Here is a 144,179-nt window from a genome sequence, read left to right as displayed (position 1 = left end):
AAACAAATCCATATTTCAACATATTTGAAATCAAACTATTTACCTCGACATATTGGTAGTATAATACAATTAAGAATACTGAGATTGTTGCTCAAAAACATGAAAAACCATGTGTTTAGAATTCTGACCTTGAAGGATTTGGCTGTTGTGACTTACTGTTGTTGATTATGGTACCCACACAAGCTGCACATATATGGCCATTGGGCTCATTCATTTCCGGTTTTCTCCTATTTCACAGTACATGGGTAAATTAAGTCAATTCAAGTTAGACAATCAGAACATGATATGCCAAAACTACTGCTTAAAATAATTATTGTGATCAAGCATTGCATTGAACTCTGAAATTTCTATATTGCAATCTTCACAAAAGTTGGGTTATATGATTTTGTTATTGGATGAAGTAAGGTTATTCATCAGCAGAAATATGTTATGTAATTATGACTTCAGCAAATGTGGAGAAGTCCTTCACAAGAATTTCATAAGAATGCCCCAGGAAAGTCCCTAATGTCTAATGTCGTCTGCTTCAAATTTTCATGAATTAGATGGAGCTCTCCAGCAGGTGTTTTGGGAAAGTCCTTTCATCCTATAATTCAAACTTCAGTGAGAATTGTTTATACGCAGGGTAATCAGAAACATTTGTCAACTTATCCTGCAGTAGTTTTAACACCCATTTCCTCTGATACCTGTGAAAGAAGGAACTCTTAAGTATAAACTCCATGGGGGTAAACAGTACAGTCCCTCAAGTCTAACAGAAAGAAGGTGGAAGGAGGTTGATTTGGGGAGGCAAAAGTGGGAATTCCACTATTACTGAGTGAAAATGATAGGTTAGACCTCAGAATATGTGCAATAGCATCTTTACAGCTATTAGAATACTTCTCTGGACAAAAAGAATTTATTAAAAAAAAAAAACAATCGTGGGAAAAGATGTCACATTAGGTCTTTCATTTTCCACTACAGACCACTTGGTGATTGATGATACATTTATTTTCTGGTTCAACACTGGGAAATATCACTTATTTCAATGACAAGTGCTTCCACAGCGTCTGAGCTGCCCAGTCCAGGGGATGACATCATGCTTGCACGTTGGACTCCCTTGGTTTTGCCTCGTTGCTTCTTTACCATCTCTTCACTGTCATGGTCATCATTATGAGTTATAAGCTCCTTACCAATAATTTGAATGACCTCAATTTCCTCCACATTCTTCTTTAGCGCATGATATGTTCACTTTACTTTTTAACATCTTTCACATTTTAGCAAAGTAGTCATTTAAAATGCATGCAGAGCTGGGAAGTAAATTACTAGGGTAAAGGGCATTTCACAATGATTGAAAAATGTGCTCATGAGCTGTTGCCTTTTCCCTCAGAGTTAGGCTGACAGAAAAGATTCTAGAAATGGGATTTGGCAGGTAAATATTAACGTATTGTATGTATTTTCTATTTCAATGTGCCTTTCTTTAGTGTTTTTGTATCATTATCCTCATTATGGATAAGTCTGACATAAATAATGCCTGTTCCCACATACCATTGCAGGATTTTATGCCCTGACAGATTCACAATACTCAGGCACTTAGTTAACAGTTTTATGGTTAAGATTCCATGGGAAATGTATGCATCAATTTCAAGGCCTGCTTAAAACCTCTCATCTGTTGTTTACTAGCTTTATGTAGATTTTGCTACAAGATATCTGAATGTGTGCATCTCTCAAAGAGATTTGAAGTAGTCAGTACTTATGTTGATATGAAAAATGAGAACTCAGATTCTGAAGATCATAGCATTGTCATTTAGAGGGTGGTTGCTGGCTACAGTTATACTGCTGTGAATGTTTAATGGCATCTGTACTAGTCAGGGTTCTCTAGAGTCACAGAACTTATGGAGTGAATCTCTCTCTCTCTCTCTCTCTCTCTCTCTCTCTCTCTCTCTCTTTATTTCTCTATATATCATATAAATCTTGTATGTGAGTAAGTGTGTGTGTGTGTGTGTGTGTGTGTGTGTGTGTGTGTCTGTGTGTGTGTGTGTGTCTGTGTGTTTGAATTTACTGGAATGACTTACAGGCTGCAGTCCTCCATTGGCTACCTGTGAATGGAAAGTCCAAGAATCAAGTAGTTGCCTAGTCAGTCCCAAGTGGCGAGGTGTCTCCTCTGGTCTTCCATATATTCAGGAATCCTGAAGGAATGAATGTGCTAGCAAGGCGAGGGCAAGTAGGCAAAGGACTAACACACCCTTCCTTCTTCCATTGTCCCATTGTAGACTTCCAACAGAAGGTATGGCCCAGAGGTAAAGGTGTGTCATCCTGCCTCAAGATCCAGATCATAAGTGTGCCCTCCCTTTCTGGTGTGTAGTTCATTCCAGACGCAGGAGCTAGGTTGACAACCAAGAAGAGCCAGAGCAGCTTCTATTTTTTTTTTTTTTTTTTTTTTTTTGGTTTTTTTCGAGACAGGGTTTCTCTGTGTAGCTTTGCGCCTTTCCTGGAGCTCACTTGGTAGTCCAGGCTGGCCTCGAACTCACAGAGATCCGCCTGTCTCTGCCTCCTGAGTGCTGGGATTAAAGGCGTGTGCCACCACCGCCCAGCTAGAGCAGCTTCTTAAAGCCTCCATTTTGCTACTTCTTTCTCTGTTGAAGAGTTTTTTGGCAAAACTAATGAAACATGGTAAATTGATTTCACTCACTCTGTGTGTGTGTGTGTGTGTGTGTGTGTGTGTGTGTGTGTGTGTGTGTGTGTCATTCCAGGTAACCTAGATTTTAATGTCTATAATAAAAAGTTGGACTTAATGACAGAGAAAAAAGGATTCTTTGAGAACTACACTGGAGTAGTATGAAGAACAGAGCATGAAATATTTTAATTTGCACAGGTGACAGAGCAGGCCCCTGTTCTTGTTTTTATGTTAGGGTGAAAACTATGATTTTTTTTGCATTTCACAATGCATATATTGCAAATATTATTAATAATTGTATAAAGTGTACTGGACTTGAGAACTGTTTCTAAAAATAAATATACTTCATAACCTATTGTATGAATATTTTATTCATCATTTACTAGTCACTTCTCTAGAGTAGCTCTTTGGAAGAATATGCAGAAAAAGAAGTAATCTGAGTGACAGTGAGGAGAGCCTCCCAGGAAGATGTTCAAGTGGCCATCTTCATGGCTATAATGTACAGTCAATCATACACTTCCTCCCCTGGATCTTAGGCTTCAGTCCAAGTAATGTGTGCAGGCTCTAGCTTATACATTTTGTTAAGTGCCTCTAAATTTCCTCCAAATGGAGCTTTATTCTAGGCCTGAAATGTGCCTCTGATTCTCACCATGCATTGTCATACTACCAATACACAGCTGATGAACTTGGATAGGTTACTTAAATTCTATGTGAATCAGTTTTATGTTTTGCTGCGTATTGGTAGTATGGAGGCTGATGGTGACAATTGATAGTTCCAGAAAAGGGAACAAGAAGAGGGACAAGGATGCCATGGCATGGAGAATGTATAAGAAATGGAGCCTGCAAGGGATATGGAAAAGCACAAGGGGGCCAAGAATAAACTTTGAAAATTATACCGTTGAGCCCTGGTCCAGTGGTATAGCTATCAGCGGTGTGATCACAGTGATTTTGTCAGGATTGTACTTTGACCACAGGGTGTATGAAAGGAGTAGTTTTATATGGCTGTGATCCAGAGTCCAGAGGATAAAATCTGCTTCAGACATAGTGAACTAGGCTGCATTAAAAAACGATCAACCTAATTTAAAAACTACAGCTGTTAGTATGATTCACTAAATAAAAATTCATGTGATTATAAAATACCCACAACATGCAGGTAAAGGCATCTCATAGTTCATAGAAAAAAATTATAAAGTTTCTGGGAGTGTACCTAACACTATCTATCAACCTTAAAGTGTTTAAAATTGGTCACAGGGATTTTCTTTGTCTAGGTGATCTAGCAGTTAGAGCAGAATGTAGGCTATTAGCAACACAGTTTTATCATCTAAATATACTTAGGCACAGAAATGTCTTAGAATGTTGACATATTAACCATTCATCATGTATCAAGCAAAACATAAAAAGTAAGGTTGCAATGAACTCATATATTGTGATGGTTATCTATTAACTTGGTGGAATTTACAATCACCATGGAACCAACTCTCTGGAAATGTCTGGGAGAGAGTTTCTAGATTGAGGTATCTGATATGAAGATCCACCCTAAACCTGGATGGTAGCATTTCCTTGGTTAGGTTTTTTTTTTTTCTTTTTAATGGTTTTATTTTTTAACTTTATAATTTAATTTAATTTTACATATCAGTCATGGATTTCCCTGTCCTCTCTCCTCCCGCCTCCCCTGCCCTCCCCCCCAGCTCACCCCCCCCATTCTCATCTCCTTCTGGGCAAGGACTCCCCTGGAGATTCAGCTCAGCCTGGTAGATTCAGTCCAGGCTAGTCCAGTCCCCTCCTCCCTTCAACCAGGCTGAGCCAAGTGTCCCTGCATAGGCCCCAGGTTCCAAACAGCCAGCTCATGCACTAAGGACAGGTCCCGGTCCCACTGCTCATCCAGTGACTAATGGAAGCTGATGCAGAGATCCACAGCCAGGCCCCAAGTGGTTAGGTTTCTTAACTGAATGAAAAAGACGAAGGATGTTGAGCAGAAATCATCTCTTTCTTCTCCCATTGCAGACACAGTGTCACCAGCATCTGAAGCCACGGCTGTGATTTTTCACACACTCTTGTGGACAAGGCTTTTAAGCTGTGAGTTGAAACAAACCCTTAATTCAGAAGTTTTTTTTATTTTTTTTTTTCAAATTGAATTGTCATTGTAGCCAGAAAAGGAACAAATAGAGCTTTATATCCACTTACTACATTATCTCCTCATAATTGGGCTCTGGCATCGTCCTTGATGAAAGTACAAACAGATTTTTAACCACATCTGAACCACTGTGTATCAGAGGAAGAGTCTATTTATACAAAAGCATCAATGAGGCAAAGTCAATTTCCCCAAGAATAAAATCAAGGCTCTGTGACTTTTAAAATGAGAGAAACTTTATATAAATTTACACAGATGAAAATACATAATTTATATGCTTATTTTAATCTATCTATCATCTATCTATCTATCTATCATCTATCTATCTATCTATCTATCTATCTATCTATCTATCTATCTATCATCTATCTATCTATATTCTTCAGCATTTGGGTGGAACATCCCATAGATAATTGCTATGTCCATTTGATTCTGAGGCCTCTGTGTTTTTGTTCAGATGACTTAAAGTGGGGGTATTGAAATCACCTACTATATTGGATTTACATTCATCAAAGGCTTTATTTCCATTAGTATGGCTTTTACTTCAGTTGGCTGCGTCAGAGTTTGGCACATGTATACTTAGTCTTGTGATATATTCCTTATCAACTGATTTCTTGATTAGAATGAAATACTTTTCACTGTCTCTTCTGATTAGTTTTAGTTTGAAGTGTGTTGGATTAGGAACTAGAGTAGCAATGCCTGTTTGTTTCTGGAATCCATCTGCTTGGAATACTCTTTTCTATCCTTTCCTTTGAAGGCGGTGCCTGTCTTTAAAGTGGAGTTTCTTGTAGACAACAGATAGAAGGATTTTGTTTCTAATCTGTTCAGCTAGCTTCTGCTATTTGATTAAACAGTTGAAGCCATTAACATTTAGAGTTATTACTACAATGTGCATGTAAACTGAAGTCACTTTGATGTTGCTTGCTTATTTGTGTCCATTTTTTTGTAGCATTGTAGTTTCACGTGTTTTCTTCCTCAGTCCTCTTGGCTATTCTTGTTCTTCATGTTCAAACTGTTGCCTCCAGTATTCTGTTGTCACTTTTTGTTGTTGTTTTACTTTAATTTTAGATTTTATTTATTTATTATTTAAATAGTTTTTGGATTATGGAAAGCTTTTCTTTCTCCTTCAACTATAGCAGCTTGTATTACTGGTTACAGTCGTCTCCGTTGTCCTTTATGGTCATTTAAGATTAGAAACGCCTTGCCAGAGTTTCCACTGAGAAATCAACTGTTACTCTGATGGGTTTTCCTTTATACGTGATTGGTATTTTTTTTTTTTCTTGCAGCTTTCAATGTATTTAGTATTTTGACTATGATATGCATGAGGTTGTTGTTTGTTTGTTTTTGTTTCAGTTTTTTGAGTTTTTTTTTTTTTTGGTTTTATATTGTTGGGGGACTGTGATCTTCTTGTATCTATATGGGTGTGCTTTCCTTAGTTTGGGAAAGTTTTTCTCTATGATCCTGTTAAAGATTTGGTCTATGTACTTCATCTGGGATTCTTCTTCTTCTTTGATTGTAATTAAAAATGGGTGTTCTGTTGGTGTTCTACATTCTTGTATGTTCTTTTCCTGTGTTTTTTAGAATTGGCACTTTCTATGCTTATTTTATCTGGAACCTCCATTTTATCTTCAAGTCCTATATTCTATCTTCTGCTTGATTCATTCTACCAGTAAGGAGTCCCTGAGCTTTTGAAACTGGATATTGATTTTTTTCAATTGTATGTTCATTTCAACTTCTATTCTCCTCAACATTTTTATATTTTTATAACTATAAACCACATTTTCCCTTCTTTGAGTAACCAGTAATTGTTATAAGATATTAGTTATTAAGATTTTTTTCCTGTTTAAATATTTAGATTTCTTCTTGTTGGGTGATGCACATATCTGTATTTTCATAAATGTTTTAAGCTCTTTATTCATAAGTAACTAATTTGAAAGTAATTTGATAAATGAAGGGATTGGTTTTGATCTTTTTTTAGACAAGAGCAGTCATTAGTCTGGAGTTAATTTGTCCCACTAATTATACAGTACTCTTTGAGTAATTTTCCAGTGACATTAATTATGAGATATTTCATTATGGTTGGAACAAAACCTATGGATGACCTTATCTCTGGAGATGTTTCCCACTGTACTTTAGCATAGTTTATATGCTCACAGGGCTATGCTTTGTTTCTGTGTGGGCTTGAGAAGGACCCCAAAGATCACCAAGGGAATCATTCTCTCTGAACTCTATCTGTCATGGCCACCACAACTCTCAGCTGCCCATATTAACTTAGGAACTCAGCTGGATTTTGGGAATTCTTTCAAGACTTTAAACTGATTATTACAAGGATAATTCTCCTTCCCTTCAATGTTATTATTCTTTAAGTCTAATATCACATATCTAAAAATGTTCACACATATTATTAGTTTTATCTGGAAAAGTAAATTCATTATATTGTTTTAGCTAGAGAAATAATTACAATAGTTGGTGTTTTTTTCATAGTTTTTCTGGTTTTACTCATCAAAAAAGTAAGTATTTTGACATTTGTGAATTTGGAATATTTGATAGATAAAGACTTTAATATGATTTTTAATTATTTTTGTCTTTAATCCTTTAATTTTGGAAACTTGTGAATATATCATAAGCCATTTTCATTATACTGTCTTTACATATTGGTTAATTTTATTTCATGTTTAACTGTTACTTATAATTTTATATTTTTTAGATAATTTGATATAACATTGACCACAATTTAATGGTGAAATAATGATGAATGTATGTATGTGAGTATGAAAGTTGTAGAAGTAATATGGCATTTAAATGCTATGATAAAATTTTTTAAAATCTGTATATTTGCTGTATAGCTGTATATCACATAAAGTGTTTTTTTTAATTGGGGTTAACTAAATTTTTCACACATTAATATCTATCCTTTCAGATCTTATCAGGTATTTTCATAAGGGCTTAAAGAGTATAAATTTATGGCATACAATTTTATTTTCTAATATTAATTAGTTTTTACTACAAATGGTAATTATTTTGATGTTACATACCTCAAAATTAAATGGAAAATATTTCTAAGACTATCTTTTGTGCTAAATGGGAAAGTATAAAGTCTATGTTACAAGTTAATTGTTAGAACAGTCCATGTATCTGGTGCTATTATTTATTGATGTTATGCACATACACACAGAACACATGTGTGTGCTACCTCACTTGATTATTACAGTGTATAAAACAGTGTGGATTAGTGTTTTCCTTTTTCAGAAACGTGCATTCAGCCTGGGTCCATGGTTCAACTGCCACTGCATCATCTAGATGCATCAGTGATGTATCAGACCTCTGATTTTCATTTTGTATGTTTAGGACATCTAGTTAAAGGGTGTAGAAATATCTAAAGTTCCTTAGTCAAAATGTAATTTTAGTGCGCATTTGATGATAAAATACTGTGAACTGACTTTCTCACTATGAAACTCAGTTCTGATTTTATAAGTAGAGCTGAGGAAGGGCAGATCTCTTGACGCTGAACTTTGGATAAGGCAAACTGGAGAAAGGCCAGCAAGATACCTCTCTCAATAGCATTTCTCCTCATTTAACAAGAAGCCTTCAGTTCTTTCCAGTTCCTTCTGGGTGAGAGAGTTGCACTTTTTTTAATGTGCTGAGTATATTCTTTATGTAATAGTTCTCAGCTCTTTCATGAATGTGGTAAACAAGACGTGAAAACGGTGGTGAACAACTTTATTAGATTATAATAGCACCTGGATGAGAAGCTAAACTATGATAAGTCATTTTGAAATCTACACAAAACGAAATCCCCCCTGCTCAGTCTACTGTGGACAGTGTATGTCTTAGATTGTGAATTCTGGGTTGTGTTTAATAAAGGTCTGAATTCTCATTGCCCTTAGCACCTTCAGTAGGAAAACATAGTTGACTTTTACTACTGTTTTTTTCTAAAAGGAACAGTTTCCTGGGAAGAAAAGAATCGCTGTGTGAATCGGAACATCTATCATCATTTAAAGAGAATTCCAGAAATGACAGTTATCTTATTTAGATAAGGTGACACATTACAGCTTCCCTTCCTCTCCCCTTTTCTTATACAGTGAGATCTGTACAGAGACAAAATTACTCTATCAGATCAAGTAAGTATCAAAGTCAAACCTCATCTTACAAGTTTTACATTTTGTATCTCCTTGAATTCATCTCTCAGCTATATGGAGGACATTTCAAGTGGATTTCTGGTTTTTCTTGGTTACATTGAGTGATAATGCTGACTGAAATTATTTTTTGGAGAAAGGTTATTGTCAGGACTTGTAGTGCCTTGAAAATGCAGTTATAGGCTGTTAAGAATTGGATTTGAGTCGAATGAAATAGCTCAGAATGTCAGTGTTCACTATTTAAACTACATTTTAAGTCTTTCTGGAGTTCTAATTCACAATGAATCTCATATACAGCATGGGGACCCCCAATCCTGCTTTTAATTCCCTCTACTGGGCCTGAGTTTGTAAGAGAACCCTCACCTTCAATTAATGAAATGGGAACTTAGTGATCCTTTCTCTCCTTAGTCTCCATTTAATTCTTCAAGTAGACGTGAACACAGGAATTGAGAGTCATTCTTAGTCAAATAACCGTTCAACTATCTTCAGTTAAAATGAAAAGAAAGGCGGTGCTGTGAAAATTACAGAAGGAACAACCACATAAATATACCTAACAAATTACTTTTCTTCATCTTGAAAACAACACTGCAAAAAATAAATGAAGCAGAAAACCGTCTGTTTTAGTTTGACTTCTGTTGATGTGATAAAACAGTGTAGAGGAACAGGTTTGTTGTTGTGGCTTACATATCCCATGGTCACTGGAGCAGAGACCATGAAGGACCCTGCTAATTGACTTGCTCTCCATGGCTTGCTCTGCTTGCTTTCTTATACAACGCAGGACAATCTGCTCAGGAGTGGCACCACCCACCCTGAGCAAGGCTCTCTTACATCAACCACATATTAAGAAAATATTTCCACACTTGCCTACAGGCTAGTCTGAAGGAGGCAATTTCTCAACTGAGATTCTCTCTGTCAAGATGTGTCTGCGTGTGTGCCCTGTTGACAGAACCCACCAGACCATCTTTCCATCTTGATTCAGTGATTGCTATGTACTCTGTAACAATTTGACAAGGCAACACTCTGATTCCTAGAGGAAAGTGTCATTGGACCATCTTTTCATTATATAAACTCATCTAAGGACTTCTGTTGGGAAGCTATTGCTGAATTTAATTTAAATATGTGTAGGCATTACACAGAGCACACTATTGAAAGAAGAAGTATCACTTTTATACAATACTTAGTATAAGTTATTTTATTGCCATTAATAATAAATAATATTTATAGATATAGGGAAATAAAGCAAGGATGAAAACAATCATCTGTCACTAATTTCCAGATTTAAACTCTAACAATCTACTTCAAACATCTTCCCTAGTCAGTCATTAATTTTTTTTGTTATAATAGCTGAAGACTTATTTCTTTGATCTGAAAGTCCAAGCAATTAATAACGCTAAATGAAGGCTTTGAACAGTTTTTAACTAAAATCTTCCTGTGAGGTCTGCACTTCATGGGGAAGAAGATGCTTTTCCAGATAGAGAAAACTTGAATTATGGCATTGAGTTAACGCGTTTCCGGTTTTCTGGATTGATTAATTTTTCAAGTTTGGAAGCAGAAGTGCCATGCAGCACAGGTTATGTACTTCCTTTCTTTGCTAATGTTCACGCCACTTCACCTGTGATATTGATTAGGATTAGTCTCGTTTATTTTTTTTTCATTGAAATAATCTCAGTTTTACTGCTGTTTATGAAGTTCATTCTTGGTTAATTCACTTTCTAGCTGAGTGATAGTTCTTATTAAAACATTAGGTCTATTTTATGAGATCTTTGCTTTTACCACCATTATTTCTTCTTTATAGTGTTTAATAATTCTTGCTAAGTTCTATAAATGAAAGAAATCACAATCATCTCACTTTATTTATGAGATACATTATTTTTATGATGGAATTTTGTCTTTCCACATTATAAGTGTTTAATCCTGCCGGAATTCATGGTTATGTTACAGCGCTATTGATTTTAAGCATATTCAGATTGCCTTGTTTAGACATACCCTTTCTTTCTCATATTCTATATGGATCACTTGATTTATTATCACTACATGCTAAATCACTCTTGATCTTGAAATCCAACATAAAAATAGACATTATATCCACATTTCTTTAATATGAATTATGTACTTCTGAGCCTGGAAGGTGGAAGATGATGTGAGTGTGGGAAGAGACAAATTTAATAACAATGACATGAAATAGTGGTCGGTTTTTACTCTTTTGGGGACCCACTATCCAGCTCCCAAATAAATCACACATGGATGCTTATTCTTAATAAGCTTATTCTTTATACGTGCCTGGCCTTATCATAGCTTGTTTCTTGCCAGCTTTTCTTAAATTATCCCATCTATTCTTGGTCTCAAGGCTATTATCTTTCTCTAGTCATGTTATTTCCACTGTTTTCTGTGTCTGGCTGTGTGGCTGGGTGGTTGGCCCCTAGCATCCTCCTCTCCTTGTGCTCTTGCTCCTTCTTCTTCCCTCCCAGCTTTCTCCTTCTATTTATTCTCCCTGCCTGCCAACCCTGTCTATCCCTTCTCCTGCCTCACTATTGGCTGTTTAGCTCTTTATTAGACCATCAGGTGTTTTAGGCAGGCACAGTAACATAGTTTCACAGAGTTAAACAAATGCAACGTAAACAAATGCAACACATCTTTGCATCATTAAAATAAATGTTCCACAGCATAAAGAAATGTAACACATCTTAAAATAATATTATACAAGGTGTTACATAAATTCAGGAAGATACTTCTTTCTGATATGTCCAATATTCTGTACCTGGCTTCAGAATGCTCAGTTTGTATGTATAACCCATGCCTAAAAGAGATATCCATTGATTTTAAACCAAATTTTTGCAATGTACAGGCATAATCTATTCATTATTTTCCTACTAGGATGAATGTACATTATTGTCAGTTTCCTTCTTTGAAGAAGTTTCTGTCCAATGGCAATATGTAGGCATATTAGAGATGAAGTAAAAGAATAATAAATAAATATAAATCATACTATCATAGTTTAGGTGATGTAAGAAATACTAAATCCCTAGATTTTCTTCCAGACACTTCATTTTCTTGTGAATCTGACACATATTTTGCAATGGTAGGATGGAAAATGCCTTTCATAGGCTCGCGTGTCTGTTAGGAGGAGTTTCAGAAACTTTAATCTCTAACGAACAGATGTGTGTCCCTGGAGATAGATCTTGAAGGAACCTGATTTTTGTTCTACCTCAACCTTTCTTCAACCCCGCTGAAGTGTGAAAAGCCTCCATCACATCTCTCCTGCCATCATGACTGAGACTGTGAGCCTAGATGACATTTTCCTCAAAATGCTTTAGTTACAGCAATGAGAAAGTCACCAATCCGCATTATCACAACTGATTACTTTCTATGCACTGAGCATTGTTTCTAGAAATCTTCCACTGTGAGAACTAAGCAGTATGGTACTTCTTTGGGGATTTTTAGTTTATTGACAGGTGCATATTAAACAGCTAGTCACAGAAGTGGTGACTTAAAAATTAATGCAAATGTCAAAAGGGGGCCATGCAAGTATGCCATGTGTATGTATGAATAAATGTTTGAAAGGGAATCAGTTGGAATGATTCTGTAGGAGTTAGAAGGTAGTGAATTTACTTCACCTGAGATTCATCATACCCTAGTTAGGAAATAAAGTGCAGTAAGGTTTTGGCATGTTATTTGTCTCTTTTCTTCTAATTCTGAGAGTCAAACACTTGGTTTTATATATGCCAGACGAAATGTTTACATATGCCAGACGAAATTAGGCTCTTTGCCTAACACAAACATTTTTCTAATGTGAAATGATATGATTATATGGCTATTCAATATTTAGCCATCATATAGATATGATGCTAAGAATTTCTAAAATTTAACTTTCCAACAAGATCATAAAATTGTTTGTTATATTTTAATTTGATATAAAAATAAGTTACTTATAAAACATAATCATCATTAAGACAAGATCAAAGCTTTTAGCAGAATTCTAAAGATGCTCATGAGTTAATAATAGTGATGCTATTCACCTTTCAAAAAATAAGAGTAGTCTGAAGATGGGAATGAGTTAAAGCTTTGTGAATCTGAAAGGAATGTTTCAGCAAAAAGACTTTATGCTACATGTCCAATCTTACATTTAGACATTTTCTTCAGTATCAGTTCAACTGATGCTTGCATCACATGCAAATGTAATCACTTACAAATGTATATTTGGATATATATATGAGAGCAGTATCACAGAAAATCTGAACTGGAGGTCTTCAGAGACTCTTCCTGTATACTGCCTACCCCCTTAACATGCCCAGTCTCCCACACTACTTTAAAGGAACATGAAACATTTTTTAATAATGGTTCATCATGCATTGACACACACTGTTCAAAGGTTATATTTAATTTTACTTTTATAAATTTTATAGATTTGGACAAATTTATCATATTTAATGACGTTATGATAATACATGCTACTTTATTTGCCTAAACATAAATTGCTTACCTATGCCTTCCTCTTTCATATTATATTCAACCACTGATATTTTCCCTTTTATACTTTTGTTCAGAATCTAATACAGTTGAAAACTTTTAATATAAATAATTTTAAGATTGATTTATTTCACATAATTTTGTGAATCTATATTTTCTTTCTATCTTTTAGAATTTGGTATCTCCTTTCTTTTTTAGCTGAAGAATATTTCATTGATTGGATGTGTCACAGTTACTTATCTTCTGAAGAAAATCTTGGTTGCTTTCACTTTTGGATCATTTAAAAATAATATCCTGGTGTAAGATTTTGTATGCATATATACATATACATATATACATACACACACACACATATATATTCAACGTATGTATTTTAAGTGTTCTGTTCCTTTGGGTTAATATGAAGAAGCATATTTACTTATCAAGTCTATGACTAATTGTATAAGAAAAAACTGTCTAATGTGGCTATATTATCTTTCTTATGCTTAATAAATGTTTAGAGAAAAGGTTTTGGGAAAATCAGTTGTCAATAAAAAGAGTAGACATCAAATGAAAAAATTAAAAACAAAAATGAATTAAGAAAAGCATCAACATAAATATAACCCTTTGAATCTGATTAGTGAGGGAGCTGGAGGGATGAAATGGCTCAGCAGTCAATTCTATAAAATAAGAATATTTTATGTGAAAAAATGATTAGAGAGGGAAAGATTAGAGGAGGAGAGACAGCTAGAGAAAGAGGGACATGGGAGAGACAGAGCTAGGCTACTGTCTACTAGAAGGACTCATATAAATCACAGCCTTCAGAAGGAGATCAAGATCACTGTGATGTATCTCAAGAGCTGTGATCAGAATTTTGCATTAATAATTCCATTTTGTATGCATTCTTTCTCTCTTACTTGCTAACTCTACTGAAGTAAGTTTCAATCACGTGATTTATCGAGTCGAGGCAACGATACAGAGTGGACGTAAGCATTACCTCCAGGCAAAGGATAGTAAGGAACAGAGACCTTCAGTTCAAATGCTTGAGGAATTGAATAACACAGCAAATTCAGTGAACATGGAAGTAAATCTTTCCCAGTGAGTTTGGAAGTTACTGAGCACAGGCTGAGACTTACTGAGAGTTCTTTATGAGACTCTTCTAAAATGAATCCAGACAACTTATCCTAAAAAAATGAAATGATACACATTATTGTTTTAGATTGCCTTATTAGTTCTGAGTGATTCATTATTCCGGAACAAAAACAGAAAAAGGGGGTTATGTCAAAATAAAAAAAATCCCAATACAACAAAGGAAATACCAACATCGTGAAAAGAAAAACTATATAATTGGGTAAAATGTTTATAAACTATTTTTTTCTGAAAGAGATCATTATCTGGTATACACAAAGCCTGAAAAAAACCACCTCACTAGTAAAAAATTTTAGACTTACTTAGAAAAAATACTTCAATGATGTTTTTCAAAAGTATATGAAAGTGAGTAAGAGGTATGTGGGAATCATCAACCTGACTAATCTACAAGGAATTGACTCAAAATTACATTGTGATATTGGGTCACTCCAGTAAAAGCTCTATAATAACTGAAAAGGACAGGAGTTGTTGATGGGGTAGATGTGAGGGGAGTTCTTTCATGTTTTTGTTGAGAACATAAATTATTGCTGTTGTTTCAGAACACAATATGGAAGTTCCTCAAAACTTGGAAGGAAAATGGTCACATGATGCAGCAACTCCATGCATATGTATCCAATGGAAATGAAATCAGCATGAAGAGACATCTGCTTTCTCACTTGTAGGAAATTAAAACAGCTTCAACTAATAATGAATAAAGGAACTGTGGCACATATGCACGGTGGATTTGTATTTGGATCTAAAGTCACAAGCTTAAAAAAAGGTGAAGATGAAGGAATAAAGATACAGACGTTTCCAAGTTAGCATCATAGAGACTGCAACCACAGGAGGCTGGGATCATAAAAAGGAAGCAAGACTGTCGAGAGATGGATTATAGGGTACCAACGTATACTTAGTTATGAGTACTGTGTCCTAATGTGTTGTTGCATGTGAGGATGGTGTAGATAACATATGATCCATTTCAGAAAGTTAGAAGAAAGATTCTGGATGTTTTCATGGTAAAGTAATGACATTAGATCAGTGCTCAAAATGGTTAAACAGTGTATACTGTGTTGAAGCATCAGTAGAATAACACATGTATGTACAATTATTTGCTGTCATCAGTTAAATATACTGAAATTTTAAATGGTAAAAATAACAAATAAAAGTAAGTCATTTGTTTGTAAAAGTTTCCTTTTAAAGTCAACAGCTAACCATATTTTTTAACTATAAAAAGAAATCTTCAAATCACAAATTTCCCTAGGATATGGTTTTCTTTAGGATGATTTCTAGCAATGAAATATCTCAATACATATTCCTCTTGCTAGTGCTAAGCCTGATCTTCCTCCATTTTCAGAAGGACAGGTGGAGGCTGCATCCCTTCTTCTGATTCTGGGTCTTTTGTCAGCATTTCACCCAAAGCAATGCAGAGGAAATGTGATCCAACGTCCTTTGAAGCCAAGGGGAAATGCCACGTAGCTTCCACTAGATTCACTGTGCCATTCCTACCTGGAGGAGCCACCAATGTTGTAAGAATTCTGTTAGTCATGAGATCACCATATTGGGTGACCATCTGAGGAGAGTTTGTTTCAACTCATGCTATCGCAGTTGTATTGTATGCACTCTGTTATCCTCTATAAACTATTCAATGCACTCAATAATCACTTCATTAGGAAAAGAAAAAAGTGAAAGAAAAATTCGTTAAAATAGTTAGACATGTTCTATTTCAAAAAGTGAGAGAGTTGGCTTTTGTAAAACATGCTCAAATATCATACTTAATACACTATTAGACTGCGTGGATCAAAGCAACATTTTAGTTAGTAACACATGCCTTTAGAGATATTTCATCTTGTGACAAATCTCTTTATTCTTATGACAATTCTCACTTTATATTTCTCATACACATTTTTCACAATGAATTACAATTTCACTACATTATAATTTTGCAGTTTACTGTCTTTTTAACATTTTCAGATGCATCCCACTCTAAACTGCAAAAGATCCCCATTTACTGTTCCAAGTTGATGTTTATTTACTATGCACAACCATAAATTTTATTTGAAAATAAAATGAAAGGAGGAGGTGGATGAAAAGGTACACAAGAAAAAAAAATTCACTTAATAAAATTTATATATCCTCAAATGAGGGAGGCAGATCAGTGTTTAAAATCACTTTGCTTTTACAGAGGACCTGGGTTCACTTTCCCCATAACTATGTGGATGCAATTCTCTTTAACCTCAGTTGCAGGTATTCCGATCCTCTACTGGCCTCTGAAAGCGTAGCACACCGGTGAGGCATATGCATGTGTGCATATATGCAGGCAGAAATGCATACACATTAAAAATAATAAAAAAGCTGTATACCTTTATTAATGTCGTTGTTCCCCAAATACATGTAATCACCAAAAGAAATCTCATAATTGATACTTGATGTTTATTCATTTTATACATCTAAGTTACACTTCAACAAAAGACTATAAACTAGAGAAAACTATAATTTTGAATACAAGTGAAAATATACTCTTACGTTTATCATTTTTCTCTATTTATTTCCTTCTGAAGTTTGTTGTGTATTGCTTATGTTCTCAAATATGCAAGAGAAACTTTGAAATGGAGGATTATAAAGTTTAAAAATAGATTATCAACAAGTGTCTGAAAGGATTAGAGAAAGGAATAGACTAAAGATTTCCCCAATGTACTCCCAATTCATAGACTGAACAATAGGAGAAATCAGTGGCCATTATTTGGAACTAAAGAGTCAAAGAGGAAGAGAAATTGAAGGAACCAGGAAAGCTTCAGGTAAAATAGAGGAGATAAAATAGGGATTATCCCCAGTGGCTTAAAATGCCCCCAAAGGCACTCACCATTCACAATCTTAAAGCATGTGATCAAGTGAATCAATACACCTTCTCCTTTGATCCTTCATATAGGTGTCCCACTGACCACAACCTACTAGGAAATTAAGGGTATAGTGATCTGTACTCCTAAGAAATGCCAGATAATTCTATCCAGAGGTGGAGTCTATTCCTATTACAACAGTATTTCGCTTGTTGAATGGTCATTAAGAAAAAACCTTGCACTTCTATTTGCTTTTTGTTCACCACTCTAGAGGTGGTGGGACCTGAGATAATGGAGCCCATAAACAAGGCAGACTAAAGGCTCATGCAATGTCCTACTTTATTTACAGCATCAGGCAATTTATACGCTGGGAGTTAAGAAGAGTCACGTGAATAAGGCATACAATCACAAGGACAAATAGCATGTGGCAGACAAAGCCACACATGGAAAAACATGTTTTCTTTGTTTCTTCATAGATGTGTACAAAAAATCGGAATAGTCAGTTGTAATGAATGTTCTGAAATAAACTCACTTGTATCTACTACACCTAGAAGGAGCACAAAAACATAATTCAAGAACAATTCTGTGTTTTAAGGTAACCGAGGTCACTGGATCCTTGTCTTGTGTTTTTGGATTTTTCTCACAAGCAATCAGAATTCTCACAGGACTGCACTCTTGGACTGTATTCTGATACTTCAGACAGTTATCATTTCTCTTCTCTAGAGATAAATTTCTTTCCTATGAGCTCCAATAATGACATATGACAATATAATTTTAAGACTAATAATTAAACACAAAAGCTGAAAGAATTGAATATTATATTTTAATTAATATTTTTATAGCTAATGTGAATTTTAAGCTAAAAATTATAGAGTTGTACTGTAGGCAAAAAGAACTGTACCTATGGTGTTATAATGTTCTATATTATTTTTTTGCATTCTATCCCATCAAAGTCCATTTCATTCAGGAATAGTGTACCATATCTCATATTTCATTTCCTTAAATAGATGAATATGAAGGAATAAAATCTTTAAATATTGATATGCTTCACTGGTAAAATTTTTGGCTATTTGGGAACAAATATTAATTTGTTTTTCTTTATATGTGTAAATTAAGAAGCCATACATATAGAAGAATTATATATTGTAAAATTTACCCATTTTTTTTTTGTTTCACTGTTCATGTACTTACAATTTACTTTATTAATGTACTTTTCCAACATATACAAACATAATCTGTGTACAGGAAAGTGGTTGGATAAATTTATAATGTAGATTATGAGACTTTATTAGAACTCCCCACAATATTAAAAAGTGATAGATTCTTAGCTGACACAGTCATAGAAATCAGTTTCTCAGCAATAGCATCTATCTTAATCGATTGCTTTGTCAACCAATACAACAGTGGACTACCACATCCATAGTGGTTGAGCCAAATTAGAAATAAGAATGAATCAATTATTGCTACTTTCAGCATATCAAATAAATCCTATCCATTATGAATGTAATTTTTTCATTATTAAACAAAGAAATCATGGAAGGATGTTTGAAGAGCAATGAACAGCAATGAATCAGAAGATTTTCAATTTTTTTTTTTGCTAAGAATTATGAATTGAAGATTTTGACTAAGTCATCTCCAATCTGTTTTACAATGTTTATGACTTAGTTACCTGGGTATAATTAAAATTAAATTAAGGAATCCAAGATGAACAAAGCTAACTCGCACACCCTACATTTCAGGGATGTTTCACTGACCTTCTATGGTTCTGTTTGGGAAACCAGCCTAATGTAACCCTGTATTTTGCTCTACCATCTAAATTTACCTAATCACCTTGTAAACACATTTTTTTTTTTTTTTACAAAAATTACTGACAATTTATAAAATAAATTTTCTTTTCTTGTTTGTTTGTTTCGAGACAGGGTTTCTCTGTGTAGCTTTGCGCCTTTCCTGGAACTCACTTGGTAGCCCAGGCTGGCCTCGAACTCACAGAGATCCGCCTGGCTCTGCCTCCCGAGTGCTGGGATTAAAGGCGTGCGCCACCACTGCCCAGCGTTTCTTTTCACTCTTTCTTAGCTTCTAAAGCATTCAGTTTTATTACCACCGCCCGGCCTATAAATTTTCTATGTGACTTAAATGTTTTTGTAAATTATTTAGTATTCTTGAATGTATTCTATCACATTTTCTGAAAATTTTAAACACTGAAACATTTATAATAATCACTTTCTTGAAATACAGGACATTTCCAAGGAATATCCCACAAAGACAGAAATACTATTTACACAAAAAGAGTAGTCAGATAGCAAAGACAACATCACTGGTTAAGTGCGGCAGAAAATTTCACCCCCGTGTCAAGATTTGGTGGATAGCTTTTCAGAATTTCATGAAACCACAAAAATAAATTATCCTACCACTAAAACATCATGGGTGAAACCTAAATTACTAGTTGTGGAAACTTAAATTTTTTCATACTGAATGATACAAACTACATATAATTCTGAAAAAGAAGATAACCATAAAAAAATTTAAGAAAATCTAAGTGATATCCAGGAGTATGAGTAGGGTGTTTGCAAAATGGAGCTCATATATTTAGAAGAGTGTAACTATTCTGAATGATGTTGCAATATTAGATAATGCCAGTGAAAATTTGTGAGAACTTTAAACATATACAAGATAAATACATAGCATAATGCAAATTATGTGTTAATATTTCAGTAAATAGTAATGCATCTATGTTGTGTCAGCCGCCATAATCAATATGTCATACTAATACAAGATGTTCATGACGGGGAAGCTTGGGAGGGCACACTGGAGCATGTGGACTGCATGAGCTTTCTCATAACTTTCTGCTAATATTTAATGTAGATAAATTTCTCAACAGTCCTACTAAAATAAGAAACACAGGGATGGAAGTCATAGATTTCAGAGCAATAGCCTCCAGCTAACCTTAGCTCACCACATTGCTGTAGCTTCCCAAGAGGGCCTCTTCCTGTCTAACCTGTGCCTTTATTGCCTTCCTATTCTGCCTTCTCATTAGCTCTAAGCCCAACCACATCATTTCCTCATCACTGCCTATCTATACAGACATCCAGGTCTCTATGGTGGGTACTGGGATTAAAGGCACGTGTCACCAGGCTTGGCTATGTCCTTGAACACACAGAGATTCTGCCTGCCATGTGATTGGATTAAGGGCATGTGCTACCACTGCCTGACTTCTGTTTATGGCTGTCTATGACCTCTGATCTCCAGGCAAACTTTATTTATTAACATACAAATAAAAATCACATTTCAGCACAAATAAAATATCACCACAATTTCTAAACACAAGACTTGCAAAAATAGAAAATATATTAAACTAGTCATGATTGCACAGCTTCCCATTGGGAATCTGAGCCTACTTTTGATGCCCTTCAATACATGTCTCAGTTTGTCATTATTCTAATTTGGATACCTGTTAAGGAAGAACACATTCAACTACTCATTCTTGCTCCAGGTAGAGTACATTTCTTCAGGGTAGTGTGAGTACTATTCCAACTTTCTAATTGCTGCTTGCTGGAGGAACCTCCACAATTGGAGTCAGAGTCACCCACTTGTCAGAAACTCCCATGTGATCACTTACTTTTAATAATAAGAGAAATTAGCCACTGGAGTGGTCCAACTGATATGCCAAACCTTACCTAGTGAAAGTGATGGTGACACACTACTGCATTTGAAATACTTTACATTTGGAAGGAAGGCTTATTCAAGGGAAACACATTCCCAAAGATCAAGCTTGGGAAATTATGAAGGAAGAAAACCTCACTGTTGATCTGTGAGAGTTGATGACCCCATGCAGTTGCCTTGTGATTAGTTTCTCTATAATTAGCTTATTTGTAAATCTGTAGAAATATAGACTAGAGTATGTTTCATGTCTTGAGAGGAAATTGCACAAAATATATTCAGATCGCTTATGAATAGTCCTCTTTCTCTGTTGTATTATTGTCTTAACCCTGTCTTCCTAACCCAGAAATTTGATATGTCTGCCAATCTACTATAGTGTTAAATGCCAAAGGTTGTGATAATTCTCTCAGCATTTGTCCTACTGACTGTTACTCATCACTCAAATGTAAAAGAATTTCTAAACAGTCTTATAAAATAAGAAACACAGAGCCAAATACAGGGGTGCAAGTCATAGAGATCCGAGCAATAGCCGCCAACTCACCTTAGCTTACCACGTAGCCATAGCTTCCCAAGAGAGCCTCTTCCTGTCTAACCTGTGCCTTTATTGCCTTCCTGTTCTGCTTTCTCATTGGTTTTTAACCCAGCCACCTCACATCCTCATCACTGCCTGTCTATACAGACATCCATGTCTCAATGGTTGGTACTGGGATTAAAGGCATGTGTCACTACACTTGGCTATGTCCTTGAACACACAGAGACTCTGCCTGCCATGTGATTGGATTAAGGGCATGTGCTACCACTACCTGACTTCTGTTTATGGCTGTCTATGACCTCTGATATTCAGGCAAACTTTATTCATTAACATACAAATAAAATCACATTTCAGCACAAATAAAGTGTTATCACACTCAAACTCTCCTGCTGCAAAGTTTCAAAATACCAACAAAAAAAATGAAGCTATGGTTCGTTCAGCCTCACATTGTAATTTTTTCTTCTTTCACAGGTGAAACAATAGCTATTTTAAAATGTCCAATTCTTATTCTGAGTATGTTATGCTATATGGTTCAGAATTTGGAGACAGTATATAATTAGTCAAGTTCTTGCTGTTATTTGTGTCATATTGTATCACATATCTGGATGGACTCAGGGGGTTCATGTGTCAGGAAGGAAGATGTGAAGACAGCGGTATGCATTGCAGCCATGATTCCTGCAAAGGGCTCTGAATAAGTGTGTGGTGAAGAGGAGGTACCTGTCTTCTGGTCATCTCAGATAGCATGTGATGCTGCCAGCATCTTGTTGTTGTCCCTGTAAGACCTGTGTCATACTTCAAGAGTTTACTATTACCAGGTGATAAATCTGTGATAGTTAAAATTTCAAAAATGTGGTCATTTTTACAGAAAGAGCAGAAAGTTTATAGTCTCACCAAAGAGTGTCTGTTTACTCCTTGGTTTTCTGACTCTTACTTCTTTCTTCTGTCACAAATAATTCATCCCTCATCCCTTGATCTCTGGAATTATTTTTCTTATTTTATTTAGCTTTGAAATATATGCAATGACCAATATTTCATGAAGTGACCCCATAGATAGCAAGTTGGATCCAGGAACTCTAAGAGCCAGGAAGCTCAGTGATCGGCATGACCAGACATTAGTACTAAAATTGTACTAATTAGTACTTCCCAGAAAATTGGCATATCACTCTGAAACTTTGTAAAAACAAATATTTCCCTAACCCAACTGAAAAGTCACCACAGCAAAATACAGTTATACAGGGCTGAAGACAGGACTGAGAAAGCCACAAAACACAAGAATTATGTAAAGAAGTGTATATGGTTCAGGACCTTAAAGACTGGTAACATCATTTAACTCAACAATAATGTAAATAATGGACCAGAACATCTTCATGTTCAGTTTTTTATTTATGCACAATGTGTGTACAGTTTTTTTTTAAATTTGTTATTCTATTCTGTTTTTAGTTATATAATACTGCTAAATTATAAACCTGTGAGAAAAAAGTAATCTAAAACACTAAGTGATTGCTACATTATATTTTGAAAATAATGTAATTAAATGGTAATATGCCATGTGTATGAAAAAGAACAACTTTATCCCTAAGTGTACAAAAATCTAACTAGAAAATTAGCCATCAATGTTTGATATATACTATAGTGGTGATATTGAAAAAAAATGCCATATAGTCCTGTCAAACTTGATAACAGAAAATTGAGTATGATTGAGAATAGTGTGTTTGTTGGTAGCCATGGGGTGAAGATGGCTGTGTTCAAAGTTAAATGCAAAAAGTGACAGAAGGTACGAGATGAACAAATTAGGATCTGAATCACACTATATTTGTAAAGTGCTGAAACATGCCAGGAATTTCAAAAGTAAGTATCCAGTAGTCATGGAAATTTTAAAAATATTATTCCCCTCTTACAGTCATATTCGCCACATTTGTTTTCCATTGTTTGAGTCACACTCAAGAATATCTCTAAAATGTTTTTCTCAACTGAGAAAAACATATTCAGTTTTTTTTTAATCCGGCAAGAACATGTAAGTATTTTACATATCTAGAAACAAACACAAGAAATAATGTTCATTATTCTACTAGCAATGTTCAACTAAAAACAGAGAGATGAAAGAAGGCTATATTCTAGCTACTGATAGAAGGCACTGTCAAGCATTATTTTTCTACCACACTCCACATGAAAATTAACCCATAACACATATGTTATGTGTCTGTATATCTACACAAGGTATAAAACAGTATGTCCTATTTATATTGTATTTATATAAAATCATATGTTAACATGATTGAACTTCCAAATCCTAAATTCTTTCACAGCATACATTCTTTACACTGTAATTGTTTCATAATTTTTGACACGACCCACTGCATATCTTTATCAGTGAATTCTGCCACCCAAAGTACATTATTTATACAATTGGGAAATTTCTTCCTGAACCTGCTCATTTTGTTCTAAGAGACGTTCACTATTGATACAGTTAACACCAGCTGTCATTCACATGGACAGTCTTCCTGCTAACATCAGTGTTATCAGTTTTAGAAAAATTATAGATATTTCCCCCCTCACCCCCGACAAGATTATGGGTAAAGCTACTTTACTTCTAATTCTACCTGAACAGGTGGTAAAAACCTCAAGTGTCATTGTATTAGCATTGAGGTTCAGTTTAGAAACAAGAATTGCTTTATATGAGCTGCTGTTGCTTGGCAACATCTGGAGAAAGCTGCTGGAGGTAGTGAAAACACTGCATTCAGCATTGTCTGGTAAAAACCCTTTATTTTCTATAGTTTTTTATCAGCTTGCAATACACTTGGCCTTTATGATATAATTTGAAAATCTGGGAACTAAGATTTTGATTATTAGATTACAACAAGGTTTGTTTTTACATAATGAGCCACAAGGAGAACGTGCTTCTCAGTTTTATTCAGATAATTTTACTATGTTAAAATAATATAAGACTTGATCTCACAAATCAAATTCTATGGAAATGTCATTTGTCCCAATATTTGGAAAATTTAATAGCCATAATCAAGTTTGTGTGCCATTACAACAGAAAATAAAATGATACTGGAAGTATCTTTTCAACAACAATTAAATCATTAGAAATGGAAGGCCATAAGGGAACTTGAAAGCTGAATTAGCTCATTTTTTTTTGATCCAGTAGGACACAAACGCTGTCTTCAGATGATCTTTGTGCTCTGACCATTATAAAACAATACATGATCATGTGTACACATTTCTTTAGTAGAGTCCCACAATGTGGTTTGGACTGGTTTCTCAACTCCTGGTGTTAAGTGATAATCCTGTCCCAGCTTTTCCAGTGTTCAGATTACAGTTATAAGCCGTTTTACCCATCTATACAGACCCAGTTGTGAACCATGGAAATCATTAATAAAATCTTGTAAAAGCTTTTGTAGAAGTAAAATTTGATCTTGTATACTCATTGATGTTAAATACATGACATTTTGTATTTGCCTTGGAATCCCAGAAAAGGCTTCACAGAAAAGAGGACATTTGAAATACTGTGTGACAATGAATATTTACAATCTTATTTCTTCTTCTCGCTCTTACCAGACTACATCACTAGCCTTCGTTGAGATCAAGTGTAACCATGTGACTAGTAGTTTAAAACACAGCAGAGCAGGTCTTTTTATATAACTCCAGGGATGGCCCATAAAGCCCTTTCTTCTTCACTAACTAACACTGAAAAATAATGGAATTCACAAACTGTAGAGATGGAGTCACGTGATGGAGAAAGCATAGCAGAGTTATACTCTAGACAGAAACATTTTATTTACCATATCTGGTATACATCTTTATTTTTAAAATATATTTTTAATAAAAATATAATTATATCATTTCCTTCTTCCCTTTCCTTCCTTTAAATCTTCACACCACTCCTCATATATATCTATATGTACATACATCATGTGAACCACATATATATAAATACAACCTGCCAAGACCATTTTTGTTATACACACACACACACACACACACACACACACACACACATACACACACACATTCACACACACACACATACACACACACATACACATACACACACACATATAGTTTTAGGGATGAACTTTTTTTATTTTTTCTTGGAAAACCCATTAGGGTTCTCATCCCTTGGCAAATTCTCCTTCTCTTGGCAGTCAATACTTGTCCTTAGCTCTTTTTCTGAGGATCGACTTCCCGGAGATTTGCCCTGTCCACATTAGCATCTCTGTTGATATTATCATTGTTCATTTTGTTTGTGCAGCTGTTCTAGGAGACACAGAATTACGGCAGACTTTCTGGTCCTCCTGTCCTTATAATCTTTTCAGTCCCCATTCTGCAATGTTCCCTGAGACTTAGGCTCAGGCATTGTCTTTTGGATTTATCTGTTTGAGGCTGAACAGTCTCTATTCCTGTGATCTTTGCATTATGTCTGGTTGTAGTTTCCTATGATGGTCTTCATTTGTTGTAAAAAGAAGCTTCTTTGAGGAAGAGTAAGAGCCAATGTAGCTAGTAATTATACTGGTCTAGCAAAATACAAGTCAGGATCTTTTCTGAAATCTATGACCTTTCTGTACCTGAGTGGTTGGCTAGAATTCTGATACCAGGAACAGTTCCCCTCTTAAGTCATTTAATGCTTAGTACCAACATCAAAGTGTCACTATTGTACCTTAAGGTACAATCATTGTTACAGTTCATAGGTGTCACTGCTGGATAACACTATTGACTATTTTTTTCCTTTGGCAGCCTGCACGGGCTTTTTCATACTATAGAAGCTAGACTGGAGGAAGAGGATTTTGGGGTTAGGTCCAGCTAGACTAGTCAGAGGACTGTGTTCTACGTGTGCAGTGTCTTCAGCAATGTTGGGAACTTAACATCAACCTCTGTGAGGCAACTAAGGACAAGAACAAGAGCCTGTATAGTTTAGTGAGTCACTTGGACAAACCCGACTAACATCTGGAATGGGGGATGCTCATGCTTGGTGCTGGGGTACTTATTAGATAGTCTAAAGCTCTTGTGTGGAGCATTGTCAGCCCAACTGCCATAAATTCATCAGAGAGAGAGAGAGAGAGAGAGAGAGAGAGAGAGAGAGAGAGAGAGAGAGAGAGAGAACCATGTGCACATATGTATTCCATATAATTTTAGATAAACATAATATTATTCATTGAGGAATATTATTTCCTCCTTCCACTTCCACACTGACCTTCTTCCTACTTCTGAACTAGAGCCAACTCTCCACTTTCTCCCATCATTTCACCGATGTCGTGGCATTTTCCTCTCCAGCCACTCCACTCCACCACTGTCCTAATTTACATTTTTTATTTCTTCAACTGCTCCAGGTTATGTACTTACACCTGAAGACATGGAGCTAGGAACTCTGGATTAGACAGGAGCATTTGTTTCAGATTTCTCATAAGTAATAAATAAAATGCTGTGCTCCACCAGTGACATTTCAAGTGATCGTTGTATAGAAAGTTGCCTTAAATTGGCTTCATTTAATACCCATGGGAATGAGGTTAAAGAGGGGAAATTGTCGAAAGGGATGCTACTATAATAGAGTTAAGTGACAGAACAGGAGGAGGGTACATGCAAGGCCACAGAAACACAAGACCCACGTATAGAGGGCTAGAGAGTATTAGAAGGTGATGTTTGTTTACTAAGTTTCTATTTGGGAAAACTTCAGCTGTCTGTAACAGCTCTCGATATAATTTGAGAGGTACTAAGAAAACAATTAATCCCAGCAATAAAAATAAACATAAAGTTTGAGTTGCAATATAAGCCCATTGATTAAATAAATGCAGATGATTTGATCTGGAGTCAAGGGGGTTCTATTTGGGAATAATATATAATAAAACAATATAATGTAAATATATCAAAGAAAACACTTGTATTGCAGATGTATTCATAAACATGGCAACTGATTAGATGTAGTAATACATAGAAAAATAATACCTATTTATTATTATAAACTAGTCCCTATGCACCCATTGTATCTTTGCTCTAACTCTGTAAAATAAATGCTACCATTGGCCCTATTTTACAAAAGAATACAACTCAAAGAGATTTAGTACAAGGCAAACATTACTTTATTGATAATTAAAACAGTAAGGATTGAAACAAAAAAATCTAATGCTATTCTAGTGATTGATAATGAATATACTTTCAGACTGTATTTGTGAGATGTTTGTACACTGCAAAATGAGAGAAAGGAGAGCAATTTCCCTTGATGCGTTTGTTATGGAAAATTTTTATAAGGACAACTTCAAACTCACAGAAGTATTGCAAGAATAGTATAAAGAACTTCTAGATGCCTTTCACTCAAACACTTTGTTCTCCCATAGCCAAAAGCACATGGTGGCGTTTACTCTTTTCTTTTGTTAAAAGGGAAATGACCCTTCTCTGTTTACATATTGACACTAGAAGGCAATTAGAATTTGCAAATTTTATCTGACGTTTCAGAAGGAGTTGAATGCTAGATATAATTGAAAAGAATGAATCGGTATAGATAGAGATCACTAAAAAAAAATAATCAATGAAATGTTTCAGATTTCAAGATGGAGAGGACTGAGAAGAAACTATAATTCAGCACAAGCAAGAGAGACCCTGTGCAATTATCAGAACTAGAATTGAAACGTTCTAAAAGTTTAGGCCTAGGTTACTGGCAGTGCAGAGGAAATTCTTGCATCACAAGGCAGGGTTTGGCAACGTTTTATCTACTTAGATATTAAAATAAGTAATAATTTTATGTGATGAACTTTAAGGAAATTTGAAAAAGATGAAAATGTGTGAATATATTTCATAAGCATGGTGCATATACTTACAGCTATATAGACTTTTACTCCTATTGAAAAAAAAAAACCACATTTTTAGAATAAATAGTTTTCTACATATCAACATTGTCACTGAGTACCAAATGAATAGGTTCAATGTTCTTTGGAAATGTTCATAATTTCAAGAAAATTTCAGTGTTTCCTTGTAATCTATGTTACCTAAATCTGCTCATTATACAGTGGAATTTTAGAATATAACCAAGGGAAATATAGATAAAAGTTAAATAAGACAAGATATTCTAATGTTCCTTCTCAAAAACACTAGTTCACAACATGGGGATGTAAGATGAAAATAAATATATATAATTAACCTCAAGATCTGTGCGTTTGTCTGTTTATCAAAAGATTGTTTTATTAATTATCTCACAGTCCACACAAGATATTCTGTAATAGTTTTCCTTCTTTAGCATCCTTATTTAGTGAGTGGAGATAGTATGTACTGCTAATATATAATTGTATGTCCTGATGGCACCACATTCTAAAGTATTATCTTGGGCTATAGACATGGTTCTTTCTTAAGCATCTATGTGGAAATATATTTTAATGGAGAAACAGGGAAGGCTTAAGAATAAATTACCTTTTACCCACATTGATGTAATAAATGTTGTCTACTTTGCCAGATTTTTCAGTAGAATATAGTTTTCTTTGTGAATACAAGTTAATTAATCTTTTACTTCTGCTTATTTGAATCACATGAGAACTATTGTTTCATGCGCATTTTAGTCTTGTTGATTTCCTGGCAATATGGAATCCATTCGTTTTAAGCACATTTAGTTTTTCCTTATTTTATGAATTTAGGTATCTTGAAAGTATGACATGGTAATGATCGCAAGAAGTGAAATTAGGATTGGAAGGTGAGCCAGCGTGTGAAGTCCTTGCTGTACAAGTACACGGGGACATGAGTTCGGAACCTCAGCACTCACATGACAGTCAGGTATGAAGTTCTACAATCCCAAGGTCTGGCAGTGCTCAGACAGAAAAGTCACGGGCCTTTTGGTCTAGCCAATCTTGTCTAAAGAGTGAGGTCTAGGTACCGTGAGAGTCTGTCTCAAAACATATGGTGGAAAGTGACAGAGGAAAACATCCTATGTTGATTTCTGACTTAAATACACAAGTATGGGTTAGCTTACATTCAGAAATATCTGCCCCCCCCAATCCTGCCCACAGATTAAGATTAGCACATGGTCGACTGGCTATGTATGAATAAACAACAAGAAAAGATGCTCACTCCTCAGAAGCCACAGAGATGGAGTAAGCATTTTGCTTATTCTCAGGAACTGATTCTCTTTTACTCAGGTCTTATGTTCTCCTTTGAAGAAGATTTTCTTTATATACAGAATCGTGATTAATTTTAAAAAATCACAGTTTGCTACTCCAATTGCTTCTTTTATTATTTATTTTTATTTTTGAGGTTGTAATATAATGACAAATTTTTCACTTCCTGTTCCTCCCTCCAAAATCTCCCATATACCTCTCCTTTCTCTCTTTCTAATTCATGGCCTCTTTTTTTGTTGTTATATAAATATTTTAAAAAGCATGGACAGGGAAAAAGATATATATATATATATATATATATATATATATAGTGTGTGTGTATGTGCGTGTATATCTTTAGGATTTCTCTTAATATTATATTCATTTAGCAGAATAATAGTAGTAGATTCTCCACTAGGACATATGACTTACTTGACCTTGAGTTATTAGCACCTTTAGAAATCCAGGCATGAGTTCAGTCTTGTGTAGCATCAGAAAGTAGTTGTCTATTCCCCTAACATTTGTCCCACAGTTGCACCAGTGGTCACATCTTGCCAGGACAGGCCTTATAGTAAGTCACAGAGTAAGACTGATGAGTGCTTTTCTCCCCCAGCAGCATGCATAGCACTTTCTAGCACTACAAAAGCTAGCCAGTAAAAAAAGTCTTTCAGGGCAATCAGCTTGATTCCTCCATGTTTTATGACACAAATTTCTGAAGTCTTTATGTATAGGGTTTTACTGTGAGGTGCTGGAAGGTAGGTTAAAAAGAATAATCGAATAATCTAATTAGCCTGTGATGTTTGGAGTGTCTATGGAACCCCACTGACTGACACTCACCCTGACAGTGAGGGTTTTTTTTTTTTTTTTTTTTTTTTGATGTCCTATGGTGTTTAGGAGAGGATGTCTCAGTCCTTCCTTATAGTTAACCTTATCATCTGGAAAGCTTCTACAGCAGCAGGCTTCTGCTTGGCTTTTTTATTTAAGATGTCTTTAGTTATCCTATTAGCTATGCTTAGCATAATCCCACTCTCTTCTCCATCCCACTTGGCCCATCCTGACCCATTATTCCACTCTTCCCTTCATAGCTTTTTCTCTCCCCTCTTTGAAAAGCCACCCCATTCCATTTTATGTGACTATACGGGTCCCGTGCATGCAAACACGTGGGTCTGCATCTATATGTGTTTCTTGTGCTTTCTCATGGGCACTTTTTTTTCTGTTTGTTTGTTTTGTCCTCTTTCAATTTGTTTGCTTTTGTTTTGTCTTATTTTGTTATTATGACTTAGATGCCGGTTTGTTTTCTACTGAGAGACAGAATGATGGGATCAGGATGGGAAAGGAGGTGGGGAGGAACTGGTAATTAGAATATATTGTATAAAAAAATCTATATTCAATAAGAGAAAATAAAATAAAAGCTACCACTAATGCCCTCAAATAGTTTCCTGACTTCTATAGGTACAACTCTTTAAATATACATATATAACGATTCAAATACAGGATCCACATATGAAAATAATATGTGACCTTTTTTCTGCGTTTGGATTATATCACTTCAATTATTATTTTTCAGTTCTACTTATTTACTTGGAAATAGAATTATTCTTTCCAGCCAAATAATATTTCATTGTGTAAATGTATCACATTTCATTATCCATTCATCAGTTGATGGGCATCCAAGTAATTTCCATTTCCCAGCCTCTATAAATAGAGCAACAATGAACATGGATGAGCAAGTATCTTTGTAGTAGATGACTCAGAACTGAAATCAAGATAACATTGGCATACATGTTTCTTAGACATGACATTCTATCTATCACTGTAAAACATTAAGATGGTTAATGTATTTTATTTTTATATTTAGTTAAAGCTTTTTAAAGAAGATATCATATAATGTGTAATAGAAAATGAAACAAAGAATTACAGAAAAAAAGAAAAACAAGCACAGTGGCAGGTGCCTTTAATCCTGGCACTTAAGAGGCTGAGAAAATCAGATTTTTTAATTTCAAGGATAGTATGCTGTAGTGTTTTGAATGAGAATGCCCTCCATAGGTTCTTATATTGGAATACTTGGTTCTCAACTGTTGGACTGTTTGGGAAGGATTAGGAGCTGTGGCCTTGTTAGAGTAGGTGTGCTATTAGGGCTGGACTTTGAAATTAAAAATCAAATCAGTCCTGCTCTCTCTCTCTCTCTCTCTCTCTCTCTCTCTCTCTCTCTCTCTCTCTCTCTCTCTGTCTCTGTCTCTCTCTGTCTCTGTCTCTCTCTCTGTTTCTGTCTCTCTCTCTGTCTCTCTCGTGTCTCTGTCTCTCTCTCTCTGTCTCTCTCTGTGTTTCTGTCTCTCTCTGTCTCTCTGTCTGTCTCTCTCTGTCTGTCTCTCTCTGTGTCTCTGTCTCTGTTTCCCTCTCTCTCTCTCTCTCTCTCTCTCTCTCTCTCTCTCTCTCTCTCTCTCTCTCATCTGCTAGGGATCACAGCTCTCAGTGCCACACCTGCCTGCCTTCCACCATGCTTTCCAGCATGATGATCTTGGACTAACCCTCTGAAAATGAACGTAAGCCCCCAGATAAATGCTTTCTTTTAAAAGCTGTTTTGATCTCCCCCACCCACCCCAGGAATAGAGCAGTAACTAAGAAACCTGTTTACACACTGAAAGGCAGTCCATTAAGGCATACATAGTAAGAGCCTGTCTCAAGAAGAAAAAAGAAAGAAAAACACAAAAAAATAAAATATACACAACAATGACAAAGATCCCACCAGAAAACAGAACACACACACACACACACACACACACACACACACACACACACACACACACACAGCCTCTGTAGTAGTAGGAGAATAGAGTTATTTGCGTGTATTCCCAAGCTGAAATCTGAAGTAGATACGTTTCTTTTCCTTTGAAGAATCTCCCCCAAGGATTTCCTTGCTGGCTGCATCGCTTTGCACTCCTATTAAATATTAGTAAGTGTTAGGCCTTCCTTATATCCACATCAGTATTTGCTATTTTCTTTTAAAAAGTGTTTGTTTTTCTTATCTTAGGTTTTCTTTCTGAAGTAAATGAAATCTTAAAATATATTTCATTTTTATCTCCCTGATGGTTAGGGATGTTACGATTTTGAAAAAAAAAAGTTTCTTTACTCTTGTTTCAGGTTTTGAGAAATCTCTTGTAGTTTCATGCCTCATATTTAATTTGATTGTTTATGTTATGTTCTAGGTGTTAATTTTTTGAGTTCTATGTATATTCTAGACACTAACCTGTGAAATTTTTAACTGAGAAAAAATTTCTTCCTTTTATATGGGCTGTTTCTTAACTCAAACAATGCTGCCATTTGCTGTACAGAAAGTTTTTGGTTTTATGTGGTCCCATTCGTGTGTTGGTCTTCATATGTGTCTCCCAAAATTATTTCAGAAAGTCACTTCTTGTGCATATAAGATGAATTATAATAAAGTGTTTCGGGAGAAGCAGAAAAGATAGATTGAATGTGTAGCAGCATGGTACTGAAGCCTGGATGATTGCTGGGGAGTTGATGGTCTTCATCTCAATTAGAGGCCCATGAAGTTGATTCCAATATCGGAAAAAGGAATGTCTCAGCAAGATAATGTTCAGAGTTCTAGGAGAGTGAAGGAAAGCAGCCATTTTTTTTCTTTCTTCCATGTCTTTTATCTGTGCTGCCAACAGAAGGTGCCACACACATTTCCTGTGTGTCTTCTTGCCTCAAATGATCTTGTCACGAAAATCCTTCATAGGAATGTAGGAATGCCCAGCAATTTGTTTTAGTTGACGGTAGACACAGTTGATGTGATAACAAGATTACCCATTACTAAGTGTATCCACTATTTTCTCTCCTAAGTTCTGGATATCAGGTCTTATTCCTTTTTGAGTTGAGTTCTTTGAAGGGTGAAAGATAAAATCTATAGTGTTATTTTTCTATGTGTAGCTTTCCATTTGAATGGGCACAGTTTGTTGGAGAAGCTGTCCTTCTTCCAATGCAAATTTTTGACATATTTATCAAAAGTAAACTTGATGTAGGTGTGTGGATTTATATCCAGGTCCTCAGTTCTATTCCACTGAGTAGCATGCCTATTTTTTCCTTACTGCATTACCATGCTATTTTTATTTCTATATCACTGCATCAGGTGTGGTGGTGCTTCAAGCAGTGCTTAGATTGTTCTGTACTATCTGCTTATCCTGGGTCTTTTTTGTCTATACTAATTTTAATTTCAATATGCCAAGAATATGAAATTTCAGAATGCCTTGCCAAAATGAGATATCTAGACCACATCCCCTCCTCCCAAGGTTCAAGCATTGTCACGTAAGAGGTGACTGAAAGATCACTGCAAGAGCTAGAGGTAGGGGTTACATGGTGATACTGTTTTCTGGACACAGCAGAGGCGAGCTGACAGTGCCTGTGACACTGTACATGACATACGCAAGGTCAAGCCAGACAAAGTGAAATCATGCAATGGCGATTTGACCAGGAAATTCCATCCCAGGCTGAGGAAATATTGGCAACTGATGGCTACTGGAATAGAGACTATCCTTTTTCTTCAGAGGAGCAGCCTCTGGTAGGCTAACATGCTTCAATTACATGCATGTATGTATTAGTAGCAAAAACCAGACTCTATCTAGTTACCAAGGTTTCGAGTGCTGCCCATCTCAGTGCTACTGAAATCACTAGAGGATCATCTATAATCATTAATTAACTAAACCAACATGACCCTTAACATCAATCTATAAACATATGTCCTTATACCTACAGATAAGTAAAGTCTTCATACTTCATCAAAGAAACTCCTCTTTGCAAAAGATAGAGGCTACTAAAGAAAACCAAAGCCAAGCTTGGTGGAGGTTCTGCATGCCTTTGATCCCAGCACTGGGAAGGCAGAGGCAGAGGCAGACAGATTTCTGAGTTCAAGGCCAGCCTGGTCTACAGAGTGGACAGCTAGGGCTTCAAAGAGAAACCCTGTTTTAAAACACACACACACACCCCGCCGCCCCAGAACTTATTAAAAAAAAAAAAAAACACAATCAATGGAAGTGTAGAGTTTTGGAGGCCAGTCCAAATTGATACATCTATAAAACACTCCTGAACATAAGGCTCAGGGAACATGGGGGAGAGATTCCAGGAATATTACAAGAGCCAGAATATCAGTGATTTTATGTGAGGTCATGTCTAATAAATATCAAAGCTATACCCAAAGGTACTGCCCAGACATGAGGTGAACAAAGGTGACACCAAAGAATATGCCAAACTGGACAGGGAAAAGCGCACGAGGTCCTAACCTACATAAACAACAACCAGCAACCGGCAAAAGCTGGGAACAGGGGAGGTGGATGTCCCCAGCCAACAACACACCAATTGGTTTTCCAGTGTTCAGTGATCAGTCCTGAAAACATACATATCAGTAAAATTATACTCAGCAAGCTCTATTTAGGAATGTATATGCATATACAGATTCATATATGAATGCAATAGCAAGTTGTGAAAAAAAAAGAGGCCATAAATTTGAGGAGGAGAGAGGACAGGTATATAAGAGGATTTGGAGAGAGGACAGGGAAGAGAGACATTTTGTAAGTAGATTAAAATCTAAAGAAAAGTCTAAATAACATGAAAATATCACGACATAACAATATCACACACATAGACACATATACATACAGAGAAAGAGAGTGAGAAAGAGAGAGAATACGTGTGAGGGAATCCGGAATATTGGTGGTGAAGACAGAAAAATTGGATGGGGTGGAATGGCTGCGGACTTGATCAAAACGCATTTGCACATATAACATTCTTTTTCTTTCTTTTCTTTTCTTTCTTTCTTTTCTTTTTCTTTTTTTTTTTTTTTTTTTTTTTTGGTTTTTTCAAGACAGAGTTTTTCTGCATAGCTTTGAGCCTTTCCTGGAACTTGCTCTGTAGACCAGGCTGACCTCGAACTCACAGAGATCCGCCTAGCTCTGCCTCCCGAGTGCTGGGATTAAAGGCGTGCACCACCACCGGTCGGCTACACATAACGTTCTTAATAAGTAAAAACAAACAAGGAAAGGAAAGATGTCCCTCAAGCAGAGGATCATATTATCCTTGAGTATTCTTTTTTAATCTTTCACTCTCCTAGTTTTTATATGATTCTACTTTTTCTTCCCTCCTGCTTCACCTTTTTACCCCATTTTCATACAAAAGATAAAACACAGCAAAAACCTGTATGGTGGAACTAAGTGGCTCTACCTAGTTTAGTTTGGCATAGATTTTTCATTGTTTGTTGATCCTACTTTTGTGTCCCTAAAATATACTTATCACAATTAAGCTGTGAGTCCCTAAAAGCAAACCTTACTGGAAAATACATGCATATTTATATTCATTTTATAATATATTTTACCAGTTATCAAAGAAATTCCAATACCTGACAAAGGCATAGGAACCTGTAATCTACTATTTGTGATGTGAAATTTTAATTTGTAATATGTTGTCAATGTTGCTCATTTATAAATAATAATATTTAGTCAACATTGAAATAAAACAGCTGGTAAATAAAATGATGTCAATATAAATGGTATATTAAAAATGCCATGTCTAATATCACATTGCATCAGGATAAAAATTATGAAAATTGTTGGTTTATTAAAAAACATTGTCACACAGAAATAGAATATGGTTTAATTCTTCCTGATATGCACTAAACTTCAAATTCTCAGGATATTTATGGCATATTCACTGCTATGTGGCAAATTGTCCTGATGCTGCCATGTTAAAGAACTGCTAACATTTCTCCCATGCAGAGAATCTTAGGGAATAACATATGTCACAATTCAAGAACCTGAACAGAATTCTATTTAAACCTCCTGGTTCTGAAGGAGAGAGTGCTCAGGTGTTTACTTGTCACATTTCTGGGAGGAATGCCAGGCTCCTTGAACATTACTATTTCTAAAACTTTATGTCCTCTTTTTTAACTTGTTCCTCTGAAAAAAGTGCAACAGCATTAAAGAATAGCTAACTAGACTCCAAGTGTTTGTATTTGTGCTGGATGAGGAAAAGGTAAACAGCAAATACAAAGCTTAATGTGTTTCCCATTAGTTTTTTCACGAATCAAAATTTTCCTATGATTGCTATACATAAGTTAATATCAATAATTGAAGACAGAATCCAATCATACAAAATGCCCAACATTTTTATTTCATTTCTTTGAGTTTTTAAAGAAACTAATAAATTCAAATCCCATTAGGTTTTTGTTGTTGTTGTTGTTTTTTTAGAATTGGGAAAACTATAAAATCAGTCAGTGTTAGGCCTGAGCTAATGAGTGAGACATCCTTGTTGCTTGTATGTGATCTCTTATTTTCTATAACAACATATATTTTGAATTTCATGTGATTACATTTTAGGTGGCTATATGATGCTTCAGATATAAATTATGACCACTGAAACACATCAAATATATCTCCATTTTGAAGAATAAGATATCATGAGGAGGAGGAGAAAGTACAGTCCTTCAATTTTTGTCTTAGTTAGGGTTACTATTCCTGTGATAAAGAACCATGACAAAAAGCAACTTCAAGAGGAAAGGGTTTATTTGGCTTACACTTCCCAAACACTGCTTATCACGGAAGGAAGTCAGGACAGGAACCCAAACAGGGCGAGAACCTGGAGGCAGGATCTGATGCAGGGGTGATGAAGGAGTGCTGCTTACTGGCTTATTGCTCATGGTTTGCTTACCTGCTTTCTTATAGAACCCAGGCCAACCAGCCCAGAGGTTGTACCACTCACAATGGGATGGGCTCTATCTCATCAATCACTAATTAAAAAATATCTCCAAAGATCTGCTTACAGATGGATCTTCTAGAGGTATTTTCTCAACTAAGATTTCCTCTACTCTTGATTCTTCTGTATGTCAAGCTGACATAAAACTAGTCACCATAATAGAATATTAAAATATAACAAATGACCAACATTTTGAGTTCATTATTTTGAATTTTTAAGGAAACCAAAGAATGCAAATCTTATTAGCCCTGCTTTTTTTATTTTATTATTTTATTATTTTTTTGGTAGTTGTAGTTGTTTTTAAATTGGGGAAAGTAAGATGAATTAATGCTAGGCCAGGGTAATGAGTAAAACATTCTCATTGCTGGTATATATTCTCCTATTCTAGAACAACATGAATTATGACTGTCAAATGATTTCCTTTCAAATGACTATATGATATCTGGGAGCAGGGTAAATTAAGTTCACTGCAATATGAAACAAATATTGAAGTAAAAGGTTCAGTCATGAGAAGAAGGAGGAAAAAAATCTCTATCCAAATTTTTAGCAAAATGGAAGGCTGTAATGAATATAATACTTTGGGATTAACTACATATATACATAGAAAAATGAATAGAGGCCAGGAAACTGGTTGCTTTGATGAGAATAAAAAAAAATGAATATACTGAAGGCCAGTGTGGATGATCTAAGTTGCTAGGAAACTGATGAATGGCATTGTATATGGATTGCTAAGTATACCATTAGGTATAAATTAGTAATATATAGGTAAAATTGTACATATCTTAATGCTATATTTCCTCTTTTTTGTTCTCTCATACATTACATCCCAACTACACTTTCCTCTCCCTTCCCTCCCCACCAAGTCTCTTCCCTGAACCTTCTCTCTTCCCAGTATCCACCCCTCCTCTACCTCCCCTCAACAAAGAGCAGGCCTCCCAGGGACATCAACAAAACACAGCATAAAAAGCTGAAACAATGCCAGGCACATAAAATTACATCAAGGCTGGATGAAGCCATCCAGTAGGAGGAAAAGACTCCCACAGGTGGGAGAAAGAGTCAGAAACTGCCCCAGGTCCCACTGTTAGGAATCCTACAAGATCACTAAGCTACTCAGCCATAACATATATGCAGAGAACTTAGGTCAGACCCCTACAGGCTCCCTGATTACTGAAAGCTGCTATGAGTCCCCCATCCGTTATTGATTCTGTGGGCTGTGTTCTCATGGTATCCCTGACTCCTCTGATTCCTATGATCCTTCCTCCCTCTCCTCCACAGGACTCCCCCTAGCTTTAACTAATGTTTGCCTGTGGGACTCTATATCTGCTCCTAGAAGTTGTTGGATGAAGTCTCTCTGGTCTCTTTGATGAGGACTCTGATAAGCTCTGGTTCCAGAACACTCTGCAGGCAAGACAAGCTGTAGGTCAAAGTTTTTGTGGCTGGGTTGGTGTCTCAATCCCTCCTCTGGAAATCTTGCCTGTTTACAAAAGATGGCCTGTTCAGGCTCTGTGTCTGTCATTTTTAGGAGTCTTTGCTAGGGTTACCCTCATAGATTCCATGGAGTTTCCCATGTGCTGTGGAATAATCCCTTTGTGCACTGTGAAGATATACCACTGTGGTTGGTTTAATAAGCAAGCTGAGTGTCTAATAGTTGAACAGGATAATGGTAGGCAGGAGAGCCAGATTGGAGATTTCTGAAAAGGCAGAACTGTGGAATGGCAGAGTCAGAGAGTCACTGGCAAATTCAGAGAAGCAAGATAAGAATTTCATACTGAGAAAAGTTACCAAGATATGTAGCTAAACATAGATAAGAATTATGGGTTAATTTACATGTAAGAATTAGCTAGTGACAAGCCTGAGCTATTGGCTGATCATTTATAATTTGTATTAAGCCTCCAAGTCAATTATTTGGAAAGCAGCTGCTGGGTATTTGGGAACAGGCAGGCAGGAGAGAAATGTCCAACTACACCTGGTGCCTAACTTGGGGCAGGAATTTACACATAAGACCTAAAAAGTTTTAAAAAGGATTCTAACACACAAAAAGGAGTCAAGCACAGCTTTTTGGTAACTATCTTTTGTAGCTAGAGTTTTCCTGCCTTGCCCACAGTCAGGACAAATCTTTGTCACCTGCCAGTCCCACAGCCGCTCAGACCCAACCAAGTAAACACAGAGACTTACATTGCTTAGAAACTGTACGGCCGTGGCAGGCTTCTTGCTAACTGTTCTTATAGCTTAAATTAATCCATTCCCATAAATCTATGCTTTGGCACGTGGCTTGTGGCTTACTGACATCTTCACATGCTGCTTTTCCTGGCGGGTGGCTGGCAGTGACCCCTTCTGCCTTCCTGTTCTTTTATTTCTCCTCTCTGTTAGTCCCGCCTATACTTCCTGCCTAGCCACGGCCAATCAGGTTTTATTTATTGACCAATCAGAGCAACTTGACATACAGACCATCCCACAGCACAGCCAAGTGCAGACCATCTCAGACACCTGCACTCAGGCTTGTGGTCCTAATCATCCTCTATGCGGACCTGCTGGGTAAAGCCATGAGGAACCAGAGAACGGGCTCCCACAGGACATACAGAACATCCCACAGCAATCTTTTCTCTGGTAGGCTTTGTTTGCTGGTGGTGAACAGAGGCATGACTCCTTTAAGAGAAGGCTTCCTGGCTCGGTACTAGCAGCAAAAACAGGTGGCTCTTTCAAAAGGCTCTGCTGTCAAACACTTATATGCTGTTTATGAGCAGTGGGTGGCATGGACCTAGAAACTTTCTAGTGTTGAGGTGGTAAACACAGTTCCCAGGGCTGGTGATAAATATGCCTTCACCATGAGACTAGACTCTCAGGGAACCAAGGGGAAGGAGCCAGCACCAGCATGCCATGATTTAAGTAACACAGCAGGGTTGTTGTTTTTTTTTTTTCCTCACACAAACAGATGTGCAGTAAGGACAGATTCAGAAAAAAAGAGCCATGAAAATAGATTACAGTGTGTTTAAAAATATATGTAGGCTTGGGAGAAAACAAAAAGAGTAGAGAAAGTCTTTAAAAAGGTAATAGAGTAATAAAAATATGATTAGCCATGTAAAGATAAGAAATACACAGAGAATCTAAATTCTGTATTTTATTATGTTGTCTTTGTATTTTTTTTACCATTAATTGGTGAATGATGACTGCTAAGAGACATTTGATTATGAAAGCTGATAGATTAAATCAACCTGTGTATTTTAAAATTATCTTAACTTCAAAATTGAAGTAAAAATAAATATTACTTTTGGGGAGAGGTTATGCTTTTGTTTCCACAGTAAATAACAGGCTATAGATTCATTCTTGGTTAAGAAAAATCAGGTTTGATTAAGGAAGACCCCCTGAAATCCTGACTACTAACATAAGAAAAAAATCTGGAAGAACAGGTATATTTTACCTGCTCAAACACAAAACAAAAATAATCTTTGGCTAACTTGTGTACAATATGCAGTCCATACTTATATTAATACCCATATGTATGTTACCTTAAAAATTTGTGTGTCTTCAGAACAAGGGGACCAGATACCAGTGAAAACAGGTGGCCTAGGTGATTTAGCATTTCAAAATGCCTCTGTCACACTTTCCTCTGAGTTCTGCACCCAGAAGTTTTAAGGCTGCTGGCTGAGATGATCCAGCCTCACTGAATACTCCAGTCAGGGCTTGACCATAATCCTAAACTTTCTGATGGTCCCCCAAAGATTACAAATGCCCCAAATCAACAGGAAGTAATCTAGAGAACTATGCCCACATTTCCAAAAATAAATTATGAATGTTTGTCATCATTTACAGGTGTTGGTTACACATTGTTATGGATAACAGTCAGGAAAAACACCAAACAAAGGAGATTAGATTCAGGAATCTTGTTCTGAAAAGAAAAATGGGGGAATATAGAAATGATAGGATAAAAGGGCAGATTAATGATTCTACTTTTACCCTAAAAACAACTATTAATCTTATTTTGCGTTAGTATGGATTTTGGTTTATTGATACAAACTTAAATTTAATTTTGTTATACTATATATATATTTCTACTCTTGTTTAGGGTATTATGTTTATGCAGCTCATTAAAAATGTAATATGAAATTAAGTCATCTGTAATAGTCATACTTATAGCCATGTTAGGTATGTTATCAAGGTCATACAGAGATATAGCCATGTTAGGTATGTTTTCAAGGTCATACAGAGATATATTTCAAATAGATAAGCAATCTTTGAACACTTCAAAGACCTTCAGAATATGGCATTAAAAATTTTTTAAGAACTTTTTCTCAACAGTGAGATGTCTGCACCCTGGCAGTACCAATTACTTCAAAAAGGTTAATGGACATTGAAGAAACTCCATAAGGAGTTTGTTTTCTTTATGTCAAAAGCTATCCATATGGACAAAGAAACTGCTATTGCCTCCATTTCTGGCAGTTACTGTCCAAACTGGACCAGCAGGATGCAAAAAAGGTGACTTGTGAACTTTGCCAAGACATGATAGGACAGTCCTTCAAAATTTCCTGCTTCACAAGAAAGTCGTTCAGATATGCTAGTCCTATAGGCCAAATATGGATGCCTCAATGCTGCAGAGAAACTTTGGGTGACTGTCCAGGCAGCCTGATGCCCCTGTCATTAGGTAACATTTCATCCTTCTGGAGTCTTTGATGGCATTGAAGACTAGCTAGACAAAATTTTTCTTAGTTATGATGAAAGGGTAAATTAGATATAAAACTTTGGACTCACCAAGATAGGATGGACAATTAAATGTTTTCTCTGATTTCGTCAAATACAAATAGACTAGATGCTGTGGGATGTCTTTCCGTATGATATGAATATATGTTGCTCTGATTGGTTGATAAATAAAGCTGCATTGGCCTATGGCATGGCAGGATGGACCCAGGTGGGAAAATCCAAGGGAAATAGTGAAAAGAGAAATGCAGAGGTAGGGGAGACACCATCTCACTGTCCAAAGAGCAGCATGTAATGGTACTCAGGTAACTCCACGAAACATATGATGACATATAGATTAATAGAAATGGGCTGAGTTTAAATGTAAGAGCTAGTCAGAAATAAGACTGAGCTAGTGGCTGAGCAGTTATAATTAATATAAGCTTCTGAGTGATTATTTTATAGCTGGGCCATGAGACTGCTGGTGCCAGGCAGGACTGGAGAAACCTTCCTACTACCACTAGATATTGTAACTATATAACTATAATTCTTACTTGATTTACTGTTTTTGTTGTATATAATCTTACTATGTTGAAGTTAAAACCTTCCTTTTTAATTATACAAAAAGAGGGAAATGCTGTGGAATAATCCCTTTGTACACCATGAAGATATGTCACTGTGATTGGTTTAATAAACAAGCTGACTGGCCCTTAGCTGAACAGAATAAAGTTGGTTGGGAGAGCCAGAATAAGAGAATTCTGGGAAGAGGAGTAAGAGAGTTGCCAGCAAATGCAGAGAAGCAAGATGAGAATGTTGTGCTGAGAAAATGTACAAAGACATGTAGCTAAAGATGGATAAGAAGTATGGATGAATTTAAGTGTAAGAGTTAGCTAGTAACAAGCCTGAGTTATTGGCCAATCGTGTATATTAAGCCTCAGAGTCAATTATTTGGGAAGTGGCTGTCATCTATCTGGGAGCAGGTGGGTGAGAGACAAAAGTACAACTATACCCATGCAGTAGGTTTCCACCTTGCTCCTGAAATGCCCCCAAATCCAGTCATTCCTCCTAGTATTTTTCCCTCCTTCTCCACACTCCAACTTGATTCTTCCTGTTCCCAAGCCCACTGCCCTCGGTCCACTTGTGAAATCTATTCTATTTCTCCTTCCCAGGTAGATCCTTGCATCCCCTCTTAAGCCCTCCTTTTATTTAGCTTCTTTGGGTCTGTGGATTATCATGATTATCTTTTACATTACAACTAAAATCCACATATAAGTTATTACATACCATGTTTGTCCTCCTTTATCTGGGGTATCTTATCCAGGATGACTTGTTTTCTAGTTCTATCTATTTGCCTGCAATTATATGACATCATTGTTTTTAACAGCTGAGTAATCCTACATTAAGTAAATGTACCACATATTCTTTATTCATTCTTCAGTTGAGGGATATCAAGATTGGCCAGTTCCTGGCTATTATGAATAAAGCTGCTATAAACATAGTTTAGCAATGTTTCTTGTGATTAGGTGAAGAATCCTTTGGGTATATGTCCAGGAATGATATGTCTGGTCTTGAGTTAGATTTATTCCCAATTTTCTGAGAAATGACCATACTGATTTCCAAAGTGAATGTACAAGTTGCACTCCCACCAGCAATGGAGGAGTGTTCCCCTTGTTCCACATTTTTGAAAGTGTGAGCTGCCACTTATGTTTTTTATCTTAGCCATTCTGACAGGTATAAGATGAAATCTCAGAGTTATTTTGATTAATATCTCCCTAATAGCTAAAGATGTTCAATACTTCTTTAAGTGTTTCTTGGCCATTTGAAGTCCTCTGTAGAGAATTCTCTTTTTAGACATATATCTCATTTTTAAATTGGAACATTTAGCTTGTTGAATTCTAATTTTTTGAGTTCTGTATGTATTTTGGATATTAATCCTCTCTCAGATCCAGATTTGGTGAAGAAGATCTTTTCCCATTCTGTGACTGCCGTTTTGTCCTATTGACAGTGTCCTTTGCCTTGCAGAATCTTTTCAATTTCGTGAGGTATCATTTATTAATTGCTGATTTTAGTGCCTACACTATTGATGTCCTGGTCAGGAAGTTGTCTCCGATGTCACTGCCTTCAAGCCTACTCTCTACTTTCTCTTCTATCAGATTCAGTGTGTATGGTTTTATGTTGAAGTCTTTGATCCACTTGGACTTGAGTTTTGTTCATGGTGATAGATATGGATCTATTTGCATTTGCCTACATGTCTATAACTGTCTAGACATGCAGTTATACCAGCACGTGTTAAATATGCCTTCTTTTTTTCCATTGTATATTTTTTTTGTTCATTCTTAAGTGAACTGTGAGTTCATATGTATCTGGTACTGAGTGTTCTCTTTTACTGTTGTGTTCTCTGTCTCTCTATCTCTTTGTCTCTGTTTCTATATCTCTCTCCCTACCATGAGATACATGTTCCATAATCTCTATATGAAACTACATACTATTTATCAAGGTGAGATTTCAAAAGAGTATGTAGGAAGCAAATGACAACCTCAATAATAAAGATTGAAAACAATAGGATTGAATCCTCACCAGCAGAGGGTACTCACAGACTTAAAGCCTGACAGGCATAGACAGATTTTGTTTGATGCTGGGCTAAGACTCTATTCTCAAGGAGTGTAAGAAGAATATATTTTGTTTCTGGTTATTGATTTTCTAAATTTTAAAGAGTAAAGATGTTGGTTAGATTTAACACGATCTATTTTTAGACAGTTGTGGTGGTATTGTGTTCCCCAAAATATTATACATGCTAATAAACTTATCTGGGGTCAGAGAAGAGAACAGCCACAATATTAAACATAGAGGTTAGGCAGTGGTAGCACCCTCCTTTAATCCTAGCATTCCAGAGGCAGAAATCCCCCTGTATCTCTGAGTTTAAAGCCACATTGGAAACTGCCAGACATGGTGACACACGCCTTTTACTCCAAGAAGTGAGCCTTTAATCCAAGGGAGTGATGACAGAAAGCAGAAAGATATATAAGGCATGAGGGCCAGAAACTAGAAGCATTTGGCTGGTTAAGTTTCAGGCCTTCGAGCAGCACAGTTCAGCTGTGATTCATTTGGATAAAGACTCAGAGGCTTCCAGTCTGAGGAAACAGGATCAGCTGAGGAATTGAGGGGTGAGGTACCTGTGGCTTGTTCTGCTTCTCTGATCTCCCAGCATTCTCCCCAATAACTGGCCTCATGTTTGATTTTATTAATAAGACCTTCTAAGATTCCTGCTACAGACAGTTCCATCATTTTGTACATAATTCATTTATTCATCCTATCATCTACAAACTAATCATTGATAATTCCTTTGTACATATGTGGAGGAAAGGACAAAAGGGTTAAACATGTTTTCAAATGGGACTCAGCTAAGGTTGGGAGAAGAAACATGTTTGTATTTTTGCTTCAGTACAGTGATAAGCAAATATGGCTATCTATCTATCATCTATCTATCTATCTATCTATCTATCTATCTATCTATCTATCTATCTATCGTCTGTCTATCCATCCATCTATCTATCATCTATCTATCTATCTATCTATCTATCTATCTATCTATCTATCTATCTATCTATCGTCTGTCTATCCATCTATCTATCTATCTCCTATCTAATCTATCTGTCTAACATCTATCATCTATCTATCTGAATATACATATTCATGCAATAGATATGAATACCTTTAGGTTAATCACCTAAAATATTCAGCTTTAAATTTTGCTTCTTTTCATATGGAATCATAAGTTTTCCCATGCATATTAATAAAATGAGCATTGGTAAATTATTCTTATGATTCCTTTATGTGAGGAAATCCTTTAAAACCCAGATTATGATCAAATTGACCTGTCAGTACATCTTTTTTCCTTGCTCTTGAGTAAAACCCTGAAGAATGCATTTTAGAAAAGGATTTCCCTCAAGAGCCATCCTTACTAATTTGTCACACAGACAAAAAAAAACAGAAAATATTAAACAGAAACATCTGTTTCATGCCAAATATAAATTTGGTCAAACACATTTTTGCTTATTTTTTCTTCCATGCATTTTTTAACATTTTCCTAAATTAACTCAGAATAATTAAGGATATTTTCTAGACAGATAACATGCTTTATATTTTACTCATCATACTCTGAAGTGGACATACATTTGCAATGATAACATATGTATGCTAGTGCATGTATGTGCATATATGTGCATTTCATAAGTCTCCCGCTGGTGGATAATGGGACCTTTGTTATTGATGACGATCTGATACAATGATACATCTTTCATTCAGCTGGAGATCATTAGAGTCCCTAAAAACATTGTACTGTGGATAATACTTATTTTCTGACTCACACATGTGGTTTTAATCGTCTTTGTCAATGGCAGCTCCTGCTTTGTTCCTGCCAAGCTGCTGCTATCCTTTAAGAAGTTCATCTCATTTCAGTCTCTTGCTTGTATTTATTATTCAAGTGCAGATTTTAAATGCAATCACAGAGTTTTTCAAGCGTGTAATAAAAGCAGTCTAAACATTTATAATGTTAGCAGGATCAATCCAGTTAATTCAATGGAGTTTTTAGAGATAAACCTTTAAAATTCTAGAAGGTAGGGTCTATTTTGAAGGAATTAAAGGCTTTTCACACTATCTGTAAAATATGTTCACATTTTTGCCATGTTTGCCAAAGGCAAGAGCAGTCATATATATGTTCTAGTAGAAAAAAATATCCTCAGGAATATTATAAAAATGAATTTGGTTTTCTGAAACCATTTCTTTTCTTTCCAATGTGTAAAATGGCCCATGGGAATGCTACGTTGTTGTATAAAATTATTAAAGCAATTATTTTCCCATATGGTGACTGTCTTTGTTTGCTTTTTATAGCACTTGCTCATAATATGTTCATTTTAATCATACATTTCATAAAATTGCAAGGCAGCTGATTGTGGAAAGGGAAGCCAATGATAGAAAAGCAGAGATCTGCTTCTAAAGCTTGTTTCAAAGTACTTTAGGAGATAAATTAAATGAATCCCCCAAACACCTAGGAGAATGTGTAAATTGAAAAAAATGACTCCATGACATCTTGACTACATTAAGATAGACATTGAGTAAACACAACCCAGAAAAAACAAGACTTCAAAAGCTACAAACAGCACACCACCAGGCAGAAACAAGGCTGGAGGACACACAGGAACATGGGGCAAAGTCTCCTTTAAAAATGCTTCTCATGAACTCTCCTTAAGAACAGTGTGGCCCTTGTCAAGTACAGTCTTGTGACAGCACTTCTAATGTTTGAGGGGGATTATGCAATATTCACGTTAAACGTATGTTTCCTTTCCCATCCCATTTCATCTCTGACTGGAGCTGGATCACAAGAAAGCGAAGCAGCAAGATCATGTGCAGTATTTATGTACACACCCTTTTACCACATGTCCCCCAATAAAAGTTTCTTCTGCTTGAAATACCATTACACAACATGGCAACCATGGCATGGGAGTTGCTCAGTGGAGATGCTGAAGTGAGCTGTAATTTTCGAAAATGTAGAAACAAGGCACACGTTTGAATACACGGGGCTTTAAGAAGCAGACGATGTTTAAACAAAGATGCATTTAAGGTAGAGTGTTTGCGATCAGCTATACAAAATAAAGCCGTAATAGAGAATATGCCTGCTGTGCTCTGTGAATATTGCATATCATATAGTTGGGTTCTAATATGGTACACTAAAGTATGAAAATGCAAAGTTTAAATATGAGGTCAGTGTAAGATTGAACAGGAGAAAAGCACAGTAAAATGTTTTAAAAAAGTTGTTCTATCATATTTTACTTCAGGGAAAGTTATTAATAAAAGTTTGAAATACTGTAATTAACACAAATACACAATATTAAAATTGCTAAATAAATTACATGGGGATCATAATAAAACTATAAAGATGTACACAAAACACAGAAATATTAAACTTCATTGTATTTACCCAATGAATCTTTGGTACCGATTGCTCTCTCTGATTGCTAAAATATTGCTAAAAATATTTCATTTCTGTCCACTGAATTCATAAGATAGTAACAAAACCACATAGAGCCACAGAATTACTCAGGATATATATATATATATATATATATATATATATATATATATATATATACATATATATAGTAATCTAGAAGATAGAGATCCACATGCAGATAAACACACTTGAAGAGAAAAATAAGCAATTACTGTCCCTGACAAACAACCTAACAAGTCTTTGTTAGCAGACTTATCATTCAAGTGATCCCAAATACATTTTCATAAGAAGAAATATGAACCTATATAAAAAGAAATTTCTTCTACTAATGATTAAATTGACATCAAGTTAAATAAAATAATCTCCTTTTTCTTATTCTTAGTGTTTTTGAAATAATGTTTGTTTGCAATGGTCATGGCTATGTGTGTGTGGTGACTTTAGCTTATGTAAGTATGAAATAGTATCTTGAATGTCATCTGAAATAGTAGATGGGAAAGTGTCCTGTGTCACATTACACTGTAAGTGTACATTTAGGGGAGCACGTGCAGTATTGACTAGGTGCACGTACACTCATGTATTAATTCTGTAAAGTGCTGACACTTGCCTGCAGAGTTAGCTGTACCTGAAGCTCTGGTGCACCCACTGCATTTATGGTGTTTTGCATTACAGCTGTTCATCCGGCTCATGGTTCCTATCATTGATGCAAGGAACCAGAGACTGATACTGCAACGGAGACATTTCTAGTACTGAGGAAGGAAAGGAGAGTACCCTCCACTCGGTCACTGGGGACAAGATCTGAAGGGGCTGCAACTTCAGCCCTGCGTTACATTATCACTGTCTCGCTTTGTGGTCCAAGTCACATCTCCATGGGACTCTGTTGTCTCCCTTAGGATAAATTTGTTTACATTTGGTGATACCCCCTGATAATTTTGGCACTGCCTGAGGTTATGAGTCACTTCTTATCCATGACTTTCTGCCTAAGCACTGTTGCCACAGTTGAAAATTTTATCCTTATCATCTTACAACTGTCCAGATTATAGAGGGTATGCACACTGTGGCTCTCCTCTCACCTAACGCTACCTATCATGCAGCAGTAAACAATAAGAATTATCAACCTCACAGTCCACATTTTAAATAATATGAGGCCTGATATTTAAGGACCAATTTTTTGGTCTTTGTTTTTCATAGACCCACTGCCTCCATAAGAAAGGGCCTGGTTCATCCTCACCGCTCGGAGAGCTGGTGTTAGGAAAACGTGCAGTGGACTTTGTGAGAGGGAGAAGGAATTGACTGAGAGACAATTCTCTGGATTTTCTCATCTGAAAGTTTATGTACTCCTCTATCTTTTCAGGGATAGTCATATTACCAAGAAAATAAATCTTCCCCTGGAGAGGAAGGTAGATGTTTTTCATGATGAGTACAATAAAGACAATGTCTCTCTAGGATAATGTCTCCTTCTGAGACAACCTCATCTTAGATTAGTGTTCTCTTTAAAAATATGAGATTTCTCTAAATTGAGTTTCTAAACTATGTGCACAGAATTTACCAAGGCTGTTGTCCATGGGACTTGTGGAGAAAGCAGTACCAATGTCAGGGTGGTTCTCACATCATGATGTCTCGGATGCTGTGAGCACAAATGCAGTCTATATCCCAGAACTCTCTGCTAATCTGTGGCATGTTCATAGGTCAGTCCATCTGTCAGCAAACAGGATCAAACCTCAGACCACTTGAAGTTTTCCACAGTTTTTATGGTTTAGATTGTTAATATTTCAAGTTTTGCTGATTTTTTTTCCAGAATGGACTAGCTTGTGCTGACTAATCCCAGGGGTTTTAGCATCAGTATTTCCAATATTGAATAAACAGAATTCGCCTGTGTTATCTTTTCTTCAACTGTTCTTTTCTAGCAGCTTTGGTTGTGGATTACACAAGTTTGTTACTGATGTTCACCTCTAATCAACTTAAGCCTTGCTCCTTACCACATCCATATCTATCTATACCACTCTTCACTTCTGATGATCCTTTAATTAATTATCAAACCACTGGGACTTTCATAGCAGTGGACTAATTCTGTCACTTCTGCATTTAGTGAATTTTAAGAGTGCTTAAGTGAAATCCAAGCACTTGACCTTTGCTCCCAATGTTTCCACACCTTACTTTTATATCTTTACACCCAGCCTCATTCCTTGTTTATTTTTGAGACAGAGTTTCTCTGTGTAGTTTTGGAGCCTGTCGTGGAGCTCACTCTGTAGACTATGCTGGCCTCAAACTCACAGAAAGCCTGCCTCTGCCTCCCTAGTGCTGGTATTAAAGGTGTGCACCACCACCACCTGGAATATTCCTTGTTTTTCTCCCTCAAGGATTCCATATTGCAACGTTAAAAAAGTTTTGTTGGTGGTGGTGTTTTTGGTGTAGGGATATCTTCCTCAAAAATTTCCTTGCTTCATTTCTTGAGACAGTGTTTCAGGGTAAACTTGGAGCTCACCATTTAGGCTAGACAAATTTGGCTTGCAAACCTTTGGGCTTTTCTTGTCTCTACCTCTATGTGTTAGTTAAAGACAGGCCCAGACATTTCTAGCATTTTACATGAGTGTTGGGGATGGACTCAGGCCCTCACATTTGTGAAGCCTGTGGTTCACCCACTGAATTGTCTCTTTGGCCCAGGAATATTTTAAAATAATTTTTAATGACTCTAATGTTTCATTTATCTAGAATTATCTAGTGTGCTTTTTCCTTGTCTAAGAACTGAATGTTCTTAGCATAGCAGTATAGTACAATGTAGAAGACTCCTCCCCACCAAGAAGATGAGGAGGTAATGTCAATAAAATCTAGCTAACACATTCTGAAATTTTAAAAGGTTTTATATATATATATATATATATATATATATATATGTGTGTGTGTGTGTGTGTGTGTATGTGTGTGTGTGTGTGTGTGTAAACATTATTATCTTCCCAACTTATAGCACATAAAAACTTAAAAAATAGCAATCAAAGACTGGAAAGGTAGCTGGGCAGAGCAGAGCATGAGCTGTAGGGCAGAACACTTGTATTCAGTTCCCAGGATCCACAAGAAGAAGGTCACCACTGTCTGTAACTTCAGCTTCAAAGGAATCATTGCCTCTGGCCTCCATAGACACCATGCACACACAAATAAAAGTAAATACTATAAAATACAATCACACGAATATAGGATGGTAAGGTAAACATTAGTGTGTATGTCTGAGTGAGCATATTATGAATTCCTAGTAGAAAAGGTATAACTAATCTTGAAGAATAAATAGAATAAAAAGTGTCAGTTCATATGTAGCTATACCCAGCAATATGTCAAAAACAAATAATTCTGTATTTAGAAGACCCTGTTTCATAGGTATCTCCATTCCCCTCCTGCTCTCACACTTTGACACAGAGTTCTCTGAGCTCTGAGAGGAGGAAAATTATGGAGACTTAATTTAGGGCTGTGTTCCAAGGTCTGTCCATCTCTGCACATCGCTTGGCTGTGGGTCTCTGTATCTGTTCCCATTTGCTGCAGGAGAAGTCTTCTCTGCAAATGGCTGAGCAAGGCATTTATCAGTGAGAACAGCAGAATGGGGTTAGGAGTCATTTTACTGCTACATTTCTCGGGCAGAACAGTGTCGTCTGTTTTTCCCTAGTCCATCTAGTCTCAGGTTCTTGACCACCCAAGCAACACAAAATGAACTCAGTGCCATCTCTTTAGTGTCTTTCTCTCATGATGCTGTGGCAGCACTTTTTTACTTTTTTTTTTTAACCTTACAGGTCCTTTGCATGTATATTTTGGTGTCCAGTTTGTGTTTTTATGGGTTTCTGTGTGGACAAAGTATGTCCCTGCATCTGTATGTGTTTTCCATGGTTTCTCTTTGTCTCTTTTCTTTCTGTTTGTTTGCTTTCTCCTATTCTGATTTGTTTGTCTTTATCTTATTTTATTAATATTCTTTAGATGCCTGTTTGTTTTCTAAAGAGAAACAGAAAGATGGGATGGGAATTGGGGAGGAACTGTGAGGAGTTGGAGGAGGGAGGCCATAATCACAATATATTATGTAAAAAAAAAATCTATTTTCAAAAAAAGAAAAAATAAATTCTTTACTGCTTAAGAACAATAGAAATGAAATAATCCTAATTAGCAATGTTAAACATGTTTTATTATAAAATAATTATAAAGATATTTTATTTAACATTTCAAATCAAGGAATTGACCCAATTTTTTGCATATATTATTTCATATGATGTTCACAACAGTCCATGAGTGGATATTACTAAAAACACATTTTATATGATGATGGAACTGGCATTTGCACATTTTTAGTTGCTTAGAGTCTCAGAGAAAATGAATTTTATTTTTCTAATTCCATAGCAAGGTTCTTTACTGCATAGTCCTAACTGAACACTCCTAGTAGAGTTATGTGGGTATAATGCAAATATTTGGTGCTTGCTTGAAATTCTAATATCATACTCCTTGGACCTATGATTTCATGCAGAAATCAGATACCTGCTTAAAGGAAGACTTCTGATGGGGCGCTTATCCCTCCCCCTCTTTAATTGAAAATAGATTCTTTTCTCATATAATTTAACTTGATTAAGTTTCCTCTCCTCTACTCCTCCCAGTTCCATCCCACTTCCCCTCCCATTTGGCTTGACTCCCTTTCTACCTCTCTTTAGAAAAGAAAAGGCTTCTAAGGGATAACAGCAAAACATAACAAAATAAAATATACTAGGGTGAAGCAAAGCCAACACATGAAAGTTGGACAAGACAACTCAAAAGAAGAAAAAGAGAAAGCAAGAATTAGAGATCCATTCATTCACATACTAGGGAGTCCCATAAAAATACCAATTTGAAAGCTATACTATGTACACAGAGGACTTGGTAGAGAGTCTGTGCATGCCCTGTCCTTGCTGCTTCAGTCTCTTTGGGGGCCAAAGGGGTCCTTTGGAAATTCCCAAACAACCCAGGTTGTTGTCAAAGCAATAAATTTCTCTCCACCAACTGACAGCAAGGCTCCCACTGATGAAGGCAACATCTACACAACTCATTGAACATGAAAAGATCAAGCTGGTGCCAACATAGAACCTTCACCACCATGTCCTGTGTCTTTGTTATGAGAGGGTACTCAGGATGCTACCAAAAGAGAAATGTAAGCCCCAACCTAGCCGCAAAACCTTTGAGCTACAATGCTGCCCTGCCTGCAAAATATACTAGGGCAATAACAGCATGAAGTTGTGGACTTAAGGTTCATTTCAGGAGAGGGAACCCCTATACAACACTGCTTGAGTGTCCCAGAACCAGAGACTAGATAGCCCAGAGACTTAGGATAAAATCCAACACTACTGGTCTTAAAAAATATAAAGTAGTGATAAAATTACTCTTACCAATATTCTGCTGTAATTCATAGATTCAGTCTTATTCAGCCATCATCAGAGAAGCTTCCTCCTGCAGCAGATGGGATTAGATGCTGAGACTCACAGCATCTTTATGGAGAGAGAGAGAGAGAGAGAGAGAGAGAGAGAGAGAGAGAGAGAGAGAGAGAGAGAGAGAGAGAGAGAGAACCTGGAAAACACAACTCTGAATAAGATGTCTCCATCAAATCCCTCTCATTAGAGCTGAGGGAACCCCGTAGAAGAGGAGGCAGAAAGAATGTAAGAGCCAGAGGAGATGGAGGGCATCAGTAGAGCAGGGTCCTCTAAATCAACTGAGCAAAGTTCACAAGAACCCACAGAGTTGTGGTACTTACTTTTAATCCTCAATAACAAACAATATGAAGCAGGAAAGCTGAATTCTTGTCTATCAGAATGTGTTTCATCAGAACCTTCCCCAAATTCTAAACCCTAAGTTTCCAGCATATGGGGCTAGTCCACACCACATTGCCTTGTCTTTGGGACATGCTGCCCATACTGTGATACAGCTCTAATAAAAACTCATAGGGGAAAGCATCTCTCCAATGATGACTTCCACTATGGAGCTGGGAACTAGTTTCTGAAATATATTAAATGGCAATACAGTTAGATAATAGTCAACTTAAGAATCAGAAATTGTGATGGCGAAATTAACTCTGGAAGATAAAGATACTGCTGTTTAGTATGTTACTACCAGAAAATTGGGATTGATTCTTAACTTTGTGAAACTCAGGAGACTTTTCCCCCAAAGTCTAACACTTTGTTTTAAGACTTGTCAGACGGAAATTAAATCAGATTAAATTACATATTAAGTTTACAGAAATATGTTCTCATGAATTACTAGAACATTAACACATAGGATTAAACTTGTTATAGAATGTATTTGTCTTGAAATATTCAATCCGACACACATTTATTGTAGTTACAGGAAACTCTATGTCGAGAGACACTGCTGTAGAAACAGGAAAAAGGGCTGGGTGAGACTCTATGATTAGTCAGACTGTCTGTCCAGCTACAGCCATAATCTGGCTGTGAGGCAGCATGTATTTTCCAAATCTCTGCATTTTGTTTCTATCTTCTGAAAAAAGTAAAATATCAATGGCAATACATTTATCAAAATATGTTTTGTGAGAACCTTTGAGCTAATGATATAGAGGTACATATTCAAGATGTACTGTTCTTGTGTGAGATACTTCCTAAAATATGTATATACTATCATATACTTTATTTAAAGCTCTTAAATTATTGTGTGGTGCACTATTATCTTTTTTAATAACATAATAAAAAGCTGTAGAGGAAGTAAGGATTTCATGGTGACATTTGCTACGATTTTGTTTCATTGTCAATAGTCTTGAGGTAAACAAAACAAAGCACACTTGCCCAAAAGGCTTTTAAATAGCTTGGTATTGATTTTCAATGTTTGATGTCCTTATGCATTTAGATATTAGAAATAATTTTGTTTTTATAAATGACTTAATAGTAATGTACATACACTTTAGCTTATTGAACTCATTTTGAAAAAAAAACAAGATCATTCAATGACATACTGTTTATATTAATGCAAAATAAAAATAGCTTAATTATTTGAAAAAAAATGTAAAACAAATGGTCATGTTAAGATGCACTGTATGGCTAAATAATGTGAATGTAATGAATTATCTTGTAAAGAAGTATATATAAGAATTTGTGAAGTATTACCATTAAGTAGTTTGTGAAACCCCATAACATAACTAATAACTATGCTCCAAGATTGGGTATTTTGGGCACCTAAGATAAAAAATCTCTGTTTAGAAGTTTAAGCTTTTTGGGCAAGTAGGGTGGCTCAATGTATAGAAACAATTGCCCAGCAAACCTGGTGCTTTGAATTCGGATCCCTGAATGTGAAGGGGGAAGGAGAAATAACTCAGAAAATTGTTTTCTGCTGTCCTCACCTTGGCAGGAGCATCCTCGCCTGCAACACACTTCATGTGCATGAACACAAAATAGGAATAAAATAGTAAGGATGATGTTTCTATGAAACTCTTCCATTGTCTTTTAGATAGATCTGTTTTTCATAGTAGATGGATTTTCATTATTCTCCCACATGATTCACATTGGTCTGGTTTTTCCAATATTGTCCCTGGACTTTTAGTTGGAATGTAAGTTAAGTATTTGTTTTCCTTGAATTTAATATAACAGCATATTATGTGTAACTTCTAATCAGGCTAGATTTTTCATGTTGCTATCTCTATATCTGTATCTACATCTAATCTAAAATTATTTTCCTAATAGGCCTGTAGTGGACTGTTACCACTTCATGGATTCAATTATTCATGGTCTTCACTCATACTCTTTCCATTTTATCTTTTTCTTTCTCCTTGCATCTTGGAATCTCTTTCTCTTTGCACCTTAGAGCTATTGAAAGAACATTTCTTTTCCTAAACTTAACCCCTGCCCCTTTATACCTTGAAAATTCTACTTTGGAAGTTGATACAAAACAAAAATTTTAATCATATTAAATTTTAACTATTTTACTTAGATTTTAAAAATAATCATGATAATGCCCCAGTAAGTCCTTTTTTAATTAGAAAATATACTGTTTGGTGTTGATTCTGAATATTACTACTTAATTCCAATGCTGTCACATAGGAAGAGATATTGAGGTCTATTGTGCCAACAAATGCTAACAACCTGTTTCAGCTTCACTGCAGTAGCCTTTCCTGTCTAAGGGAGTCCTATGTGAGCACCAGGAGAAGGAATTTCAAGATTATTTTCACACCTTTGTCAAAATTTCTGCTGTCATTTTTTTCTTTAATGAATAAATTCATGTATTTCTAAAGTGATAGTGTACATTTCTTCTTTTGAGAACCAGAGTATATGAATGATTATATCAATATTTATGGCTATGGGTTTTTTTTTGTTGAATTTCTTCCTGAATTTAGTTTAAGAAAATATGAACTTGAGACATACATAAATATTATAAAAGTCGGTACATTGATAGTCACAAGTAAAACTATCTAATAAATTCATATTCACAGGTAAAACCCCTGTGATAATATCTGTCTTCCAACAGCCAAGTAAATATGTTTCACTCCCCAGTTGTGTTTGACTTTGCTAGTTTCATGTGTGCGTTCTATTTAAATAAAGAGGAAAGTATCCTGTTCTCAAGATAAATAGTTTTATCTTCTTATTGGGACTCTAAATTGGGTGAGACCATGTCCATTGAGTATGAACAACCTCTGAAATCAGATGTCCATTCTTCTAATTCATACACCTGCAACTCTTCTTTTCATGGATAATAGAAAAATGCTACATACTGGAGGTGTGTAGATTATCTATGGTAACATTGATGTCTGCTCTAATAGTATGGAAAGAGAATAATTATTAAAAAAATATGGATACGGTTGCATACCACTCAACTTTCGTCCCCATCTTCATGCTGTAGTTTATTGATCCTTGTTTCTTATTACTAATTTTTAATGTTTGCTTTGCTCACTGCTTTATAGTATTTTCAAACAAATTTATTGTGCACTATTGAGAAATAATGTTCAAAAGTCAATGCTGTGTGTGCTTGGGGTACTGTTCACTGAGTAATATCTTTGCCATGCAGATCTGACCAAAATCAATTCAAATGTCCAGGACACAAAAGCCAGATAAAAGCAAAAGGAAGAGAATTCTTCAGTTTCCTGCCAGCCAGCTGGCCTGCTACATACAGTAGTAAACTACAAGAGAAACTCTGTCTCAAACTAGGTGGAGGAAGGGCAGACATTGAAGTTTGTCTTCTGAACTCCACGCCTAGGCTGAGGCATGTGTGGTTCCTCACTCACATACACTAAAACATATAATCACATACAAATATACATATATCATGCACACAAAAAAGTTAAAAGTATCAAATGTTCATTTCAGCATTATTTTTGTAAAGAATACAAATTTGTGTGTTTTTATATTGCAGTTAATAATGTTGGTAAAATTTTACTATTAGCAAACATATCTCCTTTAATTGGTAGGTGAAAATATGTGGTACTTTCCATATAATTACATGGGACCCCATATTTTAAATTTTTAGTTTCAGATTTTATCAATACTGGGAGGGAACACAACTTTGAAATGCTGAGTATTTTTAGCTATATTTAGAGACCTACAATTGATTTCACAACAACTTTATATTTGTATTCCCATAATATGATCATATATTCTGTTATTAGATTTAAAGTGATAAAGAAATCTTGAAATATGGTGAGATGATGGAATCATGTAACCATACTTAATATGGTTTACTTAATTAGATTGTAGAAGGAAAATAAATGAAGAAAGAAAAAAACCATAGTATTATTTTCATGTAGCATTGTGATGACATCCTCAACTGAGTTTCCCAAACATCAACTTTTTAATTAGATAATAAATTGCAATAGCAGTCCGGGATTAAAGATTGCTGGCTGACATAAATAGATGGAACAGAAAATTGCACTGCACCTTCACTACATTAATACGGCTCTCACAACAACTTGTGCAGTGTATGCTCTCTGTTTATATCCTGTCTCCTTTCTACCTGTGATACGTGTTTCTCTTAGTGGTTTCCTGATTATGTGCCACTCTGTTATACATGATAGTTTTATACAGCAGGGACAGAAATAAGACAACAGAACGGTAAAAATATCATACTCAGAAAAGCAATCTAAATGTGTTTGATGCATTTTACCAAAGGAAAAAATAATCATGTAATTAGCTATTCAGAGTATGAGTTATGACCCTTTAACAGAAACATGTATGCAAATCCACCCCTCTTTGGTGAGGTAGCAGTGATTGCTGATCTTAGAAATAATACAATATGTAAATTGAATGGCTGGGACTGGAAAGCAGGGATGAGAATTTGTGGTGTACACTTTGGCTTATAACACTCTGCTTTTCCTGACACCCTCATTTAAAATCAACAAGAATTAATCTGCCTCCCCCTTTCCCATAGGCCCTTCTCTCTCTCTAATAGTCTTCCAAGGTTCAGATTATATTGTTCTTATTTTTAGAGAAGTAATATGGCACACATCTTTCTATATTTGACTTATTTCACTTTACACTATCATCAAGACCACACACGTTCCTGGAAATAATATAATTTCTTATTTATATCCCAGTGACATTCCATTTTTGTATAAATAAATTTTCTTTATTGATTTATTTTTGGTTTTTTAATCTGTTTCATATCTTGGCTGTTGGAAACTGTGCTAAAATGAATTATGAGTATGCATACAATTATGAGGGCATGCAATGTATGAGTGTGTGTGTGTGTGTGTGTGTGTGTGTGTGTATGTGTGTGTGTGTGTACACATGCACTGGCTTTGTTTCCTTTAGATAAACACTCAGAAGCTTCTTAGTGGGATCACATGATGCCTTTTTTCAGTTTTTAAGGAAAGTCAATACTGATTGCCACAGTGCCCAGACTCATCTGCACCCCACACACAGTATAGGGTTCCTGCTACTTTACCTCCTCTCCAATACTTGTTACTATTTATCTGTCTATTAGTCATTCCTCCTGGGGTAAGATCAATTATCAGTATTGTTTAGATTTGCATTTACCTGGTAGTTATAAATGGGGGGCATTTTGTCATATATTTGTTACTGATGATTTGTAATTCTTCATTTAAGAAGTGTTTGCTCAGGTTGTTTGGTAACTTTTACATTGACTTATTGTCCTTTTTATGCTGTGTAAAAACCTTCACATAGTGAATAACATTTCATTGTCAGAAGACTAGCATGCTGTTCCTTCCCACTGTGTAGGATATCTCTTCAATTTTTCTATTTTTCTTTGCTATGGAGAAGGTGTAATTTTGTCAGTTCTTGATTTGATTTTGTGGGCTTCTGGATTCCTAGTAGGGAAATGTTCCTTGTAACAATATTTAGAGTTTCTGGATATCCTGTTAGCAGTTCCATAGTTGTTCTCAGAGTAAATATTTTTTTTTATCTGTTTGGACTAAATTGTATACAGTATAACAGGTGAAGAACTAGATTCAATCTACCCATGGATATCTTGTTTTATTGTGACAAAGCCTGTCTTTTCTCCCCTGCATTGCTGGTATCTTTCTTAAGATAATCAGCTGCTTGTAAAAGTATGAGCTGTCACTTGGTCCATTATTCTATTTCATTGTTCTATGTGTCTACTTTTATTCCACTACCGTCTTACTTTTGTTACTGCCATCCCACCCATGAAACATTTGAAATCAAGTATTTATGCTGTTGAGACAAATATTCTTACAAAAAGGAACTTAGAGCAGAAAGAATTTTAGCTACAATTCACGTTATTGTCCAACGTGTAGAGAAATAAAGACAGCAGGTACTTGAGTGAGCTGGTCACATCCATAGTCAGGAACACAGGGAGAATTAATGCATCATTCTTGCTTGCTTGTTTGTACTTGGCTCAGTTTCACCATTAGTGCAGTAGTGCCCCCTGACTAGGAAATGGTGATGTCCAAAATGGACTGTATCTTTCCACATCAATTAACTCAGTTGGGACAACACCCCACAGACACGCCAATGGGGCAACCACATAGAGATATTCTGTTGCTGAGACTCTCTTCCCAGGTAGATTGAAGACTACCTTTACACTATTCATTTTTTGTTCTGAGATCGCATAGGTTATTTAGTGATTCTGTTTCCACGTGCCTTTTAGAGTTGCCCCACCCATTTCTCAGAAGTGTGTCATAGGAGTTTAAAATTTTTTATCTAATCCTATGTTTTAAAAAGTAAGTCATCAAAGCCATCCCTCTTCCTGCTCCTCCAAATCTTCACTTATTCCTCCACCTGCATTCCCTCCTAACTTGATGTGCTCTTATTTTTTTAAACCCACTGAGTATATGCATGGGTGTAAGCCTGTCTCCCTACATAAGCATAAGGAGTTATTAGGGAATCCATCTCTGAAGAAAGCTGACTCTCCCTCCATCAGACTCATCAGTTGCCAGGAGCTGCTCAGACAGGGATGAGACATCATAACTCCATTCCCTTGGCTAGTTTAATTGTGACCAGGTGTTGAGCATGCAGCCACAGCAGCTGTGAGTTCATGCACGTGGTAGCTCTCTCATGTCCAGAAAACACTATTATGTTGTGGTCATCTACCAACTCTGAGTTTTGCATCTGTCTCTCTTCTTTCCCATGATGATTCCTGAGTTTTCCTGGGGCTATGACAAAGATATCCCATTTAGAATTGGGCACTCTCTGTCTCTTGTTCTCTGTACTAGGTAAGGTACATTTTCTGCCAAAAAAAAAAAGAAGCTTCTCTGATGACAGTTTAGAGGTGGACTCATCTATAAGTATAAAGATAAATACAGAGTAGGCAGTTTAATATTTTCACTTAGCAGATATTTGTAGGGTTTTCCTAAGACCCGTGCATTTTTTGACACAGTTAATAAATTCTATCTCATGGAGCAGGTCTAAGTCCAGTTACAGCACCTGACTGAAACAGCAAGGCAATAAAGAAACTGACACATCTAGAAAAAAGGATGAGGCTTTACAAACTCTAGTGTAGGAGCACAATCAATGCACTGATGGGAACCTCAGCACTTTCACTGGGTAGAGTACACAGGAGAGGGCTAGCTAGTATTGGTAGGAGGTCTCTGTAAGCAAGTAGTCTCAGGTTGCAGTTTTTAGAAAGAGGACATCAAATTCCTTGGAACTGGAGTTACAGAGGGAGATGAGCAGCCATATGGGTGCTGGAAACTGAACCATGGTCTTCTGAATACAAACATGTGCTCTTAACCACTGAATTATCTCTCTGGCACTTCCTCTTTATTCAGTTCCATACTCTTGATCTTAATGTATGATGCTCATTCTCCAGGTGTTTGTACAGTCTTTTTAGTTACTCTTACTGATTTTATTTTCATTCTACTGTGTTCTGAGTATATATAAGAAGTTATTTCTGTTGCTGGAGGGCTTCTCTCTAGGTTCCACCAAGCCCCGCAGTCCCACAACCCACTTATAAAATAATCACTCAGATGCTTACATTACTTATAAACTGTATGGCCGTGGCAGGCTTCTTGCTGACTGTTCTTATATCTTAAATTAACCCATTTCTATAAATCTATACCTTGCCACGTGGCTGGTGGCTTACCAGCATCTTTACATGCTGCTTGTCCTGGCAGTGGCGGCAGTGTCTCTCCTCCCTTCTTCCTGTTTCCCCAATTCTCCTCTCTCCTTGTCCGGCCTATACTTCCTGTCTGGTCTCTGGCCATCAGTGTTTTATTTATATAGAGTGATATCCACAGCACTTCCCCTTTCCTTCTTTTTTTTTTTAAAGGAAGGTTTTAACTTTAACATAGTAAAATTACATATAACAAAACAATTATCGAGCAAGAATTACAGTTACAATATTAAAGAAGATGTTCTATATATCTTATATTTGTGAGTTTAAGATTTTATATCTAACTTATCTTTTATCATAACTGAGGAAATTACAACTATCTAGTCTTTAACCACATCAAAGACCTGAGAAGGAACATAATGGTACCTGAGAAATGGTATATGGATGCAAGCAACTTTTGGGAATCTTGTAAGAGTAGACCAAGACAGCTGGCAGCCTGGACAGTCACCTAGTGTTTCTCAGCATTGTTGGTGCATTCAAATTGGCTATAGGCCTAGAGTATCTGGCAGACCATTTTCAGAAGCAGGAATTCTGAAAGACCATCTTACCCTGTCTTGGCAGAGTACAGTGATCGCTTTCCTTGTGTCCCGCTTGTCCAGAAAGGACAGCATTGCATTCATACTGTCAGCCGTCAAGGCAAGGGCAGTTCTTTGCCCAGAAGGCCATTTTGTGCCGAGAAGACAAACTTTCAAATGGAAATGTCTTAGAAGCCCAACATTCTCTTGGGATCAAATTGGTGCAGCCAGGAGCAATTGTGTCTCACATCACAGAATTCTAAGTTATTTAAATGCCATATTCTCTAGGTCTATGAAGTGTTTGAAGATTACCTATCTATCTGAAATATATCTATGTATACCTAGAAGACTTAACTAACATGGCTACAAATATGATTATCATAGATGACTAATTATTAATCTATTTTTTAATTATCATTACAATTTTAAATGAGTTACATAAACATAATACCTCAAACAAGAATAGTAATATATATATATATATATATATATATATATATATATATATATATATACATATATATATATATACAGTATAACAAAATTAACTTCAAGTTTGTATCAATAAACTAAAATTTATACCAATATAAAACATTTTAAACATAAACTAAAATCTATACCAATGTAAAACATTTTAAACAAGTTGTTCTTTAAAAGTATGTTCATTAATCTACCCTTTTATCCTATCATATCTAAACTATCCCCTTTTTTTCTTTAGAAAGAGATTATATTTATAATCAACCTGTTTTAAATAAAAGTATTGGCTTTTCTCTGTCCCACACCAGAGGGCTCTTCTGATTTGGGACATAAGAATCTCTTAACCATTTTTTTAAAAGCAATATGTCTGGGTTTAGAGGGGAAGTGAGCCAATTCCATCTCTAAAGCCAGCTTGGTATATTTGGGAATTTGGGCATAGCTTCTCTTACTACTTCCTGCTGGAGGGGGGCGCTGTATCTTATGAGGACACAATGAAAATTTTAGGCCTATGGGGTAGTCCTTGAGGCTGTATTGTGGGAGCCAGTTGTCTTGAAACCGTTCTGGATGTTGGATCATTTGGGCCATGGTGTCATCGGAGATCTTTCAGGGGGTCTTGGCTGGCCAAACCTGATGTATCTTAATCTGGAACAAATCCATAGCCTCTGGCTTTCTGTGGAAACAAAAGCAGAACCTCTTTTCCAAAGTAACATATCCTTATATCCAAATTTTGAAGTCAAGGTACCTTTAAAATATGCATATTGGTTTAATTCAACATCTTTTTTGATCAAATGTTTTTTTGTAGTTAAAAATCCCAAAGACAACACAATCCAGATTGTCTGTGTAATATTCATCTTTACATGGCTTTTTATATTATTTTTTTTGTCTCTTTCAAGCCTACGTATATTTTACACACATTGTAAACAATTTTATTTGAATCAGTCTTTTTGTGAGCCTATTGCTTTAAACTGCATCCTTCTAAGCCTGAAACGGTGCTGTGACTGCTGGCTCCGCCCCCTTCAGCTTTTCAAGATGGCAGTGGTACGTTTTCTCCAACTCTGGGAGTCATCAAGTCTCAGAAATAGTAGGTCTATGCTTTTATCAAAGCAGCGTGTAGCCCAGAAACCTCTTTTTTTTAAAAATACTAGTAAAGACTAAATCTACCACACAGCGTAATATGCCACTGGCAGATGCCTCATTTCCGCCATACTGCTGGTCAAACGCACACGCCAGGAACCCGCCAGGGTTCAAACCCGCGTTTTGCGGCGTTTAGCTGTCCATATGAGACAAGAAGCAGGAACCTGGTTTTGGTTCTGTTTAGAATCGGTTATTAAATATTCTCAGGTTTAAGATGGAAACTCGAGCCATTGGGCGCCATTTGTTGCTAGGGTTTTCCTGCTTTGCCCACAATTAGGACAAATCTCTGTCACCTGCCAGTCCCCCAGTTGCTCAGACCCAACCAAGTAAACACAGAGACTTATATTGCTTACAAACTGTATGGCCATGGCAGGCTTCTTGCTAACTCTTATCTTAAATTAACCCATTTTTATAAATCTGTACCTTGCCACGTGGCTGGTGGCTTACCAGCGTCTTTACATGCTGCTTGTCCTGGCAGTGGCTACAGTGTCTCTCCCCCCTTCTTCCTGTTTCCCCAATTCTCCTCTCTCCTTGTCTCGCCTATACTTCCTGTCTGGTCACTGACCATCAGTGTTTTATTTATATAGAGTGATATCCACAGCATATTTCATTTAAAATGTTTTGTACAGTTTGCTTTATATCTTCATATAGGATCTGTTTTGGATAGTGTTTGATACACTGAGGAAAAGAATGACTATTTAGTAGCTGCTTGATGGGACAGAATCTAGACTACTTAAATTCATTAATATATGGTATAATTATTACACAGTACAATTAAATCCATTAGCATACCATATAATTCAATTCTGACATTCCTGTTTTGCTTATTTGTCTCTCTAAACATCTGTAGGTGAAAATGTTGTAATGATGACACCCATTATTACCATATAGAGGTCATCTCTCTATTACAGTGTTGTATCTTTTATAGAGTTGTGTACTCTAATTTTTGTTACATCTGTACTTATAATTGTATCTCATCACAGACAATTCCCTTTATCTAAATGCAACTGTATTGGATACTTTTCTCTTACTGGGGTAAAATACCATGACGAAAAGGCAACCTTAGAATAATGAGTTTATTTTGGCCTACAGTTCCAAAGAAAGTATCAGTAACTGAGAGGGTGTTGTAGTGGTAGGTGGTCAGTGCAGGGAGCTGGTTGACGAGATTTATTCATACTCAGGAATAGAAGACCAGGAATTAGAAGTGGGGCTGGCATAAAAATTCTTAAAGTTTTCTTCTAGTGCCATTTCCTCTAGCAAGGTTCCACATCTTGAAAGTTTCATAACCTCCCCAAACAGTACTATCGACTAGGAACCAAATGTTTATATAACAAGTCTCTGGGGACTATTCTCATTCATACTATAGCAGTAACTATTGCTTTTGTCTCTTCAGACAAATTCTATTTCAAGTGATTTTTGCCCAACTTAGGACATCACAATTCATTACCTTTTCATGCCAACATCCAGGTTGCTGTACACTGAGTACATTATTCAGTGCCAATCTTACTCCAGTTCCTAACTCTTAGAGCAGCTCCAGCTATGACTTCAATAGTATTGTGGGAGAGAATGGCGTGAAGTACAATGGAATGTTGACTGGCCCTTGAGTGGCCTACAGGGGATGCTTTGTGTTTCCATTTGGCAATAGTATCATTTTCCTTCTTTCACACTCAGCCTGTGCACATCTTTGCTAAGGAAGGATATCTCTCACTCCACCTATTGCCAAAGTTTGCTTGGTAGTGTAGGTGATGCCTGCATCTCTTATGTTTATAGAATATGGCCACTTTGTTCAAGGTTCAGAATAGGAAACCTATGCTAGTTTCTGCCATTTTCCTGCTCCTCTTCTGCTTCATTTCTATCATCAGTGATTTTCTTCCTCATTTTATCTTAGAGCTTTAACAGGTCACTGAAAATGTTAAATTATTTCCTAACTCTCAGTTGATTTGTTACTTTTATTATAACCTGTGTCCAGAAGCTGCACTCCTCTAGCTTGGCAGCACATGGCAAAGGGAGCTGCAAACCACAAAGAGGCTGTTGATGGCAGGTATGTTCTGTGTGGTCCATAGCAAACAATTCCAGAACACCCTAATTTGGATCCAGGAGATTCAACACAGCAGTCCTGTATCCCAAGATAACAGAAGTCAGAGATTCCCTGAGCCCTCTGGCTTCCTGTGGCATGACATCTTGCTCCCTAACAGGGAACAGATGGGGAAATCAAGGGACAGACATAGAAAAAATGGTTTGAAGGGTAAGAAACTCCACATTCAAGAATCTGTTTGAAACCTTTAGCCAATAAATCTTGCAGGCTGCAAGAATATATCATAGAAATTCAGCTGTGTATTAAATTTGGATTTTGACTTGCCAAGGGTCTGTCAAAATTATTGTGAGTATTTGGTGATATCCAGCCTTTAATATTTCAGCTGTCTTCTGCTATGCAATCCTTGTGTGTCCAGACCAATTTGTAAACAGTTCAGCTCCCCAGACCTGCTGAACCTACTAAGTTACTAACTTCCCTGATGAGTTTAGGAGAGAAGCTGGAAGGAGACTCATAGCTTTGTTTCCTGTGCTAATGAAGCTCAGACCATCCCCTCAACTTGAGGAGGCCTAGTGGTTCTCCAGAGCTTTTTGACTGAGAACAAAAGAGGTTTTTACATATCAAAGTGAGAGGTAAAACAACAGTCCTGAGGAGGCAGAGAACAAGGTGTCCAGGGAAAGAAAAGGCAGGCATTTTCTGTAGACAAGGACAGAACAACATAGAGAGAAGAGAGGACTACAGAGATTCCATAGAGGGTAAGCAGATCTCAAGTAAAGTTTTCTGAGTGCCAGGAGTAGAGAGTAGCAGAGATGGAGAAAGAGGGTACAGAGGACGAAGATGAGGCTGAAAGCATAGGAGTTAGTCATTAGCAGGACTATGAGCTAGGGAACTGGATGGAACTGCAGTTATGGAGACATGATTTCATCCCAGAGAAATAAAATAGATGGGTATAGAGCTTGGTATGTCTAGAATTATTCCTGCCTTGAATGCCTGGGGTAGATATAGCTGAACTGATAGAATTTTTTTAGAGGAATAAAGCTAACAGACATAACAACACAATATACGTAGATTTTTTTCCCCTGATATCCCACACCGGACATAGCAAAGCCCCCTTGGACCCTGGGGAATTCGATAAATAAAGAAATAAAATTTCAACACGGACAACAGCTACTAGAGTCTTTCCTCCTTTCCCAGCTGTAAATCTGTGTTTATCTAGAAATCTCACCAGAATTTTATTTCCATGACAAAGGCATATATTAAACTCCATGCACAACTCTATTGGCTCCTGGTTTTGTTATCAGAGTACAATTCCACCCAAGATAGTCCCATAGTTCTATAGCCACTTCATAGTCCCATTAATCAGAGGAGAGAAAAAAGACAAAGCACGGGTATCTTAGCAACCACTGAAATATAACTTAAGAGGCACTAAAATGGTAAATATTGCTAATAATAAGACAGCATTTATGACATTACATTTACTCTAGAACTATCATCTGATAGTTGCCATGACACAACCTCCATGGTTATTTCCAAGGCAGGTTCCAGATGGGGTTCATTGAGTTAGGAAGACTGACACTAACTATGAGCTACACACTCCCTGGGTTTTGATTAGAAACTGAATTTTTTTTTTTTAACAGGAAGTTGAACTTTAGCATTTTTTTTTCTGTGCTCCTTGGTGTAAGTGAGTGTGACTGGCCACCTCAATGCTGCCACCTTGGCTTGAGAGGGAGGCAAAACAAACTTTTTCCCCTTTAGTTGCTGATGTTGTATAAATAATGGATACATTAGCTCCTAAACATGAAGGCCTTGCACACTAGCTCCTCACATTTGAATGAAATCTAGACTTGTTTTCATAGTCCCATTAATAAACTAGAGAGGAATAGACACAACAGATAGTTTGCAAAATTGCTAAGAACTAGAGAATGCATTGGAGACCACCTTTCCACACTCTGTGTGGGAGTTTTCCTACAACAACCAAAACCAACATAGATTTCTATCTTAAGATGACAGAAATTAATTTCTGAGAGTTTGAGATCCAAGGAGACCAGAATCAACATGTCAACAAGACTGTCCATCTCTTAGGTATGTAAGCATGAACCTGTCTGGCCTCTTCTAACTTATGGTGGCTCAAGCATTACTTGTCTTGAAGCAAAATCACCAAATCCCTTGCCTCTGTCTTTATATAGCTTCAGTCATGTGTCTGTCTATACCTCAAATATTCTTTTATTTTTAATTTTTAAATATTGATTTATTTTATTTTATTTATTTTATGAGATGTAATTACATCATTTTAAATTCATAGTCATTTTAAATTCATAGTCTTTTTCTTCATAAATTGTTCTTTCACACAGATACACACACACACACATACACACACACACACACACACATACTTTATATATTCCTAATACATAAGTGTAGACAAATTTCTAAAATGATCTTATTAAATAAAAAATGGAACCAAATATAAGAGAGAATGTCTTAGAGAAAGATCAGAGGAACAGGACAAACCATGAGCTAACCTTACCTCACTGACTCTGAAGCTTCCAAATACAAGTTACGTCCTGTCTACCCACACCTTCCAAGAGAACGTCATTTATTCATTATTTTCAATTTTGGTCTTTGTTCATTTATAGAAGTTTTCCAAAAAATTCGCTTTATGGTTTCTCCTGAATTTCCTATTCTCTCTGCTACAGCTGTTCTATCACCCCAAGCAGCCTGGTTTATTCCAATATGCATTTGGTTATTTAATTCCTATGAGAAGGGCTTTCTTCTATGATGGATCTGAACTGAATTTGCTGTGGGGGCCTGCCTGAGGCCCCTCTGGGAGTTGCCGGAGGGCAGAGGCAAAGGATTACCTTGTCTATCCTTTGCTGATCTACATTCATTCATTGGTCCAATGTTCACCTCTACTACACCTTCTGCATAATCCGGAAGGGAAGGGCATTCTGTTGCCGTTGTTCCTTGAATAAACATTCTTTCTAGGAATGCCCTGTTTACACTTCCTTTTCAAATGACCTTGTTTACTGCAACTAAGACACCTGACATTATTTTTCCTCAAAGCTTTTGAAATCACCTCTCCTATCCACATATCATCATGGTCATGAGACTCAATATTAATTGTGTCCCTGATCCAGTCCTCCAAGAGTGCTGATTGTGCCTTTAATGGCCTGATTATTCTTTTGCATGCTGTATTTGCTTTCTCAAAAAGCCAAAAATTTAGTTATTATCTGTTTAGCTTCTGAATTTGGTATCATTCTATTTACTGCTGAAGACAGCCTTTGTAAGAAATCCGTGAAGGATTGTTCTATTGTTTTAGCCTCCTCATTAAACCAGGTTCTTCACTATAACTGTGGACTGGCCTCTAGGACAACTATAATTAATTCTCTTGAGTCCTGAGGGATAATTCTATTACAAGTTGACCATGAGTTTAAGATCTGCTTTACAAATGGAGAATGCATGCCACATGATACTATAGCTTCTTTAAATCTCCTTAAATCTAACATTTCCACTAGAGTCCAGTTAGCTTGTACATGCCCTTGAGCAGGTAGTTCCTGTAAGGTTTCTGGGTATATTAAGTCTGGTTGTTTGAAAAGGGGCTGTCTCTCTGTAACCATATATTTCAATCCTAATATAATTTCACCTTAAAATCTTCTTTCTAGGTCTGAATTTATTGATAATTCATTTTAACAGGTTTTTCTAAAGCATTTATCTTGGCACTTAAATTGACTAACCTATTTAATGCTAAAATAAGAATGATCAAGCAAATAATATTTATAATTGATGTTATACAAATCCCAATAGCATTAATTATCCTCTCATTTAATTGTTCCATTTTCAGACTGCCTAATGTGTTATCAAACAGAGACCAAATTCCTTCCCTTGTAAAAAATGTTTCCCATTTCTTAATGTGGGAAAAAATTCTCTTTTAACTATTTTCACCCCTTAAGATATCTTAATTGACTTACTAAGTCTGTCAACTGCATAGAACAGTAGAAGTCTGAGAGAATTTCAAAACAGCTACCTAGTATGGTGGTAGTCCAAGATGGGAATCCAGAGAGAAAAAGTCCACCACCCACCAGGAGAAAGAAAGCCAAAAAGACTCTGGTCATGTGCTTTGGCTTGAGCCCTGCCACAAGGCCTGATCCAGGGACCCTGTAAGCCCCTAAGCATTTTTTTAAATGAATGCTTGCCACATGGGTGTCAATTGTGCTGAAATGTGGTGATATTTTATTTGTGCTTAATAAAGTTTGCTTGGAGATCAGAGTGAAAAATGAAAAAAACAACACCAGAGGCATGAAAACTATACTTATCTGTGGGTATAAGGACAATTATTTAAATTTTATTTCGGGATTGTAATTTTAAAGGCATGGTTATTGGTTTAATAAGGTCAATAACTTCATTAGCCCTGCTTAGCTGCATAGGTTTCCAGTATCAGGCATCATTTTCCTCTTGATGGGGCTGGATGTCTTAAATCCAGTCTCAAGGCTACTTCCATGACTTTGTCCTGCCTACCCTGAACCACATGCCACTCCCATGCCACACCCACCCTCTCCACCCAGACAGATCTATACATCCTTCTGCAGGATGTAGCCTGGAGAATTTCTGCATGAGTCTCCCCTACAGTCACCATTTAAAACTTACCACATTTAGCCTTGGTCCTACATTCATTTCCCTAGCTAATTCTGTCTAGCCCTGCCAGGCTAGAGCTGACCTTTAAGCCTACTTTTACTTTTAAGGATGCTAGTTACTAGACAAATTGAAAATGTTCTTTAAGAGAACTCACTACATTTTTAGGAGCTTACCTCTCAATATAGACACATTCCCAAGTACCAAGGATTAGGACATATATATGAGGACAGGGCATAGATGCCCCCCCCACTCATGTGTGTAAATAGCTGCTTTAAGTTTTTAGACAACTCTTCTAGCTCCAGAATGAGTAATGCTTCTTCCTTTTTACTTTCCTCTGTATACTGGCTTTGAAACCTTGCTAATAGTAAATAAGGATGGTTTCCTCTGTGATTATACTACAGACAGTTCTCATTTCAGAGTCTTTATATGTTTGCACTAGATTCTCTTCTCTAATGTGTCAAACTATCTGATTCATTTTCTTTGGACAGTAGAAGAATTGCCTAATTTTTATCATTCTGCTGAAGATAACTAGAAAAGGTGGAAAAAGATAATATCTGTTTGAAAGCATCTATTCTCCGATCAAGCTACATCTATACAGAATAACAAAGAAATGAGACCCAAAAGAGGAGGTGATTTCCTTTTCACAATTTTTCTGATTGAAAAAGGAAAATTTGAACTTCTAAAAGGCTATGGTAAGTTTAAAAAGCTCACAGGATTCCAGGAGGAACAAATTGGAAATTAGGGACCAACAAGTACCCCAAAGCAGCCCTGCCAAGCATCTCCATGTGTTTAGTTGAGCTTACAAAGGAGTATAAATTAGAAGGCAAAGTGCACGACAGGTTGGGACAGATTCACTATGTGCATGAGATCCAGATTGTAAGCGGTAAACTAGCTAAACTTCAAAAGCTGAAACAACTAATTCGAATCTGATATTGTCTTTATAATTTTCAAATGTCTAGTTCCCACTCAAATGCAGTCTCTCAAAGACTATATGAGAGTTACCTAAGAACAAAAGATTATATTACATGAATATATGAATAATAATATGAGAGCTGATTTGATGGTGCTGGAGAGATAGCTTTGTAGATAGAAGCCTCGACTGCTTTTCAATAGGACTAGGGTTCTATTTCCATCATTCACATGGTGGTTTACAATCCTCTTTAACTTCCAGTTTCAGAGGACCTGACACCCTCTTCTGGCCTCCTTTTGCATCAAAAGTACAAGTAATGTACACGCAGGTGAAACATCCATACACATAAAGATGAAATAAAAAAATGGTTCATAAAGTTCAGAGTTAGTATTCTAAGTGAATGAAATACAAAACTTGACTGAGATAGAAAGAATTGGATTAGGTTTTGATAGTATAACTAATTTTCAAATAGAAATTTTAATAGTAATACATATATAATAGCAATATTTAGGTAGACAAAAATTGACTGAATGAATTTAGCAGCACAATAAACTTAAATTAAAAAAAAAAAAAACAACCAGAGAAGTATTCATTTTGAAAGCATGTGAGTTCCCTAGGAAGACTCTGGGTAAATAATTAATTTCATGTGTATTTGTTTAGAATTCTCATGGGATGAAGACTGTGAGTAATGATAAGGGTGAAGCACATTATGCCAAAATATGAAGTTGAAATTTTTATAAGCTCAGCTCTCACCGGGCTCAGTGAGGGTGATTTAATCATCCATTCTCATTTATGCTAGTTGTACTTCTCAGAACTTACATTTCCTCTGATCAGTTATGGGACATTGTTCACAACCAGATGTTATGATCTTGCCAGAGAATACTCTCCTCTACTGAGCCAGTCTCTGAGGGCACTCCTGAACACTGTGGATACCCACTCACAGCAGTATTCAAATTATTTATATGTGATGATTAATTCTGTCACTTTTATACAAACTAAAGTCACCTGTGTAGTGGGTAGCCATTCCAGCTTTGGTCTGGAAGTTCCAACCCCCACTGAGGCTTCCGTAATTATCATACCTATGAGGCGGGGTAAAGGGAGGGCCCTGAAGACCCAGATCAGGATGTGCCATGCTCTCTTCCTTCTTGGATCATGGATGCTAGAGGTAGGATATTATGGTAGATTATTGAATATACTAGTAAACAAATTTAGTGAAATAGCAGCCTTAGGTAATTTGCACTGTTATGGATTCTGATATGTTGATACAAATGTAAACTATTTTTATATTCCTGTTTAAGGTAATTTGTATATTGATACAAATACAGAACTATATTTGTTATAATGTACATGTATTTTTACTCTTATTTGAAATATTTGTATATTGATGCAAATGTAAATTTATATCTGTCATATTTATGTATGTTCTACTTCTGTATATTGATATATATTTAAGATTATTGTCATATTGTATATTGCACTATATTTTCCTACCTCTGTTATAAATATCTTGTGTATTGTCACAATTTTGAAGTCATCATTCTTTACCATACATTTGCTTATAGACTCTTTACCTTGTTTACATGAAGCCTTAGCCCTTAGGTTATTTCGGTAGATAAGACTTATAGATTTATAGTCACCTATGCTTGTCATCTCTATAGTTACATTAGTTAGGTTATCCAGATTTATAGATACATAGGTCAGATGGACAGGTAATCTTCAAACACTTCATAGACCTAAAGAATATGGCATTTAAATAACTTAGATTTCTGTTGACATGAGAGACACAATTGCTCCTGGCAGCACCAATTTGATCCCGAGAAAATGTTGGGCTTCTAAGACATCTCCATTTGGAAGTTTGTCTTCTTGGCACAAAATGGCCTACTGGGCAAAGAACTGCCCTTGCCTCAACTGTTGACAATATAAATGGTTTTTTTCTGGACAAGTGGGACACAAGGAAAGTGACCACTGTACTCTGCCAAGACAGGGTAAGATCGTCTTTCAGAATTCCTGCTTCTGAAAATAGTCTGTCTGATATTCTAGGCCTGTAGCCAATTTGAATGCACCAACAATGCTGAGAAACATTAGGTGACTATCCAGGCTGCCAGCTGTCTCGGTCTACTCTTGCAAGATTCCCAAAAGTTGCTTGCATCCATCTTCCATTTCTCAGGTACCATTACCATTATATTCCTTCTCAGGTCTTTGATGGGATTGAAGACTAGCAGTTATAGTTACAACTTAGTATATATATGTATATATATATATATATATATATATATATATATATATATTATTAGACAGAACATATTAAGTATTAGATTCAGGTTCTTTAGGATAGGACACCCTTTGGAATGATCTTTGTAACACACTGTTTACCTATGCCCTAGACTTCTCTGGATTTTTGTATGTGTTTCTTGCTTGATATTGTTTGCATTGATTGTAGTTCCATCTTATCTAGGTCATTATCCCTCATTACTCCTGGACAATATTTAATAACCATTCCTTTGTATATAGTCTTGTATTAAGTTAGAACCTTCTTATTTAGACAAAAAGGAGGAGATGTAGTGGGTAGCCATTCCAGCTTTGGTCTGGTAGTTCCAACCCCCACTGAGGCTTCGGTAACTATCACACCTACAAGGCGGGGCAAAGGGAGGGCCCTGAAGACCCGAAATCGGGATGCACCGGCTCTCTTCCTTCTTGGACAGTGGACGCTAGAGGTAGACCGAGGAGAGTTCTCCAGAGAACACCGCCGGACTGCACTGCATCTTTCACAGAACCCACAACCTACCTATCCCTTCATTTGTAAGTTACACCATTAAATAAATCTCCCTTTTAACTATGTGGAGTGGCCTTAATAATTTCACCAATACACCTGAGAAGTGGCAATCTCTATTCAGGATTATCTATGTCAGGTTAGCCCATGAGCATTTCTGTGGGGCATTTTACAGACAAATGATTGACCTGGGAGAATCCATTCTACTGTGGACAATGTTACTCCTGCATAAGTGGTCTTGGGTTGTATAGAAAAGCAAGATTAGCTACCCACAGAAACAAACCAGAAAGTTTGGGAGTCACTTAAAGACTCTAACAAGGTGTTTGTTTGATAATCTGAAGTGAGAATCTTTGGTTTTTGGTCAGTTGGAGTTTAAGAATCCGCTGTTATTCATAAGAGGCCATCACCACTGAACTGAAACTTTTGCCTTATTGGAACAATTGATGCTGGTTAGTTGTGGCAAAAAAAGTCAGGTGTTAGTAACCAGAATCATAGGAGTGAAATATGAAGAATCTGTCCTCATTGTCAGCACAAAGAAGCTGTGGCCCAATATGTATGTATGAGGACAAGTGTAATCAGAAGTTTTTGATTTTGCCAGAGGTTTCTGGATGAATCTCTTCCACCCGAGGTCTCACAGCTCCTTATAAAGTAAATACATAGAGGCTTATATGAAGATGGAAGTTTTTCTGTGTCCTGTCCAGCCCTGCAGCCACTCGGTCCCAAGTAAACACAGAGGCTTATATTAATTACACCTGTATGGCCTGTGGATCAGACTTGTAGCTCTTTCACCTTAAATTAATCTTTTTCCATTAATCAATATATTGCATGTGGACATGGCATTACTGGTCTGCTGGCATCTTGTTGCTCCTTGGGCAGTGGGCTGGTGTTTCTCTGACTCCACCCTTCTTCATCTCTGTCTTGAGTTTGAATATACTGCCTAACCTTATTCTGCCTTGCCATTGGCCAAACAGCTTTATTTATCAACCAATGAGACCAACACATAGTCGCAATGTAGAGAAAGACATCCCACAGCATTCTGTCCTGCCAGCAAGTTATAAAAACCAAGCAGCTGCTTCCCAAATTATTGACTCAGAAGCTTAATATTACTTATAAATGGTTGGATGGTAGCTCAGGCTTATTACTAACTAGCTCTTACACTTAACCCATAATTCTTATCAATGTTTAGCCCATGTGGCTTGATTCCTTTTCTCAGTACAACATTCTCATCTTGCTTTCTCTGCATTTGGCTGGCAACTCCTGACTTAGCAGTTCTCTTTCCCAGCATTCTCAGTTTCACCTTCTTGCCTAACTTCCTGCCCAGCCACTGGCAAATCAGCATTTTATTGAGCATAATCTACAGCAGGGAAAGCTTCACCTCATGCTGGCAGCATGACTTAGCAATTATTGTGTAAGTCTCCCACATGGTAGTAGATTTGATGCCATGGAAAACAGCTCCAGTTTGGCATTATATGGCAGGTTGGAGTTTCCCTAAGTAGAGACCAGGAGAAACCACTACTAAAGAAGAATATTCAGCCGTAGTAGAGATCCAAGGATTGAAGGGGTCATGGAGAGAAGTGGAGGCTTGGCAACATGCAGCACAGTCAACATCCCTGAGGAGGTCAAGAGACGTCATTGTGAAAGGGAAGTCTTAGTTGCACTGGTGACCCCATGCATAGTACACATGATAGGGCAGGACTCTATGAAGCCCACAAAGGGCATCAGGAGGTTGGAATCAGCCTGGATATACTAGAGAAGCTATGTCTGTTACAGATGGCAGAGACACAGAGGTAGCTCTTCTCAAGCCAACTGGACATTAGAAGAAAATGAGTAAGTCCTGGATGTCACACTCTTAGCTCTTTATAGTGTTAGATTTTGGTTTTGCATTGGTTTGATTGTTTTTAATGCCCCTTTTCTTGCATTTGGAGTAAGAAAGGATTTAACTTGTTTTTATTTTATAGGAATCCACAGTTAAGATGCTGTGAATGTTTTAAATAGACTTTGAACTTATAAAACATTTGTCATCATAAAACCTATATCCAGCAACTGATGGAAGCAGATGCAGAAACTTATAACCAAGCACTTGGCCAAGATCCTGAATTCAGTTGAAGAGAGGGAGAAAGTATTGTAAGAACAAGGAGGGTCAGAATCAGGAAGGGAGAATCCACAGAAATAGCTGATCCAAAGTAATGGGAGCTCATAGACTCTGGACTGACAGCTGGGGAGCCTGCATGGGACCTAACTAGGCCCTCTGAATGTGGGTGAAAGTTGCATGGCTTGATGTGTTTGTGGGTCCCCTGGCAATGGGACCAATACTTATCCCAGGTACATGAACTGGCTTTTTTAGACCCCATTCCCTATTGTACAATGCCTTGTTCAGCCTTGATGCAGTGGTGAGGGGCTAGGTCTGTCCCCTGCAAGTCTGTGTTGACTACCCAAGGGGGGGCTTACCCTCTATGAAGAGGGATTGGGGTGGAATGGAGGTAGTTTGAGGGGGAGCGGGAAAAGAGGAGGAATGGGGAATGGGTTGGTATGTAAAAGGAAAGACAATTTTTTTAAATAAAAAAATACTTGTACTTTTTTAAGACAGTGAGACATGTAAAGTTGCACTATACTTTTGAAATTAACATGAGATTTGGGAGATAAACAAGAAAGAAAAGGTTGTAGTTCAACAGTGATTTATTTGTATCACGTAGAAAAGAGGTTATTTTTGTCACCTTGGCTTTCCTAGATCATAGAGTATAATCTTTGGCCAAAATAAACTTTTTCTGCCCCAAGTTTCTTTTGATTACAGAAATTGGGATGCAAACAAAGACACCATATATTGTTTTACACTGTCCCCGTCCTCTTTATTTTGATGAAGTGCTGAGATGTGTTCCATTGACTTCTGTGTCATGGACTTCCTGGAGTTCTGACTTACTGATGAAAACATCTTCAGTTTTTGCACTTCTAAAACATTATTTTTAAACTTCTTAGTGTTTGTTTTAAAAAAAATATTTTAATTACGTATGCCATTCTAGATGGTTTGTTTTGCATCCCCAGTGTTTTCTGCCCGATTCTTCCCTGAGATTCTAGGATGACTTGTTTCTGCATTGACTCTTTCTACATTTTCACCTCAGCACTGCTTCAGGGAAGTTCAACCTCATATACTTTAGTGCAGTTTTGTTTGTATTCCTTTTGCCTTGGCTTCTTTGGGGATTTAGAAGTCTTTTGTTGTTGTTGCTGTTTGTTTGTTTTCTCTTTTTTCTAATCATTTATTTTCTTTTCTGAGATTCTAATCACATCATTTTCCCCTTCCCTTTCCTTCTTCCAAAGCCATATGTACTTTCTTTCTCTCTTCCAAATTCATGGTCTTCTTTTAATTAATTATTGTTGCATATGTATCCACATGTAAATCCACAGAAAAAAACCTGCTCAGTCTGTATAATGTTACTTGTAGATGCCTTTCTAAAAAATTGCTTCAGTTAAATATAGCAAAAATCAAAATTGTTGTTTTTCCTCTATTTTCTCATTTTTCCAATCATAGATGAGTATTGGCCACATATAAGCATGTCCTCTCTTATTTAAGTATATATGCATGTGAATATATACAATGGATGTGTTTACATATATGTGTGTGTGCATAGTTATGCATATATACATATATTTATATACCTATTTATAGGCAAATTAAAAATACTGTTTCAAAATGACTGATGGCTTGCTATTGATTTTTTTATTTTGAAAACTAGTATGACTTTTATTCTAACTTGTAAAATATCAATTTTCTGTAACATAATTTTTAGGGAAGCTAATTTTGTCATTGAAAGCATCTATCACATAAATCCTTGCATAAAAGACATTATAAAGCAATACCATATCTAATATATTCAGTTAGGATTTATAATACACATCAACATATTCATTAAATTTTCATTATGGGCATTTATATAAACTAACACCTGTGTAATGCATGTTGAAGAAGCAGTATCTGGCCTGAGTCCATATTAATTTTTGTTCACTTACTAATTTTAAACTAATTGTACTTGACATACACCCATACACACATGCACACATGACTCCTTCATTTATATATCATCTATCTGTCTGTCTGTGTATCATCTATCTATCTATCTATCTATCTATCTATCTATCTATCTATCATCTATCTATCTATCTATCTATCTATCTATCTATCTATCTTTCTATCTATCATCTATTTATCATCATCATCATTATCTATCATCTATCTGTCTATCTATCTATTATCTATCATATTGGTCTATCTCATTCTTTATTCCAATTTACCTCTAACTAGCCTACCTTTCTCTGTTCATACTACATATTCGTTCCCTTTGTACACTCAAATATTTTTTCTGCCACTTTCATGTCACATATTGCATGACCCTGGCTTTTCCCGTCCCTACCTCATTTAAACTTTTCCTTTCTCTGCTAAAGTCCCTTCCTATAATAATGCATTCCTAAATGTATATATAAACTGAAATCTAGATTATGCATGTAAGATAAAATGCTATTTCTTTTCATGATGTTTGCTTATATTCCTTAAAATAATGATCTCTAGTTTATGTATACCACTACATTAAATGTGTATGTATACATATGTGTGTACATATATTCATGTGCATTAGATATGCATACCTATGTATCTGTACTTGCACATACATCTACCTTTAAGTGCACAAAGAAATATTAATTTTCTTATAAATATCTTAATTTAATCTTCATTACATTTATATAACATTCTATTGTGCACATATACTACATTTTTATCATACATTAAAGTTCTGTGCATAGCTTAGATGTTGTGAAGCAGCACAAAAAACATGATTGTGCACTTCATTACATGCTAACCCAGAGTCTTTGGGCATACACCCAGAAGTTGTATAGCTATACTGGTAGACAAACATAGCTTTTGTTACTACAGCTGTGTAGTATAGTTAAAACTTTGGGTATGGTGACACCTCCAGCACTGTTTTCTTTTCCTGAGGATTGTTTGTGCAATTTGTTGTGTTTTGCCCATCAATTCATGTGCATTTGTTTATGTGCCATATTGTTTTTTGTTACTATGGCTTTTTAGTATAGTTTGGGATTAAGTAATGTGTTTTCTCTTTATGCTTATGTGCGCTTTGGCTATTGAGGCTTTTCTGTGCATTTATGTGGATGTTAGGATTATTTTTCTAGCCTTGTGAAGAATTCTCTTCACAGAATTTTTAAATGAAATGTACTGAATGTGTGGATGTCAGTCTTTCTGTAATGTATTCAGTTCTCAAGGTTAATTCTCCCAATTCATGAGTGTCGAGTAGTGGTAGTCTGTTCATCTGGAATTTGTTTGTTTGTTGTTGTTTTCTACAATATCCTATGGTTTTCCATTCTTTAGTTAGGTTTAATGCTTGGTATAATGTTTTTATCTGAAGCCACTGAGAATGTGATTTTCCATCTCCAGGGCATTCTTTATCGGTGAATTCCTTACTGGTACAAGAAAAATTACTGATTTTGGTAGGCTGATTTGTTTCACACAAATGCTCTTTTGAAAGTCTTTATCTGATCTAAGAACTTTAAGAACTTTCGGGTGGAATTAGAGTGTTTCCCCTCTCTGTCCTTCCCTTTAGTCTTTTCTCCTGAGTTTCATTTTGTGTACTTCTTAATGCTGTTATTAGGTTCAGCAACACTTTCTCTTGAAATACCATATACAACGGTCATCACATCCATTGAAGTAGTTACCCCAGGCAATGTTTTTCACATTTCTAGAAATACTATTTGGATTTTAAAAGAGATAAACATCTTATTAATATATTGAGTTATTCTAAGTTTTAAGTGTATGATATATAGTATAATTATCATTTCAGTGATTTCATCTGTGAACTTGATGCCTCTCAATAAAAATAGGACATTAGAAGTGATGAACTCTTAAAATTAATCACAAAATATTGTATGGCAAGTTATCAAATTCTGCAAACAATTGAAACTTCAGACAGAATGTAAATGCACCAAAAGAAGCAAATTTAAATAGACACAAGGTGGTGAATAAAATGTGACTTGTATGTATTGCAGGTATTAAACCAGCATTAAAAGTCTTTTATCTTCAAAAATCTCCAAGCACAGATGCCTCATTTGTACAGAAACATTAAGACTTGAGGAGGACTGATTTTTGTCAAACTCTTCAGGCATTGAAATCAAAGAGAAATTGCCTCAATTGTTTCATAAGATAAGAGGATGATTTTAATAAAAGGACTTGAGAAGGTATCTTACCAGTCAAACGCCTACCAAATAAACATGGAAAGCATTGAAGAATTTGATTGAATAAACAAAGAATAATGCATTTTAATTTAGTTAAATGTGTTTCAGAAAGTCAGGGTTGGCTTGTTATCAAAATAACAGGCAAAGCACCTCATTCAGTAGGGTGAAAGAATCAGCTCAATTGGTCATTTCTCAAGAAGCAGAAACTATGTTTGAAAATTCCTAATACTGAAATGGAACTTTATTCATGGATATCATGAATTGACAAGCTTCCACTTATAAAACTCAGGTAAATCAGACAAAGTATTTACATGTATATATGTGTGCGTATGTGTGTGGTTGTGTGTGCGAGTGTGTGTGTAATTAGAGTATATATAGCCAAGTAGGAGAACCTAGCTATTGAGTCCACATGTGTCTTCTCTTCAAAAGCAACCATAGAGCCACATTTCTGGCAAGGGAAGCTGTTACATGACACAATAGATCATTTTGTTTATTATCCCATTTTTAATTTTATTCTAGACAAAGGAAATCAAAATGGGAGTACAAGGATGTGTAAACAATTAGAAGTTGCAAGAATGGCAGACATCCAATGTGACCAGTGTGAAAATTTTCCAGTAAGACAGGCTTCTGTGACTACTAGAAGGAATAGAATAGGGGCTGAATGGACATTTTAGAGGTCACACATTGCATATTTCACCATTAACATCAAAACTGAAGTAGGTAAATCAAAGATAAATGGGGACTACAGATTATTGTTATTCTTGTCTGGATGACAACAGTTAGGGTTCTTTACAGAAGCTAAAATAAAGTGGAATCATCACATTTATAAAATATGCAGTATAAGGTGGTGGTGGTCCATGCCTTTAATCCCAGCACATGAAGGCAGAGGTAGGAAGATCTCTGTGACATTGAGGCCAGCCTGGTCTACAGAGCAAGTAAAAGGACAGCAAAGGCTACATAGAGAAATCCTGTCTCAAAGCAAAACAAAACAAAAAAAACCATACAGTATATAAACTACATAAAATTATAGATCCCTAAGTATGCAAAGATATAGGTAAGGGTGACTAAGAATTAAGAAAATAATAATCAATATACACCTACCTGCCTATATGTTCTGGTATCAGAAAAATAACTTCTAAATACTCTCATTAATATACTACATAAGGAAAATATTCAGAATATAGTGATTGCTAATTATACTAATTTAACAGATTCTCATAAGAACTATACATATGATATTCATAATCCTTTGACAGATGAACTAAAATAAAAATTTTCTATACTTCAAGAAATACTGATTTATTTATTTAATCAAGTTAAATACATCTTTTAGCAATTAAATTTTAAATCAATTAGATTGGAAATGAGCAGGCTATAAATCAAATGATAATAAATTATCAAATAATATTGAAAATTAATCATATTCAAAATTAAGCAACTGTAGTCTTTTCAAATTCAGGATTGTAACTAAATGGTTGGTAATGCACTGTGTCCATTAACACTTTTTTTGTGTGTAAGTCAGCAGTGATAAAAAACACCTATTAATAAATTTGGAAGCCAATGCCTGTGCTTATAAAGTACAAATTAAGACTTCTATTATCAGCACCAGGAGTAAGCACCCACAAATCAAGCAACAATGGATCCTTAAATTCTTGACTGTGAAGCTTATGTGAGAGATAAATTAACCATAAAATTAGGGCACAGACAACTTTATGCAGAAATAAAATGTAGTCTTATGGGTACTTGGAAGGCAATATTTACTTAGCAAGGTAGGCCATATACATATAATTTGAAGATGATAATTAAAAAATTGGTGAAGAAATATTCTATTGAAATACACAATTGGGTAATTCAGGTACACTGAAAATTGGAGTTCCTCTTAGTTGCTTTTTTCTACATAATAAAAATATAAATTAATATAATAATAAAATACTAAAATTTAATTAAATAATTGTCAGAACATGCCTTGTACCTCTTGGCTTCACAAAACATCTACCATCATTGGTAGGACAAGGTCTGTTTTCACAGAGAAAGGGAAGGGAGTATTTCACTAGAGAAATCAGAAAAAGAGATTAAATTTGCTGACAGACGGGTATGTTTAAGATCACTCATTCGAATTAAATCGTAATTTGTAATGTTTTATCTAATAATCTTTTTAATGTTAAACTTGTATCTGCACATACATTAAAATTTGTAATATTAACATATCAAACATATACAAGTAATTCACAATATAATAATTTAAGAAATAAAAATAACATTAATAATGATAATTTGGCCTAACGAAGAAGAATAAAAATCTTAAAAGTAAGAGTCAAGAAGCTTTTCAAGATGCAATTGAACATACAGAATTTGTACTGTCAATGCTATTATCAAGTTTTATATTGAAAGTTCTAACTAGTTTGAACTATTCCTGTTAAGATGTTGAATGAAATATTTGAACATCTTATTATGATGTTACATATACATTTTTATCTCCATTGAAAGAGCTATGACACAGTCAATTTTTTTTATAAAAGATATGATAATGGTTTGCTTAATTAAATTTGAATCACTTATCTTAACATATGTATCTTTAAGAATTAGATTTACCATAGAAAGTGTAATTGATAGGCATGGATTTAAAGGATCAAGGGTGGATGTCCTTTATTTAGATAGCCAATCAACAGGATTTAATTTTAATACTTAAAAATAATGTTCCATCGGCTCCCCTGGGCTCCATATCCAGAACTACAACTCCTCCAAGGCAAGGTCTCCATGGGGAGTCAACAGAACCTGGTACATTCAGTTGAGGCAGGTCCAAGCCCCTCCTACCTGCACCAAGGCTGTGCAAAGTGTCTCACCATAGGCACTAAGCTTAAAATAGCTGTCTCATGCACTAGGGATGGGTCCCTATCATATTGCCTGGGGGGGTCCCCTAAACAGTTCAAGCTAATCAACTGTCTTGCTTATCCAGAGGGCCTGATCCAGTTCCATGGGGGCTCCTCAGCTATTGTTTCACAGTTCATGCATTTCCACCAGTTTGACTAGTTGTCTCTGTACTTTTTTCAATCATGATCTTGGTATCCCTTGCTCATAGATTGGATTCCTGGAGCTCGGCCTGGGACCTGGTCATGGATCTCTGCATCTGCTTCCATCAGTCACTGGATGAGGGTTCTATGATGTCAGCTAGGGTATTCGGCCATCTGATCACCAGAGTAGGTCAGCTCAGGCACCCTCTCGACTATTGCCAGTAGTCTATGATGGGGTCATCCTTGTGGATTCCTGGGAACCTCCTGAGCACTCTGCTTCTTCCTATTCCCATGGTGTCTTCATTTATCATGGTATCTCCTTCCTTGTTCTCCTACTCTGTTCCTCTTTCAGCTTGAACCTCTCACCCCCCTAAGCTCTCATCCCCCATCCCTTGCCCTCCATTACCCCCTTTTGCCCCCAGTTTGCTCATGTAGATCTCATCCATTTCTCCATCACTGGGCAATCCATGCATCCTTCCTAGGTTACTCCTTACTAGCTAGCCTCCCTGGAGCTGTGGATTGCAATCTGGTTATCCTTTGCTTTATATCTAGCATCCACTTATAAGTGAGTACATACCATGTTTGTCCTTCTGAGTCTGGGTTACTTCACTCAGGAAGATATTTTCTAGTTCCATACATTTGCCTGCAAACCTTATGATACTGTTTTTCTTTGCTGAGTAGTGCTCCATTGTGTATATGTACCACATTTTCTTTATCAGTTCTTCAGTTGAGGGACATCTAGGTTGTTTCCAGGTTCTGGCTATTACAAATAATGCTGCTATAAACATAGTTGAGCATGTGTCCTTGTGGTATAATTGAGCATCTTTTCTAAGAAACCGCCATACTGATTTCCAAAGTGGCTGTATAAGTTTGCATTCCCACCAACAGTGGAGGAGTGTTCCCCTTGCTCCACATCCTCTCATAGGCTGTCTTCAGTGTTTTGGATCTTAGCCATTCTGACAGGTGTAAGATGGTATCTCAAAGTCATTTTGATTTGCATTTCCCTGATGACTAAGGATGTTGAGCAATTCCTTAAATATCATTCAGCCATTTGAGATACTTCTGTTGAGAATTCTATGCCCAAATTCCCAAATATACCAAGCTGGCTTTGGAGATGTGTAAAAGTTAAAACCTTCCTTTTTGAAAAAAAAAAAAAAATAGGGGAAGTGTTGTGGGATGGTCTGTATGTCAAATCTGTTGCTCTGATTGGTCAATAAATAAAACACTGATTGACCAGTGGCCAGGCAGGAGGAAGTATAGGCGGGACAAGGAGGAGAAGAATTCTGGGAAGTAGAAGGCTGAGTCAGAGAAACTGCCAGCCACCGCCAAGACAAGCAGCATGTGAAGACACCGGTAAGCCACAAGCCATGTGGCAAGGTATAGATTTATGGAAATGGATTCATTTAAGCTATAAGAACAGTTAGCAAGAAGCCTGCCACGGCCATAGAGTTTGTAAGCAATATAAGTCTCTGTATTTACTTGGTTGGATCTGAGCGGCTGTGGGACTGGCGGGTGACAAAGATTTGTCCTGACTGTGGGCAAGGCAAGAAAACTTAAGCTACAGTGTTTAGCTCTGTAGCCCATTTTTAAATTGGATTGTTTGGTATTTTGATGTCTAGTATCTTGAGTTCTTTATATAATCTGGAGATCAGCCCTCTGTCAGATGTGGGGTTAGTGAAGATCTTTACCCATTCTGTAGGCTGTTGTTTTGTCTTATTGACCATGTCCTTTGCCCAAAAATTGTGGAAATAATTTTTACTAGAATAATTTTAAAGAACACATCTAGTCTTTGTTTTCTTAATATATTGTCTTAAAGTACTTAATATTTACATACATAAAACATAAATAACATAATATACATAAAGTAGAGTATAAAGATCATATTAAAGTATGTAATTCCTACTCACATAAATACATATTAATGAAGAAAACAGCAATTTTCAGTTTATATTTTCATTATTTATTTTGAATTTTCCACTACCAAATACCATCAGTCTTTAAAATATATCAATGTTTCTTCTTAGTTTTAAAAAGAAATATTTCAAGACTGTTTAAGTTGATAAGATAATATAATTTTTTTTTAAATTATGGAGGTACTTTTATTACTAGTCTGGTGACCAGCTGCCCCTGGAGTCTTCAGTCTTTTTACCCTCCCTGTCCCTCCCAGTGTGTGGGGGGGGATATGCGTGTAATATCATGCCTGACATTTTGTGTGCATTCTGAATGTTAGTTACTTTATGCTCTTAGTAACTGAGCTACTTAGCAAGTCCTTAATTTAAACTTTTTCTCAACACTCATTTTGAATGTATTTTCCATTGTTAGAATGTCTTTCCTTGTGATTTATTAAAATTGTCTCCATATTTACCCAACATAAACTCTTTTTTTTTTTTTTTTGGTTTTGGTTTTTCAAGACAGGGTTTCTCTGTGTAGTTTTGGTGCCTTTCCTGGATCTAGCTCTGTAGACCAGGCTGGCCTTGAACTCACAGAGATCTGCCTGGCTCTGCCTCCTGAGTGCTGGCATTAAAGACATGCCATTGTCACCCAGCCCAACATAAACTCTTATGTGGATATTCATGTGCATTTCTATCTCCAAAGGCAGATCTAGGATAATTTTTTCTGTAATTGGTAGAAGTTGAACTTTCCTGTATTATTAACTCGGCTTCATTTTGCAGGTGGTAAATTTGGGTGGCACTATGTGTCTACATGTCCAGAATTTTGGAGGCTTATGCAGGAGGTCTGTCTGGGTTAAAAAATAAACAAAAAGCAGAAACATAAAACTAAAATAACTTGTAAGATCTGTTGTTCCTATGCATCTGCAATAATACAGCCTGTTTTCAGGTTTTTAATTGTTTCTTTAGGTGAAGGTATAAAATTATGCATTATTTTTGCTTTAATTTAGAGCTTACTGAGCACATCAGAAATTGAATATTTTTCCACCTATACACATATACAGTATTCCTATTGTCAAATTTTGTTTTCTAATTTGTGAAATAACTAATAATAATTCACCAGTTTTGCTTTTCTTATGACAAGTTACCTATTTTTTTTTTGTCATTCTTGGAATCCCATGGTATTTTTCTTGTGACAGGTGGAGTAATTGGAAGCCATATTCTCGTTCTGCAAGCTGTGCATAGATATAAGGGATTGGTTGAGTTCTTTTTAATTTACTTTTCATTACTTAATTTATTTTTCTTACATCTGCTGTTTTTCTGCAAAACGTACGTTTGGTGATGCTTGAAATAAGGACATCACTGACAGCAGTTCCCATGCCTATACACAACTATTTGTAAGCTAAAAACACTCCTGAGCTTATCTGGTGGCTTTTCTTGAATGCTTCTCTTACAGTCCAAGAATTAATATTCTAATTGATCTTGACATATATTAGCAGTGTTTCATGACTGAAAGTGTTCTTATCACTTTTGTCTCTTTCTACATTACTTATATTCTGGCCCCATTAACACCCTTACATTTATGTTGTAGAGACATCTTTTCCATCATGTGAGTGTTGTTTAATTTTGGTAATGTTTTTCAATAAATCAGTTTGTCACACTGATTCATTTAAATACATTAAAAGTTTACTTTCCAGTTGTGGAGTTATATATGTAGGGAGATGGGGAACATGGGGGGGGAGGAGTTGGGGGCCAAAATAGTAATAAAATATATGATAAATATTTACAAAAATTTTACTTTCTAATTTATATTCTTGTTTTCAAAAAGTCTCTATAGTCTTCTTCATATCACAAGAAAATGTGTGATAGATTTCTTTTTGAGTAGGAATTATTTTCTGACTATTTCCTGAAGGTGATATGAATTCAATTCTTTATGGCTGAATGCTGCAAAACTGTGTTCAGATATCATGTTTTATTTATTCATTCATTTGCTTTCATGACTATATCTCCAGTAGTAGAACAGTAAACATGAGTTTGTGGGTTTGTTTATTCTATTCCTTTATCATATGTCAAGAAAGCTGAAACTTATGGTAGTCCTAACTTTAGATTTTGAGGATACTCTGACCTGACTTACAAGTTGGCTACATTCTTTGATATGTTTTTGACCCACATTCCTTTTTTTTTCTGTACCATACCAGAGTAGCTTATGTGAATAGTCATTTGGCTGCTGTGAGATGGAATCCCAATGTAATTTTGATATAGAACATTTTATATATTTAAATATTTGCATATTTTGAGAATTGTCTATTCAGATCATTACTCATATATTGTTTTAAATACTCTTAGTGTTTGTTTTTTTCATTCCTTATTTTTTTGTTTATTAATCATTAGTTATGTGGATATTTAGCAATTGTTTTCTCTAACTCATCTAACTCATTAATCAATGTAATTTTTGCCTAGAACTTTTTAATTTGCTATAATTCCAGTTATTGACTATTGTTATTAGTTTCTCCCTTACTGGACTCATGTTCAAAAAGTCATTACCTAAACTTAAATTGCTAAGTGATTTTCCTTAAGCAGTTAAGCAAAATGTCTTTTTTTTTTCGAGACAGGGTTTCTCTGTGTAGCTTTGCGCCTTTCCTGGAACTCAATTGGTAGCCCAGGCTGGCCTTGAACTCACAAAAGATCTGCCTGCCTCTGCCTCCCGAGTGCTGGGATTAAAGGCGTGTGCCACCACCGCCCGGCGCAAAATGTCTTTTATTCAATGTATATTTTGGGACTTAGTCAAGAACCAGATGGCTGATACTGGGGGTATTTTGGGTCTTCTGTTCTGTTCTGTTGGTCTATAGGTTTTATTTGGTGTCGATTTCAAGCTATTTTCATTGGCACAGGCCTGCAGTATAAGCTAAAGTTGACTAGTTTGGTCCCTCTGGTATTGTTGTTTGTGCTCAAGGTTGCTTTAGGTATTGAGAAGCTGATGTTTATCATATGAAATTTGGATTCCATTTTCGCTTGGACAAAAATGTCCAAGAATTCTTCTGGATACTGCATGGAATTCTGCAGAACACTTTTGATAGTGTGATCATTTTGACAATATGGGAATTCATGGAATTAGTATGCTATTATAACTTCTATGCCTTGATACAAAATATCTGTTTACACTGTGAAGATGTGTTTATGCCTAAGGTGCATTCTTATTGGTTTAATGAAAAGGTGAATGTCCAATTTCTAGGTAGAAGATATTAGGTGGGACTTCTGGGGAGAAAGAGGACTCTGGGAAGCAGAGGCAGAGACACCAGTCAGACCTACAGAAATGGAGAAGAGCTTAAAAAACACATGGTACAACATAGATTAATAAAAGCAGATTAATTTGAGTTATAAGAACGAGTTGGAAACAAGCCTAAGTTAAAGGCTAAGCTTTCATAATTAATAATAAGTCTCTGTGTCATTATTTGGGGGCCATTTAAAGCTAGTCCAACAAGAAAGCTTGTTAAAATTTCTTCTTCATTTTACTCAGCATTTTATTATTTTTCATAAGAGAGATCTTTCACGTATTTGAGACAGTTTGGGGCCTTCTAAGAATATGGTTGTGTCATTGGTTCATTTCTCTATGAATTTATTTTATGTTTAGAAAGAAGTTAATGATTTTTGTATGTTCATTTTTATTCTATTTTACTAAAAGTGTTTTCTATATCTAATGGAGTTTGAGGGTCTTTTATGCACAAGACCATATCTTAAGCAAATATGTGTTATTTTCGTGACTTTTATTTATACTTCTTGCTGATTTAGCTAGTGAATATTTAAAGCACTATATTAAGAAAAATTGGTGACAGTAGAACATTGTACCTTATATTTGATTTAAGTGAAATATTTTCAGATTTCATGAGTTTAAGGTTGGTTATATTTAACATTCTTTTTATTATTTTCAGTTATGAAAGGATGTTGAATTCTGAAAAATGATTTTATGCACTTATTGAGATTATTGAGATGATTATGTGATGTTTATATATCAGATAACATTTATTAATTTGCAAATATTGAACCATTTTTGTATTTCTGGAATAAAACTGACTTGATTATGCTATATGATACTTTTAACAAATTGTTGAATTCTTGTTCTTCACCCTATTGTAGAATGAGTCTTTCTACAATATTCCTGAATTCCTGAATGTGACAAGTTTGAGATAGAGGAGTGCAGCCCAGAGATCAATGGGTGAACAGGTTTTCTAATAGGAAGTTTAAGAAAATTTAAGTTGATGGTCTTATGTGAACAAGATAGGGCAAAATGATACTGTAGATTTTTAAAGTGACATCGTACAAAATATCTCTTTTGTTATCTGGTGGTTACACACATATACACACTTTAGGATGTCTATCTTGTCATGAGATTAGGGAATATTTACAAATTTGGTCCTGGAATCCTAAACTTGAGCTTCTGGAATGCAGTGATTTCACTCCAGAGACCTTTCACCCACACAGTGTGACCCAACTCTGAAACAGTGGGTTCTGATCGATCACGACTGCCCTCACTTGTATGGAGCTGGTTTGCAAGGCCTATATTTGCATGACAGAGATTGAATAACTGGAAATTGCTCTCCTTACATTATGTGAACAAAGCCTTCCAGAGCTGCATCTGGATTGTCCTTGTTTTCCTAGTGAAAAATGCATGCCAGGAATCTACACACAGACACTCGTTAGATCCGAAGGACATGAAACTGTAGATATTTAGTCATTTCTCCTTCTCTCATGTAGCAGAGTATTCAAGACAAGCTTCTCTCCTCGTGCTAAGATGCAAGTTCCTTATTTCCAACCTTTACTGTAATGGCCAGTCTTTTAGTCTATTATGAAAGATAGAATGTAAATGTCTTATGAACATTGCTCTATTGGAAAATGCTAAACATTTATGGATTAGAGAAGTGTTCCTGTAAGTCATAGCAGTTCTGCATAGGAAAACAGTTTGCAAGTTGTGGGCCCTCTGCTAAGGCTCCTTAATCATAGATGGGAAAAAACGCAATTTTTTTCCTGATCATTTTGTCTGTATTATATTTCAATATGTACAGAAAAATCAATATGATGACACATATTTTACAAAGAAATTTTTAAATCATTGAACAAATGTAATGGATGTTCATTGATAAATGGATCAATAAAAACAATTGTAGTATTGAACAAAAACATTTAAGTTTCAAATATTGATAAATATGATACATTATTAAAAAGTTTTCTATGTTATATTGTATAAAAATACTGTCTCTATTTTAAATATTAATGTAAAAACCAGATTTTATTAGCTTTAATTGCATTTCAATATTTTTTAAATAGTGAAACTATATTTTACTCTAATATTTTTATCAGTTCTTAATCCCTTTTTAAAATTCTGAATTATATCTCTAATAAGCAAATTAAATTAGTGCAACAGTCTTTAAAGATAATAATATAATTTAAGATACTTATTTCATGATGTGAATCATTTTAATTTAGTTCTTAATTTTATCATTGTTTTAAGATGACTTCAAGCTACTTTGTATATAAATGTGATTTTCAAAACATAATTTTGTAGATGCTTTGTTTGAAAAATAGTGACAGGATTAGGTTTCCTATCTGTCTATCTGCCCACTTCAGGTTAAGCAGAATTTACCATCTGCGTTATCTTCCCACAGTGTTGACAGTTTTCCATGGGAGTGGTTGTCACAGATCACAACGGGAATACTGTTGCGACTTGATCTTTGCAACTTGAAAACTCAGGGGACTGCAAGCACTGAACTATTGATTGGTGTTCACATTCCAGTTCAACAAAAATTTTACATCATGGTAAATGCTGTACTGTGTGCATGAAAATGTTCGGGATGGGTCTCATAGATCCCCAAGCATAACACATATTGCTTATAGTCTTGACCACCCTCTTGACCTTGACAGTAAGATGCTATTGAGAATTTGAGTGATTTAAGAACAAAAGTATGTTAAAATTCATTATACCAAAAATAAGTATGTGAGTCAATTTATATATAAGTAACTTGAGTTACCCATTGCACAATGTATGTGCATATATATAATAAATATATAATATTTATAATATTATTATTAATGAGTCACACATATATGTAAAGTTATGACCTAAGTATTTATAATATTTCTCAATTAAAAACTCAACAAATAAATACCTGGCAAAATTAATTGATAAACACCACATTAATATTTATTATTATAATATAATATATAACATATATATATTTAGAGAGAGAGAATTTTAAAAGGCAACTGTAAAAGTGAGTCTCTACAGTATTTAGAAGATTCACATTAGTGTGCAACCATGACAAATATCCATTTCCACAATATTTTCAGTTTTTCAAAACTGAAAACTATTTATATTAAACAATGAGTCTGCTTTCTTTTCTTCTCCAAACCCTTCACAATCCCTTTTGTCTCCATAAATTTGTTTCATTCTAAGTATCTTATGTGACTGTAGTCAGATGGTATTTTCCCTTTTATGACTGGCTTATTTCACTTAACATTTTTGTAGTTAAATTATGTCTATATGGTATGATTTTCTGTCTTTAGTCTTAGTAATATTCTACTTCATGTATGTACCACACCTTATCTATTTATATTCCTCAAGAGAGATTTTTTACTTATACCTTTGTCTCAAGTGAATAATGCTACTGCAAAAATTTGGTTAACATACCAGTTCATACCTGTCACTTCTTCTCATGGTATATACTCACAAAACAAACTGGTGGGTAATATGAAAAGTCTACAGTCACTTTTTTCAAGGAACTGAAACACTTGTACCTCTATAGGATTGCATCAGTTTATGTCCTCACCAGCAGTCCATATGTTTCAGTTTCTCCCGAACTGTTTTAAAGAATTTTCCGTGCATATTTGAGAATAATATCACACGTGGTGCTTTGTGGGGCCCCTCGTTTTCTTGCCATTCTCAGACCGCTGTTTCTTTACTTTCCTGGGGTTTGCCATGTGTAGATGCTTATAGTTGCTGTGTTTTCTAACATTTTGTGAGTCCTACGATTCATTGCAAATGTGGTTGTTTTATTTTTGACTTGTTTGACATGTTCTGTTTCCCTGTGAGGACTGTTTTCCACCATTGCCCTGACCCTGGCTCAAGGATGTGGTGAAAGGTGCATGGATCTTCTTAGTGACCATCACTTCTATGTGATCATTTATGTTTGCTTTGCTATTTCCAGGCTTTTGAGCTTTAGCTTTTGACAGTAGTATGATGTTGTGCCTAGGTGTGACTTGAAGTTTTCTTTCTTCAGTTTCATTGAGTTATTTACATGTTCTTATTAATGCTTTCCATCAGTTTCAGCAATTCAGGGCCATTATTTACCCAATTAAATTTCCTTACTCTGAGCTTTTAACCATGAATGTTTGGAATGACTTCATATTTTTTCTGGTTCCTTAGGTCATTTTCAAAGTACATGGTTGTTTGAGCTTTCAACTTTTAAAATAGGTAGCTCCAAACCTAGAATAATGAATGGGGTATAGGCCTATTTCTTTAAATTCCCAGAGAATCAGGGCAAATAAAATAGGGAGTGGCTAATGGTGGATCATCTTGGTCGTTATTCCTTTTTGGAGGAGGGAAAGTGGCTTGTGGGAGGAAGGAAGAGAGGGGACCCATGATTGGTATGCAAAATGAATAAAAACATTCTTTATTTTATTTTCAGTATCACTGTTTTTTATAAATATTTTTATTTTATAATTAATTTAATTTTACATATCAGCCACAAATTCCCCTGTCCTTCCAACTCAGCCTTCCCTCCCAACCACCCCCCATTCTCACCTCCTCCAATGCAAGGTCACCCCTGGGGAGTCAGCCCAACCTGGTGGATTCAGTTGAGGCAGGTCCAGTCCCCTCTTCCCTGCACCAAGGCTGAGCAAAGTGTCTCAGCATAGGCCCTGGGTTCCAAAAAGCCAGCTCATGCACCAAGGACAGGTCCTGGTCCCACTGCCTGGGGCCCTCCCAAATAGTTTAACTCATCAACTCTCACTTATCCAGAAGGCCTGGTCCAGTTCCATGGGGGCTCTTAATAAAAACATTATGGCTACATCTAAAAAAAAGGACTGGAGACTGGACCGCATTACCCAATCTTTATATATACACTTCTTTTAAAAATCTTTATAGACATTTGTTAAAATAAAACAACTAGACTTAAACTAGCTTAGCTTATATGTGTATAAAATTTGTGTGGCTATTTGGAAATAAGTATATATATATATATTACTTTGTATAAGAATTTTATCTCCCAAGAATTCCCATACATATAATTTGAGTATAAGAAATATTTTGCTTGAAAAGAAATCAGAAGAAAATGTATCTTTCCTCAATAGCACATATTTTATATGTTACCAAAAAAGGAAGGCAATTATGTATTTCATGCTCCATGTAGATAATGGACAATTATAAAGCATCCTATGCAATTTATAACTTGTGACCCTTGTATGTGGTACTGGAGAGTGAACTCAGCACCATGTGTGGCTAAATCTACACTGAGCTACATTCGAGCCCAGAACATATTGAAATATGTAAATTTACTAACATCATATAGAAACTATTTAAGTGATTTTCCATCCATTGTAAATGGAGTTTAGATATATTTTATTTTATTAAGTGACTTTGATTTTTTACTGATTGTAAAAGTGATCATTCATGTAGTTTTAGTGTCTAAAATACATAAGAAATAATAAAAATACCTATGAATTCAAAGCTTCTATTCTGCTAATTATTCTATGATCATTTTTCTTCTTATGTTTACTTGTACAGAAATATACAAAACATTTATATATTCAGGGGTTTTGTTTAAAATGGCACAGTAAAAGGAACATTTGATATCTTGTTTTATTTTCTATTGATTTAAAAATGAAATTGAACTGTTAATTCATATAAGCAACACTATCTGTAATGGCTGACTCATTTCCTATTAGTGATAGCATGTTTGATGATGGATTTCAACACTTTCTAAATGTTAGATGTGAAGATTTTCCATATATATTTCCCATTGCACATCATGAAAACTATTATTTGTGGCTTTTTTCCTCATACAACCATGTAAAAATACACAAATGTAAAATAAGTTATATATAATATTGATTCATTGATATAACAGAAGTTTCAATATGGAAACTCATCTTTTAATAAGTAGTTTTTGTTAATTTTTCTTTTTTAATGAAGGTCGGGACCCAAAAAACTTTCAGAAAACATGGATCTATTGGGTACTCATAGTTCTTCAGATGTTTTAGTCCATGACAATTTATTTGATCTATACTTAAGGGTTTGTGATGAGGCAGAGAATCATAGTGAAGAAGAAAGGCACACACACACACACACACACACACACACACACACACACACACAGAATATTTATTTTAGAATATTCTAAAGCCACGACATTATGAATCTTTCAATAGGTTGTTTTCTTGATGAAATTGGAGCCTTTGTGATCCAATATGTTCCCTAATATCAGACCTAGCATTGTGAGAATTAAGCTTCCAATTCTTTTGTAAATTCCATATTCACATCATTATATAATCATAAAGTAAATGTACTTAGTATTCCAGGAGTAATTTTGATTATTTAATTTTGATATCTCAGTCCTTGACAATGCTTGTTTTTTAGTTTCTAACTTCATTTTCATGTCACATCATTTTTACAGCCTTAAAATTGATGTTTAGATTTTTCACAGAGTAAAATATGCTTTTATGCAAAATTATAGACATTCAATTCTAATAATTATTCAGTTTTTTATTACTTGCACAGTCCTATGTGGGTTACTCTAAAATATGCTAAAATAATTGGTTAGATACTGAGATATGATTTATGTTAACTGGGAAATATAGCCTAAAAAATCTTAAAAACAAGTACCAAAATATCTACATTATCTAAGTAACTAATTCAGATTAATGCCACTTCAGTTGGAAATGGACACCTCTCATGTCAAACTCCCAGGTAGGAAACATAAAAATTGCCTTAAGAAAATTAAACTTTAGCCAGGCAGTTGTGGAGCACACCTTTAATCCCAGCACTCAGGAGGCAGAAGCAGGCAGATCTCTGTGAGTTCAAGGTCAGCCTGGTCTAAAGAGCGAGTTCCAGAATAGGCTCCAAAGCTACGAATAGGCTCCAAAGCTACACAGAGAAATCCTGTCTCGAAAAAACAAACAAACAAACAAACAAACAAACAAAAAGAAAGTAAAATAAACTGTAAACAATCAATCTGTTAACTGTCTCCATTACTATTAAATATAGTGCTTGAAATCTTCGCTAGAGTAATAAGACAATTGAAGGTAATCAAACAGACCCAAACAGGAAGGACAGAAGTCAAAGTATCTCTACTTGTAGAGGATATGATTTCATGCATCCATGACTCTAAAATTCCTACAGCCAATAAACACTTTCAGAAAAGTAACAGGATACAAAATAAATACACAAAAATCAGTAGCCTTCCTGCATGCAACTAACAAAAGGACAAAGACAAAAATCTGTGAAAAACCTTTCAGAACAGCTTCTAAAAATACAGCTTGGGGTAACTCTAACCAAGCAAGGATAAGATTTGTATGTTAAAAACTTTAAAACACTGAAGAAGAAAATTGGAGAAGGAAGCAGAAAATGGAACGACCTTCCACCCTCATGGATCAGAAGGATTAAAGTAGGAACAATGGCCATCCTACCCAAAACAATCCACAGATTCAGTGCAAGCTACAGCACAATTATAACACAATACTTCAAAGAATGTGGCAGGATAATTTTCAGCTTCAGATGGAAACACACACACACACACACACACACACACACACACACACCAAGATAGCTAAAACAATCCTGAGTATTAAAAGAACTCCTGGAAGTATCACTATCAATGACCCCAAACTGTACATGGTATTAGCACAAAAATAGACATAGTGATCAATAACATTGAAGACCCAGACAAAAATACATATAATAATGTATACCTGTTTATTTTTAATAAAGAAACCAGAAATACACACTGGACAAAAAGATAGCATCTTCAAAATGATGCTGTTCAAAATGAATGACTGTATGTAGAAGAATGCAAATAGAACCATGCTTATCATCCTGTGTAAAACTCTACTCCAAATGTACCAAAGACCTCAACGTAAGGCAAGAAATAATCAATAGAAAGAAAGCAAGGAATAGCTTTGAATTCACTGACACAAGAAAGGACTTTGTAAACAGAACACAAATAGCACAGGCACTAAGAACAACAATTGATAAATGGGACTCCATGAAATTGCATGACAAGAGACACCATCATTCTGTAAAACAGCAAGTTATAGAATGAACAGAAAAGTTTTACCAACTACACATCTGGTAAAAGGCTAATATCTAAACTATATAAAGAACTTTAAAAGAAACTAAACATCAAGGAAACAACCTAATTAAAAATGGGGTATAGATCTAAACAGAGAATTTCAAAGGAGTAAACCAAAGTGTCTGAGAAGCACAGAAAGACATGTTCAACTTTCCTAGACATCATAGAGATGCAAATCAAAACTACTTTGATATTTCATCTTCCAACAATCAGATTGGCCAAGATCAATAAACAATTGACATTTGGTGAGGATGTGGAGTAAAGAGAACACTCATCCACTTCAAATTTGTACAACTACTATCAAATTCAGTATGATAGTTCCTCAGAAATATGTTAACCTCAATATACAGCTATACCAGTCCTGAGCATATACCCAAAGGATACTGCATCCTATTACAGAGACATATGCTCAACTATGTTACATGTGATCTATTCATAATAGCCAGAAACTGAAAACAGTCTACATACATATAAACAGATGAACTGATGAAGAAACTATGACACATTTACACAAAGGAATATTAGTCAGCAATTAAAAATGCAGCCATGAATTTCACAAGTAATGGATAAAACTAGAAAAAAAAAAATCTTGAGTGAGGAAACCCAGACCAACAGAGGCAAATATTGTAGGTATTTGCTTATAGGCGGATGTTAACTGTTAATATCTTTGATAAGCAAGCTGCAATCTGTATAATTACAGAGATTAAGTACAATGCAAGGAACTTTGAAGGAAGTGGGTATCTCTAGGAAGGGGAAACAGAATAGATAATAATGGATGGAGTGAGGGGTATGGACTCAAATTGGAGGAACAAATGGGAAGTGGGTGGGAAGAGGTAAGCCAGGCGGGGGATATGGGAAGGGACAGCTAAAACAAAGGGCCATTTGAAGGACTGTATAGAAACCTAAATACAGTAGAAGCTGTCTAAAACCATACATATACGAAGAATATTTAAAAGAAATCACCAGGTAACAGGGTATAAGGAACTCCAACTGGAGTTATCACCAATTAAAGCTTCTGATAGTGGGAATGGGCTACATGTAACAGGATTGTTACCTGAATGGGTCCCACAGGAACCCCCAAACAACCGAGGCTATTGCTGACAGCTGTTGGTTGAACTACACAAACTGATACTAAGGCCTGATTGCTGAAAACAATACCTACATAACTTATCAAACGTGGAGAAATTGAGCTGGTTCCTACACAGAGCCTTCACTCTTGTGGACTAGTAGTGTTCATGGTACTTGAAGGTACTCTGCACCTTACCAAGGAGAAAGATAAGCTGCAACACAGCTATAAACTTATCAAGATACAACAATGACCTGTCTGCAAGATGAACTGATACAATAGTCACACTAAGTTTGTGGGGGTACCTAACAAATTTCTGATTGGCTTTAAGGACCATTTCATTAGATAGAAGGATGCCTGACACTGTTCAGTTGGCCAAGAACCTGAGGCCAAAGACCTAGTGGAATACCAAATACTACTGTTCTGTTAAAAGAATGTAGCAAAAATGACTCCTAACAACACTCTGATATAGGTAACTGTCTTACTCAGCCATCATCAGCAAAGCTCTGTAATTCAGAATATAGGAACAAATAAAAAGCCTCTCAGAAAAACAATGTGCAGAGAATGAGAGAACTTAGAATACTCAGTCCTAAATGGGATGTCTCCATCAAATTCCTCTCCTTAAGCACAGGGAACCTTGTGGAAGATGATATAGAAAGAGTGTAAGCAGTGTACCAGGTTTTTTTTCCTTTGGGCCACCAACCAGCTCACATATCATGACACAGAAACTTATTAGTTTTAAATGCTCTGCCTAGCTTAGACATGTTTCTGGTTAGCTCTTTTAACTTACATTAACCTGCTTTATATACCTTTACCTTGGAGCTTTTCACCTTTCTTACTTCTGTTTATCTTACTTTTTCTGGTTGTCTATATCTGTGTGCCTGGCAGCTGCCTGGCTTTTGGCCACAGATGTCTCCCTCATTCTTTCCTCTCTTCTTCTCTCATTCCTCTATAGGATTAGATTTCTCCTTCTATTTATTCTCACTCTCCCTGACAGCTCTGCCTATCCTTTCTCTGCCTAGCTACTGGCCATTCAGCTCTTTATTAGGTCAATCATGTGGCTTAGGCCAGCAAGGTGAAACAAATGCAACACATCTTCATATAATTAAACACACATTCTCACATCATTAAACAAATGCAGCATAAGAAAAGTAACACACCTTTACAGTTAAAGTAATATTCCACAATATAAACAAGTGTCCCACATCTTTACATAGTTAAATATTCCACAACAAAGAAGCAGCAGCATGGAGGATACCAGAGGAAATAAGGTTTTCTAAATCTAGAAAAGGAGCAATAAACTCACGAACTCATAGAGAATTTATGGGACCTGTACTGATTTAGCCCTGATGTGATCCCAGCCTTGAAAGAAGTAGACACAAACTCACATCACTGACCTAAGGCCTATCTCCAATTGATAACTGCTCATGAATGAAAAAAATCAACTTTCTCCAGTGGAGTCTCATTAGGCATACAAACCACTCTGAAGGCTAGCCCCCATCTCCAGCAGTAGATGGCCAACACAAGACAAATTCAGTGGCATTGTTAGTGGTTCATTGTTTCATAATGTTCAAACACGGATTTATTTGTGTGTGTGTGTGTGTGTGTGTGTGTGTGTGTGTGTGTGTGTGTGTTTTAATTCATTTTTATTTTTTTTAGTTTTTTTTCTCTCTTACAGATTCTTTACATATTTGTTTTGGCTTCTGTTTTTGTCCATTTATAGGATCACTGTGTTTGTGAATGTCTGTGTCTCTGCGTCTATATATGTTTCCTGTGCTTTTCCTTTGGCTCTTTTCCTTCTAATTTTTTTGTTTAATTAATATTTTTTTGTTTTACCTTACTTGATTATATTACATTTCAATTAATATCCTTTATTAATATTCTTTAGATACCTGTTTGTTTTCTAAGTAGAGACAGAAGGGGGTGGCTTTGGATGGGAGTGGAGATGGGGAGAATCATAGTTGAGTTGGGAAGGGGAATCATAATCAGAATATATTACACGAAAAAATTATTTTTAATAAAAAAAACCTTTAAGATTATCAGTGCACTGAAGAACAAAATAAATCATTCTTTTGAGCCTGAATTGAGAACTGACATAAATTCTGGAAGTTTTAGAGACACTTATTAAATACATTGTGATAGTTTCATTCTTTCTCTTCCCAAATACAAGCCGATAAAAACAAAACTATAAACCAAACAAGTCAAAGCACATATCAAAATCATCTGGAAGCTAACAGAGATAAACATGACAATAACTGACAAGAATGTATTTTGTATGTGATCAACAGCTTAGATTGAGCAGGTGAAACACCAGAGAATTGGTAAGAGAATCATGCATTCAGTCACAGATTTATAACTTTAAAAATATAAAATACAATCATTAAAAGACAGAAATAATCATTCCCCAAAAGAATAAAACACATCTATCCATTCACATTAGAGTGAATTAGTAAATAATAGAATATTTATACAATAGATTAACCTACAGAAGTGAACATGAACCAAATACAAATATCTAACTGAGGTGTTGTAAGAAAATTGACCTTGAAGGGAGTGGCACTATTAGGAGGTGTTGTTGTGGCCTTGTTGGAGGAAGTGTGTCACTGTGGGGACAGGCTTTGAGATCTCTTTTGTTTAAGCTTCTTTCTGTGACTTTCAGTCTACTTCCTGTTGCTTGCAAAATATAGCAATCTCAGCTGCAGCACCATGTCTTCCTGTAAGCTGCCATGCTCCCTGTCATGATCACAATGGACTGAACCTCTGAAATTGTAAGCAAGTCACCTTCATTAAAATGTTTTCTTTATAAGAATTGCTGTGTCCTGGTGTCTCCTCACAGCAATGAAAACCTCAACTAAGACACCAAAAGCAGGAGTTAAATCTCACAGGGGCATCACAAGCATGCCATCTCACAGCAATTTGCATTGCATGATGGTACCTATGTGGGCTTGGAACAGGTAATCCATAATACCAGCAATGAGGACAGTGGCTATTTTAAAGAGTTTTTCTTCCAAAAGATCATAATAGATCACTAATTTTCTAAAAATCATTAATCCTTGTTTGACTGAAGGTTGCCTGTGTCATTACTGTAAGTGGAGAGGAGTCATGTGCTGATGGAGTTCTACGTACTTGTAACTCGATGTTTCTGTGTTACAAGTCAATTTTACAAATAAAGTGAGAAAGGCAAAGAAGAGAAACACACACACACACACATACATACACACACACACACACACACACTCAGACACACACACACACACACTCAGACAAAACACCTCCCTCTCCAAACACACAATGAGCAACACCAATTAAAGCAACAAATACATTCTATGAAGACAATGTTCTAAACATTTGTGGTCATCCATAAAGACGTCTGGTGATCTTGAATTCTAGAGTATTTCAGGAAAAAAGATGGTGAGAACATCCACCTATTGGCTATAATTGAGAAATGGAAGAACATGCTAGCTCCAGGAACTGAACTGGGAGATTTTCAGATGTCATAGACCTTTTCTTTGGATATCATAAATGACAGTCAATAGATGGAGTTTGCTTTTGACTTCACTGATAAACTATGTCAATCTGTAACCATAGAAAATTTATTCTTGCACTGAGATAATCTGTGACAATAAACACAGTGACATTTCTGTACATTTTTATTTCATCAACTATATTTTAATTTTCTTGTCACCTTTCCACAATGTGTATCATTCATGTATTTTGATGCCTTCATATTTTACATAAAAATGAAGTGCCATGCTTCATATCATCCCTATTGAACATTCAGGTTTATTGAAAGTAGTACAGTGTCATATTTAGTTTTCAGGATTGTAAAACATGATTGTTAACTTTTGACAGGCCAGAATTTTAGGAGGGAAATTGTCTGGCTTTAAATAACTAATTAAATTAACATGTGCATCTTTCAACATACATTTTAAGAATATGTCCATCAGCAGGTCTATTTCCCTCCACTTGTTCAACTTGCTCGTGAAATGTAAATTGGGATTTTGGAATTGGTTGATGACTCTAGTCTGTTTCTAGGGTCTTGTGCCAATGCTTGACTGTGAAGTTTTAACCATCTGTGTCTTTTGTCTATACATATAGAATCTAGTTAGTGATTATTCTGATAACCTCTTTATATGAAAAACCAAGTTTTGAGTCATTTTTAACTCCAGCATTTCTTACTATTGACCACATAAAGACAACAATTGTGTCAATTAATTTCTCCAAAATGTTTGACTGTATTTTCAATCCATTATTACTGAAAACATACTTACATTAGTAACAAACTCTCTAGAGTTTATGAGCATACACTTTTCCTCTACCACTGTCACCGTGACACAGCCACATACACAATTTAGGCAGCAACAGTGTAAATCTGTTGAGATATCCTCAAGGAATCCTCACCAGCAGAAAATAACCCTTTATGTTCTTTAATGAGATGTTTGGGAGAGAGCATAATTTGTGTCCTCAATTTCTTTCTAATTATAATCATCTGAAATTCCAATAGCCTAAAGCAATATTTTTGATATTTTATATATGTAGTAAATAACTAAGACACACAAGAAATTGAATTTTTATATAGAATTTGCAATCAGCTGTAGTAAGGCACTTCACGTTATACTCTAGACTGGTGCTCTGGAGGATTGGAACACTGGAAGCCCAACACAAGAGAACTGTGACTGGAGCACTATTCTTTCTGACATATTATCTCAGCATCAAGGACAAATTTTGATCAATTATACTCTTCTATTAAACAACAACAACAACAACAAAAACAAACACTTTCTTCAGGGATGTTCTTTTTCCCAAGTGAAAAGCTCAGTGCTCGGTGTTTCACCGCAGAAAGTGAGACTAGTGTTTACGCAGAACTAACTTCTACCCCTGCCAGTGCTCTTTCCTTCCTTGTACGGAGAGTGTGATTGAAGTAGGTACAATGTGATTCTCTGAGAGCTTCTTCAGAAGCTGTCCGTGAATGAACTGGTTTTTTGCTTTGATTGTCTGAATTGTGTTTGACTGCTTGCTTCATTTATGTGGAAGGAATAAGACCCTTACTGTGGCATTGTCCCAAGCTCCAAAGTGTAACGAAGAGAACTTTTTGCAAAGGATTAAGTTGAGATTATCTTCAAATATAGTAAATGAAGTAATTGGAAATATCCCTTTTATGGAAACATATCCCTTATATGTGAGAGAAACTGACAAGGGCATTGCTAACTAGCAAAATAGCTGATTTGTCAGAGACCCTGGTAAATTCTTAGTTTACCTAGTTCAGTCCAGAGGGCAGCGCAATGAGAAAGTTTCTCCTTTTTCCCAGAGGCTCATCAGACAACTTTTCTGAATTTTTCATCCAGTACACCAAAAGCCAACATTCAAGACAGAGTCATTTGTTTTCATAGAATTAGAAACAGAATAAAAAAATACAGAAATAAAATGACTTTGACAGACTCAAGAGGCAGTGCTTATTTGTGCTTTTTGTGTGTGTATATGTGTGGTTTGTGTGTGTTTGTGTGGTGTGTATGTATGTGTGTGTGTGTGTGTGGTATGAGTGTGTGTGTGTGTATGTGTGTGTGTGTGTGTGTGTGTGTGTGTGTGTGTGTGTGTGTGTTTGGTGATAATCCAGGAAGTAACTTTCAGAGTCCATGTTTTTCTCTAGAGCCTTCCCTTGGCCTTCTAAATGAGATTATGGAAATGGGACATGAGAGCATTCTGATGCAGGTGAGCCAAAGTCAAGAAATTAATATCTTAGCCATCCAGGCAGTGTCAGGCATGGGCTCCCACTGAAAGGGTGAGTTTCAAGTTAAATCAAATGGTGGCTCCCATAAGTTCTGTACACCATTATTTGAAAATATCTTCCAAACAGAACAGATTGTAGGATTGTATGGCTAGATCTACATGTGTCTGCACCAGGTTCACTGTGTATATGTTATGGTTGTTCACTCATTTTGTGGGGTTTCTAACAGTGGGAATGGGTATACCTCTGACTTTTTTGCTTGCTCTTAGGGTTCTATTCCTTCTGTTGGGTTGCCTTGTTCAGCCTTGATATGAGGGCTTTTGCCTTATCTAATTGTCTCTTGTTTTGTTCTATTCTGTCTTCTCTTGGAGGCCTTCTAGTTTCTGAAGAGGAAACTCGAGGGGAGTGGAATTGAGGTAGAAGGAAAGTGGAGAGGAGCTGTGGGATTGGAGGGAGGGTAAACTGTGGTCGGGATGTATTGTATGAAAGAAGAATCTATTTTAAATAAAGAAGAAGAAGAGGAAGAGAGGAGGAGGAGAAGAAGAAGAAAAGGAAGGAAAAGAAGAAAAAGAGGGGAAGGAAAAGAAAAAGAACAAGCACTAATATATAGAATAATATAAAATAAAAAATAGTTAACAATTGTGCTGGTTTGAAAGAAAATGGCCCCAAAGGGACTGGTAATATTAGTAGGTGTGGCCTTATTGGACATGTGTGGTCTTGTGGGAGGAAGTGTGTCACTGAGAGAGTGGGCTTTAACATCTTTTTTTCTCAAGATTCACTCAATTTGACAGTCGGGTGACTTCCTGTTGCCTGCAAGATGTAGCCAACATCATGTCTTCCCACACACTATGTTCCCTGTCATGATGATAATGGACTGGACCTTTGAAACTGTAAGCTATCACCTCAATTAAATGTTTTCTTTATAAGAGTTGCTGTGACCATGGTGTCTTTTCACATCAATAAAAACCCAGACTGAGACAGAAGTTGTTGCCAGGGACTGGGGGATTGCCATGATAAGCCTGAGCATGTTTTTGTTTAGAGTAATAGGGACTTTGGTACTTTGGGTTAGGAAAGCAGTGGGATGCTTTAAGTGCTGCTTAATGGGCCATATTAGTAGGAGCATGGAAGACAATGGTACTGATAATGATTTGAAATGTTGGGAGCTGACTCAAGAGATTTCAGAGAAGAACTTTAGTATGATGCCTAGAAATCATTCTGGTGATATTTTGGTGAAGAAACTGGTTGCCGTTTACCCTTGTCCAAAGAGTCTGTCTGATTCTAAAGCAAAGACTTTAGATTAATTCCATTGGCATAAGAAATCTCAAAAAGCCTAGTATAGACTCTGTCATGTGGATATTGATGGTAACTCTAATGAAGATTTAGTGAAAAGGAACAAGGTGAGCAGGGTAAATTACAAAATGTAAATTTTGAGGAGAAAAAGAGCACCAGGAATTGGAATGGACTAAATCTATGTTCAAGGAGATAAACAGTTTGAGAAATAGAATTTATGGAGTGGTGATTTCAGGGCAAGATCCCACCCAGCTAAGAATAACTAAAGAAAAGCTTAGAGTTGGGTTTGGAGGGGCACACCTTTAATTTGCCCACTGGAAAGGCAGAGGCTGGCATATCTCTGAGTTTGAGGCCAGTCTGGTCAACAGATCCAGTTTCAGGACAGCCAAGCTTAGGCAGTGAAGTTCCGAAAGCTGGTGAAGATACAGCTGAATGAGGGAGCCATGGTCTAGCCCCAGTAAGCAGCAGAACTTGGTAGCTTTTACCACATGGTTCTGGATTTAGAATCAAAGATAGAAAAAAGGAATTATGGAATAAAGTTGCTGAGTCCAGGCATGTGTCAGGGGTGCCCCTGAATGGAAGCCTAGGAGAGTAGAGAGGCCATTGCATGAAGCTTTGAAGTTGATGCCTGGATTGCCTTGGAGAAACCAATATGTTAGAGATGCCAGAGTCATGAGATGTCTGCCAAGGAGAGCTGCTAACAGTGAGTGAAACCATCATAAGAGAAAGAAGTATGTTTCATTAAACAAAACTGAATGAAGTTGGAGACCTGAAGAGCATTTTGATATCAAACATGAAGATGCAGAGTTTGGAGTTTGCCCAGCTGATTTTCAGTATTGCATTGGTGAAATATTTCTGCACTATGCTCCTTTTCCTGTGTTTTGGAATGGTAATGTATATCCTGTGCCACTATATGTTGGAAGTATGTGATCTACGTTTTGTTTTTTGTTTTTTACAAGAGGAGTTACAGTTAAGAGGCTGCCATGTATTTTTGCATCTCAAAAGAGACTTTGGAGTTTGAACTTTGAAGCTAATGGAGACTGTTATAGACTATGGGGACTTTTGAAGTTGGGCTGAATGCATATTTTCATTATGATTTGGCTACAAGCATTTGGGGGCCAGGAAGTGAAATGTGGAAGTTTGAAATTGAATAGCCCCCAAAGGGAGTAGCACTGTTAGGAGGTGTGGCCTTGTTGGAGTAGGTTTGGTCTTGTTGAAGGAAGTGTGTCACTGTGGAAGTGAGCATTGAGGTCTCTTTTCTCAGGCTTCACTCAATGTGACAGTCAGTCAACTTCCTGTTGCTTGCAAGATGTATCCAGCACTACATCTTCCTGCATGCCACCATCTCCCTGTCATGGTGATAATGGACTGAACCTCTGAAACTGTAAGCCATCATCTCATTTAAAAAATTAAATATTCCCTTTGTAAGAATTGTCATTGCCTCTTCACAGCAGTAAAAACCCAATTTAAGACAATACCTTAAAATGTACATTATATTTCCTGCTGTTTCTCACACCTCAAATATTTTTTAGCAAGCTAACTTATCTGTGTTAAAAATTCACTTTCCATAGCTGTCTGGTGTAATTTTAAATGACCATTGGTAAACAACTGCTTTTGTGTGGGAGAAGAGTGTTTTCCTGGTGAATCTTTTTTCTGAAGCTTTTTAGAACACCTGCTAACAGAGACTGAAGGGGATGGGCAGGGAGAAAAATAAGAACTGTTGAAACATTGCCTTAAATATTTGGAAGGGAGACTTTAAACTCCTGGGACCAGTTTACTTCCAATATTTAGCTGTAGGAATGATGTCAAATCATTTCTCTTTTGGTTTTGCATTCCCGTCCATCAAACTTAGAGTTTATAAATATTTGTAGAGAATTAAGAACACTTTTTCACTCATTATTATTTTTAAATTCATTTGGAAAGCATGAGCAAAGGTCACAGATGAATATGTACACAAACATGTTGTCAACCTTTTTCTATAAGAGTCTTAATGGTTCTACACATAAGAGTTCTGGATAATTGTCTCTTACCCAGAAGTACAGTGCTCAAACAGTCATCTAGGTGTACCTGATATCCAGGCCATGCCTCCCTGAGGAGAGATTGGCAGTTGATGGCTGCTGGAGGGAGGAACATCTGTTTTTGAGACAGTTCCACTGGCTGGTTCCCCTTATCCATTGATGACTCTGAACCCTCTCATATATCGGTAGCAATAACTGGACATGGTGGGTTCTAAAAAAATGTGAAGTTGGGTGGGTGTGCATATTACTGGTATACAAGGAGAGTTAGAGATGAGATGTGGGAGACAGGTATGATGGTATTTAATGGTATACATGTATGAAATTCTTTTTCCCCATTTTTGAAAATAAATTCTTTTATCATACAATATACCCTTATTATAGTTTCCCCTCCCTCTCCTCCTCCTCCTCCCAGATCCTCCCTACCTACCTCCCACCCTGATCCACTCCCTTTCTGTCTCTTGTTACAAAGTAATATGGTTCTAAGAGATAACAACAAAACACAACAAAATAAAACATGATAAATGGAACACATCACATGGGAATTGATTGAACAAGGCAACACAACAGAAGGAAATGAACACTAGAGACGCCCTATGATCAGAGATACTCTTGATCACACAATCTGGACTCCCATAAAAAAATACTAGACTGAAAGCTACAGTACATACGCAGAGGACAGGGTGCAGACCTGTGCAGGCCCTGTGCTTGCTTCTTCAGTCTCTGTGAGTTCACATGAGCTCTGCTCAATTGATTTAGAGGGCCCTGTTCTCCTGGTGTTCTCCATCTCCCCTGGCTCTTATACTCTTTCGACCTCTTCTTCCAAGGGGTTCTTTGAGCTTAAAAATAACAAAAAATACAAACAAGTAAATATTTGAAAATATGCCATCCACATTGAGTTGTATAACACAGACCAAAGGTCAGGTTTTAGTTCATATGAAGCAAAATCTGAAATTTAAACTTTAATTTAAATTAAATTAAAAAAGGTATAGTAAATATTTTCTCATTAAAAGTTAAAAATTAAATAGTAGGGCTTGGGAGAAAATGTAGTAGGTGAATTGCTTGTGTGTAAGGCTGAGGACCTGAGTTCAGGCACCCAGCACCCTTGTTAAGAATGTTGGCACACACTTGTAATCCCTGCCCTGACAGATGGTGTAGCTAGAGTTTTCCTGCCTTGCCCACAGTCAGGACAAATCTCTATCACCCGCCAGTCCCACATCTGCTCAGACCCGACCAAGTAAACACAGACTTATATTGCTTACAAACTGTATGGCCGTGGCAAGCTTCTTGCTAACTGTTCTTATATCTTAAATTAATCCATTTTCATAAATCTATACCTTGCCACGTGACTCGTGGCTTACTGGCATCTTCACATGCTTCTTGTCATGGTGGCGGCTGGCAGTGACTCCTTCTGCCTTCCTGTTCTTTCTTTTCTCCTCTCTGTTAGTCCCGCCTATACTTCCTGCCTAGCCACTGGCCAATCAGTGTTTTATTTATTGACCAATCAGAGTAATTTGACATACAGACCATCCCACAGCAAGATGGCATCAGGAAGATTGGCCTGGGGACTACCTAGCCAGTCTGTCTAGCCAACTGATGAGTTGTAGTTTCAATGAGAGACTCTGTTTCAATTAGCTGAGGTGACAATAAAGAAATCAAATGTCACCTTGTGTTTCCATAAATCATACATGTCTATACACATGTGCACAATAACACACACATACACACGCAAACAATCACACATACTATTTTTCAAAGTAGTATCTATAAATAAACTGGAGGAAGACTAGGTCTATTCTGAAATCATACAATCAATTTCTAAATATCACCTGTAAAAATTATCAGTGTGTATTGCTGTTGCCAGGCTTTCATTCTGCTTATATATATGTAAAGTATTTGATTGAATGGTAATCTAATTTACATTTCCCTGAAAAGTTATTTGAATCACTAACATAAATCACTGTAGGTTAACAATTATTTTTACATATGGGCTGTGTTAAAAAGAATATCTTAACTAACACATCAGTTTTGCTAAATAGCTTACATAATAGGGACATGTAGTTCCATTACAACCTTTATGACTCCTTTGTGTGAGTGTGTGTGTGTGTGTGTGTGTGTGTGTGTGTGTGTGCATGTGTGCATCCACAATCTTGTTTGTTTATATGGCAAGGGTTCATGGGAAATGCAGAGATTAATTTCAAGTGCTTCTGTCAATTGTATCAACATGATTTATTTTAGGGCAGGGTCTCTTACTGAACCTGAACCCACTACTCTGGTTATACATGTTGACGAGGAAATCCCAGGGACCCAGCTGTCTCTGGTTCTCCAATGGAAGTATTACAGATATAACCGCCTGACCCTGAAATTTAGGTGAGTGTGCTAGAGATCACACTCAGTTCCTCATGCTTTTGTAGCAAACACTTTACTGAATGAGAATTTCTGCAGCCAGAGTGTTTCTAAATCTTAATTATATTAATGTCTTTAAATTATCTTATTAAAATATGAATAGGGAATAAGAAGACATTAGAAAAGAAAAGTAACAACAACAGGAAAGAGAGATTTGTAAATCATGCCATATTCTGAGTTAAAATTGAATGGTGAATTCTGAGTAGTCACCTTCTATAAAAAGTAAATGGAGTATGTAAATACCCTGAATGAATCTTGGTTATCCGCTCACTATTGTATAAATGTTATTGAAAAACAGTGCTCATCAACTATGAAACTTCATTGTTCATTTTTTACATCTTTGCTCAGTACTCTTCTTCGAGTCATTCATTAGAAATTTATTGTAATCTTATATCAGAACATTTTGATTTTATGAATAAGGTAAAATTAATCACTTCCACCAAAGAAAATAAATAAAATAAAAATCATCATTCCCACCAAAGAAATATAAAAATGGGCCCATTTTTAAATCCTATAAAATAAAAAAAACTACACAATATTTTAGCTTATTATTATGATGGTTCAGTTTTCTTCACTCTTATTTTCATTGTATTTTTGCTTAATATACTCCCAATTGAAATATAACAGTTCCAAACATTATTAATTGTACACTATAGTTTGAAACAATTACATCTTTCAGTTATTTATCATTGAATATTTTTCTACTGCTTTCTCAATTAAAGAGCTCTTTATGTCAGAGAAGAAAGAAAACATGGTTCTCTGTGAGACAATAAAAAGTTTTGATCATTTGCTTGTATAGTTAACGTGTGTCCAGTACATCTCTCTATTGTAACATAGCCCATTTCCTGGTGCGAAATATGACCTGAACTATGTTCTTACAAACTCTATACACACATTCATTCGCATAAACATTTATCACAATGAAACTGATAGAATGATATACATATGACGAATATGTGGCAGATGATCCTTAAAGGACCTTAATATCCTCTGTCATCTATAAACACACACACACACACACACACACACACACACACACACAATCACACACACAAGCACAATGGGGAAGTTCATGTTCATGCCAAGCAAGTGTGGTCAGTGAACTTCTTGAGGGACTACATTCTCTCTGTTTGAGTCCTGTGGCTAAAATTATTTAATCCTAAGTCTTGATTGTAAACACCTTTGTACCCAGAGCCATGTTTTTCATTCAATGTATTTCTTAAAATCATCCAGTTATAAACTCTCTAACCTCTAGCTCCCTTATCAATAAACAGAGGTAACAACTTATTGTGTCTTTAAAGGAATTAAGAGTTTCAGAGTAAATCTCAGTGCTTCACTGAAATGTACTGGGCATCTTACAAAGTGGATTTTATATAAAATAATTATGACTTAGATTTTTGATTAAGGTATAAAAGCAGCTCATTCTCCACTTATTTATATTATTAATAAATAATCAACAGGCAGAAATACAGGGGTGGACTAATAAGGGCGCATCTTAGACACCCACATCACCCTTAGGCACAGGTGATTTTAAACGTTCATGTATCCTATAGAAATTGCACACAAGCTGAAAATTATGCTCATCTATATAATTGTGCTTCTCCTTTTTGGAACAAGCATCATTGCCCTTGTTCTAACACAGCTTGTATACATGCTACAGACACAAAGCGTTTTACAGCACCCATATTAAGCCAATACCATGCAAGAAACATAAATTACAATCCTGAAAACTGAAAGCAGATTTGTTGGGGACCTAAATACTTGCTATCAAAGGATGTATTGATTCGATGATTAAATATAAAATGTGGTAGATTAATCTCTCAAGGTTATAAGAATATCTATTTATAGAATCTTTATTGTACTTTTTATAACTCAAAAATTTTAATGGCAGAATACCCTTTTGAATTCCAGGTTTTAGACTTATGCTGTCACATTGTGAACCTTTCAATTTTCATAGACTCATATATATATATATATATATCTACACCGTAAAATGTCTCTTAAGCTTTTGGTCAGTTACTTATTCACTATTTTAGTTTTAAAACTGTTCATTCTTCACATTTATATTGGATTTGAAATAAATTTCACTAGTGTATTATCTGATTTTCCGATCCACACTGTTAACTATTATGGAAAATCAATATTGGCTAACAGACACTGGTGAGTGTACACAAAAATTAAAATCCTTTGGGTATTTCAGGGTTTGAAAAAGATACAATTATTTAATTTAGAATACAAAAAGAAACTTTTAAAATCAGAATTAAAGGCATTACTGATTTAGGCCAGTGATTATATTTGTAACATGATTAAAGTGTATGAATAGAACAAATACAAGATATTACAACAAGATATTATATTAAATAATCTCCAAGGGCAAAGATTTTTCTCCAGAACAATGTGAACAGGAAAGTTATGAAATACTGACTCAGCATCCTTCCCAAGGCATCTACAGAACCTGCTTATTACGATAAGACACTGATGGCTGTGACATGAAGATTAACATGAACATTAAATTAAATACATATCTACATGAAGAACTAGAGTGAAGAAGAAAGTCCAGTACATACCTCATTAGATACATTCAGCTGTCTTGAATATGGAAGTGATCATGAGCTTAAAATAGTAATGAATGATAAATTATAGAAATGTCAATAAAGTTCAGAGACAATACAGAAAATACAATCTTTTTGTTCAAGATTTTACATGAATTATTTAGAAACAAATATACCGCTTTCAAACTAGAGACAAAAGTCAAGACCTACACACCAGTAGGTAATATTATGAAATAAAGCCAAAGATTAAGTTGAATGAAAGTGATAGAACAAATGTAGATGTAGAACAAAAGAATGAAGCCTCAGAAGCAGTAATAAAATGACTACAGGAAGAACACACGCCTGTGAGATCCACATATATCTACATAACTGCATAATATTTTGAATATAGAAAAAGAACTAGTGATACAGCCCAGTTGGTAGAGTGCTTGCTTGTGCACACAAGAGCTGTGGGTTTGTTCTCTAGCACTGCACAAACCTGGCCTAACAGAGAATTCTCAACAGAAGAATCTCAAATGGCTCAAAAGCATCGGAGGCAATTGCTCTATATCCTTAGTCATGGAGAAAACACAAATCAAAACAACTCTGAGATACCATCTTACATCTGTCAGAATGGCTAAGATCAAAAACACTGAAGACAGCTTATGTTGGAGAGGATGTGGAGCCAGGGGAACACTCCTCCACTCTTGGTGGGAGTGCAAACTTGTACAGGCACTTTGAAATCAGTGTGGTGGTTTCTCAGAAAATTGGCATATTATATTAGAACTAGATGTTGGTACATAATAGTAATATCCCAGTGCTTTTTGTGTGTGTGTGTGTGTGTGTGATTTTTGTCAATGTATTGCATAGTCACATTTATTTATGCTTTACATGCGGGTAATTGAATGATATATATTTGTTCTGCTTGAGTTACAGATGGCGATGAACTGTCATGCATGTGTTGGGAATTGAACCCAGGTTATCTGGAATAACAACCAATGCCCTTAATTATGAGTCTTATCTCTAGCCTTATGTATATTTTAAAAACAATCTCATCTATCACAAATGACCTCTTTCTACCTAGTTTCAATGACATTGAATTTCCGATCCTTGGTCTACTCCTTCAAGGTGCTAGGAATGCAAAGTTCCACCACCACATTTGGTTTTATGTGGCACTGAGTATCAAACCAGGATCTTCAAGTATTCTAGACAAGCAGTTTAGGCTTGCAGTCTACAACTGAAGTTCATCTTGAGCCTCAAGAGAATTTTAAAATATTAGGAATAAAAATGTTAATATTCTTCTGAACATGAAACATAACAGACACGTTTGCATATACATAAATAGTATATGTGTGGATTGTATGTATATCAACCTTTTATTAACACACAGATAAATATAAATTTCCAAATTCACAGAATATATTTACAAAACTTACCATATGCTCTAGCATGAAGGTAATATCAATGCCAGAGGAGAAAGTCACTTTAGTCTTTTAATTTCTTCTACACCTTATAAAAGTAAAAATTTTCATGAAATAATTTTAATTTAAAAACTTTTCTGCCGGGCGTTGGTGGCGCACGCCTTTAATCCCAGCACTCGGGAGGCAGAGCCAGGCGGATCTCTGTGAGTTCGAGGCCAGCCTGGGCTACCAAGTGAGCTCCAGGAAAGGCACAAAGCTACACAGAGAAACCCTGTCTCGAAAAACCAAAAAAAAAAAAAAATATGTTCCAGAATCTGCCACAGTGTTCAAAAACCTGTGCTCTAATTCAACAAAACTGACTACTAAAATTAGCCTCTAGCTAATTCAAAATGTGTCTGTTATTTTAGTTGTCACGATGTGAAATGTAGATTTTTAAATAAGTGAATTTCAGAAAGACATATTGTTCAAAATTAGTGAACTAAATTGTCCATTATAAGTTAACTGTATTAAGTAGAGCAAACTGAGAACATAGTAGAGAAATATATGCACAATGTTATATACAAAATTAATTAAAAAGTAAGTTACAAAATTTTTATTACATTAGTATGAGCTATGTTAAGATGTTAACATAATATTTCTTCTATATTATTACTGTATAAATGTCTTGCCTCCATGTGTGTTTGTGGGTTAATGTGCATGCCTGCTGCCTTCAGAAGCCAGGAGAGGGCACTGGATTCTTTAAACCGGGAATTATGGCTGAGTTACCATGTGAGGGCTGGGAACTGAAGCAGGTGCAGTCTTCTTAAGTGGCCTTAAGTTCTGAGCCATCTCTCCAATACACTGAGATGATCTTTTAAAGAGTAACATTATAAACAAGTTGCGCTGTGATTGAAAACTGTAGATTCAGCAGTCACTACAAAATGTCAAATGATATCAATAAATTTGAAATTTTAAAGATGGTTAATTCTTCAAAGCCATAAGATGTGTTACTAAAGGAAAACAGAAAATGTGAAGAGCTGTCTAAATATTACTATGCACTCTGTTGCTTTAGTTTATGCAATCTTACAAAAATTCTAGAACCCAATGCTTTTAGTAAATAATTATCCTACACATATGCTAATATATATAGCTCAAATTTTACTCCAACTATTTCATGCCAAATCTTCCCCAAGACATACCCTGCTTTTGCCATAGATGACATCAAGCAACTTGAAGTAACTGAAATTTTTTAGATTATGCTTGACCCAAATAGAATTGAGTTAAATGTGATTCATTTATTAACTGCTAATTGTTAGTCTTTTTGTAGAATTAATGAATACACTGTAAATTAGTCACAGGCAGAGTAACGGTATTAGCAAGTGAGGTAAAATTGGATATGCATCAGAGTGTATGAAGTGCCGTTAGACGGCACCCACAGATGTTCGATGTCTACACTGGAAATAAAGTAAATATAAAAACTTAAGATTTCTCCCTACAAAGAAAAAGATATATAAAGATAATAAAAAAGGAAGGGGATAAAGAATAGAAATAAAAAATATCAATTAACTCAAAAGAACAAAGGATAAAACAAAATCATGTTTGTTCAGGAAAATGAGTAACTGGAAAATATTCTGAATTGTAATTGAAAAAAAAGGCAAGGGAAAGTAATGATAGAAACGTTAATAATTAGTGAACACTATTCTAAGCCCATAGTTTTAAAGTAATGTTAGTAAATACCACAGGTATCGTGATGCTTCACCAAGATGAAGTAAAGTCATCAAAAACATAGCTTATCATAAATAAGATGCAATAGAACATATATGGTAAAACTAATGAAAACTGACCTTGAATAAAGTCATTACTACCTTGAAATTCCGAAGGCACATTAATGAACCAGTGAATTACAGGTTGACGTGTACAAATCACAACAGGATTTTAGAGAAGCTGATGCTCTTATCCAATATCAGAACTGCAGTGTGCTGGGCCTGGACGTGAGCAAAGGCTACATGTAATCTATGTGTATTCCTGCATTCCCCCTATACCTGTTGAAGAATATTATTTTAATTGGGCAAAGATGTGTTCCCTTTGTTTATGCTGCAGAATATTACTTTAACTGTGTAAAGATGTGTAACTTTTGTTTATGTTGCGTTTACTTAATTATGAAAAGCTGTTTTTACCTTGCCTGCCTAAGACACGTGATTGACCTAATAAAGACCTGAATGACCAATAGCTGGAAAGAGAAAGGATAGGAGGAGCTGGCAGGGAGAGAGAATAAACAGGAGAAATCTAGAAAGAAAGAGAAGAAAGAAGAGAGAAAAATGGCCACTCCAGGGGCAAGAAGCCAGGCAGATGCCAGCTAGCCAGACAGAGAAGCAGTGGAAGTAAGATATACAGACAAAAGATAGATAATGAACCTCGACATAAAAGTTAGATAAAGAGAAACAGGTTAATTTAAGTTAAAAGAGCTAACCAGAAAAGAGCTAAACTAAGGGCGAGAATTCAAAACTTACAATAAGTCTCTGTGATTTGAGAGCTGGTTGGTGGCCTGAAAGAAAAAGTCTGGGAAGCACACCCTCCTCTCTTTCAACTCCATGCTAATTTGTGAGTAGGTATAGACAAAATAAACCTTTAAATGTCCCTATGTCAATAAAAGGTATATTGGAATGAGTAAATGTCATTTTTTTTTGTTTTAACTCAATCGAAATAGTTCTTGTCTACCACTGAGTAGACCTGGGATAACATACATTCCTGCAATGCCAGCATTGAGGTGGCAGGTTTCATATGCAGGTCAATAGGAATGATTAATGATATATTCAGCAATGATACTGTGTTCAGCAGAACATGTGTGTAAGACCTACTACTCTTTACTACCAACTAAACTGTGTTCTTTTCTTTAAAAAATAACGGAAGTCCAACTTGTTCTGTTCATATACTCTTGGACATGTGGCTTGCCGCTGAAGTTTGGTCAACCAATCATGGGCTGTGGTCTCCCTTTCTCAGGGGCCATCAATTGCCCATAGCTCCTCAGTTAGGGGTGGGGCTCCAGGGGCCACATTTCATGTTCATGATGTGATTTTTTTTTTTTTATGGCTTTCAACAGCTTGTAATGTTTGGGGATCAAAGAGACCTCGCTGTCAACAATTCCAAAAGATAAAATCCATTCCTGGTTTATTTACACTCTGGGTGACCAGTGGGAGCACTGCCACCCCATCATCATGTAACTCCGTTTAAACCATCCTGATAGGAGAGACAGAAAGAAGCATGAAGACCAATGTAATTCGAGAATGGAGTGTTAGCTTGTTAGCAGAGCAGTCTTTTCTCTCCAAATGGGAGAAAGCAGCAAGGTCAGCCACCATGGAAGTGTTTCTAGCTGCAGGGTAAGCTGAGAAAGTTAAACTGTAACTAGCATGGGCTTCTGGAAATACCAAATGCTAAAACATATGCTGGAAGAACAGAACAGTGAGCTGAGCCTCATAGTTCTGCAGCAAAGCACAAGTTAACCTCAGGAGAGTAGTTGGTACAACCCAAAAGTACAGCAAAGCACTGCACCACAAACTCCTGTTTATCTGCCCAATGGCCAAAATTCAGAGTGTGAAAACACATTTCTCATGGAGGTATGTGGCTCATCTATGAGGTGGAACCCATACCCAACACTGCTAGGTGAACTCCAAACCTAAGACTAGACAGCCTGGGGACCTAGGGGAAAACCAAATACTACTGCTCTGCTAAAGCAATGTAGCAATAAAATGACTCCCCATGACATTCTCAAAGATCAGCACCATGCTCAGCCATCATCAGAGAAGCTTCCTCCTGCAGCAGATGGGAACAAATATAGAGACCCACAGCCAGACACTATGCAGAGAGAGAAAGAGAGTGAGCCCTGGACCACTTAGCCTGAAACCTCAGATCTCTGTTAAATCCTTCCTGTGAGGGCTCAGGAAACTCTTTGGGAGAGGAAGAAGAAAGAATATAAGAGCTGAAGGGGATGGAAAACACCAAGGAAAGAAAAGTTCTCTAAATCAACATGAACAAAGCTTGTATAAACTCACCAAGACCAAGCCACTCTACACTGGAGCTGGGTAGGTCTTCACTAGGTGGGATACTAGAGCTTAAACAAGTGGATACAAGCTCCCATTCCTAAAGCAGATACTATCTCCAGTTGATAACCACTTGCAAAGGAAAATTTAGTTTTCTCAAGGGAGTCTCAGTAGACAAAGACAAACAAACAAAAAAACTACTCTTAAGGATAGGGTGCACGCCCAGCTTTAGATGGTCAACAGAAAGTCAACTTAATGGCATCTTTGGAGGTTTCTTGTCTCACAGTATCATGTTAGGGGTTCTTTAAAAATTTATATCGGTTTTTGTTTTCATTTCATTTTAGTTAACTTATATATTTTTCTCTCTTCTTACCACACAGGTCCCTTTAGTATATATTAGAGTTTTCAGCTTAGTGTTTTTATGGGATTCTTACTCTGAAGAGCTGAGTGAGTCTCTGAGTCTGTATCTGTTTCTTCTACTCATTTCCTTCTGTTTGTTTTGTACTGTTCTGATATATTAGTTTTTGTTTTGTCATTATATTATGTTATATTGTATTAAATTATTATGCTATTATTATTATTATTATTATTATTATTATTATCCCTTAGAGGTCTGTTCATTTACTAATGAGAGATAGTGTGTGGATCTGGGTGTGAGTGGAGGTTTGGAGAAACTGGGAATAGTAGAGGAAGGGGAAACCATAATCAGGATATATTATAAAAGAAAAAAAGTCTTTCAATAAAAGAAAATTGAAAATTAAAATTAAAATAAAAAAGTAATAAAAACTAAAAATCTTCTAGTCGTTCATTTTGAATGAAGCCTAAGCAAATTGTTGCATAGTTACTGTCAGTTACCGTCTCCATATTCACATACAGGACCTAGAGGTCAGGATTAGTGAAAATTACATCTGCTACTTAATCATATATGATCTGTAATACATTTGGAAATATTATTAATATGATAAAATACATTTTGAAAGTTCCTATTATTTTAATGAGATTTGGAAAATGTCATTATTTTGACAGAAAGTCTATAATGTAATATAAAAATGCTAAAAATGATGTTACTATTCTTGAAATCTTTGAAAATTTTAAAGCATTTTTAACATCATCTTACCTCTTTTCTGTCTGGGCATAAAAGGTATAATAAAAATATGTTGTAAATGGGCAATAACATTAAACCATATAAGATTCTTATTTTAAATAGTTTTATGAACTACAATTAGATAATCATGGTTAATTGGTGTGTCAGTGTAGCAGAGTGATTAGTGTGGAAGACAGTCAGCAGTATGTTGAATAGATGGTATTCATCCAGGAAGCAGTGTGGATGGATGACATTTTCTCTTCTTTTTATTTAAAAATTCTTTTTTTCATTTTACATACCATCCCCATATTCCCCTCCCTCCCCTTCTTCCACCCCCCACCTCCCTTCATCCCACCCTCCATCCATTCCTCAGAGAAGGTAAAGCCTTTCTTGGGTAGTCAACAAAGTCTGGTATACCAAGTTGAGGCAGTGCTTAGCTCCTGCCCTCTATGTCAAGGCTGAGCAAGGTATCCCTCTACAGGAAATAGGCTCTAAAAACGCTAGTTCATGCAGCTGGGATAAGTCCTGGTCCCTCTGCCAGGGGCTCCACAAACAGAGCAAGCCTCACAAGTGTCACCCACATTCAAAGGGCCTACTTCAGTTCCATGAAGGTTCCCCATCTGTCATTCTAGAGTCCTTGAGCTCCCACTAGCTGGGGTCAGCTGTCTCTGTGGTTTTCCCCATCATGACTTTGACCCCTCTTGCTCATATGATCCCTTCTCCCTCTCTTCAACTGCTCTCCAGGAGCTCAGCCCAGTGGCATTTCCTGAACAGATAAAGAAGTGCTCTTGTTCTCTATCAACTTCATGAACATCTTTAATTTGAAAATATCCTAGTTTATATTTCAAACTCTATGTGTTGGTGTTTTTTTTTTTTATTTTGATGTCTATTACTTGTTTCCATACCTTAAAGGAGTTTTAACAAAATAGTAAATGAGACCCAAAACCTAAAGCTAAATCATAAATTAAATATGAACACTTTATTACATTTAAAAAGCTATTTTTCTTTCAAATATTGAATCTATATCTAGATGATTTATTGTAAGAAAGCATGATTAATAATATCAAAGTATTATTTAGAATATGACTATTACATATAAGCTGCTATTATATTAGATGTAAAATAAGTTGGTCTATGTTTGAAATATCTGATGAAGATGAATGGGTATGCTAGATATAGAAATGGACAGAAAAATCAAAGGTCATTAATGAACAATGTCAGTAATGTTAAATTTTCAGAAGGAAATTAAAATCACAATCTTTTAAATATATAATACTGCCTTCATTGCTGTGAAGACAGATTTAAATAATATGAATGAATAAATTCCTGTCAGCCCTGACTTATGTTTATGTGTCTATAAAATTTGTTTAAGAACAGAAAAAAATATGAACATGTCTACTGTAGAGAGTCAAAGACACCATATATATTTTCTCATAGGCAAGCTAGAGGAGGACCCTAAAGGCTGTATCAAGAACTGATAGACATTATCTGCTCTTTGACATACAATATTAAACATTTCAATTTCTCTGTAACATTCACTTTATTTAATCCTGATTCCCTAAACACACAACTACACACTTTAGAAAGAACAGACTAGGATTAGGATATATAATTTTACATAGACATCAGTATCCAACAGCAAATATTTATAATATTTAAAACCTTGGTATAGATCAAAACTAATATTACTATTATCTATTCTAAGATGTCACAACACTATGCTTAGATTCATACAAGTCGATCCCTGCTGCTACTAATTCACCACAAGTGATTTTATCTGACATGTGCTGCCTAAAAGTCTTACAGCAAGCCTTAAAGAAATATTACTTTTATTCCTTCATCTTTTTTCAATGAATGACATACATACTTGATTAAATTTATTAGAGACTATTAATGTGGCTATAGATTTAAGAACACTTTCTCCACTAATCCGAATGCACATGAAATCACTGCATTAAAATGACTCTTCCTCAGAGGATTTCTACTCACTAGCCCAATGGATGAGTAGTGGCATTTCCCTCTCCTGTCATGTATCCCCTATGCAGGTTTTAGAAAATTTCATCATCATTATTGAGGACTCATTACACCAAATGGGAGTATTAAATTTGGAGTTTAGATTAATGTGCCTTTTTAATTTCATAGGTGCTTTTTTTTCCATCTTCCTTGTATGTACTAATTAAATATTTGTGGAACTTAAGAAGGAATGTGTGTGTGTGTGTGTGTGTGTGTGTGTGTGCATCAACATAAATTTTCTTAATATGGTTCTCTATATAATTACCATGATACATAAAAAATTCCCGAATAGCATGATAGAATGATTGGCTTATATCCATTTTCAACCATGTACAGCAGACCATCTTATCAGCATATCTATATTCATATCTCTCTCTCTCTTTATATATATATATATATATATATATATATATATATATATATATATATATATATTCTCATGTGTGTAGAGAACATGCTGAAGGAAACCATAATGGAATGGAATGGAGAGAGCTATGCCACATAATTTTAGAATTCAAAAGGAGTTAACAACTACTTTTGTACTTGTCAAACTATATACAAGGTGATTTTGAGTCAACATGAACTGGGAGATTGCAAAAAAGAATATAGTCTGGTCTTAAAATTCTTAGATATTCTGTTTTTCTGTGTTTTCAGTGGAATAGGAGGGAGAGAGGAGGACAGTTAACAGTGGGGATTTTAGAGTAAATACACTTGTGAATTTCATGCATGATATTCCCCTCAAAATTAAAATAAAATAAATGAATAAAGTTGAAAACTAATTTATCAAATTATGTGAGAAGCAATAAAGGTATGCATTTGATACTAAAGAATCAAAGGTTGTGTTCAGGAGGTAGAGAAAGACTGAATGGAACAGAGGTTTTCATTGCTACTAGTTGTGAAATGGACACTAACATAACCTAATCAACCTCTCTAAAAATATGAACTGGCATCGAAAATTTTCCCAGTGGTATATTGGAATCCAATCTCATGCCTTCCATATTCTTCCTAATCAAGGAGAATAAAACCTGTCATTTCCTTTTATTAGTTGTTTAGATATTTGATAATATTGAGTTGTTTCCATTTACACAAGAGTGAAATTTAATAACTTTTATTTCCTCTGGAAGCATTGTTTCATTCTCCCCAAGACTTTGCTCTTCTGAGAAGGCAAGTGAAGGTAAGCCTAACACTAGGATGCATTGAGGAGAGAGATGAGGTTGTCTGTTCCTCTCCACACAGAAAACTGCATGCTTTGCTAGAAAAGACCGTGAGCAAAGTGACACAGATGCCACTTGTTTGACCCTCGAGAAACACCATGGTGTCCAAATTATTTGCTTCCCCTTTCTGTAAAGCTGCTTAATGAAACTGTAACATTTGCATCACCTGCTATGTTCTGACAGTATATAGTGTTCTCTACTTAGTAAAACCAGTGACATTGGAAAGCTTAGCAGATGTTTCAGGACATAGACAAAAATCTAATCATGAGTGAATCTGGGAGTGAATTTTAACACCAATTTGTCATTTATTTTTTTTATTCTTGATCTGTCTTGTAATTAAAGGGGCAGAGTGCAATGGTTTGAATATGGAGAGGTTTTTAAAATGTGACATTTTGGTAAGGGCATTTTTGTAGACTGTCTGATTCACAGTCACCCTTTCGTGTTCTTCAGATTTAGAAAATTTGTAATGCAAAAAAACCTCAGGAAAGATTGGGTGTGATATATTCTGGTGCAGATTATCTCCATTAGAAATGTCTGCACATTAGAATTTGGAGTATGCAGAGCAATTGCTCAAGCCTAGCACTTTGCTTTTGGGTGGCCTTTGACAGACTCTTTGTGCATTTCTTAGAGCAAGAGGGCTAGAAATTGTCCTTTCTCTGACATAAAGGGGATTCACAGTGTGGATGCCTTAAAACCACATCCTTAATCATAATTCTATGATCATATAGATACTTAGAGCAGATAATCTTACTAATCAGAAGTGAAAAGACTAAGACTAGAGTGATGGCTATAATTAATTCATGAAATGCCCAGTAAGAAGAACATGGGATTCCAAATTAGGAGACCAGAATTCAATTCAGTTTGGGACATTTACAAATTAAGCTATCACAACAGGTGGCCTTACATCCCTAAAGATTATTTTCCTCTTGGACTAAAATTCATGGTAGGCCCTTGAAATTAAATTCGTAGGTCATAGCATACAGCTGTTTTGCTCTCACAAAATATAGTCCAGTAAAGTAGTCAGCACTTAGCAAGGCATTTATTATATTCACTCAAGATTTTAGACTACTTGACAATCTTAAAGAAAGTAACTATATGTATATAGAGATTATTAGTTTATTAAGCATTTATTGGGTCTATTGTGTACCATTCAATTTTCTCAGTACTGTGGATATTTAGTGTGCCAAATCAGTTTCTGTCATGGTTGAGTTTCTGTTCTAATAAATTCAATTAATAAAATTTGATATTTCAGGAGTTAATATATTCTATGGTTAATAGGATGAAGTGTGACATAAACTAGAGGAAGGCATATTTTTAATGAGTTAATAAAGAAAGGGAGTGAGTTCACTACACATGTGTAGGGGAATCAATCAATGTCAATAACAATGTGCATTCACTAGCAAAGACAATGAAGGTAAAAAGACCTGAGATTGAACAAGCCCTGCTATGCTCTTTCCTATTAAAGTTCTTTGAGAAGCTACATGATGTTCCCCAGTGGATCATGAAACTTTAATTAAATCAAAAAGAGCTTTAAAAACAGAAACCAGTTGTGGTGTTTGAATAGGAATGGCCTCCTGTGCTTGAAGGCTTGGTCACTAGGGAGTGTCACTGTTTGGAGGTGTGGTCTTGAAGAAGCAGGTGTGTCTTTGTTGGAGGAAGTTTGTCACTGGGAGCAGGCTATGAGGTCTTACATGCTCAAACTAGGCTGAGTGTGGCATTTTCTTTTTGATGCCTGCAGCTGTAGAACCCTCAGCTCTTTCTCCAGCACATTGTCTGCCCAAATGCCGCCATGTTTTCTGCCATGACGATAATGGTCTAAACCCCTGAAACTGTAAGCCAGCCCCAATTAAATGTTTTCCTTTATAAGAGCTGCTGTGGTCATGGCGTCTCTTCACAGAAAAAGAAATCTTAAGACACCAATATAAGCAAAATAATCGTGTATCAGTTTCCTGGGAGACAAGATGAAGCCCATGGTGAACAATTCTTCTGCATGGCACATGTTGGATATTTCAGTCCAGATGTAAATGAAGTGAAGGCTAATTAAGGCTACACTTAAAAATTTCAGTGATGAAGCAATAATTAATCTTATAAATTAGACTGAAAGAACTATTAACCCAGAAGATGCAATTAATTGAAACACAGTCCATATATAAAAAGTCTTTGCTTAATGTCTTCAATGGTTTCATATACTATGTGCTGTGGGATGATTTGTATGTCCTGTGGGAGCCCTTCTTGGGTTCTTTGTGGCGTTACCCAGCAGGTCCGTATAGAGGATGATTAGGACCATGGGCCTGAGTGCAGGTGTTTGAGATGGTCTGCACTTGGCTGTGCTGGGGGATGGTCTGTATGTCAAGTTGTTCTGATTGGTCAATAAATAAAACCTGATCGGCCGTGGCTAGGCAGGAAAGATAGGCAGGACTAACAGAGAGGAGAAATAAAAGGACAGAAAGGCAGAAGGAGACGCTGCAGCCGCTGCAATGACCAGAGAGGCTGCAGCCGCCGCCATGACCAGAGAGGCTGCAGCCGCCACCATGACCAGAGACACTGCAGCCGCCGCCATGACCAGCAGCATGTGAAGATGCCGGTATGCCACCAGTCACGTGGCAAGGTATAGATTTATGGAAATGGACTAGCCACGTGGCAAGGTATAGATTTATGGAAATGGACTAATTTAAGCTATAAGCACAGTTAGCAAGAAGCCTGCCACGCCATACAGTTTGTAAGCTATATAAGTCTCTGTGTTTACTTGGTTGGGTTTGAGCGGCTGTGGGACTGGCGGGTGACAAAGATTTGTCCTGACTGTGGGCAAGGTAGGAAAAACTCAAGCCACAACTATGTACTTCATAGACACCTAATATATTAATATTTTACTTTTATTGTAGATTTATTTTGATTTTTGTTATTAGTTTTTGATTTTACATATATCAGATATAATGACCTAAAATCTGAAAAAAATATGAAATTTATTTTACAAATAGTGCCTTCTTGAAATCATAAAATGTTATAAATATTACAACTCAATTGTTCTTAACCTGAAAAGTATTCTTTTTTAAAAGATATTTCAGATGATAACATTTTGTCTAAATTCAATGTGTTTCAATGTAGTGTTCACTATATGCTAGAATCAGGCTTTAAGCCATAAACTTTAGTTGATAGTTGTATATATGATATTATCCTTTTATTTTTAAATATTTTTTAATTTCAGATATATTTATTTTTTATTTTAAATTTTTTATTCATTTTACTTACTACCCACAGTTCCTCCTTCCTCCCATGATCTGCTTCCCCTCCACCCCACCACCATCCCATGCCCAGAAAGGGTAAGGCCTCCAAAACACATCAAGTTGAGGCAGGACCAAGCTCCTCCCCCCCTGCATCAAGGCTGAACATGGTATCCCACAATGGGAATGTGCTCTAAAAAGTCACCTCATGCTCCATGGTAGATTCTAGTCCTACTGACAGGGGCCCCACAAAAAGAAGGCACAAAACTGTCACCGACATGCAGAGGGTGTAGTTCAGTCCCATGCAGGCTCCCAAGCTATCAGTCCAGGCTGTTTGGTCCCATGAACTTGGCTGAGCTGTCTCCATGGGTTTCTACATCATGATCTTGACACCCCTTGCTCCTGTAATCACTCTTCTCTCTCTTTGACTGGACTCTCAGAGCTCGGCCCAGTGCTTGACTGTGGGACTCTGTATATATTTCCATCAGTTACTAGATGAAGGTTCTATGATGACAATTAGGTTAGTCACCAATATGATTATAGGAGAAGGCCAGTTCAGGTACCCTCTCCACCATAGCTAAGAGTCTTAGTTGGGGTCATCTTCCTAGACTCCTGGGAATTTCTCTAGCAAAAGGTTTCTCCCTAAACTCATAATGACACCTTCAATCACAATACCTCTTTTATTTCCCTCCCTCTCCTTTTCTCCCACAACTCACCAATCCCATTCCATCATGTTTTTGTCCTTCATCCCCTCTACCCTATCCTCCCCATCACTGCCTGGCCCCAGTTTATCCAGGAGATACCATATATTTCCCCTCCCCAGGGCAATTCATGCATGTCCTGTAGGGTTCTCCTTGCTAACTTCTCTGGGGTTGTGGACTGTAGTCCAGTTATCCTTTGCTTTTCATCTAATATCCGCTTATGAGTGAGTGTAGATGTAACCAACCATCTTATTAAATAAGAAACACAGAACTAATGTAAAAGAGAAAGCCGAGAGGTCAGAGCTCAGAGCTAAAATCTCACCCTTCCTCCTGTGGTAGTCCTAGCTTCCCAAAATAGCAAGAGCTACTTCTGTGTGTCTGTCTTTAAATAGTCTTTCTGTTCTGCCTTCTCATTGGTTGTAAACCCAAACACATGACTGCCTTGTCACTGCCTGTAAGTACAGCCCCCCAAGTCTTAAAGGCATATGTCTCCAATGATGGCTGTATCCCTGAACACACAGAGATCTACCTAGCTCTTTTACCAAGTGCTGGGATTAAGGCGTATGCCACAACAGCCACACTCTTGCTATGGCTCTAATAGCTCGGATTCCTGGGCAACTTTATTTATTAACATACAATTAAAATCACATTTCAGTACAATTAGAATACCACCACAAGTGAGTATACATCATGTTTGTGTTTCTGGGTTTGGGTTGCCTCAGAATGATTTTTTTTCTAGTTCCATCCATTTGCCTGCAAATTTCATGATGTCATTGTTTTTCTACAGCTGAGTAATACTCCATTGTGTAAATGTGCCACATTTTCTTCATCTATTCTTTGGTTGAGGGGCATCTAGGTTGTTTCCAGGTTCTGGATATTATGAATAATGCTGCTATGAACATAGTTGAGCAAGTGACCTTGTGGTATGATTGAGCATTCTTGGGATATATGCCCAAGAGGAGTAATGTTGCTGGGTCTTGAGATAGATTGATTCCCAATTTTCTGGAAACCACCATACTGATTTCCAAAGTGGCTATACCAGTTTGCACTCCCACCAGCAGTGGAGGAGTGTTCCCCTTACTCCACATCCTCTATAACATAAGCTATTATCAATGTTTTTGATATTAGTTATTCTGACAGGTGTAAGATGGTATCTCATAGTTGTTTTAATTTGCATTTCTCTGATGATCCAGGATATTGAACAATTTTTTAAATGTCTTTCAGCCAGCCATTTGAGATTTTTCTGTTGTAAATTCTCTGTTTAGATCTGCACCCCATTTTTAATTGGACTATTTGGTATTTTGATATCTAGTTTCTTGATTTTTTTATGTATTTTGGAGATTTTTAAGATTTGGGGTTGGCAAAGATTTTTCTCTTTCTTTGGGCTGCTGTTTTGTGTTATTGACTGTGTCCTTTGCCTTACAGAAGCTTCTCAGTTTCAGGAGGTCCCATTTATTGATTGTTGCTCTCAGTGTCTGTGCTACTGGTGTCATATTTGGGACTTGGTCTCTGGTGCCAATGTGTTCAAGACTACTTCCTACTTTTTCTTCCATCAGGTTTAGAAAGGCTAAATTTATATTGAGGCCTTTGATCCACTTGGACTTGAGTTTTGTCCATGGAGACAGATACATATGGATTTATTTGCAGTCTTCTGCATGTTGACTTCCAGTGATGCCAGCATCATTTTTTGAAGATGCTTTCTTTTTTCCATTGTACAGTCTTGACTTCTTTGTCAAAAATCAGATGATCATAACTGTGGATTAATGTCAGGGTTTTCAATTTGATTCCATTGGTCCACATGTCTGTTTTTATGATGCCTCCAGAAGTTCCTTTATTGTACAGGGTTGCCTTAGTGATTATGGGTTCTTTGTTTTTCCATATGGAGTTGAGTATCATTAGTCTTTCAAGTTCTATGAAGAATTGTGTTGGGATTTTGATGGGGATTGCATTGAATTGTAGATTGCTTTTGATAAGATTGACATTTTTACTGTGTTGATCCTATCTATCCAAGAGTATGGGAGATCCTTCTATTTTCTGATGTCTTCTTCAATGTGTTTCTTCAAAGTTCTTGTCATAAAGGTCTTTCACTTTTTTGGTTAAAGTTACCCAAAGGTATTTTATATACATATTTTTTTCTTTTTTTTTATTATTATTATTTTACAACACCATTCAGTTCAACATAATAGCCACAGATTCCCCTGTTCTCCCCCTCTCACCCACCCCTCCCCCAGCCCACCCCCTCATTCCCACCTCCTCCAGATCAAGGTCTCCCCCGAGGACCAGGGTTGACCTGGTAGACTCAGTCCAGGCAGGTCCATTCCCCCCTCCCAGACCGAGCCAAGTGTCCCTGCATAAGTCCCAGGATTCAAACAGCCAACTCATGCAACGAGCCCAGGACCTGGCACCAATGCACAGCTGCCTCCCAAACAGATCAAGCCAAATGACTGTCTCACCCGTTCAGGGGGCCTGATCCAGTTGGGGGCCCCTTAGCCTTTGGTTCATAGATCCTGTGCTTCCATTCATTTGGTTATTTGTCCCGGTGCTTTATCCAACCTTGGCTTCAACAATTCTCGCTCATATAAACCCTCTTCTTTCTCACTAATTAGACTCCCAGTGCTCCACCAGGGGCCCAGCCGTGGATGTCTGCCTTCAGATTCCTCAGTCCTTGGATGGGGTTTATGGCACCACTATCTGGGTGTCTGGCCATCCCATCACCAGAGTAGGTCAATTCCTGCCGTCTCACGACCATTGCCAGCAGTCTTTTGCGGGGAAAAAATCATCCTGAGTGAGGTAACCCAGACTCAGAAAGACAAATATGGTATGTACTCACTCATAGGAAGATGCTAGATGTGGAACAAGGATGACTGGACTGCTACTCACATCACCAGTGAGGCTACCTGGAAAACGGGACCCCAAAAAAAGACACGGAGAAATGGATGAGATCTACATGAACAGCCTGATCATGAGTGGGAACAATGAAGGGCAACAGTCGAGGGAAAGAGAGTGGGAGATCCTAACTGGATCAAGAACAGAGAGGGAGAACAAGGAATAGGAGACCATGGTAAATGAAGACCACATGAGAAGGTGAGAAGGGGAAGAAGCAGAGAGCTAGGGAGGCCCACGGAGATTTTATATTTTTTTTTGGCTTTTGTAAAGGGTGATGTTTCTCTGATTTCTTTCTCAGCCCATATATCATTTGTAAATAGTAGGGCTACTGATTTTTTTTTTTAGTTAATTGTGTATCCTGCCACATTACTGAAGGTGTTTTTCAGCTGTAGGAATTCCCTGGTAGAATTTTGGGGGTCACTTATGTATACTCAGAAGTAACATTTCTTTCTTTTTTTTTTTTTGTTTTGTTTTTTTGTTTTTTGAGATGGGGGGTTTCTCTGTGTAGCTTTGTGCCTTTTCTGGAACTCACTCTGTAGCCCAGGCTGGCCTTGAACTCACAGAGATCCGCCTGGTTCTGCCTCCCATTGCTGGGATTAAAGGCGTGTGCCACCACCGCCCTGCCAGATGTAACATTTCTACTGGTTTTCAAAATAAGCAATACTTATTCAATCTATGGGCATGAAGATGATGGAAATATGACCTTTGATTTTATTTTTCCAAACTTTATATACAGCATTCTGTGCTTTAAAAATGCTATATTGTAGTGGATGTCACGGTACATACCAAGGAGCCACTGCTCATTGTGTAAAGTGAGTCTATTCCAAAAGTTTAGGACTGAGGTTTGTAGTAGATTTTGTGGCTATTAATTACTTTAATGATTTCAAACAAGTCCTAAGGTTTAGGGTTCCATTTTGCTAATTCAGTAGGAGTTAATTGGTCTCTCAGGTATTTCTCTACCCTAAACCTCCATGACTGTATAACATTAAAAGTAGACAGTTATTAAATATTTTATGGATCTATGTGTTTTAACCCACTATATTTTCATGACACTTTCTAAAATTCCACTAGAATTCCTGATATCATTTATACTTTGACAGTCTTTATTTAAAAATCATATTAAATTATTATAAAATATGAATTTTTAAATTTATCCAACTTAACTGCTTTTAATGAGGTAGGCATCCTCTAAACACTTGTTCTGACTCATTTAGTTTTCATAAATTCTTTGATCTTTACTTGTTTTTTATTTTATGTTCAGTTACTTTATATTACAAGACCATAAATTTTAGGAAGATAGGGATATATCTTTTCATTGTATCATGTACAGAGAAATAAATTCATTGATAGGTGTTTGCTTAACAAAGAGTAATGATGCTTAAATTGTCCTTATGAAGACATTGTTCTATTATTGTTAAGTAAAAAAGTTGTATTCAGAAACCCAACTATTAAATCTAATGATAGAGTTCCTTGTATATCTTACATTCAAAATCAATTTGTGCTTATTAAATCAATAAGCTAATTCATGCCATTTCTTATAAATATATGGTCTCCTCATTATTTCCATAGCAACTGTACTGAATGTAAATATCATTGTGAAAACAAACCTGTTTAAATAAAACAAACAACCTAAAAAGATTGGCTTCATAAAGATTGAACTGTACTTAACATCTATGTCTTTCATTTTGTGTTCTTTTCTAGTGTAAACATACTATTTTTGATTATATGGCATAAGAAACTACATATTTTACTAACACAATTACAAATTTGTTTATTATTTAGTTTTGTTATTGATCACACTTCATTTAGACTCCAATCTTAGGATGAACAAAATGGTTTGTTTTTGTATCAAAGAAGTTTTGTTTTACTAACAGCAGGCTAAATTTATCTTAATCTTGACATATTTACAGTTAAAATTTTAATAATCAAACTTTTGGAGGTTATTATTACAACTGAGAGACAAATACGTTAATCATTTTTAAATATTTTACAACAGTTTTGCAGTTGAAACCCATTTTGTTCCAGGTTGCCTCACAGTTAATGTATGCATGTGGAGTAACAGATGTACAAACTGATTCTGTATTTTGAGTTTACGTTTCATGAAAATCCCACAATTAGCATGTGACAACAGTCTTAGTGATTGGTAAGTCTATAAGTTAATAATTTATAATGGGAAGCCTCGAGGTCAGCATGCCAGCATAGCGGGATGAAGAGTGCTGCTACCACAGCAAGTGACACTGTGTCACAGTGGGAGCATATGTTTCCTGTTGTGTGCAGATCAGTGACAGCGGAAAGCTCCTGGTGTGCCCTGCTGAACTTAACTGGATAAACAATATCACTCTTCAGCATCAGTCTATGATAAAGATGTACGATGCGTGGTCAGCATGCAGTAAATGGTGACATGATGGGGCTCTGCCTCTGTTTCAGCTTTCACTTAGTCTTCTGATTTTTGAGGCTAACTTTGTACACTTACATAAAACAATTTAAAATTGTATTTGTGTTGCATTTTCATATGATATAGAGACAGAGATGTATTTTCCACCTACAAAAGTAATTACTCTGTAAGGCAAGAATTTACTAGTCATAACATATGTCAAGCAGGTAGTTCGAATGTTTCTGTCTTCATTGTATTAAGAAGCCCTGCAGAACTCTGGTATTTTGATAATTATTGTGTTACTCTCCTTGTAAATTATACAGTTATTATTATTTTTGCATTTACTCTTTGTCTAGGGTCAACAAAATTTATTTCAGGACTTTTTAAAAATAAGTCAAATGTATTATGACAATTCATTTTAAAATACCTGAATATGTATCTTCTAATAATCATGATACAGGTAGCACACACCAAATAAAATACTTTCTAATATTTAGTCCTGAATTACCTTCAAATTGCAAAGGCTCATCTAATGATGTATTTCATAACTATCCAAATTCGTTACAGACCAGGGTCGTATTAACCAATCAGTAAAAAGGTTCTTTAGAATGTCACTTAAACCCCATTTGCTAGAACACATTCTGTCCTTTCATTTAGGCTACCTCTGGAGTCACGGCCATGTATTTTATAGACTGGCACTCCAAAACATTCACTGTTTCATCTCACAAAAGACATTTATCTTCATAGCACTTAAAATTAATTGACTAGGTGATGGTTTTCATCTCTCCCCACTGTTTAAGTACAGTTTTTTTTTTTTCCATTTTGCAAATGCTTGGTGACTGCTGATATTTAATACCATGGCATACCTAGACACTTGCAGACCTGTTTACTATGGCTCAATTCAGGATGTTTCTGATGCACTAAATGTATAGGAGGACCTCTCACCTTGACTCACTTGCCCCCTTCCCCAAATACAGGGACTTGAAGACTTTCTTTTCCTTCAGAAGAAGTCAGTAACACTACTGTATTTTGGAAGATACACATGCATATAACGTTTGGTCATATCTTCCAATTATCACATTGAGTATGTCTTTTTACCAGGGGAGACTCTGTGTGTGTGTGTGTGTGTGTGTGTGTGTGTGTGTGTGTGTGTTATGTATATGTATACATGCATGTTATATATAATATACTATACATGTTTTATATAATATGTGGTATACATATCTATATACACACATACATACATGTTCTTTCTTTGCTCATTTCTTCATGAGGAATGTATAATAAAAGCTTGTTTATATCTGATAAACTCTCATTTCAGGGCACAACTCATCTGCGCATTTTCCCACATCTGTGGGTCACTTTATGTGAGTGATTGGATGGCCACTAGGACACAGGCTGTAATGAGCAACAGGTGTTTCTGTAAGTAACTTACTGACTCCCCATAGATATTTAACACAGTCCTTACTTTTAGAGAGGATCCATGGAGTAAATACACAGCTCAACGTTGCTGTGATGAGTGAGAATAAAGATCAGCAAGGCGTTTCAGCTTGGGGATTCTTCCCCTGCCTTACTTTTTGTGACTGTGGCTACCAGTTTCCAGATAAAAACGATCTACCCTGAGTTGGGACATGAAGCAGTGCTGAGGCTGGGAGAAGACTGAGAACAGGGTGTGGGTGTAAGTGTGGTCGCTAGACTCGAAACAAGCCCTGCTGCTGGAAGTCTGCCTCAGTTTCAAGTTTTTCTGCTCAGTGTGACTGAACAGCCTGCCCATGTTTCCCGTGTGATGCCTTCATCTAAGGATGAAACACTATTGACTCAAATATCTATCCTGTCTTAGTGATTCCAAAATTTTACACCTAACATAACTCTATTTCCTAGCAGGTATTAATTGCAAATAGCTTCATGGCTAGAGGTAAGACATTATGCCCAATTCATCTTCTCTGGCCTGGATTTTGTTTGTGCTGGGATCTTGTCTGTCTTGAATTTCTATAGTATGCATGGTATCACAGTTTCCCTGAGATCATATGCGCATCAGCCCTGCTTGTTTGGAAGATGCTGTTTTTCTTGAGTCACCTACTACTTCTGGCTCTTACAATTTTGCTGCTTCCTTTCTTCCATAGATCCCTGAGCTTTAAGGGAGGGGGTTTATAGAACTATTCCACTTGGAGCTGAGCACTCCAAGATCTTTCACTGTCCATAAAAACTGTTTATCTCTGGGTCTCTATGTTAATTACTATTTAATGCAAGATGTTTTTCTTATATGGGTGTTATGTGATGCACTCCAAGATATAGTATCTTCAGAACTATGAACACTCATGAATAGGGATGAAGCTTTCAGTTGAGCATCAGCTAGTTTTCTCTGTGTTAAATGGCACACTTAAGAGATATCTTCTTCAATATGACCTTACCATCAGGTGGGGGAGGGCAGCCAATAACCTGGAGGAAAGCTTGTAAGGTTTGAGGGTGGTATACTGGAGGGATTTTTTGTTTTTTTTTCAAGATTATGGTGTCTAATACGGCAACTCTATTTAAATTCATTTTACATAGTCTAGGAAACTTCTAGAATAATAGTTTTCAGGATAACTTTTCAAAAGTCCTTTGGTATTGGTTATCCTTTCCCAAATTTCCTCCTTTACCCTGCCCTTCCCTCGTCTTTACCATCTAACCCGCAGTCTAGTTTCCCCATTATCATATTTAACACTGTATTCTATTTCTTCTTTCTTGGAAGAGTCCCTTCTCCTCCTAGGCCACCCATGAGTTGCCTTACTTCTGTGGATATTTTAAAAGAAACACATACATTTAAAGCTTAAAATCTAGCATGCACACATGAGAGGAAACAGGAAGTGTTTCTGGTTTGAGTTAACTTCCTCAGAATGACTGTTTCTGGCTCTGTCCATTTATCTGTAAATTTCTTTTGTCCTAACAGCTGAATAATTTTCCATTGGGCAAATGTACCATGTTTTATTATCTGTTTGCTGACTGATCGACATCTAGGCTGTTTCCAGTTTCTGGCTATGATATATAAAGCAGCGATAAGCATGATTATTTGCCAGCAATGATACAAGTTTCTCAGTGTTTTTCCAATTCTGGCATGTTTTCTATTAAGATTCGAGGAGAATAAATCCTGAGTATTCTCATAGTTTTTTTTTTTTAAATGCTATTTAAAATACTTCTAGGAATCTTCACACTTTAATTTGAATAGATAATAATTCTTTTATTTGGTTTTAAGAATTATTTATTTATATATTTTTAGGTGTTTTTCACACTGTGCCTCCCAATCCCACCCATTTCCTGTCTCATCTCAAAACAAAACAAAATAAAATTTAAGAGAAAGAGAGGGGGAAAAATTAAAGAAAAAAAGGAAGAAGGAAAACTAATTCTTGTTTAAAGGACACATTACACAGTTTGGTAGTATGTCTTAGTTAGGGTTTCTGTGGCTGTGAAGAGACATCGCAGCCACTGTTATGAATTGGCAATGAGTGGGGAACCCCCGGCTGGCCAGGCTGGAATATCCCACTCGTGAGGGAAAACATGCAGGGCAGATGCAATGGGGGGGGATGGCACATGGAAAGTCATTCACACCCAGGCGCTGCATCCACGTGGAGTGTTTATTATAATGGATGAAGAGAAGACAGGAAAGAGGGAGACAAGGAAGAAAGAGAAGGGAGAGAAAGTGGAGGTGTGCACATGTCATGGGGATGGAGAGAGAGAGTGGGGAAGAGAGAGAGGAGGGGGAGGAGTTTTTCCTCAAAACGAGGCTTTTACACAAGGGGCAGGGTTTCTTTTTGTTTGTTTGTTTGCTTGCTTTTTGAGACAGGGTTTCTCTGTGTAGCTTTGTGCCTTTCCTGGATCTTGCTCTGTAGACCAGGCTGGCCTCGAACTCACAAATATCCGCCTGGCTCTGCCTCCCAAGTGCTGGGATTAAAGGCATGTGTCACCACCGCCCGGCATGGGGCAAGATTCCAAGGTGCGGGTCAGAATATTAACAATCACAGCAACTCTTATAAAGGAAAACACTCAACTGGGTGGCTTACTGTTCGGAAGCTCAGTCCATTATCATCATGGTGGAACATGGTGGCATGCAGGCAGACATGGCCCTGAAGAGAAAGCTGGGAGTTTTACATCTTGATATGTATGCAACAAGAACAGGACTAGGGCACTATGTGTGTCTTGAGTGTATAGGAGACTTCAAAGCCCTCCTCCACAGTGACACACTTCCTCCAACAAAGCCACACCTACAACAACAAGACGACACCATTCTCTACGAGCTTATGGGACCTAGTTACATTCAAACTACCATAGGTTGTATTTACAAAGAACAGCATCCCACAGAAAGATTCAATGAAAAACATAAATTTCAGATTTCCCTGAAAGATATAAGGCCCTCTTAAAATCACATTTGGAACCTGCCATTGATCATTACTGTCTTACTTATTGGAACTACTATGTATTTTGGCAATTGATGACTCCTGCATGGAGATGAGGCACTCTCCTTTGAGGATATGCCCATGGTAAGCTGCTCTTTCCCCATTGGATGCCCATTACACCTGAGCATATGGGCAGATATAATTGCTCACACAGCTTTATAATTAAGAAAACAAAATTTTGGAGGAAGATGGGGAAACTGCGGATTGGAAAGAGGTAGTGGTAGAGGATTTTGATCAGTATATATTATATCAATTTATGAAACATCCAAAGAATAAAAAATAGTACTAAAATCTACCCGGATAATAAGATTTTTAGGAGGTAAATCAATTGATGAATGTTGTTAATTTGAATATCTTCATTTTCACAGTAGTGTGGTTACATATTCTTTGATAATTCCATTTACAAACTGAAAAAAGCATTCACAAACTGATAAAAGTATTGACAATTTCATTGTAGAAGCTGAACTAGAGCTACATTTATTTAAGTTTGGGATTAGAGAAGTTCTGAGATCCTAGGCAGCTTTAGTTTAAAACATCTCTTCTGTGACTTCTGTCTCTGAGTATACATACATATACTCTAATTTCTCCACTCCACTGTCAGGGATAAACTAAGACGGAGCCTCCTTACATTTATTCTGTTTCTCTTATATATTGACATGTCAATTTATGTACTATAAAATGGCATTACAGTTAATGATGTTCACATAAAATAACTGTTATTATTGAACCAGAAAATAGGCCCTATGTTTTTAAGTTAGAAACTGTGGTGATATATTATGTACCCCAATAAAGCTTAGCTGGGGATAAAAGGACAGAGCCATCAACTAAACTAGACATAGAGGTCAGGCAGTAGTGGCACATGCCTTTAATCCTATTAGTTGGGAGGCAGAGATCCATTTGGATCTCTGTGAGTTCAAGGCCACATTGGGCTACATAAAAGAAACAGAACCAGGCAGTAGTTTACATGTGCCTTTAATCCCAGGACACAGAAAGGTATATAAGGTGTGAAGAAACAGGAACTTGCTCTCTTGAGGCTGAGGATTTCATAGAGGTAAGCTATTCTGCTTCTCTGATCTTTCAGCTTTCACCCCAATATTTGGCTCTGGGTTTTTTATTATAAGACCTTTTTAAGACACATGCTACAGGAAACATATGATGTTACCTGTTTTTTCATCAATGTTTTACTTATACAAGTTGAAGAATAACTTCTAATAAAAGATCCTTACCTATATACAAGTGTTAAACAAAAATCTAGATGTTCTGGGTTTGCAAATCATCTAGCTTTGCCTCAGTATATCCAATGGTTTTTACAAAAGGAGTTCACCTGGCTTTTCCTTTTCAAAATGTGTTATAGTCAGTGAATGAGGCATGACTGTCCATTTATTTCACAGTCACCACTGTTGTAGTCACAGCTACAACACTGAGTTTCATTTGGATATCACTTTTCTCAGCATAGCCAGTTGTGATTCTTTCAAGGAGTAAAGGGGGAAAGGAAACCTTAAGAAGAGTGTGCATGATCTAGCTGGCTGGAGAAGTTGGACGTGGCATAGTAGAGGCTTGTGGGTCAAGGGCAGGCAGGGCAGATCCTGGTATAATCTGAAATTTATTTTGTTGTACTTTGATACACATTATTGTTTGGGTATAGGACTTTGTGGTGATACATTGTGTACCCTAATAAAATGTGCCTGAAGATCAGAGAACAGAACAAGGCACTAGATTAAACATAGATGCCAGGCAGTGGTGGTACACACCTTTAATCTTAGCATGCTGGAGGCAGAGATCCTTCTGGATCTCTGTGAGTTCAAAGCCACCCTGGACTACAAGAGATTGATTTACCCTAGGAGAGAAACAGAGCCAAGCAGTGGTGGCACACGCCTTTAATCTCATTATTTGGAAGTCACACGCCTTTAATCCCAGCAGTAGGAAAATTGAGACAGGAAGTGATGGCTGGGTGGAGAAAGGTATAATAAGACATGAGGAGACAGAAACTAGAGGCCCTTACAGGCTGAGGAGTTCTAGAGGTAAGAAGAGATGGCTATGGCTTGTTCCTTTGTCTCTCTGATCTTTCAGCATTTACACCAATATCCGGTACCGGGTATCTTATTAAAAGACCTTTAGAACTTCGAACAACAGGACTTTTTATTGCTTTTTATTTGTTTTCTTATTTATTTAGTTGATATTATAGTAGAATTACATCATTTCCTTTATTGTTCCTCATTCCAAACCCTTGACTATATCTCTCCTTGCTCTCTTTCATGTTCATATCTTTTTCATTAACTATTACATGCATACATATGTACATGTGTATTCTTAAATACAGACTGCTCAGACTGCACAGTGTTATTTGTGCGTATGTTTCCGCAGCTATCTGTCTGGTGTTGGGTAATCACTCCTGTGCTCTTTCCAGGCAAAGACTCTTCCTCTCACTCACTACATTCCTCAGTTTCCTTTAGTCCCTTTAGGACTGAGGGCTTCCCCATCCTTTGGGGTGCCTACTGCATATTGCGAGTCACCTGTCAGGGTTTGCTTAGTCCTGAAGGACAATCCTTTGCTGCTGTTTTTTTGCCATTTCACATTTTGGAACTATATATGAAAAACATTATCGTTATCTTACTAATATAGGTTGCTTTGGTTATTTATACCTTTTCTATTGTATTTTCATAATACATTAGAGGTGTTTTGATATATTTCTTTTTCAAAATTTGTTGATTATTAAACCAGAAAATAAGTCCAATATAGTTTAGTTAGAAATGTATGGTTTTACCTGTTTATTTATCAATGTCTTACTCATACAACCTGAAGAATAACATGTTACAAATAAATAAAATACCATCATCGATATACAAATCTTAAACAAATCTTTAAATATTTTATTCTTTTAACTTTCTGGCATTATAAAATAATTACATTATTTCTCCTTCCCTCTCTTCCCTCCAAACTCTTCCATGTACTCCCTCCTTTCTCTCTTTCAAGTTCATTGATTCATATTCTTTAATTGTGATCTGACACCAGTAGACATGATGATATGGACTGGAGAAAGCTCCTGAGCTCTCAACCTTAGAAAAGTAACTACTGGCAACCAGGGAACTCTGAAAATGGGAGAAATGGTCTATGCCAGGAAGATCACACAAAAAGGTTATCCAATACCAAATGGGCAGTTCTGAAAATTTAACTTTAATAATAAATAAATAATTTAACAAAAGACAAGTAATTTCAATGAGTATCCATGCTTTATTTTAACCCTAGGAATCAAATATTCCATAATTTTATAAGTATATTAAAAAATGAAATTTTCTTGGGACAAAAAAATTCTCTTGAATATGATGAATACAAATAATTTCGATTGCTCTGATGTTTGCCTTGTTGTTAAGTATTATAAAAGTGATTTTCCCAGACATTCGGAGCCTAGTTGTTATCCAACACGAAGTTTTCAGCTCTGAAATCATACATACACAAACCACAAAGAAGGACTGATCAGGTTGTCTTTATGTATCTGTAGACAAATAGACAGAGAGAGGGGAAGAGAGAGAGGACGTGTAAAAATTAACTGAAGCAAACGAGGCTAAACTTGCAATGGAGTGAGGAGGTTGACACAGGTGGTGTTGAACAAAGAAAAGGGAAAGGGGGGAGATACGAATAGTTATATTTTAATTAAGAATATTTAAAAAGTTATATCATTTTAATCCCAGCACTCGGGAGGCAGAGCCAGGTGGATCTCTGTGAGTTCGAGGCCAGCCTGGGCTACCAAGTGAGCTCCAGGAAAGGCGCAAAGCTACACAGAGAAACCCTGTCTCGGAAAACCAAAAAAAAAAAAAAAGTTATATCATAATGCAAAAGTACATAAATCAATAATCTTGAATTATGACTTTTTTTTTTAACCATTTGGCATTTATTTGTATGAACATCACACTTTTGAGATCTCTCCATATGGACTTAAGCTGGACTAGCCAGGACATCCCAGAATTGCCTTCTGTGACTACACACTTTAGCCTCTCCTCACACTGATAGCCACTTAGAATTCTGCCACAGTTTTCCTTCCTATTACCTTTAAAATGCACATCTTTAGAGAATAAAAGTGTTGGTTCCACCACTAAACATCCCGTTTGTTCTCCTACATTCTACTCTTGATGTTAAAATACGTTTTCAATTTTAAGATGGAAACAGTTTAGTAATCAGTTCTGTCTCTCTCTTACTTTGTCTCTCTCACTCTCTGAGAAAGAGAGAGACAAAGAGAGATAGAAAATCATACCAATTCCTGGTGAAGTTACATGCCAGATCAATTATAACTATTTTCCTGAAAGAGATTATAAATAAAAGAATATCTCATTCAGGATTTTAGTCATAGCATCTTAACAGAAGTAGGACTATTAGAATGTATTATTAATAGAAATAGCAAATATAATTTTCCTATTTAGAAAAATAGTGCATACAGACAAACCACGTTCTTCCTCATCTCCTGGCTGTTACAGAACTTTAAATGATTCTAGTATGGGGCACTGACTAGATCATGGTTGTTTTGAGGTGATTTTCATCTTTCAAACCTAATATAATCATTATGGCATCTCCAGTCCTCCACCAAGCTTTGTTCTTGCAAAATTTTCCTCCAAATTAGACTGAGACTTTAAATCCAACCACCTGAGTAGGGAAGTAGAGGCATTTAAAAAAACCCAACTAATTAGTATATTAGACAACCAAGCACAGTCAGGGGAGAGAAGAAGGGATGGTGTTAGTGAGATAATTACCTTTTTCTTGGACCCTAATGAATCCACTTACTAATGCTTGTAATATGAGATTGACAACATGTAATTTATCTAATTGTTCCATGTAATTTCACTGCTATTCTGCTAAAAAATAACTGCTAAGGCATAGTTCTAGAATATTGAAGTAGAGAAAATAATTTTCTGAAGACAGATTTTCAAAGCATAGGGCAACTTAAAACATAACGAAATGCAATATATACTAAAACAGAAACATTTTTAAAAACGGGGTCATTTTTTTCCTAGTCAAATTTAAATGACTTACAAATAATGTGTACATTTTTCTTGGAAAACCAGTTAGCTGAACTGTGTCTGAATGAAAATGCTAATTCTAAAGGTTTTAAAATTAAGTCTATCAAGAATAGTTAAGTTTTGGTGCACTAAAACATACTGATATTGTTTGTTTAATGTTTTTAAAAAAATAATTTATTTAAAAATTTTTGTCAGGTTGGGGATTTAGCTCAGTGGTAGAGCACTTGCCTAGCAATCACAAGGCCCTGGGTTCAGTCCTCAGCTCAAAAAAAAAAAAAAAAAAAAAAAAAGAAAAATTTTGTCAAAATTGTAGTTCCAAGCATTGTTGTAAGAAATGATATTAAGTAATTTTACGAAAACTCTCCAGTTTGAATTAAAATATGTTAAAACTCTCCACCCAGTGTCATAAGCAGGGCTGTTTGAGTGTCCATAACCATTGATGCACTTCATACTGTCCTTTGAAATCCAGACTCATCTTCCTATTACTATGTACCCTTGGCAGCCACTAATTTTTTTCTATTTTTCTTTTGTAATCACTTAAAGAACATTATATGAATGGGATTTCACAATGCTTGAACAATGGATATTGGCTGTTTTCACTCCACATTATTTCTTGGAAATATATCCACTTTGGTTTGTTCATCAATAATATATTCATATTATGGCTGTGTATGTTTGGTGTGTTGTTTAATCACTCTTGAAGGGTGTCTGTATAATTTCCTGTTTGGTGCCTTTGTGGCTGTTTTAGGGACACCAATGGGACAATTTTCACTAAAAATTCATTTTTATTTCTCTGGAGCAAGGCTTAATAGTGCGTTTTGATGGTTTATACAGTAGGTGAATGTTTATATTTATTTGAAACTTCCAAACTGTTTCTATAGTTGCTCTATTAGTTTAAAACCCTACCATTCATTACAAGTCATCCAGGTTCCCCTGCCCACACAGAGTGTATGGGTGTTGGTTTTTATATAAATCATTTTGATTGGAGTATGGACACTGCTCACTGTTATTAATATCTATTTCCATGATGGCTAATGACTTTAACATATTTCCTCCAACACACTGCCTGAGATTCTTCTTCAAGAAGGACCACAGGGTTTTGTCTCATTTTTATTAAGAGTTTTATCTTACATCTGAGATGAAGAGAGTTTTATATGGTCTTCCAATAAGATTTTTTGTAAGTTGATAAAACAGGCAAATAGTATCTCAGTCAACTGGTTATAATTTATAGTCCTGGATTATGGCTGAGTAATTTTGAAAACATAATGTGTTTATTGTTTGTTTTATTTTTATTTTTTGAGACAATCATTATATATAACTCAGGCTGCTGTAGTTTCTGTAATGTACTGTCACAGCTGGTACCAAGTATTGAAAGGTTTTGATGAAGATCAATTCTCCTTCATTCATTTCGTTTCTTATTTTAGTTTCCCTTTCTTCCTCTCTGTCTCTGCCCTTCTCTCGTTTTTTCTATTGTTATTTTGAGATGGTTCTATGCTATGGTGACGACTCTAATTTTGAACAAATCATTTATATGATGCTTTCCCACCGTCTTCTACAGGCAGTGACTGCAGTACCATGTCTGTGCATCTGTCAGAAGGTCATTTATTTTTGCCTTTTATTTTTATGGGTTGTCTTTTGGAGTCAAACCTTACCACTTTGGGCTGACCCCAAGATTCGTAGGATGTTTTATAGGTTTTGTAATAAAGGAAAAGCTCATACTATAGAATCTCTATCATCATGTCTGAACTTTGAAAGTTAGGAAAGGTTTAGAGTTATAGTCAAAACTTGGGACACTAACTGCCTTCTTTTCTTACATTTCGTGGTACTTTGCCTTAAATAGACATGTGTGCAGTTATATTGTTTGCTACAATGTAGATAACCAGACTTAAACAAATTTTTATACTAGTGTTATGAGAAAATGAATCAAAACACACATTTCATTGATGATTTCATAATATGGGTGCAGATAAATAGATCAATTGAGCTGGGTGAGTGTACAACTGGGGAAGATTAAGCACATGTTACTATTTTTTTTTTTTTTTTGGTTTTTGAGACAGGGTTTCTCTGTGTAGCTTTGCGCCTTTCCTGGAGCTCACTTGGTAGCCCAGGCTGGCCTCGAACTCACAGAGATCTGCCTGGCTCTGCCTCCCGAGTGCTGGGATTAAAGGCGTGCGCCACCAACGCCCGGCACATGTTACTATTTATAAGGGAACAATGCGATTCAAAAGATCATCTATTTATCACCCATAATTTTTTTCTAGAGCATACCTAACTTGTGTTTTGTGTTAAAAATCTACAGTGTTCATTGGTATAGAAGAATGTGGTACTGATAACATGTAAATAAATTTCTTCTTATCAAAAAAGACAAAAATGATTTTAGTAAAAAAATTCTTATTTTGCAGATTACAGATCTATTACTTTTCTTCTGTTTTGCTCTATTCATTTATTTATTTTTGTTTGTAGATCCCAACCACAATTTCTCCTCCCTCCTCTCCTCCCTTCCCCACCACCCACTCATTCTCCTGTTTCTCTTCAGATAGGGGCTGGCCTCCCATGGGTATCAGCCATTCATGGTATGTCTAGTTGCAGTGAGACTAGAAAGCTCCTCTCCTATTGCTGGATGTGACAATCTGGTAGGAGGAATAGGGTCCTAAGAGCAGGTAACAGTCAGAGACAGCCCCTGCTCCCACTGTTAGGAGTACCACAAGAAGACCAAGCTACACAACTGTAACATATGTGCAGAGGGCCGAGGTCAGTCCCATGCAGGATGCCTATTTGTCTGTTCAATCTCTGTGAGCTGATGTTAGTTGATTCTGTGGGTTTTCTTGTCGTAACCTTGACTCCACTAGCTCCTACAATCCTTTCTCCTCCTCTTCTGTGGGATTCCTCAAGCTCTGCTTAATGTTTGGCTGTGGGTCTCTGCATGTTTTCAGGAGTTGCTGGGTGGTCTCTCTAATGACCATTGTGTTGGGCACCAATCTGTGAGTATAGCAGAATATCATTAAGGATAATTTCATTGATCTTTTCCCCCAGTTGTGTTCGGTTCTATTTTAGGTTTCTGGGCTTTTCCACCTCTGGGTCCTGGCCTTCAAGGGTGAGCTCCATTGTAGCTAGAGTTTTTCTGCCTTGCCCACAGTGAGGACAAATCTGTCACCCGCCAGTCCCACAGCCACTCAGACCCAACCAAGTAAACACAGAGACTTATATTGCTTACAAACTGTATGGCCATGGCAGGCTTCTTGCTAACTGTTCTTATAGCTTAAATTAATCCATTTCCATAAATCTATACCTTGCACATGGCTGGTGGCTTACCGGCGTCTTCACATGCTGCTGGTCATGGTGGCGGCTGGCAGTGTCTCTCTGCCTCAGCCTTCCGCTTCTCAGAATTCTCCTCTCTCCTTGTCCCACCTACTTCCTGCCTGGCCACTGGCCAATCAGTGTTTTATTTATTGACCAATCAGAGCAATTTGACATACAGACCGTCCCACAGCACTCCTTCTAATGGCATGCGTATAAAGCGGCCCAGTCATTGATTGGTCACTCCCACATTTCTGGGCCACCTTTATCCAAGTACATCCTGTGGGCAGGACACATACTAGGTTGAAGATTTTGTGGTTGGATTGGAGTCACAGTTCCTTCACTGGAATTCTTGCCTGGTTACAGGAGATGGAGGGTTTGGGCTCCATATCCCCCATTGCTAGGAGTCTTATTGAGGGTCACTCCCATACATTGCTGCAAGTTTCCATTGCACTAGGTTTCTAGCCCATCCCAGAGATGCCCCTAGTTTCCAGTTGTCTCTCCCAGAAATCTCTCCTTCCATCGTCCCTCCACCTGATCCTTCCTGTTCTTATCCCTGTGCTGCCTATCCAGACCCCTTCCCCAGTCTGTTCTATTTCCCCTTAACAGTGAGAGTCATGTTATTTAGCCCCTCTGGGTCTGTGGTATTGTGTACGGTTATCCTTTATTTTATGGCTAATATCCACTAATAAGTAAGTACGTACCATGTTTGTCTTTCTGGATCTGAGTTACCTCACTCAGGATGATCTTTTCTAATTCTATCCATTTTGCCACAAAATTTCATGATGGCTAAGCAATACCTCCACTGTGTAAATGTACCACATTTTCTTTATTCATTCTTCAGTTGAGGAGCATCTATGTTATTTCCAGTTTCTGACTATTATGTATAAAACTTCTATGAGCATACCTGAGCAAGTGTCCTCGCAGTATGGTGGAGCATCCTTTGGGTGTATGTCCAAGAGTGGTATATAGCTGGGCTTTGAAGTAAACCTATTTCCAATTTTCTGAGAAAATG

Source organism: Peromyscus leucopus, chromosome 13 (assembly GCF_004664715.2).
Source record: "Peromyscus leucopus breed LL Stock chromosome 13, UCI_PerLeu_2.1, whole genome shotgun sequence".
Lineage (NCBI taxonomy): Eukaryota > Metazoa > Chordata > Mammalia > Rodentia > Cricetidae > Peromyscus > Peromyscus leucopus.
This window is presented reverse-complemented; position numbering follows the sequence as displayed.